The sequence below is a fragment of the Diceros bicornis genome, chromosome 10 (assembly GCF_020826845.1).
Source record: "Diceros bicornis minor isolate mBicDic1 chromosome 10, mDicBic1.mat.cur, whole genome shotgun sequence".
NCBI lineage: Eukaryota > Metazoa > Chordata > Mammalia > Perissodactyla > Rhinocerotidae > Diceros > Diceros bicornis.
The window spans coordinates 890680-1034858 of NC_080749.1; the positions used below are offsets into that span (position 1 = coordinate 890680).

Sequence of the window (144179 nt, forward strand, 5' to 3'; positions counted from 1 at the left end):
GATGGGGCATGAAGTTATTTCTAGGAGTTGAAGACATACAAACTTCAGTTCAGTTCTGGGCATCTTTTAAAGTCCTATACAAACTTGTTCCTACATAGTAACTTGCATCTTTGAATGAGAATGTGCTTGCTTACAGCAACGTGCCATATGTTCTGAATGCCCGAATTGGGAATCTGTGTCAAAACTTTGTTAGGAATTATGTGATCCTCACTAGCTGGAAGTAAGGGAGATGGGGCATGATGTTATTTCTAGGAGTTGCAGACATACAACGTTTAGCTCAGTTCTGGGCATCTTTGAATTACCTATACAAACTTGTTCCTACATAGTAACTTGCAACTTTGAATGAGAATGTGCTTACTTACAGCAACGTGCCATATGTTCTGAATGCCCGAATTGGGAATCTGTGTCAAAACTTTGTTAGGAATTATGTGATCCTTACTAGCTGAAAGTAAGGAGATGGGGCATGCAGTTATTTCTAGGAGTTGGGAATCTGTGTCAAAACTTTGTTAGGAATTATGTGATCCTCACTAGCTGGAAGTAAGGGAGATGGGGCATGAAGTTATTTCTAGGAGTTGGAGACATACAAACTTTAGCTCAGTTCTGGGCATCTTTGAAATACCTATACAAACTTGTTCCTACATAGTAACTTGCAACTTTGAATGAGAATGTGCTTGCTTACAGCAACGTGCTTTATGTTCTGAATGCCCGAATTGGGAATCTGTGTCAAAACTTTGTTAGGAATTATGTGATCCTTACTAGCTGGAAGTAAGGGAGTTGGGGCATGAAGTTATTTCTAGAGGTTGGACACATACCAAGTTTAGCTCAGTTCTGGGCATCTTTGAAATACCTATACAAACTTGTTCCTACATAGTAACTTGCTTCTTAGAATGAGAATGTGCTTGCTTACAGCAACGTGCTATATGTTCTGAATGCCCGCATTGGGAATCTGTGTCAAAACTTTGTTAGGAATTATGTGATCCTCACTAGCTGGAAGTAAGGGAGATGGGGCATGAAGTTATTTCTAGGAGTTGAAGACATACAAACTTCAGTTCAGTTCTGGGCATCTTTTAAAGTCCTATACAAACTTGTTCCTACATAGTAACTTGCATCTTTGAATGAGAATGTGCTTGCTTACAGCAACGTGCCATATGTTCTTAATGCCCGAATTGGGAATCTGTGTCAAAACTTTGTTAGGAATTATGTGATCCTCACTAGCTGGAAGTAAGGGAGATGGGGCATGATGTTATTTCTAGGAGTTGCAGACATACAACGTTTAGCTCAGTTCTGGGCATCTTTGAATTACCTATACAAACTTGTTCCTACATAGTAACTTGCAACTTTGAATGAGAATGTGCTTACTTACAGCAACGTGCCATATGTTCTGAATGCCCGAATTGGGAATCTGTGTCAAAACTTTGTTAGGAATTATGTGATCCTTACTAGCTGAAAGTAAGGAGATGGGGCATGAAGTTATTTCTAGGAGTTGGGAATCTGTGTCAAAACTTTGTTAGGAATTATGTGATCCTCACTAGCTGGAAGTAAGGGAGATGGGGCATGAAGTTATTTCTAGGAGTTGGAGACATACAAACTTTAGCTCAGTTCTGGGCATCTTTGAAAGTCCTATACAAACTTGTTCCTACATAGTAACTTGCAACTTTGAATGAGAATGTGCTTGCTTACAGCAACGTGCTTTATGTTCTGAATGCCCGAATTGGGAATCTGTGTCAAAACTTTGTTAGGAATTATGTGATCCTTACTAGCTGGAAGTAAGGGAGTTGGGGCATGAAGTTATTTCTAGAGGTTGGACACATACCAAGTTTAGCTCAGTTCTGGGCATCTTTGAAATACCTATACAAACTTGTTCCTACATAGTAACTTGCAACTTTGAATGAGAATGTGCTTGCTTACAGCAACGTGCTATATGTTCTGAATGCCCGAATTGGGAATCTGTGTCAAAACTTTGTTATGAATTATGTGATCCTTACTAGCTGGAAGTAAGGGAGATGGGGCATGAAGTTATTTCTAGGAGTTGGAGACATACAACGTTTAGCTCAGTTCTGGGCATCTTTGAAATACCTATACAAACTTGTTCCTACATAGTAACTTGCAACTTTGAATGAGAATGTGCTTGCTTACAGCAACGTGCTATATGTTCTGAATGCCCGAATTGGGAATCTGTGTCAAAACTTTGTTAGGAATTGTGTGATCCTTACTAGCTGGAAGTAAGGGAGATGGGGCATGAAGTTATTTCTAGGAGTTGGAGACATACAACGTTTAGCTCAGTTCTGGGCATCTTTGAAATACCTACACAAACTTGTTCCTACATAGTAACTTGCAACTTTGAATGAGAATGTGCTTGCTTTCAGTAACGTGCTATATGTTCTGAATGCCCGAATTGGGAATCTGTGTCAAAACTTTGTTAGAAATTATGTGATCCTTACTAGCTGGAAGTAAGGTAGATGGGGCATGAAGTTATTTCTAGGAGTTGGAGACATACAACGTTTAGCTCAGTTCTGGGCATCTTTGAAATACCCATACAAACTTGTTCCTACATAGTAACTTGCAACTTTGAATGAGAATGTGCTTGCTTACAGCAACGTGCTATATGTTCTGAATGCCCGAATTGGGAATCTGTGTCAAAACTTTGTTAGGAATTATGTGATCCTTACTAGCTGGAAGTAAGGGAGTTGGGGCATGAAGTTATTTCTAGAGGTTGGACACATACCAAGTTTAGCTCAGTTCTGGGCATCTTTGAAATACCTATACAAACTTGTTCCTACATAGTAACTTGCAACTTTGAATGAGAATGTGCTTGCTTACATCAACGAGCTATATGTTCTGAATGCCCGAATTGGGAATCTGTGTCAAAACTTTGTTAGGAATTATGTGATCCTTACTAGCTGGAAGTAAGGGAGATGGGGCATGAAGTTATTTCTAGGAGTTGGAGACATACAACGTTTAGCTCAGTTCTGGGCATCTTTGAAATACCTATACAAACTTGTTCCTACATAGTATCTTGCAACTTTGAATGAGAATGTGCTTGCTTACAGCAACGTGCTATATGTTCTGAATGCCCGAATTGGGAATCTGTGTCAAAACTTTGTTAGGAATTATGTGATCCTTAACTGCTGGAAGTAAGGGAGATGGGGCATGAAGTTATTTCAAGGAGTTGGAGACATACAACGTTTAGCTCAGTTCTGGGCCTCTTTGAAATACCTATACAAACTTGTTCCTACATAGTAACTTGCAACTTTGAATGAGAATGTGCTTGCTTACATCAATGTGCTATATGTTCTGAATGCCCGAATTGGGAATCTGTGTCAAAACTTTGTTAGGAATTATGTGATCCTTAAGAGCTGGAAGTAAGGGAGATGGGGCATGAAGTTGTTTCTAGGAGTTGGGAATCTGTGTCAAAACTTTGTTAGGAATTATGTGATCCTCCTTATCTGGAAGTAAGGGAGATGGGGCATGAAGTTATTTCTAGGAGTTGGACACATACCCACTTTAGCTCAGTTCTGGGCATCTTTGAAATACCTATACAAACTTGTTCCTACATAGTAACTTGCTTCTTAGAATGAGAATGTGCTTGCTTACAGCAACGTGCTATATGTTCTGAATGCCCGAATTGGGAATCTGTGTCAAAACTTTGTTAGGAATTTTGTGATCCTCCCTAGCTGGAAGTAAGGGAGATGGGGCATGAAGTTATTTCTAGGAGTTGGAGACATAAAAACTTCAGTTCACTTCTGGGCATCTTTGAAAGTCCTATACAAACTTGTTCCTACATAGTAACTTGCATCTTTGAATGAGAATGTGCTTGCTTACAGCAACGTGCCATATGTTCTGAATGCCCGAATTGGGAATCTGTGTCAAAACTTTGTTAGGAATTATGTGATCCTCACTAGCTGGAAGTAAGGGAGATGGGGCATGATGTTATTTCTAGGAGTTGCAGACATACAACGTTTAGCTCAGTTCTGGGCATCTTTGAATTACCTATACAAACTTGTTCCTACATAGTAACTTGCAACTTTAAATGAGAATGTGCTTGCTTACAGCAACGTGCCATATGTTCTGAATGCCCGAATTGGGAATCTGTGTCAAAACTTTGTTAGGAATTATGTGATCCTTACTAGATGGAAGTACGGGAGATGGGGTATGAAGTTATTTCTAGGAGTTGGAGACATACAACGTTTAGCTCAGTTCTGGGCATCTTTGAAATACCTATACAAACTTGTTCCTACATAGTAACTTGCAACTTTGAATGAGAATGTGCTTGCTTACAGCAACGTGCTATATGTTCTGAATGCCCGAATTGGGAATCTGTGTCAAAACTTTGTTAGGAATTATGTGATCCTTACTAGCTGGAAGTAAGGGAGATATGGCATGAAGTTATTTCTAGGATTTGGAGACATACAACGTTTAGCTCAGTTCTGGGCATCTTTGAAATACCTATACAAACTTGTTCCTACATAGGAACTTGCAACTTTGAATGAGAATGTGCTTGCTTACAGCAACGTGCTATATGTTCTGAATGCCCGAATTGGGACTCTGTGTCAAAACTTTGTTAGGAATTATGTGATCCTTATTGATGGAAGTAAGGGAGATGGGGCATGAAGTTATTTCTAGGAGTTGCAGACATACACCGTTTAGCTCAGTTCTGGGCATCTTTGAAATACCTATACAAACTTGTTCCTACATAGTAACTTGCAACTTTGAATGAGAATGTGCTTGCTTACAGCAACGTGCTATATATTCTGAATGCCCGAATTGGGAATCTGTGTCAAAACTTTGTTAGGAATTATGTGATCCTTACTAGCTGGAAGTAAGGGAGATGGGGCATGAAGTTATTTCTAGAGGTTGGACACATACCAAGTTTAGCTCAGTTCTGGGCATCTTTGAAATACCTATACAAACTTGTTCCTACATAGTAACTTGCAACTTTGAATGAGAATGTGCTTACTTACAGCAACGTGCTATATGTTCTGAATGCCCGAATTGGGACTCTGTGTCAAAAGTTTGTTAGGAATTATGTGATCCTTACTAGCTGGAAGTAAGGGAGATGGGGCATGAAGTTATTTCTAGGAGTTGGGAATCTGTGTCAAAACTTTGTTAGGAATTATGTGATCCTCACTAGCTGGAAGAAAGGGAGATGGGGCATGAAGTTATTTCTAGGAGTTGGAGACATACAAACTTTAGCTCAGTTCTGGGCATCTTTGAAAGTCCTATACAAACTTGTTCCTACATAGTAACTTGCAACTTTGAATGAGAATGTGCTTGCTTACAGCAACGTGCTATATGTTCTGAATGCCCGAATTGGGAATCTGTGTCAAAACTTTGTTAGGAATTATGTGATCCTTACCTGCTGGAAGTAAGGGAGATGGGGCATGAAGTTATTTCTAGGAGTTGGAGACATACAACGTTTAGCTCAGTTCTGGGCATCTTTGAAATACCTATACAAACTTGTTCCTACATAGTAACTTGCAACTTTGAATGAGAATGTGCTTGCTTACAGCAACGTGCTATATGTTCTGAATGCCCGAATTGGGAATCTGTGTCAAAACTTTGTTAGGAATTATGTGATCCTTACTAGCTGGAAGTAAGGGAGATGGGGCATGAAGTTATTTCTAGGAGTTGGAGACATACAACGTTTAGCTCAGTTCTGGGCATCTTTGAAATACCTATACAAACTTGTTCCTACATAGTAACTTGCAACTTTTAATGAGAATGTGCTTGCTTACAGCAACGTGCTATATGTTCTGAATGCCCGAATTGGGAATCTGTGTCAAAACATTGTTAGGAATAATGTGTTCCTTACTAGCTGGAAGTAAGGGAGATGGGGCATGAAGTTATTTCTAGGAGTTGCAGACATACAACGTTTAGCTCACTTCTGGGCATCTTTGAAATACCTATACAAACTTGTTCCTACATAGTAACTTGCAACTTTGAATGAGAATGTGCTTGCTTACAGCAACGTGCTATATGTTCTGAATGCCCGAATTGGGAATCTGTGTCAAAACTTTGTTAGGAATTATGTGATCCTCACTAGCTGGAAGTAAGGGAGATGGGGCATGAAGTTATTTCTAGGAGTTGGAGACATACAACGTTTAGCTCAGTTCTGGGCATCTTTGAAATACCTATACAAACTTGTTCCTACATAGTAACTTGCAACTTTGAATGAGAATGTGCTTGCTTACAGCAACGTGCTATATGTTCTGAATGCCCGAATTGGGAATCTGTGTCAAAACTTTGTTAGGAATTATGTGATCCTTACCTGCTGGAAGTAAGGGAGATGGGGAATGAAGTTATTTCTAGGAGTTGGAGACATACAACGTTTAGCTCAGTTCTAGGCATCTTTGAAATACCTATACAAACTTGTTCCTACATAGTAACTTGCATCTTTGAATGAGAATGTGCTTGCTTACAGCAACGTGCTATATGTTCTGAATGCCCGAATTGGGAATCTGTGTCAAAAGTTTGTTAGGAATTATGTGATCCTTACTAGCTGGAAGTAAGGGAGTTGGGGCATGAAGTTATTTCTAGAGGTTGGAGACAAACCAAGTTTAGCTCAGTTCTGGGCATCTTTGAAATACCTATACAAACTTGTTCCTACATAGTAACTTGCAACTTTGAATGAGAATGAGATTGCTTACAGCAACGTGCTATATGTTCTGAATGCCCGAATTGGGAATCTGTGTCAAAACTTTGTTAGGAATTATGTGATCCTTACTAGATGGAAGTAAGGGAGATGGGGCATGAAGTTCTTTCTAGGAGTTGCAGACATACAACGTTTAGCTCAGTTCTGGGCATCTTTGAAATACCTATACAAACTTGTTCCTACATAGGAACTTGCAACTTTGAATGAGAATGTGCTTGCTTACAGCAACGTGCTATATGTTCTGAATGCCCGAATTGGGAATCTGTGTCAAAACTTTGTTAGGAATTATGTGATCATTAATAGCTGGAAGTAAGGGAGATGGGGCATGAAGTTATTTCTAGGAGTTGGAGACATACAACGTTTAGCTCAGTTCTGGGCATCTTTGAAATACCTATACAAACCTGTACCTACATAGTAACTTGCAACTTTGAATGAGAATGTGCTTGCTTACAATAACGTGCCATATGTTCTGAATGCCCGAATTGGGAATCTGTGTCAAAACTTTGTTAGGAATTATGTGATCCTTACTAGCTGGAAGAAAGGGAGATGGGGCATGAAGTTATTTCTAGGAGTTGGAGACATACCAAGTTTAGCTCAGTTCTGGGCATCTTTGAAATACCTATACAAACTTGTTCCTACATAGTAACTTGCAACTTTGAATGAGAATGTGCTTGCTTGCAGCAACGTGCTATATGTTCTGAATGCCCGAATTGGGAATCTGTGTCAAAACTTTGTTAGGAATTATGTGATCCTTACTAGCTGGAAGTAAGGGAGATGGGGCATGAAGTTATTTCTAGGAGTTGGAGACATACCAAGTTTAGCTCAGTTCTGGGCATCTTTGAAATACCTATACAAACTTGTTCCTACATAGTAACTTGCAACTTTGAATGAGAATGTGCTTGCTTACAGCAACGTGCTATATGTTCTGAATGCCCGATTTGGGAATCTGTGTCAAAACTTTGTTAGGAATTATGTGATCCTCACTAGCTGGAAGTAAGGGAGATGGGGCATGAAGTTATTTCTAGGAGTTGGAGACATACAACGTTTAGCTCAGTTCTGGGCATCTTTGAAATACCTATACAAACTTGTTCCTACATAGTAACTTGCTACTTGGAATGAGAATGTGCTTGCTTACAGCAACGTGCTATATGTTCTGAATGCCCGAATTGGGAATCTGTGTCAAAACTTTGTTAGGAATTATGTGATCCTTACTAGCTGGAAGTAAGGGAGTTGGGGCATGAAGTTATTTCTAGAGGTTGGACACATACCAAGTTTAGCTCAGTTCTGGGCATCTTTGAAATACCTATACAAACTTGTTCCTACATGGTAACTTGCAACTTTGAATGAGAATGTGCTTGCTTACAGCAACGTGCTATATGTTCTGAATGCCCGAATTGGGAATCTGTGTCAAAACTTTGTTAGGAATTATGTGATCCTTACTAGCTGGAAGTAAGGGAGTTGGGGCATGAAGTTATTTCTAGAGGTTGGACACATACCAAGTTTAGCTCAGTTCTGGGCATCTTTGAAATACCTATACAAACTTGTTCCTACATAGTAACTTGCAACTTTGAATGAGAATGTGCTTGCTTACAGCAACGTGCTATATGTTCTGAATGCCCGAATTGGGAATCTGTGTCAAAACTTTGTTAGGAATTATGTGATCCTCACTAGATGGAAGTAAGGGAGATGGGGCATGAAGTTGTTTCTAGGAGTTGAAGACATACAAACTTCAGCTCAGTTCTGGGCATCTTTGAAAGTCCTATACAAACTTGTTCCTACATAGTAACTTGCATCTTTGAATGAGAATGTGCTTGCTTACAGCAACGTGCTATATGTTCTGAATGCCCGAATTGGGAATCTGTGTCAAAACTTCGTTAGGAATTATGTGATCCTTACCTGCTGGAACTAAGGGAGATCGGGCATAAAGTTATTTCTAGGAGTTGGAGACATACAACGTTTAGCTCAGTTCTGGGAATCTTTGAAAAACCTATACAAACTTGTTCCTACATAGTAACTTGCAACTTTGAATGAGAATGTGCTTGCTTACAGCAACGTGCTATATGTTCTGAATGCCCGAATTGGGAATCTGTGTCAAAACTTTGTTAGGAAATATGTGATCCTCACTAGCTGGAAATAAGGGAGATGGTGCATGAAGTTATTTCTAGGAGTTGGAGACATACAACGTTTAGCTCAGTTCTGGGCATCTTTGAAATACCTATACAAACTTGTTCTTACATAGTAACTTGCAACTTTGAATGAGAATGTGGTTGCTTACAGCAACTTGCTATATGTTCTGAATGCCCGAATTGGGAATCTGTGTCAAAACTTTGTTAGGAATTATGTGATCCTTACTAGCTGGAAGTAAGGGAGATGGGGCATGAAGTTATTTCTAGGAGTTGCAGACATACAACGTTTAGCTCAGTTCTGGGCATCTTTGAAATACCTATACAAACTTGTTCCTACATAGTAACTTGCAACATTGAATGAGAATGTGCTTGCTTACAGTAACGTGCTATATGTTCTGAATGCCTGAATTGGGAATCTGTGTCAAAACTTTGTTAGGAATTATGTGATCCTTACTAGCCGTAAGTAAGGTAATTGAGCCATGAAGTTATTTCTAGAGGTTGGAGACATACCAAGTTTAGCTCAGATCTGGGCATCTTTGAAATACCTATACAAACTTGTTCCTACATAGTAACTTGCAACTTTGAATGAGAATGAGCTTGCTTACAGCAACGTGCTATATGTTCTGAATGCCCGAATTGGGAATTTGTGTCAAAACTTTGTTAGGAATTATTTGATCCTTACAAGATGGAAGTAAGGGAGATGGGGCATGAAGTTCTTTCTAGGAGTTGCAGACATACAACGTTTAGCTCAGTTCTGGGCATCTTTGAAATACCTATACAAACTTGTTCCTACATAGTAACTTGCAACTTTGAATGAGAATGTGCTTGCTGACAGCAACGTGCTATACGTTCTGAATGCCCGAATTGGGAATCTGTGTCAAAACTTTGTTAGGAATTATGTGATCCTTACTAGCTGGAAGTAAGGGAGATGGGGCATGAAGTTATTTCTAGGAGTTGGAGACATACAACCTTTAGCTCAATTCTGGGCATCTTTGAAATACCTATACAAACTTGTTCCTACATAGTAACTTGCAACTTTGAATGAGAATGTGCTTGCTTACAGCAACGTGCTATATGTTCTGAATGCCCGAATTGGGAATCTGTGTCAAAACTTTGTTAGGAATTATGTGATCCTTACTAGCTGGAAGTAAGGGAGATGGGGCATGAAGTTATTTCTATGAGTTGGAGACACACAAAGTTTAGCTCAGTTCTGGGCATCTTTCAAATACCTATACAAACTTGTTCCTACATAGTAACTTGCTTCTTAGAATGAGAATGTGCTTGCTTACAGCACCGTGCTATATGTTCTGAATGCCCGAATTGGGAATCTGTGTCAAAACTTTGTTAGGAATTATGTGATCCTTACCTGCTGGAAGTAAGGGAGATGGGGCATGAAGTTATTTCTAGGAGTTGGAGACATACAACGTTTAGCTCAGTTCTGGACATCTTTGAAATACCTATACAAACTTGTTCCTACATAGTAACTTGCAACTTTGAATGAGAATGTGCTTGCTTACTGCAACGTGCTATATGTTCTGAATGCCCGAATTGGGAATCTGTGTCAAAACTTTGTTAGGAATTATGTGATCCTTACTAGCTGGAAGTAAGGGAGTTGGGGCATGAAGTTATTTATAGAGATTGGACACATACCAAGTTTAGCTCAGTTCTGGGCATCTTTGAAATACCTATACAAACTTGTTCCTACATAGTAACTTGCAACTTTGAATGAGAATGTGCTTGCTTACAGCAACGTGCTATATGTTCTGAATGCCCGAATTGGCAATCTGTGTCAAAACTTTGTTAGGAATTATGTGATCCTCACTAGCTGGAAGTAAGGGAGATGGGGCATGAAGTTATTTCTAGGAATTGGAGACATACAACGTTTAGCTCAGTTCTGGGCATCTTTGAAATACCTATACAAACTTGTTCCTACATAGTAACTTGCAACTTTGAATGAGAATGTGCTTGCTTACAGCAACGTGCTATATGTTCTGAATGCCCGAATTGGGAATCTGTGTCAAAACTTTGTTAGGAATTATGTGATCCTCACTAGCTGGAAGTAAGGGAGATGGGACATGAAGTTATTTCTAGTAGTTGGAGACATACAACGTTTAGCTCAGTTCTGGGCATCTTTGAAATACCTATACAAACTTGTTCCTACATAGTAACTTGCAACTTTGAATAAGAATGTGCTTGCTTACAGCAACGTGCTTTATGTTCTGAATGCCCGAATTGGGAATCTTTATGAAAAGTTTGTTAGGAATTATGTGATCCTTACTAGCTGGAAGTAAGGGAAATAGGGCATGAAGTTATTTCTAGGAGTTGGAGACATAACAAGTTTAGCTCAGTTCTGGGCATCTTCGAAATACCTATACAAACTTGTTCCTACATAGTTACTTGCTGGTTGGAATGAGAAAGTGCTTGCTTAAAGCAACGTGCTGTATGTTCTGAATGCCCGAATTGGGAATCTGTGTCAAAACATTGTTAGAAATTATGTGAGTCTTACTAGCTGGAAGTAATGGAGTGGGGGCATGAAGTTATTTCTTGGAGTTGGAGACCTACGCACTTTAGCTCAGTTCTGGGCATCTTTGAAATACCTATACAATCTTGTTCCTTCATAGTAACTTGCTAGTTGGAATGAGAAAGTGCTTGCTTAAAGCAACGTGCTATATGTTCTGAATGCCCGAATTGGGAATCTCTGTCAAAACTTTGTTAGGAATTATGTGATCCTTACTAGCTGGAAGTAAGAGAGTTGGGGCATGAAGTTTTTTCTAGGAGTTGGAGACACACCCACTTTAGCTCAGTTCTGAGTATCTTTGAATTATCTGTAGAAATTTGTTTCTACATAGTAACTTGCTCGTTGGAATGAGAAAGTGCTTGCTTAAAGCAATGTGCTATATGTTATTAATGCCCGAATTGGGAATCTGTGTCAAAACTTTGTTAGGTATTATGTGATCCTTACTTGCTGGAAGTAAGGGAGATGGGGCAGGAAGTTATTTCTAGGAGTTTGAGACATACCCACTTTAGCTCAGTTCTGGGAATCTTTGAAAGTCCTATAGAAAGTTGTTCCAACATAGTAAAATGCAACTTGGAATGAGAAAGTGCTTCCTTACAGCAACGTGCTATATATTCTGAATGCCGGAATTGGGAATCTGTGTCAAAACATTGTTAGGAATTATGTGATCCTTACTTGCTGGAAGTAAGGGAGATGGGGCATGAAGTTATTTCTAGGAGTTGGAGACATACTAAGTTTAGCTCAGATCTGGGCACCTTGAAATACCTATACAAACTTGTTCCTACATAGTAACTTGCAACTTTGAATGAGAATATGCTTGCTTACAGCAACGTGCTATATGTTCTGAATGCCCGAATTGGGAAACTCTGTCAAAACTTTGTTAGGAATTATGTGATCCTTACAAGATGTAAGTAAGGGAGATGGGGCATGAAGTTATTTCTAGGAGTTGGAGACAAACCCACTTTAGCTCAGTTCTGGGCATCTTTGAAAGTCCTATACAAATTTGTTCCTACATAGTAACTTGCTACTTGGAATGAGAAAGTGCTTGCTTACAGCAACGTGCTATATGTTCTGAACGCCCCAATTGGGAATCTGTGTCAAATCTTTGTTAGGAATTATGTGATCCTTACTAGCTGGAAGTAAGGGAGATGGGGCATAAAGTTATTTCTAGGAGTTGGAGACATACCCACTTTAACTCAGTTCTGAGGATCTTTGAAAGTCCTATACAAACTTGTTCCTACATAGTAACTTGCTACTTGGAAGGAGAAAGTGCTTGCTTACAGCATCGTGCTACGTGTTCTGAGTGCCCGAATTGGGAATCTGTGTCAAAACTTTGTTAGGTATTATGTGATCCTTACTTGCTGGAAGTAAGGGAGATGGGGCAGGAAGTTATTTCTAGGAGTTGGAGACATACCCACTTTAGCTCACTTCTGGGGATCTTGGAAAGTCCTATAGAAAGTTGTTCCTACATAGTAACTTACTACTTGGAATGAGAAAGTGCTTCCTTACAGCAACGTGCTATATATACTGAATGCCGGAATTGGGAATCTGTGTCAATACTTTGTTAGGAATTATGTGATCCTTACTAGCTGGAAGTAAGGGAGATGGGGCATGAAGTTATTTCTAGGAGTTGGAGACATACCCACTTTAGCTCAGTTCTGGGCATCTATGAAAGTCCTATAAGAACTTGTTCCTACATAGTAACTTGCTCTTGGAATGAGAAAGTGCTTCCTTACAGCAACGTGCTATACGTTCTGAATGCCCGAATTGGGAATCTGTGTCAAAACTTTGTTAGGAATTATGTGATCCTTACTAGCTGGAAGTAAGGGAGATGGGGCATGAAGTTATTTCTAGGAGTTGGAGACATACCCACTTTAGCTCAGTTCTGGGGATCTTTGAAAGTCCTATACAAACGTGTTCCTACATAGTAACTTGCAATTTTGAATGAGAAAGTGCTTGCTTACAGCAACGTGCTATACGTTCTGAATTCCCAAATTGGGAATCTTTGTCAAAACTTTATTAGGAATTATGTGATCCTTACTAGCTGCAAGTAAGGGAGATGGGGCATGAAGTTATTTCTAGGAGTTGGAGACATACCCATTTTAACTCAGTTCTGAGTATCTTTGAAAGTCCTATACAAACTTGTTCCTACATAGTAACTTGCTACTTGGAAGGAGAAAGTGCTTGCTTACAGCAATGTGCTATATGTTCTGAATGCCCCAATTGGGAATCTGTGTCAAAACATTGTTAGGAATTATGTAATCCTTACTTGCTGGAAGTAAGGGAGATGGGGCATGAAGTTATTTCTAGGAGTTGGAGACATACTAAGTTTAGCTCAGATCTGGGCACCTTGAAATACCTATACAAACTTGTTCCTACATAGTATCTTGCAACTTTGAATGAGAATATGCTTGCTTACAGCAACGTGCTATATGTTCTGAATGCCCGAATTGGGAATCTCTGTCAAAACTTTGATAGGAATTATGTGATCCTTACAAGATGTAAGTAAGGGAGATGGGGCATGAAGTTATTTCTAGGAGTTGGAGACAAACCCACTTTAGCTCAGTTCTGGGCATCTCTGAAAGTCCTATACAAACTTGTTCCTACATAGTAACTTGCTAGTTGGAATGGGAAAGTGCTTGCTTAAAGCAACGTGCTATATGTTCTGAATGCCCGAATTGGGAATCTCTGTCAAAACTTTGTTAGGAATTATGTGATCCTTACTAGCTGGAAGTAAGGGAGATGGGGCATGAAGTTATTTCTAGGAGTTGGAGACATACCCAATTTAGCTCAGTTCTGGGCATCTTTGAAAGTCCTATACAAATGTGTTCCTACATAGTAACTTGCAATTTTGAATGAGAAAGTGCTTGCTTACAGCAACGTGCTATACCTTCTGAATGCCCGAATTGGGAATCTGTGTCAAAACTTTATTAGGAATTATGTGATCCTTACTAGCTGGAAGTAAGGGAGATGGGGCATGAAGTTATGTCTAGGAGTTGGAGACATACCCACTTTAGCTCAGTTCTGGGCATCTTTGAAAGTCCTATACAAACTTGTTCCTACATAGTAACTTGCTACTTGGAATGAGAAAGTGCTTGCTTACAGCAACGTGCTATATGTTCTGAATGCCCCAATTGGGAATCTGTTTCAAATCTTTGTTAGGAATTATGTGATCCTTACTAGCTGGAAGTAAGGGAGATGGGGCATGAAGTTATTTCTAGGAGTTGGAGACATACCCACTTTAACTCAGTTCTGAGGATCTTTGAAAGTCCTATACAAACTTGTTCCTACATAGTAACTTGCTACTTGGAAGGAGAAAGTGCTTGCTTACAGCATCGTGCTACGTGTTCTGAGTGCCCGAATTGGGAATCTGTGTCAAAGCTTTTTTAGGAATTTTGTGATCCTTACTTGCTGGAAGTAAGGGAGATGAGGCATGAAGTTACTTCCATGAGTTGGAGACATACCCACTTTAGCTCAGTTCTGGGGATCTTTGAAAGTCCTATACAAACTTGTTCCTAGATAGTAACTAGCTACTTGGAATGAGAAAGTGCTTGCTTAAATCAACCTGCTATATGTTCTGAATGCCCGAATTGGGAATCTGTGTCAAAATTTTGTTCAGGAAATATGTGATCCTTTCTAGTTAGAAGTAATGGAGATGGGGCATGAAGTTTTTTCTAGGAGTTGGAGACATACCCACTTTAGCTCAGTTCTGGTGATCTTTGAAAGCCCTATACAAACTTGTTCCTACATAGTAACTTGCTAGTTGAAATGAGAAAGTGCTTGCTTAAAGCAACCTGCTAAATGTTCTGAATGCCCGAATTGGGAATCTGTGTTAAAACTTTGTTAGGAATTATGTGATCCTTACTAGCTGGAAGGAAGGGAGATGGGGCATGAAGTTATTTCTAGGAGTTGGAGACATACCCACTTTAGCTCAGTTCTGGCGATCTTTGAAAGTCCTATACAAACTTGTTCCTACATAGTAACTTGCTACTTGGAATGACAAAGTGCTTGCTTACAGCAACGTGCTATATGTTCTGAATGCCCCAGTTGGGAATCTGTGTCAAATCTTTGTTAATAATTATGTGATTCTTACTAGATGGAAGTAAGTGAGATGGGGCATGAATTTATTTCTAGGAGTTGGAGACATACCCAATTTAGCTCAGCTCTGGGCATCTTTGAAAGTCCTATACAAACTTGTTAATACATAGTAACTTGCTAGTTGGAATGGGAAAGTGGTTGCTTAAAGCAACGTGCTATATGTTCTGAATGCCCGAATTCGAAATCTGTGTCAAAACTTTGTTAGGTATTATGTGATCCTTACTTGCTGGAAGTAAGGGAGATGGGGCAGGAAGTTATTTCTAGGAGTTGGAGACATACCCACTTTAGCTCAGTTTTGGGAATCTTTGAAAGTCCTATAGAAAGTTGTTACTACATAGTAACATGCAACTTGGAATGAGAAAGTGCTTCCTTACAGCAACGTGCTATATATTCTGAATGCCGGAATTGGGAATCTGTGTCAAAACATTGTTAGGAATTATGTGATCCTTACTTGCTGGAAGTAAGGGAGATGGGGCATGAAGTTATTTCTAGGAGTTGGAGACATACTAAGTTTAGCTCTGATCTGGGCACCTTGAAATACCTATACAAACTTGTTCCTACATAGTATCTTGCAACTTTGAATGAGAATATGCTTGCTTACAGCAACGTGCTATATGTTCTGAATGCCCGAATTGGGAATCTCTGTCAAAACTTTGTTAGGAATTATGTGATCCTTACAAGATGTAAGTAAGGGAGATGGGGCATGAAGTTATTTCTAGGAGTTGGAGACAAACCCACTTTAGCTCAGTTCTGGGCATCTCTGAAAGTCCTATACAAACTTGTTCCTACATAGTAACTTGCTAGTTGGAATGGGAAAGTGCTTGCTTAAAGCAACGTGCTATATGTTCTGAATGCCCGAATTGGGAATCTCTGTCAAAACTTTGTTAGGAATTATGTGATCCTTACTAGCTGGAAGTAAGGGAGATGGGGCATGAAGATATTTCTAGGAGTTGGAGACATACCCACTTTAGCTCAGTTCTGGGGATCTTTGAAAGTCCTATACAAATGTGTTCCTACATAGTAACTTGCAATTTTGAATGAGAAAGTGCTTGCTTACAGCAACGTGCTATACCTTCTGAATGCCCGAATAGGGAATCTGTGTCAAAACTTTATTAGGAATTATGTGATCCTTACTAGCTGGAAGTAAGGGAGATGGAGCATGAAGTTATTTCTAGGAGTTGGAGACATACCCACTTTAGCTCAGTTCTGGGGATCTTTGAAAGTCCTATACAAACGTGTTCCTACATAGTAACTTGCAATTTTGAATGAGAAAGTGCTTGCTTGCAGCAACGTGCTATACGTTCTGAATGCCCGAATTGGGAATCTGTGTCAAAACTTTATTAGGAATTATGTGATCCTTACTAGCTGGAAGTAAGGGAGATGGGGCATGAAGTTATGTCTAGGAGTTGGAGACATACCCACTTTAGCTCAGGTCTGGGCATCTTTGAAAGTCCTATACAAACTTGTTCCTACATAGTAACTTGCTACTTGGAATGAGAAAGTGCTTGCTTACAGCAACGTGCTATATGTTCTGAATGCCCCAATTGGGAATCTGTGTCAAATCTTTGTTAGGAATTATGTGATCCTTACTATCTGGAAGTAAGGGAGATGGGGCATGAAGTTATTTCTAGGAGTTGGAGACATACCCACTTTAACTCAGTTCTGAGGATCTTTGAAAGTCCTATACAAACTTGTTCCTACATAGTAACTTTCTACTTGGAAGGAGAAAGTGCTTGCTTACAGCATCGTGCTACGTGTTCTGAGTGCCCGAATTGGGAATCTGTGTCAAAGCTTTTTTAGGAATTTTGTGATCCTTACTAGCTGGAAGTAAGGGAGATGAGGCATGAAGTTACTTCCATGAGTTGGAGACATACCCACTTTAGCTCAGTTCTGGGGATCTTTGAAAGTCCTATACAAACTTGTTCCTAGATAGTAACTAGCTCCTTGGAATGAGAAAGTGCTTGCTTAAAGCAACCTGCTATATGTTCTGAATGCCCGAATTGGGAATCTGTGTCAAAATTTTGCTCAGGAAATATGTGATCCTTTCTAGTTAGAAGTAAGGGAGATGGGGCATGAAGTTTTTTCTAGGAGTTGGAGACATACCCACTTTAGCTCAGTTCTGGTGATCTTTGAAAGCCCTATACAAACTTGTTCCTACATAGTAACTTGCTAGTTGAAATGAGAAAGTGCTTGCTTAAAGCAACCTGCTAAATGTTCTGAATGCCCGAATTGGGAATCTGTGTTAAAACTTTGTTAGGAATTATGTGATCCTTACTAGCTGGAAGGAAGGGAGATGGGGCATGAAGTTATTTCTAGGAGTTGGAGACATACCCACTTTAGCTCAGTTCTGGCGATCTTTGAAAGTCCTATACAAACTTGTTCCTACATAGTAACTTGCTACTTGGAATGACAAAGTGCTTGCTTACAGCAACGTGCTATATGTTCTGAATGCCCCAATTGGGAATCTGTGTCGAATCTTTGTTAGGAATTATGTGATTCTTACTAGATGGAAGTAAGTGAGATGGGGCATGAAGTTATTTCTAGGACTTGGAGACTTACCCAATTTAGCTCAGCTCTGGGCATCTTTGAAAGTCCTATACAAACTTGTTCCTACATAGTAACTTGCTAGTTGGAATGGGAAAGTGCTTGCTTAAAGCAACGTGCTATATGTTCTGAATGCCCGAATTGGGAATCTGTGTCAAAACTTTGTTAGGTATTATGTGATTCTTACTTGCTGGAAGTAAGGGAGATGGGGCAGGAAGTTATTTCTAGGAGTTGGAGACATACCCACTTTAGCTCAGTTCTGGGGATCTTTGAAAGTCCTATAGAAAGTTGTTCCTACATAGTAACATGCAACTTGGAATGAGAAAGTGCTTCCTTACAGCAACGTGCTATATATTCTGAATGCCGGAATTGGGAATCTGTGTCAAAACATTGTTAGGAATTATGTGATCCTTACATGCTGGAAGTAAGGGAGATGGGGCATGAAGTTATTTCTTGGAGTTGGAGACATACTAAGTTTAGCTCAGATCTGGGCCCCTTGAAATACCTATACAAACTTGTTCCTACATAGTAACTTGCAACTTTGAATGAGAATATGCTTGCTTACAGCAACGTGCTATATGTGCTGAATGGCCGAATTGGGAATCTCTGTCAAAACTTTGTTAGGAATTATGTGATCCTTACAAGATGTAAGTAAGGGAGATGGGGCATGAAGTTATTTCTAGGAGTTGGAGACAAACCCACTTTAGCTCAGTTCTGGGCATCTTTGAAAGTCCTATAGAAAGTTGTTCCTACATAGTAACTTGCTACTTGGAATGAGAAAGTGCTTGCTTACAGCAACGTGCTATATATACTGAATGCCGGAATTGGGAATCTGTGTCAATACTTTGTTAGGAATTATGTGATCCTTACTAGCTGGAAGTAAGGGAGATGGGGCATGAAGTTATTTCTAGGAGTTGGAGACATACCCACTTTAGCTCAGTTCTGGGCATCTATGAAAGTCCTATACGAACTTGTTCCTACATAGTAACTTGCTCTTGGAATGAGAAAGTGCTTCCTTACAGCAACGTGCTATACGTTCTGAATGCCCGAATTGGGAATCTGTGTCAAAACTTTGTTAGGAATTATGTGATCCTTACTAGCTGGAAGTAAGGGAGTTGGAGCATGAAGTTATTTCTAAGAGTTTGAGACATACCCACTTTACCTCAGTTCTGGGCTTCTTTGAAATTCCTATACAAACTTGTTCCTACATAGTAACTTGCTACTTGGAATGAGAAAATGCTTGTTTAAAACAACGTGCTGTATTTTCTGAATGCCCGATTGGGAATCTGTGTCCAAGCTTTTTTAGGAATTTTGTGATCCTTACTAGCTGGAAGCAAGGGAGATGGGGCATGAAGTTACTTCCAGGAGTTGGAGACATACCCACTTAAGCTCAGTTCTGGGGACCTTTGAAAGTCCTATACAAACTTGTTCCTAGATAGTAACTTGCAACTTGGAATGAGAAAGTGCTTGCTTAAAGCAACGTGCTATATGTTCTGAATGCCCGAATTGGGAATCTGTGTCAAAACTTTGTTAGGAATTATGTGATCCTTACTAGCTAGAAGTAAGGGAGATGGGGCATGAAGTTATTTCTAGGAATTGGAGACACACCCACTTTAGCTCAGTTCTGGGGATCTTTGAAAGTCCTATACAAACTTGTTCCTACATAGTAACTTCCAAGTTGGAATGAGAAAGTGCTTGCTTAAAGCAACGTGCTATATGTTCTGAATGCCCTAATTGGGAATCTGTGTCAAAATTTTGTTAGTAATTATGTGATCCTTACTAGCTGGAAGTAAGGGAGATGGGGCATGAAGTTATTTCTAGGAGTTGGAGACATACCCACTTTAGCTCAGTTCTCAGGATCTTTGAAAGTCCTATACAAACGTGTACCTACATAGTAACTTGCAATTTTGAATGAGAAAGTGCTTGCTTACAGCAACGTGCTATATGTTCTGAATTCCCAAATTGGGAATCTTTGTCAAAACTTTATTAGGAATTTTGTGATCCTTACTAGCTGGAAGTAAGGGAGATGGGGCATGAAGTTATTTCTAGGAGTTGGAGACATACAACGTTTAGCTCAGTTCTGGGCATCTTTGAAAGTCCTATACAAACATGTTCCTACATAGTAACTTGCTACATGGAATGAGAAAGTGCTTGCTTACAGAACGTGTTATATGTTCTGAATGCCCCAATTGGGATTCTGTGTCAAATCTTTGTTAGGAATTATGTGATCCTTACTAGCTGCAAGTAAGGGAGATGGGGCATGAAGTTCTTTCTAGGAGTTGGAGACATACCCATTTTAACTCAGTTCTGAGTATCTATGAAAGTCCTATACAAACTTGTTCCTACATAGTAACTTGCTACTTGGAAGGAGAAAGTGCTTGTTTACAGCAACGTGCTACGTGTTCTGAGTGCCCGAATTGGGAATCTGTGTCAAAACTTTGTTAGGAATTATGTGATCCTTACTTGCTGGAAGTAAGGGAGATGGGGCAGGAAGTTATTTCTAGGAGTTGGAGACATACCCACTTTAGCTCAGTTCTGGCGATCTTTGAAACTCCTATACAAACTTGTTCCTACATAGTAACTTGCTACTTGGAATGAGAAAGTGCTTGCTTACAGCAATGTGCTATATGTTCTGAATGCCCCAATTGGGAATCTGTGTCAAATCTTTGTTAGGAATTATGTTATTCTTACTAGATGGAAGTAAGTGAGATGGGGCATGAAGTTATTTCTAGTAGTTGGAGACATACCCACTTTAGCTCAGTTCTGGCGATCTTTGAAAGTCCTATACAAACTTGTTCCTACATAGTAACTTGCTACTTGGAATGACAAAGTGCTTGCTTACAGCAACGTGCTATATGTTCTGAATGCCCCAATTGGGAATCTGTGTCAAATCTTTGTTAGGAATTATGTGATTCTTACTAGATGGAAGTAAGTGAGATGGGGCATGAAGTTATTTCTAGGAGTTGGAGACATACCCAATTTAGCTCAGCTCTGGGCATCTTTGAAAGTCCTATACAAACTTGTTCCTACATAGTAACTTGCTAGTTGGTTATGGGAAAGTGCTTGCTTAAAGCAACGTGCTATATGTTCTGAATGCCCGAATTGGGAATCTGTGTCAAATCTTTGTTAGGTATTATGTGATCCTTACTTGCTGGAAGTAAGGGAGATGGGGCAGGATGTTATTTCTAGGAGTTGGAGACATACCCACTTTAGCTCAGTTCTGGGGATCTTTGAAAGTCCTATAGAAAGTTGTTCCTACATAGTAACATGCAACTTGGAATGAGAAAGTGCTTCCTTACAGCAACGTGCTATACGTTCTGAATGCCCGAATTGGGAATCTGTGTCAAAACTTTATTAGGAATTATGTGATCCTTACTAGCTGGAAGTAAGGGAGATGGAGCATGAAGTTATTTCTAGGAGTTGGAGACATACCCACTTTAGCTCAGTTCTGGTAATCTTTGCAAGTCCTATACAAACTTGTTGCTAGATAGTAAGTTGCAACTTGCAATCAGAAAGTGCTTCTTCAAGGAACATGCTGTTTCTTCTCAATGCACCAAACATGAATCTGTTCCAAATCTTCTTTTGGATTTATGTGATCCTTACTAGCTGGACGTAAAGGAGATGGGACGTGAAGTTTTTTCCAGGAGTTGGAGTCATTCCCAGATTTTCTCAGCTGTGCGTATCTTTGCAAGTCCTATACAAACTTATTGCTTAACAGCAAGTTGCAACGTGGAGTGAGAAAGTGCTTCCTCAAGGGAACATGCTGTTTCTTCTCAATGCCCTAATTGGAAATCTGTGTCAAACTTTTTTTAGGAATTATGTGTTCCTTATGAGGTGGACGTAAGAGACATGGGGCATGAAGTTATTTCCCGGACTTGGATTCTTACTCAAATTCTTGGATTCTTACTCAAAATACTCAGTGCTTGCTCAAAGGAACTTGCAATTTCTTCTCAATGCCCATTTGGGAATCTGTGACAAATCTCCTTTAGGAAATATGTGATCCTTACTAGATGGAAGTAAGGGAGATGGGCCATGAAGTTATTTCTAGGAGTTGAAGACATACCCACTTAATCTCATCTCTGAGAATCTTTGCAAGTCCTATACAAACTTGTTGCTAGACAGCAACTTGCAACTTGGAATCAGAAAGTGTTTCTTCAAAGGAATGTGCTATTTCTTCTCAAGGCACCAAATTTTAATCTGTTCCAAATCTTCTTTAGGAATTATGTGATCCTTACTAGGTGGAAGTAAGTGAGATGCGGCATGAACTTCTTTCCAGGAATGGGTGCTATATATGGCTTGGCTTACCTCCACTCTGGATTGCCAGTCCTATAGTAACCTGTTGCCATACCTGCCCTGAGAAGCCGTGATCAAGACACTGTCTTCTGAAAGGCATTTGAGATTCTTTCTCAAGGACTCAAAATGGCATCTTTTTCTTAACCTGGTTTACGTGTCTGATCATTACAAGATGGAAGGGAGAGAGTTCAGGCACAAAGTAATTTTCAGGAATGGATGTCATACCCAGTTTCGCTCAGCTCTAGGTATGACTGCCAGTCCTATTCAAACATTTTGCCAGACAGCGACTTGGAACTTGAAGAAAGAAAGTGCCAACTCAAAGAAATTTGTAATCATTTCTGAAGGCCCAAAATGGTAGTCTGTGCCAAACTTGTTTAAGTATTATGTGAGCCTTATTAACTTGCACTAAGGGAGATGGGGCATGAATTTATTTCCAGGAATGGGTGCTATACATGGTTTGGCTCAGCTCCAGTCTTGATTGTCAGTCCTCTACAAACCTGTTGCCAGAGCTGTCCTGAGAAGCCGGTATCAGAACACTGTCTTCTGAAAGACATGTGAGAATCCTTCTCAAGGGCTGTAAATGGCTTCATGTTCTAAACTTCGTTTAGGTATGTGATCCTTATGAGATGGAAGGGAGAGGGATCAGGCACAAAATCATTTTCAGGAAAGGGTGTCATACCCAGTTTAACTCAGCTCTAGTTATGTTTTGCAGTCCTATACAAACTTGTTGCTAGACAGTGACTTGCAACTTGGAATCAGAATGTGCCTCCTCAAAGGAACGTGCAAATCCTTCTCAAGGCCCCAAAGAGCATTCTGAACCAAATCTTGTTTAGGTATTATGTGATCCTTACTAGATTGAAGGAAGTGAGATGGGGCATCAAGTTATTTCCAGAAATGAGTGCTAGACATGTTTTGGCTTATGTCTACTCTAGATTTCCCGTCCTATACAAACCTGTTCCCAGACGTGACCTTACAAGCCTGATTCAGAACTCTGCCTTTTGAAAGTCATGTGAAAATCCTTCTCAAGGGCTGTAAATGCCATCATGTTCTAAACCTGGTTTCAGTGTATGATCTTTGTGAGATGGAAGGGAGAGGGATCTGGTACAAAGTTATTTTCTGGAGTGGGCATCATACCCAGTTTAGCTAAGCTCTAGGTATGATTGCCAGTCCTATACAAACTTGTTGCTAGACAGCGACTTGGAACTTGGAATCAGATACTGCCTCCTCAAAGGAACATGAGATTCTTTGTCAAGGCCCAAAACATGAATCTGTGCCAAAATTTGTTTAGGTATTATGAGATACTTACTAGCTGGAAGGAAGGTAGATGGCGAATGAAGTTATTTCCAGGATTGTGTGCTAGACCTGGTTTGCCTCAGGTCCACTTTGGATTTCCAGTCCTATACAAACCTCTTCACTGATCAGCACTGACAAGCCAAGATCAGAACACTGCCTTCTGAAAGGCATGTAAGAATCCTTCTCAAGTGCCATATATGGCATCATGTTGTAAACCTGGTTTCACTGTGTGATCCTTACGAGATGTAACGGGGAGAGATCAGGCACAAAGTTATTTCCAGGAATGGGTGTCATACCAAGTTTAGATCACCACTGGTATGATTGCCCATCCTATACAAACTTGTTGCTAGATAGCGACTTGGAACTTGGAATGAGAATGTGCCTTCTCAAAAGAACGTGCAATTCCCTCTGAAGTCCCTAACTGGGAACCCGTTCCAAATGTTGTTCAGTTACTACTTGATCCTTACTAATTGGAAGGAAGAAGCGGCTGTGCAGGTGCCGTGCCCAGGTGAGGCTCACCCCGAGGCGGTCATGAGGGTGGTGGGTGGAATTGGGATGGCGTGTGTGTTGGCACCAGCAGTGGCGACAGTGACTCAGAGATCAGGGATCTCTCTCTCTCTCTGTCTTTCTGTCTCTCTCTCTTTTTCTCTCTCAGGGACCTGAGGAGAGGAGGTTGGCATGCCCTGCCCACCTCACTTACTTCTCCCCTGGGCCCTTCTTTCTCAGGCCACTCCAGGAGCCCTGCGGGCTTGGATTCCACCCATCAGAACAAGGGTACGTGCGCAGCCACCGGGACCTGTTGCGGGCCTCAAGAGTCCTCAGTTGAGGCCCCGCCAACTGCCAGGCTCTGACCGGTTGGGGCTCTCTTTCTTGCCTGCCAGATTCAGGTGAAGAAGGAATGCTGCCCTTCTTTACTTGGCTTCAGCTGTTGTCTCCCTCCATTCCCCCACTTCCACTCAACTGGCTGGCTGCTTCCCTTCTTTGGAAGCGGTGGTCTGGCTCTGGTGGCCAAAGGCAGACTGGGGTGGGAGGTCAAGGCTCTGCTTCAGCCAGTTGCTTCGTGCCAGGCCTCATTTCTTCCTGGAAAGACAGAACCATAGCATCACCCCAGGCCCACACTTTTTGACTCCAACTAGGTGGAGGAAAGGCTCTGTGGAGTCCAAAGGACTGAGACAGGCATATGGCAATGTAGTGAGTGTGGCCCAAGCAGGCCTCAGGCCTAGGGACCCGAGCCCACACTGGGCACAGTGTGCGGTCCCAGGTTCCAGCGTCAGGTCCCAGCCTCTTCTCTGGAGTTGGGAAGGCCTGGCCTTCTTAGTGCCCAGGTTAGGGCTCTGGGAAGAAATCCACGATGGAGGGCACGCGTAAGGTCCTCTGCCTGAGGGTGCAGGTGCAGTGCCCATGGCGACAGCAAGGCTGGCTCGGCTTGCCTGCTTTCTCCAAAGGAGGCTGGCCAACCAGCCAAAGCAGCCACCTGGTCCATGCACCTTTTGAGTGGACAAGTTCTGGAGGAAAAAGGCGCCAAGGGGCCTCGCACCAAGATTTCTTGGCTGTGTGCTGGGCCCCATCAGAGCAGGAAGCAGCTTGGCAACCAGTGTGCCAGACCTGAGATCTGGTCTCCCACACCTGCATCCCTGTCCAACCCAGACCTCCCGAGGGAGGACGATGGTCTTGGCAGTGGTGAGTGGGGTAGGGCTGGCAGTAAGCCTTCCCTGGGATGCTCCGGGAGAGGGGTCCAGGGGATGGGCTGCCCCTGGCCAGGACTGTGGGACTGACCCAGCTCAGGGCTGTCAGGGGCAGAGAGAGAATCACCCTCTGCCCCTTCCCTTTAGGTTCTTATGGCAGGCCAAATACTTAACAAATCAGATTATCTGGAGAAAATAATACCAAGCTTAAGCACGTGTGTACATGGGGGAAACCAGGGAAACTGAGTCTCTAAACACAATGGCAGAGACTCTCCTCTTATATCCTATCTTCACCCAAAAACAAAGGAGAATTTTGGGGATGGGGTTTTGGGATTAGAGAGAGGCAGAAGATAATTATCATGGAGTGGGACATGTAAACAATTGTCTGAACCATTTCCCCTGCACTGGGTTCAGGTCCAGAAGGGACAGCATGGAGGTGACCAGGAACTGGCCTCTCTGTGGTGGGGCTGGCCCAAGACAGCAGTGGTGGCGGGTGGAAGTGGGATGGCATGTGAGTTGGTACCAGCCATGGTGACAGCAACTCAGAGATGAGGGATCTCTCTGTCTCTCTGTCTGTCTGTCTCTCTGTCTCTCTCTCGGGCACCTAAGGAGAGGAGGTTGGCACATCCTGCCCACCTCGCCTACCTCTCCCATGAGCCTTTCTTTCTCTGGCTGCTCCAGGAGCCCTGCAGGCTTGGGTTCAAACTGTCAGGCCAAGGGCACAAACATGGCTGCCGGGGCCTAGGGCAGGCATCGGGGGTCCTCAGTCAAGGCGCCGCCTGCCCTCCAGGCTCTGACAGACTGGGGTGCTCTCTTGCGCCCACCAGGTACAGGTGAATAAGGTGCACCACCGTTCTTGACTTGGCTTCAGGTGTTGTCTCCTTCCCATCCCCCGCTTCCACTCAGCTTGCAGGGTGCTTCCCTTCTTTGGAAGCAGTGGTCTGGCTCTGGTGGCCAAAGGCAGACTGGGGTGCCAGGCCAAGGTTTTGCCTCAGCCAGCTGCTTCATCCCGGGCCTCATTTCTTCCTGGAAAGACAGAACCACAGCCTCACCCCACGCCTGAACTTTTCAACTCCAGCCAGGTGGAGGAAATGCTCTGTGGAGTCAGAAAGGCCGAGACAGGCATAGGACAAAGCAGTGAGTGTGGCCCCAGCAGGCTACAGGCCTAGGGAGCCGGGGCCATACTAGACAAGCCCTTCTGATGACAGGTCCCAGCCTCTTCTCTGGAGTCAGCAAGGCCTGGCCTTCCTAATGCCCAGGCCACGGCTCTGGGGAGAAATCCATGATGGAGGGCACGCATGAGTCCCTGTGCCTGAGGGCCCAGGTGCCATACCCAGGGAAGACTGCAAGGCTGTCTCGGCTCGTCTGCTTTGTCCAAAGGAGTCTGGCCAACAAGCTGAACCAGCCACGTGTGCCAGGCCCCTTTCAAGGGGACAAGTTCCGGAGCAAAGAGCCCTGGGGCCTGCCGCCAAGTTTTCTGGGGCTTGTTCTGGGCCCCGTCAGAGGAAGAAGCAGCCTGGCAACCGGTGTGCCAGACCTGAGACCTGGCACCCTCCGACACCCGAGTTCCATTCCTGCCCAGGCCTCCCAAGGGAGGAAGACGGACTTGGCAGTGGTGAATGTGGTGGGGCTGGTGCTGAGCATTTCCTGGGATGCCCCAGGAGAGGGCGCCTGGGGATGGGCTACCCCTGGCCAGGTCTCAGGGACCAAGCCAGCTCAGGGCTGTTGGGAGCAGAGAGAGAATCCCCCTCCGCCCTTTCCCTTAAGGTTCTTATGACTGGCCAAACCATTAACAAGTCAGGTTAGCTGGAGAAAATAGTACCAAGCTTAAGAACTTGTGTACATGGGAGAATCCCAGGAAACTGAATCTCTCAGCACAGTAGCAGAGATTGTCCTGTTGAATCCTATTTTCCACTAAAGACAAAGGAGGATGTTGGGGGTCAGGTTTTGGGATTTGAGAGGGGAAGAAAACAATTCCCATGGAGAGTGACATGTAAATGTTTCTCTGAACCTTTGCCCAGCACTGGGGTAAGGTCCAGAAGGGCCAGAATGGAGAGAATCAGGAACCGGCCTCTCTGTGGTGGGTTTGGAATGGGTGAGGGCATGGGGGTGGTGGGGGAAGTGGTATGGTATATGAGATGTCACCAGCAGTGGCGGCAAAGACTAATGGTCTGGGATTTCTCTCTCTCTCTCTCTCTATCTCTCTCTGTGTGTGTGTTTCTCTCTCTCTGTGTCTCTCTCTCTCTGTCTGTCTCAGGGACCTGACAAGAGGAGGGGGGCATGCCCTGCCCACCTTGCCTACCTCTCCCATGGGCCTTTCTTTCTCTGGCCCCTCCTGGAGCCCTGTGGGCTTGGGTTCAACCTGTCAGGCCAAGGGTGCATGCGTGGCCACTGGGGCCTATGGTGGGCCTTGGGGGTCCTTAGTGAAGGCCCCCCCATCTGCGAGACTTTGACCAGCTTGGGCACTCCCTCATGCCTGCCAGCTGCAGGTGAAGAAGGTGCACAGCCATTCTTGACTTGGCTTCAGGTGTTGTCTCTCTCCCATCCCCCACTTCCACTCAGCTCGCAGGCTGCTTCCCTTCTTTGGAAGCGGTGGTCTGGCCCTGTTGGCCAAAGGTGGACTGGGGTGCGAGGTCAAGGTTCTGCCTTGGCCAGCTGCTTCGACCCAGGCCTCATTTCTTCCTGGAAAGACAGAACCATGGCCTCACCCCACGCACACACTTTTTGACTCCAACCAGATAGAGGAAAGGCTCTGTGGAGTCAGAAGGGCTGATACAGGCATACAGCAAAGCAGTGAGTGTGGCCCCAGCAGGCTACAGGACTAGGGAGCCGGGTCCATGCTGGGGAAGCCCTTCCAGCAACAGGTCCTAGTCTCTTCTCTTGAGTTGGCAAGGCCTGGCCTTCCTAGTGCCCAGGCCACAGCTCCAGGGAGAAATGCACGATGGAGGGCACCTGTGAGACCCTGTGTCTGAGGGCCCAGGTGCCACACCCAGGGCAGACTGCAAGGCTGGCTTGGCTCGCCTGCTTTGTCCAAAGGAGGCTGGCCAACCAGCCGAACCAGCCGAACCAGCCACATGTGCCAGGCCCCTTTCAAGGGGACAAGTTCCAGAGCAAAGAGCCCTGGGGCCTGCCGCCAAGTTTTCTGGGGCGTGTGCTGGGCCCCATCACAGGTGGAAGCAGTCTGGCAACCTGTGTGCCAGACATGAGATCTGGCAGTCTCCCACACCTGGGTCCCTGCCCCACCCATGCCTACCTTCATCGAGGGAGCACGACGGTCTTGGCAGTTGCCAGTGTAGGTAGTCATTAGAGACTTAACTTGGACTTGTAGTAAAAGAGCCTAACATAAGAGCATTGGGCTTGGGCTCTGCCATTTGTAACCTGGGTGAGTTTCCTAGCCTGTGTACCCAGTCTCTTCATCTATAAATTGTGAGAAGAACAACATCTACTACATCTGGATATTTTGAGTGTTATGTGCGTTAATGTATGTTCAAGCACAGAATTAACATTCAGAGTGTAGCCCCTGGCTCAGAAGAACTGTTTGATGCTATTATCATAATTATCATTATTTCACGTCCTTATCATCCTCGTGAGTTGCCTGTAAAACCAACCATTATCCACAGTGTCAACAGTTTTCTTCCTGGTCCCTGCTTAAAGGCCTGCAGTTGGTGCCTCGTGCTCTTAATCTCCTGTTTTTATCCCAGTCCTTGTAGGGATACATTTATTCCTTTCTTCTTTGCACTAAGGCGCTGAATTGGGGGCCCACACCCAACCCTGCATGTTCTCCTTTTAATATCCGATGCTTTTGAAACACTTATTACTGTTTACCTGGTGGATTATACTCCCTCACATGAACAACGCACAGAAGATAGGATGTAGGAATCGTTACATGTAGGGCTCTGAGTTTATCATAACACAGATTACAGTTGATCAAGGACCAAACTAGTGTTCCTTAATGCAAAGATCTTCAGAGATGAGTGTGTTCTAATGTGACAGCACCTGAAAATAAAGCAAGCACATAAAAGCATAAGTAGTTTTAAAAGGAAAAGCACACAACTAAAAGAATTGATCCCATTAAATACACTATTCTATTTGTTTATGTATCAAATTACTGATAGGAAATAGCCAGGTGTAGAGATAGTAGAATTGAAGAATTTCATAGAGAATTATTTAACAATTGTTCATATCTTGTGTTTTACATCTTTGATTAGGGTAATATTTTCACCTTTTCCTTTCCTGGTGTCTCTATCTTTCTCAACTTTTCCAAGAGACATATTTATATTATCCTCTAAAATTTTAGAGAAATTTTTAAAAAGTTCTGAAACATTTTAATTTGTATTAAATTAATGTTGTTGATTTTGTATATTGGAATAGCACTAGATTGCAAGTTAATTAGTGATAATTCGAGATTTAGTTTGGTAAAAGATGGTAGTTGGAATTAATACCAGGATGTTTGTAACCTAGTTCTTCTTCATTTTTTGATGTAGTTTTCAAAGTGCCAGAGCTGGTCATTTTTAATATAATAAAGAGTCTCATTTTAAAATATGTGTTCCTGGAGAGGGTGACGGAAGTAAGTAGAAAATAATTTACTGTAGTGACTTGTTTTTCTCTAATGGATCTGTTATAAACCCAGCAGCCATATAGCATTCTTTTTTCCAAATGACCTGATGGCACATAAATTTTCTTGCTGTGAATCGAGCAATCTGGGATCACACTATCTTCTCCCTCCTAGTCATGCTTTCAGTTGTAACAGTGACATTGTCAATAATATAGTGACAAATTTGCACACAGTCTAATATTTACTAAAATATATATATATCAATTGCAAACTTTGATAACATAATTATTAAGTAAGGAACTATTTGCAGTGCACTTAAGAACTGATTGCTACACATTACTGTGTAGTGACATCATGGTTAAAACCATTCTTTGCAACATGTGGCCCATTTCAACTTTATTTTAAAGGAAAAGGTTCAATAATCTTTTTCTTTTTGAAGAAGAAAGAATTGCATTTCCATCTTAGAAAATTGAGAACTTGTTTTGTGCCTTCGTTTTTGTCTTCAGCTCTTTATATTGCTTATTAATTCACATGTCCAGTTACTTCAGATTCATGGTGCTACCTCCTCTGCCTTTTTCATGGCTCTCACTTTAATTTTTCCATAATCCCGTCTGTGAGAGAGGTTTCTCTCCACCTTCATATATCAAGGAAGGAACTGACCCTCCTTTATGTGAACTTGGAGACAGAGGCCAAAGTGAAGCCTCAGTGCCCCTCCCCACCAGTGAGCGGCAGAAGGGCTGCAGATTCCTGTGAATTTTTTTCTCCCCTCCTGGCTTTCTACATAGTTGGCATTGTCTCCATGGAGGAGCCCAGCTTGTTACAATCGAATTTTTGAAGTCTATAGAAGCTGGTTGAAGGATGAGACTGGCTAGAAAGGACACAAACAAGCAGTGTGCTCCTAAAGTTGGTGGCGGAAACATTAAGAAGAAGAAAACCTTTGCATTTATCTTCTTTTGTCTTTATCTTCTCGCTCTTTGTTTTCCTTTACTTATATGGTACAAACCCTGTCCACCCCCCATGGCGGGTTTTTTTTCCCTCAAATCCCCAATACATAGCTGTATATCTTGGTTGTGGTTCAACCCATGGTGGTTCTTTTTCCTAGAGTCCCCTTGCATTTTATACATATCTCTTTAGTTCAAATTATTTCTGTACTGTAATTTACCTGTTTATACATATCTGTCTTCCTTGCAGACCCCCAACATTTCAAGACCTTTGGGCACATAGTATATACTTAAGTATTTGAGTGAATCAATGAAGATCTTTTGTTGAATAAGATCTAAATAAATAAAATACCTACCCAGCACACGAATGCAAGCATTTGAGAGAGAGTTTTGTGTCTGCTGAAGCAGCCTGTGGACAAGTTTAGGGGCTCAATGCCAAGGTTACTCAATAGATTTAGATAAAATGAAAGAGATAATTAACTTCAGTTTTAAAATTCATGGAGAACAGAAGCAGGATATCTAGGTGTGACTCAGGACTTGATCATTCTTGTTGCATCTTTGAAAAATCCAGTCCTTTATCTTTCTATGAACATGTGACTGGCCAAGAGAGTGAACAGAGGACTGGCTTTCAGAAAGGCTATTTTGTCACAGGAAATCCTGGAGGAAAATATATGGAAGGAGAGCTGGTAGAAACATGGCAGAAACTTTTTGTGTAGAAACCCTAAAAATTGTGTTTACATGCTGGCTGAAAGAATTGTAATCCAAATTTTCTCCAATATAGATTTGAGCAGCTTTTAAATATCTAGGTATACAAAAGGATTACAATGGAAAATAGATCAAACCTAAAGGAATTTAGGATGGAACAATGAAATGAAGCTGAAATAAGCCAGCGCACTGAAATGTGTTTCAGAAGGACCTGCAGTTTTTTTTTTAATGTTTTAATTTTGTGTGTGTGTGTGTGTGAGGAAGATCAGCCCTGAGCTAAAATCCATGCCTCTCCTCCTTTTTTTGCTGAGGAAGACTGGCCCTGAGCTAACATCCATCACCAATCCTCTTCCTTTTTTTCCGCCAAAGCCCCAGCAGATAATTGTATGTCATAGTTGCACATCTTTCTAGTTGCTTTATGTGGGATGCAGCCTCAGCTCGGCCAGAGAAGCAGTTCGTCGGTGCGTGCCTGGGATCCGAACCCAGGCTGACAGTAGCGGAGCTTGGGCACTTAACCGCTAAGCCATGGGGCTGGCCCGAGGACCTGCAGTTTTTAAAAGTAGTTGGAAATGTATCCCTCAGGTTTAAAGTAGAAAGGGAAATGGGAACAATTCTCTATCATCTCATGTCCATGAGATTAAAAGCAACAGTCTCTCAGAGAAGCAAAACTTCTCTGGCCTCTAATGTCCCAAAAAAGTGTTTTGAATGGTGCCTAATGAAAGAGATTCTGTGTGACGTAATGCAAATACAGTGTCATCAGCTCATTTTCAAGTTTAGTTCAAACACTTTAGGACAAGTTCGGTTGAGGCAATGCAGAATTCTATAAGGGGCCAAGGAAGAGGCTGACAGCATTCCCTCTCTCAGCTTCTCACTTGAAGGGAGAAAATGTTCTTGAACAGATTGACCACGTCTCCTAAAGATAATGCTCCATCTTCAATTTTTCTTTTTTAAACTCAGCCCACATTTCCCCTTACATATGCAAGCTAAGGCCTGAGTGTAGACATCCTTTGTTGGCAATGAGGAGCAGATCCATGCTATTAAATGATCAAATAGGCAGAACATACGGTTGGGCCCTTTCAGGAAAATTACAGGTTTAACCCCACCTTCATTGGTGGAGGACATGGTATACCAGAATTAAAATATCTACCATTTATTATGTAGTTAATCATAAATCATGTTATTTAAATGAAATTTAATGAATTCTTCTTCTATTAAGTTGACTAGACTTTAGTCAACCTGATGTATAATTTTATATAGGTGCATTTTTACTTAAAATGTAAAACTCTTTAGAGACAGCTTCATTCAGTTTTAGAGGTGTATTTTGTATATTTTGGTGTGATTTTATTTATTTTCCTTCATAGCAGAGAGGCATATCCTAGTCTTTTTCTTGCTGCCCTCTCTCTACGAGATAAAACTCATCCAAGTTTATTTTGTTTTTTAAGGCATAGGCTTACTTTGTGATGATACAGAGATCATTTCTGAAACATATTTAGAACTGTGGGGAGCCCAGAATTTTAGATTATGCTCAGAATTTTGTGATGTAACTTCAAAAAAAATGGAACATTTAAAGTTTTGCCAGGAAAGTTTTCTCCTACTTTGCTTCACAGTAATTAAAAAAAAAAAAAAAAAAGCAGTTTAGTTTCTTAATTCTTCAGAAGGGTGAGTGAAGCATTTGGCAGGTTTAAATGTACCCTTGAGAGAGCTCTCTCTGAGTTACTCTTTCAAAGCAACCATCCCAGTTGATGAATATTTAATGGGGACTCTGTCAGTCCCAGAGATGAGAGAGGCAGTTCCTAAAGCTCCAGCAGGTCCTGGGAGAGGAGAGCACTGATAAGCAGTGCCATCAGAGCTTGGATGAAGCGTGGTCATTCTCAAGATGTTAGAACTGAGTGGAGTTCTCAAATGCAGCCCAGGGACTCTAGACCTGAGCCCTGTTCAGAAGCCAGTTGAGTTGTCATTTGCTCTGAGCATGGTGTTGTCGGGGAAGAGGGAGGAGCCCCCTCTTCCCTTTTCCTTAAGGTTCTTCTGGCTGGCCAAATAATTAAAAGACAGGTTAGCAGGAGAAAATAATACCAAGTATAATAACATGTATACATGGGAGAAACCAGGGAAACTGAGTTTCTCAACACAATGGCAGTGATTCTCATCTTAAATACCATCTTCAGCTAAAGACAAAGGAGGATGTCGGTGTAGGTAGTGTTTTCAGATTTCAGAGGGGAAGAATGCAATTCACAAGGAAAGGGCAATGTAAATATTTGTCAGAAAATTCTTTACAGGGCTGCCTATAGAGAATGTGGTTAGAGAGACAGAAATCACAGTAATCAAGAGTATATAAGGCTGGCCCCGTGGCTTAGCGGTTAAGTGCATGCACTTCGCTACTGGCAGCCCAGGTTCAGAACCCAGGTGTGCACCGATGCACCGCTTGTCCAGCCATGCTGTGGCTGCGTCCCACATACAGCAACTAGAAGGATGTGCAACTATGACATATAACTATCTACTGAGGCTTTGGGGAAAAAAAAGGAGGAGGATTGACAATAGATGTTAACTCAGAGCCGGTCTTCCTCAGCAAAAAGAGGAGGATTAACATGGATGTTAGCTCAGGGCTGATCTTCCTCACACACACAAAAAAAGTATATAGATTTAAGACCTCTCCTTCTGTACTGATAAGAGTTTCCAGAGACAAGGCCATACCCCCCCTTCCCAGCACATGGAGGGAGATACCTTTACAAATGTAAATATTTGGTAAACAGAACATTGAAAAGAATGGCCTTATTGAGGACCCTGCCAGGCTGTCCATACCCAGAGTTAAATTCCCTTAGGCAGTTAGTGGGGAACGTCAAATGTCCGCCAGAGAAAATAATCAAAGTAACGTGATATATTTCAGGGTGGTCAATTTTGATTTCCCACAGTGTGTTCTCTCTGCTCGTGCCCCTTTTTGCCATTTCTCATGCTTTCCCTAACTCTTTCTCTTTCCTACACCTTCTTTCTTCTTTTTTCTCTCTTTCTTACTTTTACTCTCTACTATATTCCTTCTCCTTATCATTTTTTTCTTCCTTCTCTCATTGTTCTCATTCATTTTCTTTTTATTTTGTAGTACAGTTACTCTGTACATCACTTTCATCTTAAAATCTTGACCCTCTACAACTCCTATACTTCAGCTAGCTATTTTGAAGAGAGTATTTTGATAAATTTCTCTTAGATGTTATAACATGCTGATTCAGGGAAATAAAAACTATCACGAAAGGGATGGGGATGGAGAATGAATTCAGTTCAGGTAGTCATGAAATAAGACAGAGGGAAACTGAGAGCTTAGGTGTGGGTGTTCAAAATATTTCCTGATACATCTTTGTAGTTCATTGGTGTGGTAAACTGCACACAGTCTTATTTACTGTTGGAGCCCAGAAGTTTGCTCCTCTGGGCAAGTCAGCATGTCTTGGCCTATAGAAAAGACGCTAGGAAACACTGCCTGCATTTCTAATGTAAAGAGCTGTTCGTGTTCCACCAGGAGACCCTTTGGGCTCTTCCCTGCACTATCTGAATAGAAACAGAGGAAGAGAAGCTTCTCTCAATCTGCACAAAGCCGGGACCCTATCTTGAGTTTGAGAGGATTTGCATGTGACTGAAAACACAAGTGTTCCCGAGTTTGGATTTGCTTTAATAGGATCTATTGGCTGGCTTTGATGTTAAAGGTCTTTATTCAAAATTGACTACCTCTAGTGCTAAGTTCAGAGTGGAGATTTGTCAGTATAAGAGAGAAGAATCCCTTTTTGATTAACTCAGTGAAATATAGTATTTGGGAAAATGGTTATATTTGAAGGCCACTTGTTAATATTCTGTTGCCACAGTGACATCTGTTGGTAAGTGACTACTTCATGTTATTCTTAATGATTTCTGTTTGAAAGACACACCTTGAGCTTGATAAATAAATGGCAAGCAATAGGATATATTGGAGTATATGAGGAAGCCATTTGGGGTAAAGCTAATTCGGCCTGAATTTGTTTTTCCAAAAAGGCCTGTGGCCTGCATTGTGTAACTGCTTTGCCATGTCCCAAAGAGAAGAGTAAATGCCTTTAAGATAAGGATGCAACTTCCCCACCACTGGCATTGCCTTAAGGATAAGCATTTCTCCCTAATCTAGGATTTGATTGCTGCAGTCATCCTGTGACCACCCAGCTCCAGACAACAGACCTGACACCAGCCAAGCCCATCGAGACAGCAGACCTGCTCCCCGCTGTGTCCATCTATAGCTATTCTGGCAGGGCAACCTGGCAGGGCGGATCTTGTTATAGTAAAAGAGACATTGCAATCATATGTGATACTTTCTTTTTGACAGTATGTAACTGCTCTGTACACCCCACTTCTTTGTTGCCCTTCCTTCCTTAGGGAAGGAAGGCCCCAGGCCACGGTCCTCAAAAGTTGGCTCATAATAAACTCACCCCAATTTTGATTTATAGTTTGATTATGGATTATTTACATCGACAAGCTGACATGCAGGAAGTAGTAAAGGCACAGTGGTATCTGTGTTGCCAGATATAAAATCTTTCCTCCCTCTTTCCCTTCCCAGGATGCCCACTCTTCATGGTTTCACCTACTTCCATGCTGTGCTCATTCTTCTGATAACTCCTTTCATTCCCTCCTACAATTACTCAACAAATATTTAAACACCTACTCTATGCCAGACTTGGGATACACTAAGGAAAAAATTTTCTACAAAATCTCTGTCTTTACAGAGTTTGTTTTTGTTGGGTAAGAGAGATAATGGCTAAGTAGGCAGACAAGTGAATTACATAGTCTATCATGTGATGATCTGTTTCATGAAGAAGGTAAGTGACAGGCAATGGGGAGAGCTAGGGAGTGAGTGGGTTGCTACTTTAGAGAGCCCAGGGAGGCTGGAGCAAGGCCCAGAGGGAAGAGACAGGGCAGGAGGACATGCAGATGTCCCAGGGCTGCAGAGATGCTGTGGAGGGACTGTGACTCGGATGTCAGTGGGCAGCAAGAAGCCAGTGTGGCTGGAGCACAGTGAGCAAGAGCAGAAATGCAGAGAAGGTTTGAGATGTCAGGGAGGGTGAGCAGATGAAAGAAGGCCCCTGGGCCCATCAAAATTGCGCTGTAAGTGAAATGAAAACTTTCAATGTCATTTAACTATACGTTATACAATTTAAGTAGTAAATACCTTTTGTTTTTCTATAGCCTTGTCACGTACATCAACTAAAATGTTGCTAAATTGGGAATGTCTAAATTATCCCCAGGAGTGACTGCTGTATCTTGTCAGGCGTCTGGTCTGCACAGCAGTCGGAGGTGGGAGTGACTTGACAGTCAGGAGATGAAGTCTAGTCTTCAGGTTGCCACCAACTGCTTGTGTTATGTCTCATCTGTAAAACGTGGAGGATGGAAAAGACGAGTGGTTTTCAGACTCCGATCCATGGAGCACTGGGGATTCCTGAAGGCTTTTTGTTTTTCTTCTTATGTTTGTAAACATCACTGCAAGCTTCACGTAGAAGAAAGTGTCCCCTAGCTTTAAAAAGATTCCTAGACTTGGTTATCCCTCAGGTTTTCCAGTATGAAGAATTTGCAGTCTCACAGACTCCCAAAGGACAGACTAAAGGAGCACAATCCCTTTCTCCCGAATGTCTCTGGTGACAGTGCTCATCATCTCTCATTCAAACCAGAAAGTGATTTGTCAATAGTGAGATATGGCGTTTGAGACCCCATCCTTCAAGATGGCTGAGTTGTCATCTATCATTGTACAGACTTACGATAAGTGAATAATATAAAAAGTGAATGTCTCAGCAGGTACTTTCTGGCACAAAATAGAAACTAGGAATTGAGAAAAGTAATTATGATTGATGTCTGTCAATAAGGGCATAGGGCTATTCTAATTTCAAAAGTAATTAACGGCATGAGTGTTAGTCACTGTACATATTAAATATATTGAAAAGCAGTCATGTTCTCATAACACAGAAGTATAACTGGAAGATAAACTGGATATTTTTGGTACTTATAGCTAAAGATATATTTTATTTAGTTCTATTTTCTTTTTTTTTTTAGATTTTATTTATTCATTTTTTTCCCCCCAAAGCCCCAGTAGATAGTTGTATGTCATAGGTTCACATCTTTCTAGTTGCTGTACGTGGGACACGGCCTCGGGTTGGTCGGAGAAGTGGTGCCTTGGGGCGTGCCCGGGATCCGAACCTGGGCCGCCAGCATCAGAGCGCGCGCACTTAACCGCTAAGCCACGGAGCCGGCCCAAAGATTTAATTTATTTATTTATTTTCCCCCCAAAGCCCCAGTAGATAGTTGTATGTCGTAGCTGCACATCCTTCTAGTTGCTGTATGTGGGACGCGGCCTCAGCATGGCCGGAGAAGCGGTGCGTCGGTGAGCGGCCGGGATCCGAACCCCGGCCTCCAGCAGCGGAGCGCGTGCACTTAACCGCTAAGCCACGGGGCCAGCCCTAGTTCTATTTTCTGATTGAGGAAATGAGAAAATTTATTTTTTAGTATACTGACTATCTTCTTCCTTTCCAACATAGAATCTCAATCTGCTATTTTGGAAACTCCGAAAAAAATGTTCAAATGTTGTTCAACAAGTAAGAAGATCTTGTTAGGATGTGGAATCCTTTTCTCTCTTATTTGTCATAAAATTGTGACAAACTCTGATTTATCTTCCTGTCTGCCCAGCTGGCTAGGCCACCTTGTTTCTCTAAGCCTGCAGGGGAATCCAATCAGCTGGAAGGGGATGTTTTCTTCTACTTAGACTTTGCAGAGGAAATCAACCTTGAAGTGGAACCGAGCACATGCTTTTCAGAAGCTGCATCATTCTCTACCCAGCCAGAACATTGGACCTGACAACAACTGGATCCAGCAGAAAACTGGCCACTCTAGGAGATGTCATGTGGAAATGTGCTTGGTTGGACTGATAATGACAAGGATATGATTTTTAACAAAATCTCTCAGAGCTTTTCTAAAATCAAATAATATTCTTAAGTTGCTTTAGTAGATGGAACATTAGTTAGTGTCTTTTTAATTTCCACAGCTTTTTTTTCTGTTACTAAAGAAGCCACATTTTATGTCTTTTTTTCTTGTACCAAAATGGACTCACTATTAAAAAAAGGAAACCTGCAAGAAAGGAAACACTCATATGGGATAGAAATTGTGGATAGCAGTTGCTACTTTTTATATAAAACTATCTGTTTAATCTATTTATACTTTCTCCCAACTTTGCTTTTCAAAATAACTTAGTATTAGAAATTACCAGTAAGAAGAGGGTGTGCTCTCTTGAGTGTGGCCCAGTAGAAGTCAGGCGACTGAGACGTGAGTTCTAGGCCCAGGTATGTTTCTGGGTAGTGTGTGACAATGTACTTAGGCTCTCTGGAACGTAGTATTCCTTTCTGTAAAATTACAGAATTTGATGATTTTTGAAAACTTTTCCAAATATTAAATGACTTCTCTTTTAAAAAGAAGCAGACATATCCTCCTTAAACTTAAAAATTATCAAAAATGTTTTGTGACCTTTCACTTGTCAAGAACAACTGATGTCCCTTTAATTACATTTATTGAAAATAAAGATCATAAAAGTATAAATTTAGTAATCTAATAAATGAATTAGCATAAAAATGATCCAGGAAAAAATTTATGATCAATCAAGATACTACATTATGAAAGTATTACTGCTTATTACAGTATATAAAATTATGACACTAAAGTAGCAGGTTTTTCCAGTTTGTAAGTTTATATTGTTACTCACATATCACTATTAACCCTATTATGTTTTACAAGTAATAAAATATCTTGAAAGGAAAAAACAATAAACCAGCAGCCCTGCATTACACATGAAAGTTGTGCTCCCCTGGAGGGAAAATGAGGATACAACATTGGTCGAGTACTTCATTTTGTAATCCATTGGTGCCTCTCAAAACTATAGCTATTATTGTAAAAGTAAAGATACTCTTAAGAATAGTGCCACAAAACAGGTTTTCCCAGCTTCTTTTTGTCAAAGCTGAGACCTACATCAGGCTGGGGCACTTGAAGAGGCATGGTGGACTCAGCTGAGGGTTACTTAATTACTGTGAGATGATTAGCAAATAGCGAATAAGATGGAGAAAGATTAAAAAGAGGTAAAGGGAAACAAAGCTGGAAATAAGAATAATAGTGCCTTCAAAATATCCTCTCATTATTTTTATAGCTTTTTTTTTTTTTTTTGAGGCATGACTAGGATAGTATGTTAGATTTTTCTGAATCCTTATCTCCAGGGCATATATTACTGAGTTCTTCATTATATATGAAAATGCCAAAGAAAATCTGGACAAAAGTATTCTATATTATCAACAAGGACAAAACATGTACAACATGTTAATTTATTATTATTATATTATTTATTATATTTTATATAATTTATATATATAATTATATAATTTTATATTTATTATTATATATTAAGATTCCAGCTGTAATAGTCAAGATATATATTCACGTGTGTAAAATTATGATGATTTTCTATTTTTCTCGGACTATGAACCGTGGTAAAATATACAGTAATAAGCAGAAAACCTGATGAACTAGGTGATTTAAAACACTTGATATTACAGCTTGGCCATTCGAGGGTGAAATGGATGAATTTAAATTTCACACCATCTCCTTTCTTTGTAGCCAGTGAAGTGTCTGGAAGACAGAAAACACATAAAACTAATTGAGAGTTAACAGTATTTGGAAGCAGTTGAGGTTAAGCACTCGACAATGATGTTCCTTACTTCTGGAGCTATTGACTCTTTGTTATGAGTTTACTGTATAGGCGGGTTCTCTTCTTAGATGATTTGTGTATGTGTCATAGAAGAGAGACAAAGAAGGAGAATTAACTGTCAATCTACTGTGCACCGGTTCCTTTACTGTATTATCTCATGCAATTCTTACAGTAATCTTTTAAAGTAACTATTATAATTCATATTTAACTGATAAAGAAAACCATGTTTACAAAATTGATCAAGGATAAGAGGGAAGATCTGAACATCAGTCTGTTGGGTTTTATGCCTCATATTCTCTCCACCGTGATAAAAATGGTACTTCAACATGGGTACTCACCGTCTGGCTATTTAATACCAGGTCCTGCCAACAGCATTGGATGAGATGAGATGAGAAGTTTATTTCCAAAGTTATTCTACTATATTTAAACTATATTATTTATGAGTCAGATGTCAAGACATGTTTTAGAGGCAGAGAGAGCAACTGATTAGTTCACCTACACATTTTTCAGGTTCATTATAACTTTCGTGTGCCAGCTTGTGTCAACTTTACCAACTTTAATGCTTCACTGTTCTTTTTTAAAAAACTCACAATTTCACTTTTCTTGTAAAGCACCTTGCTGTTTTCTTCTTAGTCACTAGATGGCAGTTCTGTATGTCTGTAAATTACCACTGCAGCAGGAAACGAGAGGTCTTAAGCCAGTTTACTCTGTACAAATGATGGCCATAGGAGGATTTCTGGTCCATCAAGGCTGCCTGTGTTTTTCCGTGGCCGTAACGGGGATGTCTAGGACTGCTTAGTCAGAGGCACGAAGCAGAGTCAGAAAGCATCCTCTAAGTTCTTCTTCAGATGTGCGTTCAGACACCTGCCCTCTCACCTGAGTACAATGGAGTTTGTTGAATATGTTCTGATTCTTACTCTCTCTGTAGTTAATAAGTCTGGGAGCTCCATACCCCTAGAAAAAACACATGACTCATAAAGCCTTTTCTCAACTAAACGGAGTTGAGGGTTGTGGTGTTGCCCGAGAGTCTGATGCTTAAAGAAAATACAGCTGGTGCTCATGAGGAAGAAAGAGGGTCAGCTACTCCTGGAGGGCTTTTATTGATGCTCCTATAGAATGAGCAAGTTTAAAATAAAACCACATTGCTTAAACCTCACTAACTGATTGTTTTATTTTCAAATAATGTGCTCTGAAAATCTGCTATGTCTAAAAAACTATTTCATAAAACTGAAACAATTCTGTTTTTTATTCTCTGGTATTTGAAATACTATTAAAACTGTAACTCCTTTAACATTCTACAATATACAAACAGGCAAATATCAATTATATTCTCTAAAAATATTTGCTCCCATGCTAAATATTAATATATGGTAGCAAAACTGGTTACCACCCAGTTTTTAACTAATTTTTTGCTTTTGAAATTACATATAAAATTTGTGTTTTGAAGTATTTTCCTAAAACTCAACATCTTTCTGACATAAATGGACTAGTTGAGAGGTAACTAGAATGAAATTTGATCTTTAAAACTCTAGCTTTATGTAAGAATTGATAATATCAGGCAGTTGAAAGTTGAGTCTCTCCACATTATATTTATTAATTGTGAACAGCCACATCTATTACCAAGTGCTGAATAATAAAAAGAAATTAAACAATATCAGCACTCTTACCCCACATGTGGTACAGTTTATATGCAAATAAATTCTCAAAGGTCAGAGAAATGCTTATGATTTCAGATAACTGGTAATATACTTCCTCATTCCAGTTTTAACCTCATTTGAAATTGACTTAAAATTCTTCTCTTAGGATCCTGGTCTAATCAGTGCCCCCTGCTCCCCTCAATGCCTCATTTGATTGCAAAGTTATCTGAAGAATTTAATATTCTTTTCCATTTGTTCTCTTTAAAATATCTGTGATAGTGATTTTTATACAATGACCAGTTGGTACAATTTATTATTAGTTTCAGAAATATCTTTATTTAGGAACAAATCAAGGAAATGTAGCCAGAAAAACCCAGGACCCTGTCACCGTAGCCGAATCAATGAACGCAATGACCAGGGACTGAGGAAAAGAAAAGTGGTTTAATTTTGCCAGCAAAATGAGGCTGTAGTGGGCACATGCCCCAAAATCCACAGTCCTCCTGAGGCATTAGGAGTTGAGGCTTTTAAAGGAAAGTCTGTGGGAAATAATATATCCTTGGTGACTGATTATTTGTTGGAGGAGGGATCCCAGTCTTCTGGCGCCAAGCCGGCTGTCATCTCTATCTACAGCGGGAGATCTAGGGCTCCATCAACCAATCTTCTCTCATCACCAGAAATTTGGCCTTGGGGTGTGGACGGCAACTATTGCCAATTAACCATTACAGTTTACAAGGTTTTAGGTGGGGTAGGGGAGCTGCGGCTTTGCAGTTCGGCGTCCTCCCATCAGCCTGCGTTTAGCTGAGTTAGGGGAGCTGCAGGTGTCCTCTGTTTGTCTGTCCCTGTGATGAATGGTGGATTCGGCGCCAGGAAGCGGGAGTTGGGGAGCTTCAGCTTCTTGATAATTTTGAGATCTCAGTCTCCCTGTAACAAACCACAAGAACTGGTAATTAGTCAGAGTTTCAGTTTGTAGACACCTGGGCTTTCAACAATTTATTACCTCCATTTGTCTTGTGGAATTCAGGAACACAAAGGGTAAAACAACCCATATCTACATGTGAATATAACTTAGAGAAGCAGAGAAGGGGGAATGAGTGTTTTTTGATTTAACCCCATATATGGTGGGTTCAATGCTGGGGAACAGATATCAGGGCCGGCATCAGAAACAGATGTGAGGAATGTGGGATTGCCTAGCTGATGGTGCTTGAGGGATTCCTCATGGGAGTCTTGGCATAGAAAAGTTTAAAGAGTAAAGCATCATTGGTCAGATCAAAAGTGTGGGGTGAACATAATTCTGAAGGAATAATGATGGAGATATAAGAACAAGAAGCCACTTGAATTGCGTTGGAAGGTATTAGACACATCAAAGAGCTGGGAAAAAAACCTTGTTTAATGTAAGTTCTTTCTAAACTCTAAGGCAAAAAGTAATAACAATTTACATGGTAATTATAAGCCACAAAACAACAATTCACAAGACAAGTAAAGAACTAAAGTAGAAACCAGAGTAAGAAAAATAGAGGTTAAAGGAGAGATGGAGAGAGATGGTTGGGGTCAGAAAACAGACTATCCTTGAAGTCTCCCTCAGACTCTGCTCCTTCTTAGTGCTCAGTAAACACTTTGAGCCCATGAGCCTGGGGAGGGGCAAAGTGAGAGGTGGTTGGGAGGGGAGACAATGCAAGGATACCCTTGTGGAGGCACTAACATTGAAAATCAGTGACATTTTGCCAAGGTGTTTACCATAATATATTAAGGATTATCTGGAAAGTTAAGGATTTTTCTGGAATGTACATTTTCATTTTATGGAAACTCCAACTGGCTTGGAGAACGATTTAGACATTTCAGCTTTAGAAATAAACAGAGGGGTTGGCTCGGTGGCACAGCAGTTAATTGCGCACACTCTGCTGTGGTAGCCCCGGGTTCACAGGTTCAGATCCCAGGCGCGCACCAATGCACCGCTTGTCAAGCCATGGTGTGGCGGAATCCCATATACAGTAGAAGAAGATAGGCACAGATGTTAGCCCAGGGCCAATATTGCTCAGCAAAAAGAGGATTGGCATCAGAAGTTAGCTCAAGGCTGACCTTCCTCCCCCCCCCCAAAAAAAGGAAAGAAAGAAATAATGAGAATCTTTTCTGTCAGTTTTAAGAATGAAAACCAGTTAGCATCTGGAAAACAGTTGCAATTTGACATGAGAATGTGAAGAAAGAATTAGATGTCACACGTTGTTTTTGCTTTTCTCTGGGGCAGTAGGGCTTGCAGGGGGAATGAAGTTCCATCTTTGCTCTATTGAGTTTGAGAAGGTGTAAAATTCATTTGTGCTGGGCAACACTGTTGACCTGTGGAGAAAGACAAATGGATCAAGCAGCTGATCTAAAGGAATAACTGAGCTCATAAAAGTTCTTAGCTTATAAAGGGTGCTTCTTCTTTATTGAACTTTACTGGACATCCATTGACCTATATGTGCAAGATATTTGTGGTAGGTATTGAAGAAAATACAAAGAATTATAAGATTCCAAGCTCCTCCACATACATGAAACTGTTTGCAAGATGTAATTAGGTTCTGCCAAGGTATTTAGTGTATGTTGTATTACAGAACCTAAAAAAATTGGGAATGTTATTGAGAAAATGTAATTAAGGACAGCTCCTTAGGAGAGGGAGACTAGATCAAGTCCTCAAATGGATCACTTTTGGGCAGGTGGAGGGAAGAAAGAATGAGGATTTCAAATGGAAGAAGAGAGGAAAGGTACAGACGTAGAAAGGAACATGACATTTGGGGATATGGGTGGGGAGGCCATGACAGGCACAGTCTTCCTGTGACTGAGAGGCAGCTCAGTTTCCTCCTCCAGGAGCCCAGCACTGCTTCCCACCTCCTGGCCTCCTCCACCTGCAGACCCCCCGCCTGAGCCAAGGCCTATTTATCTGGATCGCTGCCCAGTCTCCCAACAGGACCCTTTACTTCCAGTCTCAATTTCTTCTAATCTTTCCTCCACAATACCTCCAGAGTTACCTTCTAGAATCTAAATTTGCTTAAATCTGATATCTGCTTAGACTGCTACAATGACTGCTCAGAGCATCTGAGAGAACATTCAGACTCCTGAGCTGGACACGCAGGCTTTGCCTTGCTGTCCTCATCTTTAGCCTCATCACCCACTGTTTCCTACATGTTGGCTTTTTTCCAGCCTTAGAAATACCCCCATACTCTGAAATCCTTAGCATCCTTTATATCTGTCTTTTTTATGTGTGTCTTCTGTCTTCCTACCCTCTTTTTTGATCAACTTAATTCCTATTTCTCAATCTAAACTCATGTCAAATGTTCCTTCCTCTTGGACACTTTTCCTGAGAGGTCTCCATTTAGAGACCCCTTTTGATGTCACCACTCGGGGACCTTGTACTTATCTACTTTTTCTTAACTGTTGTTTTTTTCATGTCTCATTGACAGTGAGCTCCTTAAAGCTGAGACTATCCTTCTTCTTCATAAATAAATGGCAAGCAATAGGATATATTGGAGCATATGAGGAAGCCACTTGGTGTAAAACTAATTAGGCTTGACCTTGTTTTTTTTTTCCCCCCAAAAGGGGCCTGTAGCCTCTGTTCATCCATTGTATATCAGCTTTAAGCAATTAACATGTCCCAAAGACAAAAACAATGACCTTAAGATATAAATGCAACTTCTCCCACATTGGCATTTCCTTAAGGATAAGCATTTCTCCCTAGGCTAGGATTTGATTGCTGTGCTCATCCTGTGACCACCCAACTCGAGACAACAGCCACACCCATGGAGACAGCAGACCTGATACCTACTGTGTCCATCAATCAACGTGCTGAAAGGTCAATGTCACGGCTATTATAAAAGGAACATTGCAATCACATGTGAAACATGCTCTTTGATGGTATATAACCACTCTGTACACCCCACTTCTTTGGAGTACTCCATTTCTTAGTGAAAGGACTCTCCCGGGCTATATGGCCCTCAAATGTTGGCTCATCATAAACTCACCCCAATTTTGATTTATAGATTGGTCATGGATTATTTGTGTCAACATTCTATTTGTCCCTCCAGTATCTAAACACAGTACCTGACACCTTTGGGGCACTCAGAAAATGTTTGATGAGTGAATATGTATGTGAGAGACCACACTGACTGGAGAAGAGGCTTTTCGGGGCATGCTAGAAAATTCGCTCACATTCCTACCACAGTGATTGAGGCTGTGTGCTTTGGACCAGTTTGTCTGGGCACCAATCCCAGTTATTCCACTTTTAACTGGGGAAACTGTGCAAAGTATTTACTCTCTGAGATTTAGTTTTCTCATCTATAAAATGAGGCTACTGAGAATTCCTGTCTCATAGGGTTTCAGTGAGACTTAAATGCATAAACTTATGTAAAGTGCTTAGAAGAGCTCCTGGCACATAGTAGGCACTAAAATGTTAGCTGTTATGTTATCATTATTGCTCTTATATCTGAGCAATACTCTGGTTTTGAAAAGATGCTTTCATAATATAGTTGATCCTCATTATTTGTGGATTCCGTGTTTGCACACTTGCCCACTAGCTAAAATGTACTGACAGCCTCCAAATAAACACTCACAGGGCTTTCATGTCCATTTGCAGATATGCACAAAGTGGTGAAAAACTTGAGTCACTCGACATGCACGTTCCCAGCTGAGGGTGAACAAGGTGACGCTCTGCCCTCTTGTTTCAGCCCATACTGTAAACAAGTGTCCTTCTTGCAGTCTATTTAGTGCCTCATTTCTCATCTTTTTGTGCCTTGTGTTGGTGACTTTGCTGTTCAATATGTCCCCCATGTGTAGTGCTGCAATGCTGCCTGGTGTTCCTCAGGGCAAGAGATTGTGACATGCCTTTACAGAGAAAGTATGTGTGTTCGACAAGCTTCTTTCAGACATGAGGTACAGTGCTGTTGGTGTGAGTTCAATGTTAATATATCAACAATATATTTTAAATAAGGTGACTTTAAAGAGAAACACACAGAGAATAAGGCTATGTATTGATCAGTTGAAGAAAATGTAACTAAGGCTTGCAGCAACCTAACCCTGCATTTCTCGTAGGAGCAGTGGGTCATATTCACTGACTCAGTGTTCACAGTGAATTTATAGAATATCACACTGTGCATAACAAGCATCATTGTGCATATCTTATGTAATCCTCACATACTCCTTTATAGTAGGCAGGGTAGGGAATAGGTTGTCCACATTCTACAGGCTATTCCAGATCTTATGAGCCAAGTAGAGAATTTAAAATGTCTTGTGCTCAGCATAAGAGCCATGAGATTTTGAGCAAGGAAGATCTATGATGAACTGATCTTTAAGGAAGAATTACCTAGCAAGAGAATGTAGTATCAAGAGGAAGAGGGAGAACTGAGCCAGAAAGGAAGACCAGCTGTTAAACTCTCCAAGTATTGCCAATGCTAGATGAGGAGATTCGGAGGTAAGGTGCTGATGTGATAAAAGAAAAGTAGCAGACAAATGATGAAATAATGGATTTGGTAACCATACATAGGGTGTAAGTTAGGCTGTGGTTCTCAAAGTGGGGTCCCTGGACCAGCAGCATCAGCATCACCTGGGAACCGGGTAGAAATGCAAATTCTCAGGTGCTGCTGCACACCTGCTGAACTGGAAACTCTGGGGTGGGGCCTGGCAATCTGGGTTTCAACAAGGCCTCCAGGTGCTTCTGCTGCCCATCAAGTTTAAGAGCCAATGAATTAGAAAAATGATCCAAACACGTCACCATGCCCAGGTAAGCGACAAGGCAGAGAGGTGGTATTTGTTTGGAAGATGCGATGCATTTTAAACTTTAAGAAAAAGTAGTTCAGCGTCTGTTTCATCATAAGGATTCCAGCATTTAAGATCTTTTAGCTCTCTGCATTTAAGATCTTTTTTCCACAATATGTTCTCCTTTAGAGAGCCCCTGGTAAGTTATTTACCATTTACCACATGTTCTGAGAATCCTTTCTTTCTTGAAATACCCTTTCAGAACGTGAAAATGTACTTTATTTTTGTACACAATCTCCTCTATTTAAAATTCGGATTTCTCTTCTTATAGGATCATGTACGGCACATGCAGCCTTACTGTAAATTTGGAATGTCATTGGTTTGTTCCAAAACCTTAGAATGTTTTAGAATTTAGAACAAGATGAAGAGAGAATTTATATGTTTCTCTGTAGGACTCATATTTTTCAGATGTCTAGAGGTATCCCAACTTGCCAGTAATGTGGCCTTAGATTTAGCAGAACTTGAAAATCCTAATATAGTAGGAAGTGAATTACTTCTTTTTTTTTTAAAGATTTTATTTATTTATTTTTTCCCCTCAAAGCCCCAGTAGATATTTGTATGCCATAGCTGCACATCCTTCTAGTTGCTGTATGTGGGACGCCGCCTCAGCATGGCCGGAGAAGCGGTGCGTCAGTGTGCGCCCGGGATCCGAACCCCGGCCACCAGCAGCAGAGCGCGTGCACTTAACTGCTAAGCCACGGGGCGGGCCCAAAAGTGAATTACTTCTCTAGTATTAACATTTACAAAATAAATGATCACAATGTTAACTTACCAATAAGCACTTTCCATACTCCAGTCTCTGAAAGTATCTTGCTTACATAATAAACATGATAAAGTTTCAAAGATGAGCCAAATAACTTTTCAGCAAAAGCTTGACTTGAGTCTATCTTGGCTTCCTTTTTGACAGTTTTAGCCTTAATGTTACAGTATTGTTTTCTTTTTCTAGGAATCAGATAACCTTGTATTTCGTGAATATTTTAATTTTTAATGGCCACTTGTATTTTGTGATACGCACGTGTTTAAACAATCTATAAGAACCCACCATTACCACCCATATATAAGATTATACAGGAATGGAAGAATTTTGGCTGACACTGTATATAATTGTTCAGCCAAGGCAGTTGGCAGACTCTACCACTTACAATGATTTAGGGGTTTGAAGCAGTATTTTTAAATACAAATAATCTCAAAATTGGTAATATATAAAATATAATACTGTGTTAACTAACCAAAAGAGTTAAATTTGTTACCTTTCCTCCATTTATAAGGATTCACCCATTATATAGATTCTGTACAAAATTGCAAAGATCACTTTTTTTCTTTTCAAAGTTTATTTATTTTAATTTTTGATAGTGAGAAGCTTAGTGTTGGGTAAACTGCTGCACAATTACTGGAAATGCTGAGAGTCTTTTTGAAAAGTGTAAAAGTCTAAAGACAATGAAAAGTACATTTCTCCAATGTCAAGTCCTTTGAGCCTCTGTCTAGTAGTACACTGAAGAGATGGAAGATTAAGTACCAGCACAGGACACAAGAGAACAGGCTCCCAACTTGAGTCCTTCCCACTGACCACAGAGTTATTTATTGTGTGGTTTGATTGGGTTGGGTGGTTGTTGATGTGGGGTGGTTGTTGATTTTGTGGGTGCTTAAATGACCAGAGAATAGACAACATTTTTTCTTGATAATAAGTAATACTTACCATATAAATTTCTTTATAAATCTCTGAATAAAATAAAAAAATATAACCCGTACAGAAATCAACTCTTACTGACAAGCCCCACAGCCTTCTCTAGAAAGCTCAACAGAAAATGTCACAGCTGACTGTGAATTGGTCTTCTCTGAAAGCCAGCCAGCCCTTCACTGATAGCTTTGGATGAGGAAGGCCAGATACAATTCTTTGAAGATGTTTAGCTGAATTCAGAACCAAAAATCCTACCTCCAGTTGGCTCCTCTGTGAGAATGGATGGCCGGCCTTATTTCACAGGCTGGGCAGATGAGGTTTCAGATGAGCTTAAATGCTCTGTTCCCCAGGGATGGAAAAGCTGGATTGTGACATTGATTCAGAGCTGACATTTTGCAGATAAAGATAGGGTCATAGAGGGAAACAAAGATTTCAGCAAATTGGTTTTTTGTTCTCTACAGTGGGAGTAATTTAACAAGCAGATAGTCTCTCACTCCAACTTCTCTTCCCTCTTCTCGATCTGTAATATCGCTGTAAAAATTCTCTCTATAAAAATTTCAGTTTTTTTTCTTTGCAGTCTGTTTATTATCATCTTTACGAATTCTTTGACTTCACCACCTTCTTGGCACCACAACGCTAGCCATTGAGATATTAGTATAGATTCGGTTTTGCAATTTCATCCTCTTATCTCTATTTCCTCTGCCATTTCTTGGCTTTAGTTCTTATTGTATTTTATGCTTGAAAACATTTGAAGCTTACAAAGTATATCAGTTCCTTATTTTCTCAACTTTTTATTATCTAAGTGCCCTCAACTATCACTTTTTTAAAAAAAGAAGTGAAATACATAACAGAACAATACACTGTAATAAACTGACCACTTGTAAAATTAAGTTCAACCTGAAATCCCTCCCCACTTAACAGAGACCATCTTTTATAATTCACCATGCTTTAGTTTGGGCAGGGTCAGTTTATCAATGATTTTTGGATGTTTTAAACCACATGAGAGAAATACAGTGTAAGGTAAAATTGTTAATCTTGCAGAAGTTGTAGAATTTCCTGATAGTTAGGGAAATCAATGGCGGAGAACCTGAATCATAGGAAAAGTAGTTAATTAATTAGCACCTGACAGAGTTTGTTAATTTGGTAAGGATGATGATAAGACATATATGTTGAAAAGATAACTTTGCATATCAGAGTATTGTGAGAGGCTACTGGGAAAATTCGTAATGTTCTCAAATACTACAAAAAATGACCATTTTTTGATAAAAGATGTCATACATGATGGTATCATATACTTCTGTCAGAAAATTTGTAATGAAGAAAATGAACACTTGAGTCATTTTAATTCTAACAATTTTTTCATGCCTATTATTAGGTTAAAAAATTTTAAGTAGTAAAGTGGTAAGTAACGTATTTGCTTAATTTTTAATTTGTTTTAGGAAAACAACTTTTTCACATTTTTAAAAAATATTTATTTGTATTTATTTTATGCTGAATTTATTCCTGGGCACAAAGCCTTTTTTTTTAATTAAATAACACCAATTCTTTTCAAACTCTTTCAAAAAGTTGAAGAGGAGAGACTATTTCTAAAGTCCTCCTGTGGGGTTAGCACTATGCTGATATCAGAGCCAAAGACACTAAGAGAAAATAAAATGACAGGTGTTTGAAACTACAGAAATAGAAAACTATAATAGAATACAATAGAAAAGAAAAGTACGATTTCTATTGTAGAAAAGTACAATATCTTTGATGAATATTGATACAAAAATCCTCAATAAAATAGTAACAAACCAAATTCAGCAGCATATTAAAAGGATTATACATCATTTTTAGGTGGGATTTATTCCTGGAATGCAAGGATGTTTCAATATATGAAAATAAATCAATGTAATAAACTACATTAACAAAATGAAGGAAAAAATAAAAAGATCATCTTAATGGATGCAGAAAAAGCATTTGACAAAACTGAACATGCTTTCATGTTAAAAACCCTCAGATATAAGGAAGCTACTTCAACATAATAAAAGCCAGATATAGAAATTCACACAGAACACCATATTCATGGGTGAAAGACTGAAAACTTTTCCTCGAAGATCAGGAACACGGCAAGAAGGCCCACATTCACCACTTCTATTCAACATGGTATTAGAAGTTCTAGACAAGGCAATTAGGCAAGAAAAAGAAAGAAATAGCAACCAAATTGGAAAGGAAGAAGTAATATTATATTTGTTTACAAATATTATCTTATATGTTGAAACCCCTAAAAATTCCAGAAAAAAATTTTTAGAACTAATAAATTCTGCAGAGTAGTGGGACACAAAATCAACATGCAAAAATTAGTTGTTCTTCTATACATTAATAATAAGTAATCTGAAAAAGAAATCTACAAACATTACATTTTTATTTACAATATCATCAAAAAGAGTAAAATACTTAAGAGTCAACTTATTCAAAGAAGTAAAAGTTCCAATGATGTTTTTTGCAAAAATATAAAAATATGTCCTAAAATGCATATGGACCCTCAAGGGACCCTGAATAGCCAAAACAATCTAGAAGAAGAAGAACAAAGTTAGAGAACTCATACTTCCTGATTTCAAAACTTACTACAAAGTAATCAAAACAGTGTGGTACTGGCATAAATACACACAATATACTAATGAAATAGTATAGAGAGCCCAGAAATAAACCTTTGCTTATACAGTCAAATGATTTTTGACAAGGGTGCAAAGACCATTCATTGGAGAAAGGATAAGTTTTTCAACAAATGGTGCTGGGAAAACTGGATACCCACATGCAAAAGAATGAGGTTGGATGCTTACCTTACACCATATACAAAAATTAAGTCAAAATAGATCAAAGATGTAAATGTTAGAGTTGAAGCTATAAAATCCTTAGAAGAAAACACAGGGTAAAAGCTGTGTGTCATTGAGTCCAAATGCCATTGCCAACAATGATTTCTTTAATATGACACCAAAGACATAAGCAACAAAAAAATAACAAATTGGACTTCATCAAAATGCAAAAGTTTTCTGTATCACAAGATACTATCAACAGAGTAAAAAGGCCACCCACAGAATGGTTGAGAATATTTGCAAATCACATATCTGATAAGGGATTAATATCTAGAATATACAAAGAACTCTCACAACTCAACAATTAAAAAAAAAACCAATTTAAACATGCACTAAGGACTTGAATAGACATTTCTCCAAACAAGATAAAAAATGGCCAGTACACACATGAAAAGATGCTCAACATCACTAAGTGTCAGGAAAATGCAAAATAAAACCACAATGAGATACATCTTCATACCCATTAGGATAGTTACTATCACAAAATCAGAAAATAACATGTTGGCAAGAATGTTGAGAAATTGGAACCCTTGTGCTCTGATGGTGAGAATATAAAACTGTGGAAAACAGTATGGTAGTTCCTTCAAAAATTAAAAATAGAATTACCATATCATCTAGCAATTCCACTTATGGGTTCTGAAATAATAGAAAATATATTTATTGGTCTCTGTCTCTAGTTCCTGGCACAGAGCTCCTAAAACCCTTGTAATTTCCTAAATGATAAGAACACTAGGAGCATCTCTTGTTCTAATATTTGTCTTTGACTCCATCCCTGACACAGAGCTCCTAAAACCCTTGTAATTTCCTAAGTGATAAGAACACTAGGAGAATCTTTTGTTCTATTGAGGTAACTCTGGGTGGGCTTCTGGATGGCTCCTGGATGGGGGCTGGTCACCAGACAGACCAAGCCCTGATTAGAAGCTTGGAATATTTAGCCCTACTCCTTATCCTCCAGACAAGGGAGAGGGGCTGGAAACTGAGTTAATAATTGATCATGCCTACATGAGGGAGCCTCAGTAAAAATCCCAATAGAAGGAGGTTCAGAGAGCTTCCAGGTTGCCAATGACAAGGAGTGACTGGAGAGTGGTGCACCTGGAGATGGCATAAAAGCTCTGTGCCCTTTCTCACATACCTTTCCCTATGCGCCACTTCCATCAGCCTGTTCTTGAGTTATATCCTTGTATAATAAACTGGTGATCTAGTAAATGTTTCTCTGAGTTTTGTGAGCCACTCTAGCAAATTAATCAAACCCAAGGAGGAGGTTGTGGGAACCTCTGGTTTACAGCCAGTCAGTCAGAAGTACAGGAAACAGCCTGGACTTCTAACTAGCATATGAAGTTGAAGTGAGGTTGGGTGGGTGTGCAGTCTTATAGGACTGAGCCCTCAACCTGTGGAATCGGATGTATCTCTGTGTTGACAGCATCAAATTGAGTTGAATTATCTGACGACCAGCTGACATTCCAAGAATTGCTTGTTGGAGGTCTGGGGAACCCTCCCATATGGGAGAAAATGAATCTCAGAACACCATTTATGGGTATACACCCAAAAGAACTGAATGCAGAGGTAAAAAGACATATACATACACCCCTGTCATTAACAGTGTTATTCAAAATAGCCAGAAGCTGGAAGCAAGCCAAGTGTCCATCAACGGATGAATTGACAAAAAAAAAAATGTGCTGGATACACACAGTGGAATACCATTCACCCTTAAAAAGGAAGGAATTCTGACACATGCTATGGCATGGATGAACCTTAAAGACTTTATGCTAAGTGAAATAAAGCCAGCCACAAAAGTAAAATAGTGTATGATTCTACTCATATAAGGTACTTAGAGTAGTCAAATTCATAGGAATAGAAAGGAGAATGGTGGTTCCCAGGGGCAAGAGGGAGAGACAACAGGGAGTTGTTGCTTAATGTGCACAGAGTTTCACTGCAAGGTAAAAATAGTTCTGTGGATGGTTGGAGGTTATAGCTACACAATAATGTGAATGTACTGAATGTCACTGAACTGTACACTTAAAAATGGTTAAAATGGTCAATTTTATGTTATGCATATTTTATGACCATTTAAAAAAATTAATTATTTCCAACAAATAAACAAACACTAGCTACATGCAATAGCATGGATAACTATCACAATCATAATGCAGCATAAAAGAAATTATATTCAAAAGGCAATATATTTTATAATTCAATTTATATAAAATCCAAAAAAGACGAGGTCTGGCTTCCAGTAATGGTGGAGTAGCTTGTTGAACTAACACTCTCACAGATAACAATGATAAAAATCTGCATAAAATATTATATATATTTATAGAGAATCATTTATCCATATGTAATACACATATAATAAATGTGTATGTGTGTGTATGTATAAACCTCTTCCAAAGCAAGCAGAACTGAGACAGAGTCTTCCCTTAAGTGATGGGAATTGCACCAGGAGATATTTGCAAGCTTGAGTCTTTTGCCTCAAAGCATTCCAAAATCTGTACACGGCCCAGACAGGGGAAAAACTACAGTCTTACTTGTAATGCTACAGGATATATTTTGGGGCTGGCAGAGTAGCTGGAAAGTTAGGGGAGAAATTCTGGAAGGGAGGGACACACAAAGAGGAAAATCTCAAAATATGTATGAATGTCTCCCCCCCACACACACCAAATTGGCAGATCTTTGAACAGCACACATGCAGGGTAGGCCCCAGAGGGCCTTGTGTAAACAACAGTTGGAAGATGAAAGAACTGAATGAGGATTTCAGCTATGCTCACTGTAAAGGAGACAGGATTGGAGTTTCAGTCCAGCCAAGTTAACTCTCTGCTAGAAAAACAACAACACTCTTCAAAGGAATACAATAGAATCCAGAGTCTCTATAACTATCATTCATGGTTTCCAGTACACAATTTTGAAAAATCATGAGATTTGAAGAAATAGGAAAATGTAATCCATATATGAGCAAAAGCAGGCAGTAGAAGCTATCCTCAAGGTGTTGCAATTAGCAAACAAGGATAAGAAAGTAGCTATTATAAAGATGATCATGGTGGTAAAGAAAAATATTCTCATAATGAATGAACAGATGTTGAAACTCAGCAGAGAAATGGAAATTACAAAAAAGAACCAAATAAGAAGATGAAATAAAAAAATACTTTTGAGTTTACTGGTAGATGAGAAACAGTAGAAGAAACATGAAGATAGAGCAATAGAAATTATCTAGCCTGAAGAAAAGAATGTAAAAATTTTGAAGAAAAATGAAGAGAGCCTTACAACCTGTGAGATGATTGAGTCTCCAGCAGAGGGGAGAGACAGAAAAATTAAATGAGGCAGAAAGGCAAATCAATAAGTAATAGCATAACTTTCAAAATTTGGTGGAAAATCTAAAATTTTAGATCCAAGAAAGTCAGGAAACCCACAAAATAAAACACAAATTAAAACCATACCTAGGCACGTGATAGTCAAGCTGCTAAAATCCAAAGATAAAGGAAAATCTTGAAAGCAGTCAAGGAACTACATATATACATGGGAAGACATTACATACAGGGAGAAATAATGTGAATGATGGATGATACATTATCAAAAACAAAAGAGACAAATCAATAACAAAATGACATTCTTCAAGTGCAAAATGAAAACCCAAAAGTCAACACAGGAACCACTCAGGATTCTATATTTAGCAGAACTCACTTTCATAAAGGAAGCAGAAGCCACAATAAGAGACCGCACACCTATTAGATAGCTAAAATAAAAAATAAAATTGCAAATACCAAGTGCTGGTGTGGACTAGGAGCAACTAGAACTAGGAATGCAACATGATAGTTGCATTTGGAAAACAGTTTAGCAGGTTCTTATAAAGTTAAACATACATTTATTATATAACTCAGATATCCCCCTCCTAGGTATTTACTGAAACAAATTAAAAACTAAAGTTTAAACAAAAACCTTTGTGTGAATCTTTATAGCCATTTTATTCATAATTGCCAAAAGCTGGAAATAAACTAAGTGTCCTTCATCAGGTGAGTCGAGAAAGAAGCTGTGGTGCATCGATACATTAGAATAGTACTTGGCAATAAAAAGGATAAACTCTTGATTCACCCAACAACATGGATGAATCTTGGAGGCATTTCTCTAAGTCTAGGCAGTGATATGTTAAAGATGCATATTGTAATCTGGACCAACCACTAAAAAATGCAAAGGTGTGTCACTTAAATGCTAATAAAGGAATTAAGAAGCAAAAAAAAAAGGGTTTGTACAAGAATGTTCACAGGAGATGACATGCAAGACGAGCACACTGCGGGGCAACCACAGAGCAGAACGCCCTCAGCCATGCCAAGGAGCAAACGCTGACACACACATGTTGGGTGAGTCTCATCAACCTCGTGTTGAGGGAGGCAAGGTGGACAGAAAACAAAACACTTGGGATGATTTCAGCCAAGATGAACCTATGATGAAAAAACCAGAGCAGTGGTTGCCTCGGGGGAAAGAAAAAATTGCCTGGGAAGGAACAGGAAGGAGTTTTCTGGGGGTGATGGAACTATTCTATTCTTAAAGGGGTGAAGGTTATATGGGCATGTTTATTTGCCAAAACTGTACAGTTGAGAGTTGTGTCTTTCAGTGTGCGTACATCTTACACCCCCCACACACAAAGGAATAAAGAATAATAAAGTGAGGTGGGAATGGGATGGAATGTGGATGAAACAAAATTGGCAGACAGTTAGTAGTTGTTGAAGCTGGGTGACGGGCCTACTATGCTATTTTGTTTATTTTGTATATTGTTTAAATTGTTCTGTAATAAAAAACTCGTATAAGAAGACAAACTCGATATACAGTGTTTGCTGGTAAGATATCGCTTACATTTTGGGAGGAAGGAGGGAGAAACGGATTGTCGGCGCCGGAGTGAAGCTGGTGCTAGTTCTTGGTCACACAAGTGTGTTCACTTTGTAATAATTCTTTGAGGTTTACATGGATGATTTCTGCATATATTTCTGTACTCATGTTATACATCAATAAACATTTTAAATCCTTCATATTTGCACAAAGATCCTAACTCAATATCTCAGAATAACAGCAGTGTTTTGTTTTAAAGTGGAACACGTTCACTCATGACATCATCAGATGGATTTTAATACTTCCAAGTATCTATTAATGCCCTCGCCCTTGTGTGGCCCCCTGGGTCTTTCCATTTTTGCCTCAATTTGGCAAGTGGCATGGCTTTGAGTTTTTATGATGGGTATGGGCCCTTCAGGTGGGCGAGGTCCAAGGGAAGGATCTCTGCAGCGACCTTGACCACGGGAACCAGAGGGAGGATCATGTCAACCTGGAGGGATGGAGGGGATGGTAGGACAGGTGGCCTTGTAAAGGCAAATTCCAGAATCCCAGGCACTCATTATTTCCATTTTAGATATAGAATTTACCCTTCAAATACTGGCCAGGATGTTTCCACGAGGGCTGCAAGCATCCTCAGCAATAGCCAGGCTGCTGAGCCCCACCCCTACTTGAGTACTGGCCTCAAGGGATGTAGCCCAACCACACTGCGCATACTCTGGGGGGTGGGCAGGGCATAGAGAGTGGTCATGGTATAGAGAAGAGGCGGAATAGAGAGTGGGGTGGAGAAGCAGAGGGATGGGGACCAGGGGCGGGGGGACAAGGTGGGAGTTGGGGCCCCTAGCTGTGTATGCTGGGAGCTTTTGTCTCTTAAATGCTCCCAGCTGGGAGCTTGCAGGACCGCAGGACTACAAATCCCAGGAGGCTGTGAGCATGGGGCGGTGCCTAACCCTGGGGGGAGGAGCAGGGCTGTGTGCGCTTGGCCGAGGGACACACCGCCCTTGACTCAGGACTTTGGTCCTGCACCCGCTGCACGTGGACTGAATCCCAGAGGGATGCGACGGGACGAGTGGGACCAGGGAGTTAGGAGGATGTGGCGGCTGCATGGGCAGCCAAGGGCCTGCAGCGTGCAACTGGTTTTGTCCAAAATAGAAGTCGGACTCGTGCCTCTTCCACACCGCCTTCCTCCGTTGTTTGATTCCTCCTCCCACCTGCGTGCCTGTGGGTCTTTCCACAGCCCCCTACCAAGTCCAGGGCCAGGTGCTTCTCTAAAATGCTTATGGGAACTGGTTTGACATCCCAGAAACTTTCCACTTTGCCTGCTGCCCTCTGCCTTCTCTAGCCAAAGTGCCATCCTTTCATCAGCTTTTGAGAGAGATTCCCCCTTGTGGCTGGTCTTGCAAGTACAACTTAAGAGCTTTGCTGGGTGGTAACATTGGCTGTTGCTTGCCTTTTTCACAGGTGTGGAAGTTAAGGCATCTGTGAGGTTAATCACTGGTTTCCCCAGGATCCGCGAAGAGCAGAGGAGAACAATCCAATTCCCAGGCAAGTAGGCCATTTTCACCAACGCATTCCAGGGCAGTGGCCTCCAAAGCAGCAACCTTAAGACGAGAATAGCTTAATCATTTTGCCCTTTAGATTGATCACCTAATCTCAGCTCAGGCCTGAGTGGCCAGTCTCTCAGGGACATGAGTGGCGACTCTGATCACTCAGGAAGAGACCAGTCATCCAGCTTTGGGAGAGGGATGTTCAAGGTAGACAGCACTTGGGCAGCATTTGAAACCCGTCAGATTTAACATCTCTGCTTTGGATTCTGGCAAGGTTCCCGCATAAACATGCCTAGGGATAGTCAGAGGTACCATATTCTTTAAAAATTGATTAGAGTTGTGAAAGGAACAGAGCATAAAATATCTTGCTTATTTGCAAAAGATAAAATGAAAGCAAGACCTTCCTGTTAATTTTTTTCTGCTCATTCTCTTAGCTGTACTGTACGTTTGAATGCAGAAACAAAAAACTTGAATTGCCAAATTCTCTTTTCCTGAGATTGGTAAATTAACTTAAATGTCTTATTGAAACCTGTGGAGGAATGGTTAGCAGCTTTCATGATTTATGTCGTCCCTAAAAATCTGGGCGTTGATCTACATGAAAAAAAGTCCCTCTTTATATTACACATCCCAATAGATTACATTTCCGATTCCTGAATGTGGGATATTATCAAAACAACTGAAAAACCTGGTCATGGAAACTGGACCCTGTCACTTTGTCAAGAATTTGCCTCTTTATGAATTAATGACACATGAATTCTTTAACATTTTTGTAAAGAAAGAATGAGAAAGTGTGTAGTGTCTCTGAATGTGGCAAGATAGGGAAGTCTTGTTAGACCACATCCTCGGGTTCTTCTCTCCTGTTCAATAGGCCCAGGTGATAGTCCGTGTAGTCAGGTGCAGCGCCACTCCCCCAGGCCCCAGTGTTCCATCCTACTCTGGCCTGTGCCTTCTTCAGGGGGTTCTGATGACACTGGTCCACAAGTGTTGGAAGGAGACATTGTAACATGAGAATATTCATCATCTTAAAACAAGGATTAATGGAGAGGAAAGTCTCAGGGTGTGTGTGCTCTGATGCACTGCTGTTGGGATATGGCCGCAGTGACAACTGTGCTCCCAGCAGTCCCCACATAGCTGTCTCAGGCGTTTGATCTCCTGGCGCAACCACAGCAGCTGTTGACAGAGCTGGGAACTCATCGTGGTTCAGTGTCTTCCATCAGATTTTGTCGCTCTGACCCTCCTCTGCTTGCCCCATTCCCAAGCCTATCCGCTGTGTTGATTGCTTTGTAGTTGTTTCCTAGGAGCCACTGTGTGTAACTCTGTTTCACAGTGTCTTTAGGGACCCACTCTCACTACACGAGTCACTGTACAACAGCCCCTTATCCTGGTGTAGCCCGTGTTCGTCCTCTCCAGTGGAGCTGTGAAGAACCCTGCTTAGTCGGAGCTCCTCTCATTCTCATGCTGCTGGGGCTGCTTACAAAGCTGGGCATCTCATCTTTGGTCATCAACATTATTCTTTTCATCGATTTTCTGAAGTCAGAGACGACTTTGTTAATAATGTGACACTGATTGTAACAGACACTTTTATGTATCTTCCCCAACAGCTCTGTGAAGTAGGCCTGTGATCCCCATTTTACAGCGGGGGACACTGAGGCTCAGAGAGGTTGAGTAGCTTCCTTCACTTCACACAGTTTCTTGGTACATTTTGAGTCTCCACCTGGACCTCCGCCTCTCAGGTGTGTGCACTTAGCTGGTGTTCCACTTTGTGCCTCTCTGCCAGCCTCTCCAAAGGCACACGCCCCATCCTGAGTCCATTTTCTGCTTGATGGCAGTCACCCTGCACAAACCGGCCCCATGCAGGGAGTGGATTAGTCGGGCATGGTCCTCCAGCTTACCCTGGGGAGGTTCTAGGTTTCTTAGGAGAGCCGGAGCAGTGGAAGATACTGACCATCACTCACCTGGAAGGTTTGTTATGTAGAAATACTCCACTGAATTTTTGCAGGTGTCATGTCTTCTTTGTCTTCATTGTTTCTCTGGGCTTTCTCTTACAGTCCGTGCTGTGCAGAAACATACAGTACAGAGACTGGGGAACATAATGTTGTTGCCCTGCACCAAACGGTCACATTACTCATTTTTCTAATTATGAAAGAGTTACATACTGTAAAAAAAAGTCAAATTACCCAGATCTGTGTAGAGCAAAGTGAAACCTCCCCCATCCATCCCTTTCCCTGCAAACTCACTCCCCTACTCAGAAGGAACTATTGTTAAGAGTTTGCAGCTTATTCTTCTGGACATTTCCTATGAATTTATAAATACACATAAAGTTTTTTTAACATAAATGACATAACTACATCATTTTGCAATTTGTTGTTTCCCAAACCATATATCATAGATGTCTCTCCTTCTCAGTGCTCGCCACTCTAACTTAGTTTTTTAGAAGTTTTAGAGGTACTCCAAAGAACAGGAATACCATGATCTGTTTATCTCTTCTTTGATAGAGATGGGATTATGTCCAGTTTCACTATTATACATAATGCTGCAGTAAGATCCTTGTATGGAGTTTATTACACTGCTATTCAACTGCTCAATTTTCCTTGTTTCCTCTTGGTCAGAGACTATGATATATTTTTAACAATTTTATGGGAATTATTATTGTTATTATTATTATTATTTTTTGTGTGTGAGGAAGATCAGCCCTGAGGTAACATCCATGCCAATCCTCCTCTTTTTGCTGAGAAAGACTGGCTCTGAGTTAACATCTGTTGCCAATCCTTCTCCTTTTTTTCCCCCAAAGCCCCAGTAAATAGTTGTACGTCATAGATGCACATCCTTCTAGTTGCTGTATGTGGGATGTGGCCTCAGCATGGCCAGAGAAGCGACGTGTTAGTGCATGCCGGATCTGAACCCGGGCCACCAGTAGCAGAACACTTAACCACTAAGCCACGGAGCCAGCCCTATGGGAATTATTTTATAGGGAATTTAATTTTATCACTGAATAAAGACATTTATGGGGAAACTGGACTTTAAGGTCATCCATCTCAGTATTCTGGAGAAAAATCATGAAACTTAGAAGGTATGAGGCTTGCTCCATCACAATCTAACAAGTCATGTTAACAATTTAAATTTTAATGTTTGAATAGCTACTACTCTCTCTGTTCAGAGGAAGAATGACTTTTTCTTGTCTAGAAAACTTCTGACTCCAGGGGCTCTCAGTTGTACTTCAGAGAGGGTAAGATATTGGTGTTGTATCTGTTTCTCTTCAGCTGTAGGCTGCATCTTCTAAAGATCACAGAATTGAACATGGTCCAATAAATGTATATGATTTGGGTCAAAAATTCAAAGTAATGAACCCAAGATAGGAATCCATAACTTTGGTTCTTAATAAAGAATTTCCTTTGATATCCTCAAGTCTCTGTGATTACTGTGTATACATGAATGAAATATCCCTCTGTCCATTTCTTCAGTTGTTTCCATTGACTTTATGGATTTATCCTCTAATCCAGATTCTAAGTGTGAAAGAACATCTTGGTCCTTCAAAGAAAAGAAGCCATTGAAATTTGATTTTCTTTTAGCTCGCCATCCTACAAGTTTGAGGAATAAATTATCATGTAATGGTACAATGATTCTGAAATCTAATTTTCAATTAGAGGGGTGTAAGGGATGAATGAATGGTGGTTCATCCCCATGGTCAAGGGTATTGTACACGTGGACGTGTAAACAAGATTCAGGAAGTTGCTTCAGCCCTGTGACATCCCTGAGAACCATAGTGCAGGAGGATCTAGGCACACAGCCATCTGCCTCGATCTCCTGGGTTACATGTAGATCCAGGGGTCTTGAGAGTGGTGTCAGAGCAGCTAGCTTTTATCTATTTCTCCCCTTCCTTCTCTCCAGCTTATCTCAAACAGTCCTGACTATCATATTTTAAAGACCAATTATAGTTATTTACATGAGCTGCTTGTTCATTATTGCAGAGTAATAAACAGGCATACCATTAAATATCATTTAATCTACCTAATTAAATTTGTTGTACCTTTTGATTGATTAGAACACTAAAGTTAGTTCAGAGTTTGATATTCACCAAATGTGTTAATCTGCTTACAACTGCCATGTGCCTCATTCCTCTTAGAAGTGTATCTTTGGCCCATCACAAGATTTTAATGAATCAAATCATCATAAATTAAGATAATGTACTGTCTTTTGGATGATCGGGAGGCATATGGGTCCATTTTGGAAATATGCCCATCTGTCTTTGCTCCCCATGGGAAGTTTCTGGTCACTAGGTCTCCAGGTGGCTTGCACAAGCCCTAGGTCTATAAAGCTTGGTGCCTCTCCTTCTAATTGGGGTAGAAATAAAAGAGGTCAGAGAGACTTATTAAAGTTTTGGTTGCATGAAGTCTTCAATGAAGACCATCCATGCATATTGTTCTGGATAGCTCTCTGTTCCTAAGACTACTAGTTACTTTAAGGGCTTGTCTGGAACTGTCAATGGTCTGATATTTTACCTTACCTGCAAACGAATAAGTTAGCTACCATGGTCTTACAGATGCTGGCAAAAGATACGAGACCCATGGGTCAGAGACACAGGACTTAATGACACAGCAATGGCAGTGGCCAGAGTGTCAACATTTGCACTGGTTCACTAAATCCCACTTCCTACAGGATGATACACAGTGGGCCAGGAGACATGCAGAGGGTTGCAAGAACTCAGAGCTTAAGGAACTCAAATCTTCAATAACAGGCAGGAAGTCTGCTGACCTTTGGTCTGGGGAAGGGTGTTATTTTTATTATACTGGGGAGTAAGCAAGCCTGCCTTTTGCTGCAGAGGAGGCCACTATTTCTATCTTCCAAGGTTGTCAGCTCTACACACATTCTTGAAAAGATAACCTGGTTTTACTGGCTTTCAAAGGTAAGCTTGAATGAGACTTCATCATCATTCCGTTCTTCTGTTACCTTTATTGAGATTGTCCAAATATGCTCTTTTCTCTGTAAAGTTCACTAACTTTATTCATACATAAGGGTTGCTTTTGGTTTTATTTATTAAGTTAAAATTTTCTTATTAGAGCAAATGAGGAAACTATTATGGGTTGGATCTGAAGGTATGCTTTTCCAGGAAAAATGTGAAAGAAGATCGGTGGTCACAGAACTTTGCCACAAGGAGTTGATATCAACTTAAATGATTTTAATTTGAATAGTGTTTTGCACAACTTTCTTCCATCTTACTTCATCCTCTCTGCTTCCTGTAACTCTCATATGGGAATGAGGCAGTTTCAGGGATTCACTGAACTCATTTACAATATTAAAATGGTTTTTTCTGTTTTTTTTTTTTATTGAGGTAAAGTTAACATACTACATTAAATTAGTTTCAGCGGTACAACACATTGATTCAGTGTTTGTATAAATGTTGAAATGATCACCACAATAAGTCCAGTTATCATATGTCCCCATACATAGTTACAAATTTTTTTCTCTTGTGATGAGGACATGGCGTACTTCAAGGTGCAGAAGAATCAATGATGATGTCATACTTTTCCATATACAACTTGATGAATTTGGACATAAGTATACACCCTTGAGACTGTCACCACCATCAAGGCCACAAACATATCCATCACCTCCCAAAGTTTTCTCTCACCTCCTTTATTACTATTATTGTGTAGTAAGAACTCTTAGTATCTACACTATTAGCAAATGTGATGTACGCAATACAGTCTCGTTAGCTGTAAGCACTATGCCATATCCTAGATCTCCAGAACTTATTTATCTTGATTACTGAAACTCTGTATCCTTTGATCATCAGCTCCCCATTTCTCCATCCCCTCAACCCCTGGCAACCACCATTCTAACTTCTGCTTGTATAAGTTTGACTATTTAAGATTCCACATATAAATGAGTATTTGCCTTTGTCTGTCTGCCTTATTTCACTTAGCATAACGTCTTCTAGGTCCATCCATGTTGTCAAAAATGGCAGGAACTCCTTCTTTTTTCAAGGTTGACTAATATTCCATTTCTTTATCCATTCATCCATCAGTGACATTTAGGTTACTTCCATATCTTGTCTATCGTGAATTAGCTACAATGAACATTAGAGTGCAGGTATTTCTTTGAGACCCTGAGTTCAATCCTGTGGGCATATACCAGAAGTGGGATTGCTGGATCATATGCTAGTTTTCATTTTTGTTGTAAGCTCCATACTGTTTTCCATAATGGTTGTACTAGTTTACATTCCCACAAGGGTTCCTTTTCTCCACATCCTCACCAACATTTGCCATCTTTAGTTTTTTTGATAATCGCAATCTTAACAGGTGTGAAGTGATAGCTCATTGTGGTTTTGATTTGCATTCCCTGATGATTAGTGATGCTGAACACCTTTTCATACACCTGTTGGCCACTTGTATGTCTTCACTAGGAAAAGTCTACTCTGGTCCTTTGCCCATTTTTTAAATTGATTTATCTTCTTGTTATTGAGCCAACACGAAAAAAGAGAACAAGATTTCCAGGCATTATGGATGCTTCCCAGTTGATGCAGATGGTTTTGTATTTACAGTGGTACGAAAAGATCATGTTTCATGCTTTTTCTTCAGCTTGTTATAAGACCAGCAGTAGCTGCGGCATGGCAGATAATTGGGATCTTCTGGGTTTGGAGGTTTACAACATAAATGAGTGGTAATGAATTTTTTATTATTCCAAGGAAATTATTGAGATCATAGTCCATGGAATCCAGGATTGATAGGTGTAGGAGGAAATTAAGGTGAGGATCGGTGATCTGGCACTACTTCTGATCATGAGGCACAGGTATCTACTGTATGAGTGTTTGAATAAAAATATTAGAGATCAGGAATTTGTGGAGGCTGAATATGTTTTCTGAATTATTTACTTTTGAACATAACCATTTGGATTATGTGAACATCTGGGATATGGGAGTAAGTCGTTAACAGGGGGTGGTTGATAATATCACTATTGATTTAACTTCTATGAACACCAAGTGGTCAATGGATTAAGCAAATGAGTAATCAGAAAACACAGAAATGGTAGGATTTGGGATTTAGTAAAGGACTGGGGACCGACTGTCCTGAGAGGGATGAGGTTGAGAGTGATAAGGACAAGAAAAGAATAGAAACACACTCAAACAAGGAGGGGGTGTTAACAGGATGGGGGAGGAGAAATGATCTGGAGTAGCCTTGAGTTTTGACCTTGAGCTTTCTGTTCTTGATGCAAATCTGCCTGATGACATCCCGGGACAGAGGTCAGATCTATCCCCAGAGGATAGAGGGAGGGTGGAAGTACAAAACAGACAGGATAATTGTCCTAAAAAGGCAGGCTTCCTTTATCATTTGTCTCAATTTCTTGATTTACTTTTGTAGGGTAAGAGGAAAAGAAAGATGATAGCCACGTCTTCACAGAGGAAGCAGCATAACTGTGGGATCCAGTCCAAACCAAAGCCTGGTTTAAACATCTCCATCCGTATGAGGATGTCCAGTCACATATTCAAGAGGCCGGTTCCTAGAATTCCATCCCATCCTGACAATGAAGGGTCTCTGGGAGGACACCTTGGACCAGCCCCACCAGGTTTGCTGGCCTGAGAGACCACAAGGACTCCAGGCCTGCAGCAATGCAGGACAACTGGTAACTCCTTTCAAGCTTGCCAAAGGATTGCAAAACCTTGTACCTAGTCACACAGGTGAATCCCTTCCAGGTGTGCTCGCAGGTGGTCTGCACTCCAGGTCCCATGCCCACTCCTGCCGGTCTTCAGATTTGGCAGGGATGATTCCAGGAGCTGATCTGGGCATTCCACAGCTCCACTGCCAACAATTTCTGGCGACTGAGGAAGGTATCAGGAAGGAGGAAACGGCAGTGAGGAGCACAGGAGAGAGACTGGTGATAGCACTGATGGCGGACAGACTAGCTAGTGAGGCAGAGAAAGTGAGGGGCCAAGAAGGCCGTCTTGACAGCAGATGAAATGAAGCAGGCACCTCAGTGAGGTCTCTTGGCAGCGTCCCTAATGTTTTTGTACTTTGAGCTCTTGAAACTTTGAAATATAACAATACGTTTCTTTTATTAAACTCTGCTGCGTGACAGAAAATATAGACAGCGGTTTCTTTCTGAGGTGAGAGGTTGAGTTGCAGGTGAGGAGAGAAAGATCTTCCTTTTTCATGCTGTTCTCTCATTTTCCTTTACTATGTACTTTATTTATTTGTACTTTCAAGTCAGCAGCGAGTTATCAACGTCACAGGATGATTCAGTTTTTCCCCATACAGTCACAGTAAAACCTACTTAAAGTGGATTATTCTTTTTGTGTAATATTCCAATAGATTCCAAAATATTATTTCCAAAGCACTTCGATGTCTATGTTCTCAAATTAGATATTTACTTCTAGGTCTCCATTTTTGTGTTCCTTCTTGCATGCTACTTCAGAGTTGCATCTAAGGAAATACCAGATTTCCCTCAGTTTTTTAGATCCATATGTGTTGGAAATTTGATTCATGAAGATGGACATGGCAGCTGGGGGATTATGCTATTATCAAGAGACCATTTTTCGGCATCAGTAATCTGACAAGAACTCACTGCTTGTTGAGATTTAATTGACTATTTGAGGAATCAAGCTTTCACTATTGGTACTTCTCTTTCTCTTTGGAGGGGAAGTATTGCCTTCCTAGTCTTTCCATTACCAAACCACTTTCCTGGGTGGCTGTGCCCTGTCAGGAAGGGCCTGGGATGCCGGGAACCAGGATTCATCCTCAGCTTCTGCCTGTCCTGAGAAGGCTTCCCTGGCAGAGTCCAGCCTGTGTGTCTGGGTGACACTTGCAGCCATCAGAAAGGAGGCGATAACTCACAAGTGCCAAGCGATTCATCTGGCTCTTGTCTTACAGGGTGTTTCCAAGGGATGAGGTTCAAAATGCCACTTGGTAACCCCTTGAAAGCTCCTGGTCACGGGGTGGGTTCTCGGTGTGAGGTCAGAGCAGTGTCTATTCACCACCAGATGGGAAGCATTTCAGTATTTTAATTGGTAAGGCTGTGTTCATGCACGACCATGGATCATCTGTTCCGTGGCATTTCCTGCTGGACCACCCCACACCCCTGTCATGCCTCATCTTTCAAAGCTCCAAACAGGGTTCACAACCCATCAGGTGGTTGTAATGTAACCACAGCACAAGACTGGGGAAAAAAACACAACCACCCAAGGGGTGACACACTTTAATGGCTCGGGCCAAATTGCCCCATTTGGACAAGTTGGCAACATCAACACTGAGTATGTAAACTGGAGGACTGTCTAAGACCATGGACCTCAGAATGACACGGCCTCAGATGTCACCTGGACAGCAAGGGACAGTGTGGAGTCACTCACTGGCCAGGATTATGGTCCCTTATCCTGGTAAAGTAGAGCTCACCCGGGATCCATCAGGCCAAGCCAGGGAGGAGGCTGGGGGCCTTCTAGGGAATTTCTGCCCTAAAGGGAATTGCATAAGGAAGGCAGGTGTGCTGGAAATCCTGGTTCACAGAGAGCGGTCGGTCGTGTTTATGGAATGAGGCCCAGTGGTAGACTTAAAGCTGCGTCACAGATCTTTCCCATTGGATACAAAACAAGCAGGAAACAGAATTCACAGTCCTGGACATGGACCCCAGCAGGATTCAATTCTAGGTCAGTGGTGAACATGGAGGCACTAGAGGGGTATCAGGAGGGAAAGTCCTGTCTGCCTTTAGTCCATTTGCAAATTACCTTTTCGGGCCTTGTCCTCTCCACATGCATGTTTTGATCTTTTTACATTGTTTTCCCCACTTACAGCTGATGCAATTCCAGAGATTGAACTAGAAAACTACAAGTTCCTAAAATTTGGTCAAAAGAAACCTCAACAGGAGAAGCAGAAAACATTCCTTCTTCCTCCAGAATGTAGAAAGGCACCCCCTGCCTATGGCACGACCTGGTCCTGGGTAGTGCTGTTTTAAAGACATCCACATTTCAGTGGTTGTTGCTTTGCCTGTGAAAGTACCATTAACCTTTATATCCCAGGAGAACGGGCCGGGGACAGTGTCCGCCCCTGGAGGAGCTGAATGATACTGAAATGAACTTGTCCTCCGGAGTTAGGGCGAATTGGGAGTGATGTCACTAGCCAAAAAAGGGGCTGGCCTTTCTCCCTTCTCCAACATACAATAAGTTGATGACTCAGAAGAGTTCTTGATTCAAGGAGAAATATGAGATTCTGTGTCTCACTCACATGCCTACAGAAAGCGACAGAACCACACCACAACTCCCAAGCTGTAAAGGGAACAGGACTTTAATATAATGTTCAAATATGTCATTTATTATTTACAACAAATAACCACTGTTTCTCCCCAATGGGTGAGTAGGTGCTGAGGTAGAGATGTCAGGGAGCTGGGATGGGGTCATCCCTTCTCTCTTGGGCTTCAGGGGACCCCAGGAATCAGCTTACAATGCTCCCCTTCCCATCAAATGGGAGGAGCTGACCCTGTGCATCGCAAGCATCCCAGCTGTGTCCCCGCTGCTGAGGATGGCGCTGTGATCGGCCACTGGTACGGGGTTTGGGGTTGGGGCCTGGGGGCTGAGTAGAAGACTCGGGTTATCTTGCGTGGCCTCCCTCAGAATCATGGCCCCCCACCATGTCCCCACTGCACTGGGTGCTCCAGACCCTGTGCTCAGTGCTGTCAGCCACCAGTACCCCATTCGTCCCTGCCACGTGAGCCATCATTTAGTATCACCTATTTCACAGAGGGGGAAACGGAGTCTCAGGAAGCTGAAGAGAGTCACCCCAGTCACAGGACTGGTCAACAGTGGAACTGGGATCCCAGTGCCAGCTATCCGACTCCCCAAGGCCACGCTTAGCCCAAAGCCTTACTGAACCCCTAGGAGTCAGTCACCCCAGGCCAGACACTCACTCACCCCTGACCTTGATGATGGCCGGTTCTTCTTGGCCTTGCGTACTCTGCAGGCCAAGTAGGTCTAGCGCTCTGGCTCGCAGGACAAGCTGTAGCTACAGGACAGAGAGACACTTGTGAGCCTACCAGGAACCACACCTCAGGGGTCCCCCCACTGCCTGCCCAGCAGCTGGAGTCTGGGTGTCCCAGAGATCACCATGTAATAAGGCCGGGGGATGAGTGGGGCACCATGGAGACAGGCGCTCTGGGCTGGCCAACAGGGAGAGTCCACCCCTGCCTTCACCCAACTCCTGCCCGGCCTCACTTCTCATTCTCTTTGAGCAACTCCATGTCCTGGAACGAGGCCCCAAATCGCTCCCTCGGGCTCTAGGTTGTAATTCTTTGCAGCCTCCTGGAGCAGCAGGATCTCCCTCATGACTCGGTATTCCTGGGACCAGAGGGAAGGAGAGGATGCAGACAGGGCCTGGGTGGGGGATGCTGCAGTGGTCTTGTTGGAGGGGAGGAGTGGGGCAGGGGACCAGTCCTGGAAACCATCCTTCACTCCAGTTCCATCCAGGATCTACCAGTTCTCAGAATGGAATAATCAGCCCCTCCTCCAGGAAGATTTCCTTGATGCCATCCTCCCCTCAACCCACTCGCCAATTGGATGGGTCTCCCACTTCTCTGGTATCAAACTCTTCCATTCAATGTAAGATACAGCGGGTGGAGCCAAGGACTGTTCTGCCCAGAAGGTCTCTGATTTCCACCTCCTTCCCCTCCCCTGCAGGGAGTGCCACAGCTGCTCCTCATTCCTCTTCTCAAGGTTGATCCCATTCCCCTGGAAGGTAGACAGCCAGAGTCCATCAGACAAAGACCCCTAGCCTGACTAACTCCCTATGCCCACCCCTTCTCATGTTGCACTACTGCCAGATCCCCAGAGGGGGCCGGGCATGCAGAGAAAACAGGACTTGGACCTAGGCTTGGCTCTGGGCTCCAGAGGAGGAGGACATGGGGGTGTAACTGAGGGACCTGGCAGCACAACTCTCTCTGATGACAGACTTGGAGGCTGAGGCTTCAGGCAGAGGGGACTGCTCAGGCACTTATGTGCTGCCTGACTTGGGGGGGCCCGACTTCTTTCTCCCTTCATGGGCAACATGGGAGTTACAGGCTGAGTCCAGCTCAGATAAAACCTCACGCAGCTCTGCCATCAGGCAACTCTGAGCTTCCCCAGCCTGGGTAACTGGAATGGGTTTCTCTGGCAGAAATTCTGTTCACTCATCGCTAAAACAGGCCTGATGCCCCAGCTCCCAGGGGTGGCTGCGAGGCTCTCATGAGAGGAGATGTGCCAAGTGTTGAGAACTCAGAGCTCAGTTCGGGGGCTCCCGCATCCCAAGGCTCAGAATCCTGGTCCTTCCTGCCTAGTCCTCAGGTGCACCCACCTCGAAATAGTCACCCATCGCCAGGTGCAGCATCAGCAGGTCACTGAGCAGAGTTCCAAGATAGGGGACAACACCTTGTGACATCGGGGTGTGGGTGGGATGAACCTTTGCTCTCAAGTCAACCCCATGTAGACCCTCTCCTGAAAAGTCCCCACCCTCAGCCACCTGGCCCACCCCAGGGTTCCCACGAGGAGCAGCCTAGGACCCTCAGCAGCCTCCCGTCAATTCCTACTCCCTTCACACCCCAAGAACACCACACTCCTCCTCCTCACCTCCCAGGGCCGGCTTCTGGCAAATCACAGGGTGTGCAGTCCCTTGCCCTCCCCAAAACACACTCATCCTGCACCAGCTCTTCCAGGCCCTCCTCTTGGTCACTTCTACTGGGGGATTCAGACACTGTGGCACCAAGATGAAGGGCCCTCATCTTTTGGTTTGAGGCCTCCAACTGGGAGCACAGAGACCCTCCCCCACAGGCACACTAACCTGCTGCTGCTGCTGCTTCTTCTGCACTCTCTGGGGGTTGCTCTCTGGGGGAGCAAACGTGGAGGGCCCCTCCTGTCAGGGTCGAGGACAGTGTCAGTGAGGCCATACTCCCCTCACCCCATTTCTCTCCAGCACCACTGGCCTCCGACACTGGACATCTGACTTGAGTCAACTGGTACCAATGTCATTCCATCCTCCAAGGTCTTGTGATTCCAGAACAAGCCCAGCTCCAACTCTCACTCTGGGTGTGAGCTTGGGCTTGTGGCCTGGCCTCCTTGAGCCTGTTTCCTCATCTGGAAAGTGTGAGAACTCCGGCTACCACACAGGTTCTCATGAGGACTCAGTGTCACAAGACTGTCATCATTGTTCTGGCCCTCACCCCTCCAGGTGGAGTAGGCAGAAAGCTCCCACATTCCTTTCCTCCCTCTTACCTCAACACCCTGTGAGGCCTGCACCACACAATCACCATCCCTCCATTTCCCTGATGAGGAGACAGAGGCCCAAACATAGGCAGTGTGTTGCTCAGGGGCCCACAGAGGAGAGGCCGCTTGCCCCTCTCAGCCAGAGGCCCTGTTCCAACATCCTCGCCTAACCCCCAGCCCCACCACTGACAAGAGTCCTGTCCCCTGAGCTCTCAAAGCTTGGTCCTGGGCTGAGTCATGGATGGAGAGGACGGGGTGTCTTGGGAGTCTGGTTGAGTGGCTCTTGCCTGGCCCAGTCCCGTGGAGTGTCTGGCCCCCAGGCTGGGCCAGAGGCCATGCCAAAGCCTTCTCCTCCCCAAGGAACCCCTCAGGACATTCCCCTGCACTGAATTTTTTTTTTTTTTTTTTTGTGAGGAGATCAGCCTTGTGTTAACATCTGCCAATCCTCCTCTTTTTTTGCTGAGGAAGACTGGCCCTGGGCTAACATCCATGCCCATCTTCCTCCACTTTATATGGGACGTTGCCACATCATAGGTCGACAAGCAGTGCGTCGGTGCGCACCCGGGATCCGAACCGGCGAACACTGAGCCGCCGCAGCGGAGTGCGCGCACTTAACCGCTTGCGCCACAGGGACGGCCCCTGAACTCTTTCTTTATCCACTCAAGAACTGGACCTCCAAGGTGCCACCTCTGATCAACAGAGAAGGGGATGACAGGACATTTTGATTCCCCGTTTACATGAAGCTCCTAAGGTCCTTTCAGCAGGATCCATTAAGAATCCATCAGTTGCCTAGACGCTTCTCATAAGCAACCGGGGGCATATGTCATTGCCAACCAGGCACTCAGGTTAGACTCCTGTGGTTGACTCAAGTGAAGTGACTGCTCTAGGGGTCCAGTGGGGAGTCCCAGAATGCACACACATCTCTCACCTGAGGATGAGCAGCCTGTTTTTCCACCTGGACCATGGGAATCCTCTGCCACGCACATCCCTGGGGCAGGCAGGGTGCAGCCCCTTGGAGATGTGGTGAAGATAGAAGGAGCAGCAGGGTCCTGGCTTCCTGAGGATAGGTTTAGGCTGAGGGCTAAACCCACCCCAACCACCCAACAGCCTGGAAGAAGCTACATCCAGCAGGATGGACATACATGGAAGCCAGAGACCTGTTGATGGCGCCAGCTCGGCAACTCCTCCTGGAACAGGCCAGCCAACACCATTGTGTCCCATGACCAGGGCCTCCCGCCCACAAATGGCACCCCACCTTCCCATGGGCAGAACAGAGCCCTCTACTTGTTAATCTGCATGAGATAGACGGGAATGTTTCAGAGAAAGTTCAAGGGAGAAACTATCAAAACCACAGCCTGCCCAGTGTCCCTCCTCCGCACCCCTCCTCTCTTTCCAGACCCCCAGCCTCCACTCTACCTTGATCATCAGTTCTCTGCTCAAGGACTTGTCTTGACTATTTAGTTCCTTAAGATTTTCAGAGCTCTCTCTCAGGGGAGGGGAAAGAACGAGGGATAAATTTAGGAATAATGTGAGGGGTCTGAATGCAAATCCCTTTTCTTTGCAAACCCAAGAGATTCAAACTGCCTGAAGGAGTGTTCTCACTGGGCTCCTCTGAGCGCTAAGGTCTCATGATACTGGGAGGGGGCTCTCCTGTTGGTCACTGGGATCTCCACTCCCCAGTTCTACAGAGCAGCTCTGTTTTGACTGCTTTGAGTTTCAACTGGGCATAGAGTTCTGTTGTTATAAACACTTGAAAATCTCCAATTTGGCTCAACTTACTACCTGACACTTAGGGAAGCCAAGTCCTAAAGCAGAACTGGTGCACTAAGGACCCCGGAAGGTTTAGAGACCCCCTGCCGAGGCCCAGGCCCTGTCCCCAGCATTTGCTGCCTCCCAGGAGTTCCCAGCTGACTGAGGGGCCAATGGAAGACATACAAGAAATCCCCCATCCACCCTGGTCCTCCTATGGAGAGAGGCCTACCCACCGGGAAACTTCCCCCGTGTGTTCTTCAGGTGGCTTGTGAAGGTTTTCTGTAGAGCAGAGTTGACAGTGCAGGACGAGAAGAAGTTCTTCAGGATCTCGAACTCCTGGGGAAGGGAAGAGAATGAGCTGTGAGGTGGGGCACTGTAGCCCAGCTTGCTCTAGCTTCAGTACCCTTCTATTTAAATCTCCCCTCCTGGATGAGACAGATGCTCAGGGAGTCGCAGAAGGGCACATTTAGGACCCAAAGAGTAACACTCACAGGGAGCAGGATTTTAGCTCAACCCAGGGAAGGAGCCAGGTAGGAAGTGAGCATCCTCTCACTGGGACCTGGAGTTAAAGTCAGCGGGCCCCTGGCAGGAAGGGCCTAGGGACTGTGCAGGGGCTTAGACCACACACTGCAATCCTGGGACCTGATAAATGTGGAGAGGCAGTTTCTAAGGCTTCAGAGAGGGGCTCCACTGGGCCTCCCACAGCACACCTGGGTCACCTGGATCCAGCGCTCCACCACCCTCACCCTGTCCTGGGCTGTCATGCTCGGGTCCCCGAGGCAGGGGATGATGAGGAAGCTGGCCACCCTTCTGACGTGGTCGACGGTGGCCTGGACGTTGGGTGTCTGGTGCTCATTGCCAGGCTTGTTCCTCTTGCCCCACGTGGAGCCCAGGCATGGAGAGGACACCACCTTCTGGAAGAGCTCCTGGAGAACAGGGGGAGTGTCACCGAGCCCTGCCACACCCCAGGTCTGTGTCTACAGCCCCCAAAATCCCACACAGGAGTCACAGTTTAGAGCTGAAGCTCAGAAAGCTCAGGATGTGGCCTGAGCCTTGTAAGAGTCCCTGGCTTTTCTTCTCTGTCCACTGAGGACACCCAGCACAGGATGACCCAGGACCCAATACTGGCAAGGAAGGGAGAGAGACATTTGAACCCAGCCCGTCCTGGCTAACTCCAAGCTCCAGATGATGGCTCAACTAGGCTCATCCCAAGGGGGCATCTTCCAATACCCTGATCCCCCCTCTGGTCCCACTCCACATTCTGATGCACATCCCCGCGTGGCAGCTACACCCACAGGCCTTGTCTGTCTCCCTTGTAGTGGAGTACACATCAGGCGTCTAATAAGTCCTGAGGCTATTGAGCCTCCTGAGCAGACGGTTGGGCCACCAGGGTCCAGGCTGTACACAGTGAGCCCTTCCCTGCACAGATGGGCCAGGGCCCACCCAGCTTTCTGTCTCTTCTACCTCATGGAGTTGGCACAGTCACTCTGTGCAGCAGGTCCTCTTAATGTCCACCTCCATGGTCTGCAGGTGGACAGCAAAGGCTTGGGTGTTCAGAAAGTTGCCCAGGTTTTATGATTGGTAAAGGGTGGAGCCTGGATTTGGGCCCAGATCATAGGAGTCTGGATCAGGTCTGGGGCAACGATAGCAGAGAGAAGGCCTGCCCCACACCACCCTGAAAGCCCAGCTGCTCACCGCATCCATCATGGTAAACTGCTCCACCACCAGCTTAGGAGGGAAGGCCATGAGATTAAGCTTCTCACGCTCCTTAAGAGCCACAGGTGGAGATGGACTTCTCACTAGAAATGATGGTCCAGGTGACTCCAGCTAAGCAGCTCCTACTCCTGCTGGAGCCCATGTTGGCCCTTGCTCCACCTCCAACACTGCTGGTGGAGGGGACACTGGCTCCAGTGCTAGAGGGGGTGGTGTCAACGGAGCTGGAGCCAGCTCTACCTCCACCACTGCCCACTGCTCTTCTTCTGCCGCTGGCTGGAGCTCTGCAGCTGACGCTGGAGTGGGATAAAAAGAAAGATTCACCCACATAGCTGACTTTCCATGTGTCCTTCTAAACACAGGAAAGATCCCACTCCCTTCCAGGAATACCTAGCCTGCAGTCCCCCTTACCATCTGACTCTGCCTCAGTGGCCTCCAGAAGCTCACACCGGACAAGGGTAAGAGGGTCACGGCAGCTCATCTCCTAACCAGGCAAGATGACATTCATGTACATCCCCTTTAGCTTAAAAAAGGGACAGCCTGAGTCTGGTCCCTCCCTAGTTCTAGTCCAACCCCGTCATCTCAAGCTCCTGAGTGTGGAGACCCTCTGCTCCTGCTCTCATCTCAGAGCAGCACTGCAAAGTGTGGGTGGCCTCATGTACCTGCCCCTTGTCTAGTGAGTTGGTGGAGTTGAAACCATTGGGCAGTTACTCAACAACCTCCTGGGTGGAGTTCTGCAAAGACTGCCTGGGAACTGGGCCAGAAGAAATCAGGGGCTGCCTGCACACTGCCACTGGGGCCAACCGCCAAGAGAATATCTGTTCCTCAGTTCAGGCACAGAGGGGCATCCCTGCAAAGAACTCTGGTCAGGGAGGGAAGGAGATGAATCCTCTAGTGCTCGGTAACAATGTGAGTAGAGGAGCTCACCTTCTCATGCTGCCAGGCATGGCCTGAGGTATGAACATGACCTAGCTGTTAGGTTTCCGACACCTAACAACCAGCTCCTGCTCAGGAATGACCCGCCCCTTATGTCCTGCCTTCTCTCCTCCTCACAGACACATGCACACACACACACACACAAAGAGGGGCAAGGGGTGTGGGGCTGATCAGGTGGGATCACAGCTGTGCCCTGGCCTGCACTAGCCTCTCCTGGGCTGCCCCGTGTTACCTTTCACTGCCTCCTACCAGATGCCCAGAGGCGTCAAGAATTAAGGCTGAGCCAACATCGCCAACTACCAAAAAGATTCTCTTTCTGGGATTTTTTGAGCCCAGATCCTCCAAAAGTTGGGAAACAACAACAAAACATCTTTGCCTGTTGACTGTCTCCAATCAAGTGAGCTGGATGGGGCAATGTGGGTGCCTGGTTACCAGAGTTCTAAGATCTGTTGAGGTCTATGACCCCACGTCATCTCTTGAACTGTACACAATGAGACCACATAGCCCTACCCACAGGTCCCTGGAAACCTAACTAGGGACCTAGTTTTGAGGAGACAGAGATGAATGCAGACCTCCTTTTCCTTACTATTTCTTCATCCTGGGATAGTCCTTGTGCCTCTCAGGTCCTCCCCAGTCTCTAAACCTGCACCATGGGAATCAAGCTAGAATCTACTTCCTAGGGACATCACCCGGTGTATATGAGATAATATCTATTACCCCTGTGGGCTGGTGTCACATGTACCTAAGGCACAAACTTAGAGATGGAAGAATAACAAGGAGGGGTGGGATGTAGTACAGAACACCACTCAAAACAGGCCTGGGCTCCAAGAATGTGATATTGGGACAGTCACTTCCAACTTGGCCTCATTTTCAGGTCAACACCATGAGGGTGTTGCAACTAATGGAAATTCAGATATTGCCATCTGTGGCATAAAACCATTCAATTGTTTCCTGTTTTATGGAGAATGAGACTGAAGTGCCTCATCTTGGCCTATGAGGTGGGCATCCTCCACAGTGGTACCCAGTAAGCCCCACCCGTGTTATACACATCCCCGTGGAACCACAAAGAGGTTAGTAACTGGCTTCTGAACATAATAAGAGCCAAAGTGATGGGATGTCTTTTCTAAACTTTAACTAAAAAGGTCTCTCACTTTCTCTTACTCCCTCTCTCATGTGCCATCTCTCTCTCTCTCACTCTGTCAAATCCCTGGAAGTGAGGAATCAAATACTGGTGTATTGGGGCTGCCCAATGTGGAGGCACATTGAGGAGAGAAGCAAGGGAGTGCCTGGGCCAACAGACAGAAAGGAACTCAGGCTCTCAATACAAAATGAATCCTGAAGGCTGAGAGTGAACTTGTGGGCCAGTCCTCCCCGAGTCGAGCCTCAGTTCAGGCCACAGCCCCAATCTGTTAAACTCACTGAGACAGAGGCACCCAGCTAAAACATGCATGATTGCTGATACACACAAATTGTGAGATTGTTAACATTTGTTGTTTTGAAATGCAAGGTTAGGGGCAATGAAGTCAGAGAGGGAAAGGTAACGAACACAGCCTACCAGGCCCTGGCCCTACCTTCCACCCTAGCTCCTGTTCTCTTCTCCCAGCCTCCCTCCAGTTGCATTGGCCACCTTTCTAACCTCCTCTGGCCAAACTCACTTCTGCCTGTGAGACTCAGGACCGGTGGTGCCATCTCCCTGACACACTGCTCCCAGACTTGTGCAGGGCTGACTCCCTCTTGTCATTCTGGTCCCAGAAAATGTCACCCTAGAGAGGTCTTTCAGACCCTCCTACCCAGTGACGCCCAGCCCTCCCTCACAGCCCCCTGATGTGTTTCTCTACAGCGCTTGCTCTTTTCTGTCTCATGTCTTTGCTTTTGTCTATTTCCTCTCTAGACTGTGAGCTCCTGGCAGGCAGGGACCACTTGGTCATTTTCATCCTGCACTTCAGCCCACCAGGGCACCTGGCACAGGGTGAGTGCTCAGGACACAGCTGCTGAATGAGTACATGGGTAGATCTTGCACCCCGCCCCCTGCTTTTGACCAACTTTCATTGTGGAGATGAACACTAGTAATAGGAGGTACAAGTTGTTTCTGAGGCAGGGGGACAGCCAGAAAGACCTCTGGTTGACTCTTCGCTGCTCCAGGAGCTCAAGAAAAGTTCAGTGGACACCAAGTAAATTCCAGGATTACAGCAGAATGACTTGATATATATATATTATGTAATGGTTACCAAAATAAGTTTAGTTAACATCAATCACCAAACAGAAAAAAAAGATTGTTTCCTGATGATGAGACGTTTTAGGATCTACTCTCTTAGCAAGTTTCAAATATACCACACAGCAATGTTAACTTAGTGCTGTATATCAAGTATATCTCAATACAACTGAAAAAAAATAAAAGCAAAAACTCACTGGCCACCACTGACACAAGAGGCTGCCCGCCCCCTCGTGGCCAGAACTAGCACTGCTGCCCAGGCCGGAACTCCAAACAGAAAGGAATCTTTCTTCAGGTGTCCTCAAGGCAGAGGCTCTCCAGGGTCCCAGGGGTAAAGCAGCAGGACCTGTCAGCTTCGAGGGAGTGGGAGGAATCTCGGGAGCCTACCGTGCACCTCTCTTGCTGTTCCCCACCAGGTGTCCTCTTCACTCCTAAGGCATCCTAACTGCAGCCATGACAATGATTTCCCCTACTTCCAGATGAGGACCTCAAGGGTCCAACAAGGATTAGTCTTCTCCCTGGACTCTGGACTTGGTGTCCAGTGCTCTGGCATCTTCTTCCTTATCCTCAGTTCTCATCCACCCAAGCCCCCTAGCCTCCTCAGTTCTAAAGGATCTCCAGGGGCTGGAAATCATTTTCTCAGGGTTTCAGAGCACAGTAGGTCATCAACAGAGAACCTAGTCCAACAGACATGTTGTGAGTGCATGGAACACTTGGAGTCACTCGCTGGATGCACTCCACTTTATACAGGAGGACCCTCACTGAGATCTTCTCTCCTGTTCCCAATGCCTACACAAAGGGAGGATGGGCTCATCACAGTTCTGGGTGCCCACAGAGGTGGACTGCAGGACCCCAGTCCTGTGATCCCCAGGCTGGGCCAGGGATGGATCTGGAACTGGTAGACACCTAGGAACCTTAGGGATTCCTCTTCCCATCTCTGGGCCCCTGTGCACGAATCTAGGAGAACGGATGCTACTGCCCCGTGGGAGTGCTGCCTCCAACCTCTCTCCCTCCTGCCTCTTGTCACTTCCCCGGTGTCAGCTCTTTCTTGACTGCACCTCAGTGTTCTCCATATGAGAAGTCAAGTGTGAGGGAGTGTGCCTGTGCAGGTGTGATGATGAGGAGAGGAAAATGACCCCATATGGAAAGGGGTGGGCAGCAATCCTCTAGGATCTTAACGCCACTCATTGCCAAAGGAAACCTGAGGGAAGAGGTGGAGCCTTGGCCAAGTAAGCTGGAGCTCTCTCTAGTCTTCAGGACTCTGACCACCTCGTGTGGTCTGGGACAGTATCTGCTTCTTTCTAGGCCAGTTTCCCAACTGTACAGTGAGGGGTAAGATGTGCAACAGCACAAGCTTGTGCTCGGCCAGGACAAGTCATCAGGCCCCATAGATACATTAAGTATGTTTTAATGTGTATTGAAGTGTACTGAAGACATTAATATTGCTGTGCAATCATCACCACGATCCATCTTCAGAACACTTCTCATCTTACAAAACTGAAACTCTATACCCATTCATGAATAATCCCCCATTCCCCCTCCTCCCACCCACTGGCAAACACCATTCTACTTTCTGTCTCTCTGAATCTGGTGATTTCAGGAAGCTCTAGAAGGGAAATCACACAAGGTTGTATTTTTGTGACTAGCTTATTTCATTTAGAGTAATATCTTGAAGGTTCATCCATGGTGTGCCATATATTAGACTTTCCTTCATTTTTCAAGGATGAATAATATGCCATTGTATGTATATAGCACATTTTGCTCATCCATACATCCCTGGACAGATACCATAGCAAGGCCCACAACCAAGCCCAAAATAAAATGGGGCCCCAGCCAGATTTTTCTCAACAGTACCCTGGAGACTACTTTCTTAAGCCATATCCCATATGATATTTACTAAGGATCTAATCTTGGGCCGAGAGTTGCTTTTCAGAAACTCCATTTCTCTTCCTTAAGCAAGTTTCAACTACTTTGAGCCAATGAGACAACAAGACGGCTTGCAAGACTCAAACTGCAACTGCATAAGTGACTGGAGGATGAACTGGGGGACCAAGAACTCCCCTGCCAATCATGTTAAGGACACCGTCTTTTGAACGTGGGATGTGTGACAGAACATGAAAATCTGTGCTTGCACAAAATGCCTAGGACTGTTCCCAAACTTACTGTACCCGCTCCTTTGCCCTTTTCAAGCCCTTTTCAACAGCCCATTGGGGAGAAAGATTTAACCTTCGTCTCTTTGCTGGCCAACCTCGTAATAAAGCTTTTTCCCCTTCTACAAGAGCGGGTATCCTGTTTGGCTAATGGGTGCATTGGGCTGTAAGCCCTTCCTTGATTACAATACTTGTGTGGCTTCCATGTTTTAGCTATTATGAATAATGATGCCATGAACATGAGTGTTGAAATATGTCTTTGAGAACATGCTTTCAACTCCTTGGTGGGGTATACACCCAGAATAGGAATTGCTGGGTCCTATATAATTATATTTTTAATTTTTTTTAGGAATTTTTATACTGATTTCTACAGCAACTATATATTCCCACCACAGTACACAAGGGTTCCAACTTCTCCACATCTTGGCCAACAGTGGTTCTATTCTTTTTCTTCTTCTTTTTTTTTTCTTTTTGATAGATGCCATCCTAATGAATGTGAAGTGGTCTCTCACTGTGTTTCTGATTTACATGTCCCTAATGATTACTGATGATGAGCATCTTTTCATATGCTTATTGGTTATTTGCATATCTTCTTTGAGCAAACGTCTACTCATATACTTTGTTCAATTTTGATTTGAGTTGTTTGTTTTTTGTTGTTGAATTTAGGAGTTCTCTATCTATTCTGGATATTAAGCCTTTGTCAGATACATGGTTTGCAAATATGGTCGCCCATCCTATGGGTTGTGCTTTTACTCTGTTGATAATGGCTTTTGAGGCACAAAACATTTTAATATCCATGAAGTCCAGCATATGTATTTTCCTATTTTATTGGCTGCTCTTGGGTGTCAGAACCATGAAATCATTACCAAATCCTATCTTGTCAAGTTTTGCCTTATGTTTTCTTCTAAGGGTATTATAGCATTAGCTCTTACACTTAGGTATTTGATTCACTGGGAATCAAGTTATGTATACAGTGTTAGGTAAATGTCCAAGTTGATTCCTTTGCATGTAGATATCCACTATTTCCAGCACAACTAGTTGAAAAGACTTTTCCCCATTTAATAATCTTGGCACCCTTGTCAAACATCATTTGATCACATGGGTGAGGGTTAATTTTTGGGCTCTCAATTCTGTTTCCATTGCTCAATATGGCTGTCTTTATGCCATGACAATGCTGTTTTGATACTGTAGATTTATAGTAAATTTTCAATCAGGAAGAATCAGTCCTCCAACTTAGTATCTCCTTTCAAGATTATTTTTGGTATCTGGGCTTATTTGAGATTCCATAAGAATCTTAGGATGGGTTTTTTTCTATTTCAGCACAAAACGCCCTTGGGATTTTGATAAGGACTGCACTGCATTTGTTGATCTCTTTGGATAATGTTGACACCGTCACAATAAGGAGTGTTCCAATCCACGGTGATCGGATGTCTTTCATTTCTAATAGTGCCGGATGGCTGTTCAGGTGGAGGGGCGGGCCCTCCTCGAGGTAGTCGTGCAGAAACCCACAGTTCCTCCTCACTGTGCCTTCACCATTTCCTTAGAACCCATCGACAGTCAACAGAGGGCAAAATGCATGTAAAATGCACGCAGGAAGTTTTCAAAGATTGGATGTGCATGGAGCACACATTTCTTCCACTCCTTTCCATTAGCAAGAACCACGGACTGAAGCAGCAGACCCTAACACATGGAGACTGCAGACTCACCCAGCAGACCCCAACAAACGGGGACTGTGGACTAACTAAAGGCCAGGGACTCGGGTTCCTGGCAGAACCATCTGGCAGCTCAAGCTGAACCACTAAGCCTTTGCCTGGCACTGCTGACTAACCAAGTGCTAAGACTGATGCTCTCTTAGAGCATCCTGTCAGTCTAGACTGACCCACTGACCCTGGACTGGAAAGCCAGTTAGATCAGGAGCTCAAGGCAAACAGAGTGGATCTCAGATCCAAGAGAAACTTACCCACAGCCCTCAGAAACAGTGAAAAAGATGGAGAACTCAAAGGTTTTGCTGGTACCAATGACTGTTTCTCATCCTCGAAGCCATCAGGCGTCTCCTTTGGATCCCACTGCTGCCGCCAAACTGGTACAAAACAAAATAAAATTCAGTAAATTTTAAACATCTTATTGGCTTTATTCAACAGTTCATGAATCAGGCAGCATCCAGTCTAGCAGAGAGAAAGGACCTCCAAGGAGTTCTACAAAATGAAGGATTTTATAGGCAGAAGGGAGCAAGAACAAGGAAGTTACACTAGATAAAAAAGCGGGTTGGTTACTGCAAGGTTACTTTCCTTTAGAGGATGGCAGGGCTCTATCAGGAAGATGACCTACCTGCTGCGCATGAGGTGATTCCTGATTGACTGGTTTAAGATTCTATTCCTGGGAGGGCCAAAAGTTTAATTAAGTCTCGACTTGTTTATGTGAGGCATAGCCTAAGCGGCTCCATTTGGGCCTGGTGTCTTGTTTTAAACACATGACTTCTGCTGGTCCCTGCTTTCCCCAGTTACACCCCGGCTATCCCTTCACTGACCATTGTTGGTCACACACCCACTGCACCTGCCTCCAGTCCTCCCCCTTCAACACCGTAATCTCACACACAGCTCCTCCCGACACTATCATGACTTCTCCCACCACACGTCGCCTATACTTTCCACACTGCCATCAAGATGCTTCACAAACACCACCACCATTTATGTCCAATGGGCTGAGAGGCCTGCCCGTGCACTGGGAATCAGGAGTTGCAGGGTCTGTCACTTGGCCTCCAATCACCTATTGTACCCCAGCTGAAGGGCTTACCCTGCGGAGACACTCAGTTGTACCCAACTCAATCGCACAACAACATCTTTGCCCCAGGCTTCCTTCAAAATGCTCCACCCACTTTCTGCCTCAACTGCTCCTTGAGGGGTCATTTTGGGGTAGCCTTCGAGGCCACCTTGGTGATTTTGTGCTCAGGCCCAAACAGATCTTGGCCGACAAACACTTTAACAATACCCCCTGAAATCAGATAGCATAGGTAACTAGTGAATGGGTGCAAATTACTGGTTTTACTTCCAAGGGCCGTAATGAATATTTCACACCAGGAACATCCACTTGTGGGTTTTACTGTAGGCTGATATCACAAGGCTCTCACCCAGTGAGGCTCTCTCTTCCCCAGCCTTCTGAGCAGATTTCTCCAAGCTATATTCTGCAATGCATCATTGTTTCTATCTCGGCCTGCTTCCCTCAGGTTGCAGGTCCCCTGAGGTTCCTGCCCTGACTGGCTACCACCAACCCATAGAGACACTGTCAGTCCTATAGGACTGGGTGTTCAGTTCTACTAGGACTGACTGACTGGACTGGACACAGGTGCGGTGGCCCTACCCACGCAAAATCAGGTAACGGAGGCAACCAAGAAGTATCGAAAACCTTAACCCAACATCGACAACAACTCCATAAGACCCTATCCTAGCCCTTGTGGAACAGTCTCATGAGTCTCTTGCCTAAATGGTTTTAGAGAATGGCCTGGCCCTAGATTGTCTATACCAACCAATGAAGGAGGGGTTTTTGCCTTTCTTAGAACCACTTGCTGAATGTACATCAACACACAAGTTCAAACCTACCTCCACCAGATGGCCCAAGAGGTTAAAATATTGCGTAATGTTACCTAAATCTTTTGAAAGATACCCAAGGCCCCGGAGATCACTGACCTATTTTCATGGCTGGTCTTTCCAAGTTGGCGACAATGGAAACAGACTGGATTTTAGACTGTTGCTTGTACAATTATAGGTTCTGTTACTATAGCCATCATCGGATATTTACTCTCTTGGCTACAATGTGCCCTATCCCTAATAACTCTATTAATTACCCTTATTAACTATCCCAACCAACTTTAAATTAACTAAATTAAAATTAATCAATACCCTGATTAATTTAAAAAATTCAAAATTTTTATGGAGAATCTACTTAACACAGAATACACTGTTGTAAGCATTTAAAGTATACAGTTCAGTGCCATTTAGTACAATGATTATGTCGTGTGGTTATCACCACTAACTAATTCCAGAACATTTTCAACACCCCCAAACAAACCCATACTCATTCACACTATTATCTCCTAACCCAAGCCCATGAAAACAACTCACCTTTTTTCTCCCCCTATTGATTTGCCTATTCTGGACAGTTCATTCAAATGGCATCATGCTATCTGTGGCCTTTGTGGACGACTTCAGTGAGCACACATGTTTCAAGGTTCATCCATGGCCGAGCATGTAGCAGTAGCTTATTCCTTTTTATGGCTCCATAATGTCCTATATTATGAATAGGGCACATTTGGTTTATGCAGTCATAACTGGATAGAAATTTGGGTTTGTTCCACTTTTGGACCATTGTGAATAATGTTGCTTTGAATATCCATGGAAAAGTTTTTCTTTGAACATATGTTTCCAATGGTCTTTTGGACATACCAACCTTGTGACTCTCCTGGTCCATGGTAATTCTAGGTTTAAGATTTTTAAAAATGGCAAACTGTTTTCTGCAGTGAATGCATCAAATTACTTTCCCACCAGTAATGTATGTGGGTTTCCCATTCTCCATATCTTTACTAACACTTGTTACTTTCCATTATGTGGAGTATAGCCTTCATTTTGAGTGTGAAATAGTTTCACACTATGCTTTGAATTTGCATTTTCCTAATGATTTATGATACTGAGCATCTATCTAGTGCTTATTGGCCATCTGTGTTTCTCCTGGAGACATGTCCATTGCAGCTAGTTACCCATTTTCATTGGGTAACCAATGAAAATGGTTTCATTTCAAATTTCTTTGAATGAAGTTTCATTTCAAACTTCTTTGTTTTTTATAATTGAGTTCTAAGAGATCTACCCCAGGTAGATTCCATGGCTCCAGGCTTCCCGGGGGCTACTAGGAACTCAGGCCCATGGCTTACCACACCACCTGCCAGTTCCAGCAGCCGTAGACAGCTCTCATGGAACCAGGCTTCCGACAGGCTTCTACAGAACCAAGTCCACCGAGGTGCTTGCTGACTCAGGCGGCCCCAGGCAGCTCCCATGGCACCAGGCACCGGCAGGTTCCCATGAACCCAGGCTTCCATCTTGACCCAGCGCCTGCTGGCTCTTGCAATCTCAGGTAGCTCCTGTGGCCCCAGGCTACCAGGAATCCAGACTTCTGGCCTACACCAGCACAAACTGTCTCTCATGGCACAGGATCCTGGCAGGCTCTCGTGAGCTGAGACTCTCAGATCATCCCAGCACTGGCCAACTCTCATGGCCCTGGATGACTCCTGTGGTCACAGGCTCTCAATGAGGACCTGCCAAACCAGGGTCCAGTGGGGTTACTCGTGAACTCAGGGTCCCAGCTGTGCCCAGGGCCAGACACAATACCGTGGACCCAAGCTTTCCACTCACCCCAGTACCAGGCTGCTCAAGGACTCCAGCAGCAAGCTTGCCCCTGGACACCACCAGATGGCCTACCCAGGACCCCTAGATGGGCTGAATGTGAAGGCTTTGGTTTACTAAAGCCAGTCTGTAATAAGTGGAAGAAATGCCTACTTCCTCAAATTTGCAGACACCAATGGAATGTCACAAGGATCATGAATAATCAAAGATCCATGACACCACCAAAGAAAAAGAATAAAACTCCAATGACCGACCAAGAAATGGAGATATAGGAACTATGTGACAAAGACTTCAGAACAATGCTCTTTGAGAAATTCATAAAACTCTAAGGAAACAAAGATAGACTACTAAATAAAATAAGGAAATAGTGCATGAACAAGTGAGAAGTTCAACATAGAAACAGAAATCATTAAGGAAAAACAAACAGAAATCCTAGAGTTGAAGAACACAATGACTGAACTGAAGAATTCAATAGAGACCTTCTAAATCAGATTCAACCATGTACAAGAAATAATTAGTGCACTAGAAGATGTGTCATCTGAAATCATCGAGTCAAAGGAGCAAAAAGAAAAAAAGGAACAGATAGGATTGGGGAAAGGCAGTGTGAATTATGGGATACCTTGAAAAGAAATAGATAAGCATTATTAAAGTACCAGAGGAGACGACAGGGAGAAAGGAAAAGAAAGTTGACTTAAAAAAGTAGCAGCTGACACCTTCCCAAATCTGGGGAGAGATGTAGACATCCAAGGTCCTGAAGCCGATCAGTCACCCTAAAATTTCAAACTAAAACATTCTTCTCCAAGACACATTGTAACAAAACTATCTAAACTCAAAAAAAGGATCAAACAACATGATCAAGTTCAACATGATGCAAATCAATGAATGTGATACACCACATTGATAGAATGAAAGATAAAAATCCTAAAATAACCTCTCAAATCAGATAAAGCAGTTTGACAAATTCAACGCCCCTTCATGATGAAAACTCTCAAGAAAGGGTTACAGAAGGAACATACCTGAACATAATAAAAGGTTTACATGACAAACCCACAGCTAACATCATATTGAACAGTGAAAGGTTGAAAGCTTTCTTGCTAAGACAAAGAACAAGACAAGGGAGCCCAGTCTCAACACCACTCTTCAACATACTGCTGCAAGTCTTAACCAGAGACTTTTGGCCAGAGAAAGAAATATAAAGCACCTAAATTGGAAATGAAGAAACAAAGTGGTCTCTGTTTGCAGATATGATTTTATGTAGAGAAATACTTAAAGACTCCTCCCCAAACTGTTAGGACTAATAAACAAATTCACTCAAGCTGCAGGAGACAAAATCAACATATAGAAATCTCTTGCCTTTCTCTACACTAACAATGAACTATTTAAAAATGATATAAAGGGCCGGCCCCGTGGCTTAGCGGTTAAGTGTGCGAGCTCTGCTTCTGGCGGCCGGGGTTCGGATCCCGGGCACGCACTGACGCACCACTTCTCCGGCCATGCTGAGGCCGAGTCCCACATACAGCAACTAGAAGGACGTGGAGCTATGACATACAACTATCTACTGGGGCTTTGGGGGAAAAAATAAATAAATAAAAATTATAAAAAAAATGATATAGGAGTGACGTCAGCATCATGGCGGAGTGAGCTTTCCCGTGAATTCTTCCCCCACAAAATACAACAAAAGTAACAGCCACAGACCAACAACGGAATCCCAGACAGTCAAAAGCTGGAGCGGAGGGATCCACACTGCCGCACATCTGAGAGCGGAACGTGCTGGGCCCCCGGAGGAAGTGGGGAGAGGTAAGGAGAACTCCGCTCCCTCCCCATCAGATCAGCGATCCGGTCCGCGCGGCTCCCAGAGAGGGGGGAGGGGCGGCCCTCGGCGGGAAACTGTAGCTCTTCGGGCGCTCTCAGCCAGTGGGAAACTCCCGCACAGAGGGCTCAGAGGAGCCACAGGGCTACCATCAACATCTGAGCAACCCAGAGAGCGGATAAAGAGGGGCAAACGAGAAGCCTCCCACGTCAGGGACCCAGAGGGCAAAAGAGAGAGCTCCCCCCTCCCCACAACCCGGAGTCTGCAGCTCGACCAGATCTAGCGGTCCGAGGCAGACCTGAATAAACTGGACTGGCCCCGTGGATCGCAGTGGGGAAAAGAAACAAAACAAAACTGCGGATCGCAGCAGAAAAACTGGGGCAGAGCGCAGGGGGCGTAGACTACACAGCCCTTTACCACCAGACAGTGGCGGCAGGTGGAAATTGCAACCAGAGACTTCCAGGATGAGGAAAATCAAAACCAACACAGGAACCACAATGCAAAAATATATGAAATCACCAGACCAGAAACAAAATGACAAGCACCCAGAAATCAACCCCGAAGACACAGAAATCCATAAACTAAATGACAGAGATTTCAAAATAGCTATCATAAAAACACTCAACGAAATACGAGACAACACAGACAAACAATTAAATGAGATTAGGAGTTTCTTCACAAAAGAGATTGAAATCATAAAGAAAAACCTATCAGGGCTGATGGAGATGAAGAACACAATGGAGGAGATAAAGGAGAATCTGGAATCTTTAAAGAACAGAGCTGACAATATGGAGGAAAGAATTAGTACTTTAGAGGATAGGAATACAGATATACTCCAGATGGAAGAAGAGAGAGAACTAAGACTAAAAAGAAATGAAGAAAGACTCCGAGAAATATCGGACTCTATTAGAAAATGTAACATAAGAATTATAGGTATTCCTGAGGGAGAGGAGAGGGAAAGAGGAACAGAGAGCCTATTCAAGGAAATAATAGCTGAAAATTTCCCAAATCTGGGGAAGGAGCAGGAAATACCAGTAAGCGAAGCCAACAGGACTCCTATATATATTAACAGACAAAGGCCTTCACCACGACACCTAGTGGTAAGGCTAGCCAGGGTCAACGACAAAGAAACAATATTAAGGGCAGCTAGACAAAAACAAAAAATAACGTACAAAGGAACTCCCATCAGGCTCTCAGCGGATTTCTCAACAGAAACTTTTCAGGCTAGAAGAGACTGGAATGATATATTCAAAATACTAAAAGACAAAAACTTTCAGCCAAGAATACTCTATCCAGCAAAAATATCCTTCAAATATGATGGAGAAATAGTAACTCTCCCAGATAAACAAAAGCTAAGGGAGTTCATGGCCACGAGACCGCCACTACAAGAAATACTCAGGAAGGCCCTCAGGCCTGAAAACAAGAAGAGAAAGGGAACACAAAGCTTGGAGTAAGGAGAAAAGTAGGTAGACAAAATCAGAGAAATAGTAGATCTTTACCGGAATAGGTTAGCAACCACTTAAATACTAAACTCAAAGATCAAAGGAAGAAATTCACCAAAAATAAATTTAACCTCATCACTGTAAACACACAGCCACAACACAAGATAGAATAAGGTATAACAAGAGCAACTTAGAAGGGGAAGAGGAAAGTGACTGAATTGACTTAGTATAAGGAAATAGGAGGCTATCAGATAATGGACTATCTCATACAGAAGATTTTTCGCCCAAACCTCAAGGTAACCACTAAACAAATAATCAAATTAAAACCACATATGATAAACAAAGAGAAAACTAGAAGAATCATAAGACAGAACAACCAAACTGAATTGGCAGTCCAAAACAAATGGGACAAGAAACAAAGGAAATGCAAAAGAACCAGAAAATAAGTGACAAAACAGCAACATTCAACCCTCATATTTCAATAATTACCCTAAATGTAAATGGATTGAACTCTCCAATCAAAAGATACAGAGTGGCAGGATGGATTAAAAAGCAAGACCCAACAATATGCTGCCTTCAGGAAACACATCTTAGCACTAAAGACAAGCACAGGCTCAGAGTGAAAGGATGGAAGACAATACTCCAAGCTAATGGCAAACAAAAGAAAGCAGGTGTTGCCATACTCATATCAGACAAAGTAGACTTCAAGATAAAACAGGTTAAGAAAGACAAAGAAGGGAAATATATAATGATAAAAGGGACACTCCATCAAGAAGACATATCACTTATAAATATATATGCACCCAACATAGGAGCACCAATGTACATAAAGCAACTATTAACAAACCTAAAAGGAGAAATCAACAACAACACAATAATAGTAGGGGATCTTAACACCCCACTTACAGCAATGGATAGATCATCCAGACAAAAAGTTAATAAAGAAATATTAGACTTAAATGAAAAACTGGACGAGATGGACCTAGTAGACATATACAGAGCACTCCACCCAAAAACAGCTGACTACACATTCTTCTCAAGCGCGCATGGAACATTCTCTAGGATAGACCATATGTTGGGAAACAAAGCAAGCCTCAATAAATTTAAGAAGATTGAAATCATAACAAGCATCTTTTCAGACCATAAGGCTATGAAACTGGAAATGAACCAGGAAAAAAAAACTGGGAAAGTGACAAAAATGTGGAGATTAAACAACATGCTACTGAACAACCAATGGATCATTGATGAAATTAAAGGAGAAATCAAAAACTATCTGGAAACAAACGAAAATGATAACATGCCATATCAAACCATATGGGACGCAGCAAAAGCGGTCCTGAGAGGGAAACTCATAGCGATACAAGCCCACCTTAACAAACAAGAAAAAGCCCTAATAGGCAACCTTAAATTACACCTAACAGAACTAGAAAAAGAAGAACAAACAAAGCCCAAAGCCAGCAGAAGGAGAGAAATAATAAAAATCAGAGCAGAAATAAATGATATTGAGACCAAAAAAACAGTAGAAAGGATTAATGAAACAAAGAGTTGGTTCTTCGAGAAGATAAACAAAATAGACAAACCCTTAGCCAGGCTAACTAAGAAAAAAAGAGAAAAGGCTCAAGTAAATAAAATTAGAAATGAAAGAGGAGAAATTACAACGGATACCATGGAAATACAGAGGATTATAAGAGAATACTATGAGAAATTATATGCCAACAAATCGGACAATCTAGAAGAAATGGATAAATTCTTAGACTTATACAACCTCCCAAAATTGAACCAAGAAGAAATGGAGAATCTGAATAGACCAATCACAAGTAAAGAGATTGAAATAGTAATCAAAAACCTCCCAAAAAATAAAAGTCCAGGACCAGATGGCTTCTCCAGTGAATTTTACCAAACATTCAAAGAAGATTTAATACCCATCCTCCTCAAACTATTCCAAAAAATAGAGGAAGATGGAACACTTCCTGAATCATTCTACGAGGCCAACATCACCCTGATACCGAAACCAGACAAAGACAATACAAAGAAAGAAAATTACAGGCCAATATCGCTGATGAACATTGATGCAAAAATCCTCAACAAAATATTGGCAAACCGAATACAACAATATATTAAAAAGATCATACACCATGATCAAGTGGGATTTATACCAGAGACGCAGGGATGGTTCAACATCCGCAAATCAATCAACGTGATACATCACATCAACAAAACAAAGAATAAAAACCACATGATCATCTCAATAGACGCAGAGAAGGCATTTGACAAGATACAACATCCATTTATGATAAAAACTCTCAATAAATTGGGAATAGAAGGAAAGTACCTCAACATAATAAAGGCCATATATGACAAACCCACAGCTAACATCATACTCAACGGGGAAAGACTGAAAGCCATTCCTCTGAGAACAGGAACGAGGCAGGGCTGCCCACTCTCACCACTCCTGTTCAACATAGTACTGGAGGTTTTGGCCAGAGCAATTAGGCAAGAAAAAGGAATAAAAGGAATCCAAATAGGTAACGAAGAAGTGAAACTCTCACTATTTGCAGATGACATGATTGTATATATAGAAAACCCTAAAGAATCTGTTGGAAAACTGTTAGAAACAATCAACAACTACAGCAAAGTTGCAGGGTACAAAATCAATCTACAAAAATCAGTTGCATTTCTATATGCTAATAATGAACTAACAGAAAGAGAGCTCAAAAAGATAATACCATTTACAATTGCATCAAAAAGAATAAAATACCTAGGAATAAATCTTACCAAGGAGGTGAAGGACCTATACAATGAGAACTACAAGACATTATTGAGGGAAATCAACGATGACATAAAGAAATGGAAAGATATCCCATGCACGTGGATTGGAAGAATAAACATAGTTAAAATGTCTATATTACCTAAAGCAATCTACAGATTCAATGCAATCCCAATCAGAATCCCAATGACATTCTTCACAGAAATAGAAAAAAGAATACTAAAATTTATATGGGGCAACAAAAGACCCCGAATAGCTAAAGAAATCCTAAAGAAAAAGAACAAAGCAGGAGGCATCACAATTCCTGACTTCAAAACATACTACAAAGCAATAGTAATCAAAACAGCATGGTACTGGTACAAAAACAGACACACAGATCAATGGAACAGAATTGAAAGCCCAGAAATAAAACCACACATATACGGACAGCTAATTTTCGACAAAGGTGCTAAGGACATGCAATGGAGAAAGGAAAGTCTCTTCAATAAATGGTGTTGGGAAAACTGGACATCCACATGCAAAAGAATGAAAGTGGACCATGTGCTATCGCCATACACAAAAATTAACTCAAAATGGATCAAAGACCTGAAGGTGAGACCTGAAACTATAAAACTCATAGAAGAAAATATAGGCAACACACTATTTGACATTGGGTTTAAAGGAATCTTTTCGGATGACATGCCTACCCAGACTAGGGAAACTAAAGAAAAAATAAACAAGTGGGACTTTATCAGACTAAAGAGCTTTTATAAGACAAATGAAATCAGAATCAAGATGAACAAACAACCAACCAGCTGGGAGAGAATATTTGCAAAACATACATCTGACAAGGGGTTGATCTCCATAATATATAAAGAACTCACACAATTGAACAACAAAAAAACAAACAACCCGATCAAAAAATGGGCAGAGGAAATGAACAGACACTTCTCCAAGGAAGATATACAGATGGCCAATAGGCACATGAAAAGATGCTCAACATCACTAATCATCAGGGAAATGCAAATCAAAACAACACTAAGATACCACCTCACGCCCGTTAGAATGGCTATAATCACCAAGACAAAAAACAACAAATGTTGGAGAGGATGTGGAGAAACAGGAACCCTCATACACAGCTGGTGGGAATGCAAATTGGTGCAGCCTCTATGGAAAACGGTATGGAGATTCCTCAAAGAATTAAAAATAGAGATGCCCTATGATCCAGCCATCCCACTACTGGGAATCTATCCAACGCACCTGAAATCAACAATCCAAAGAGGCTTATGCACCCCTATGTTCATTGCAGCATTATTCACCATAGCCAAGAAGTGGAAGCAACCTAAGTGTCCCTCGACTGACGATTGGATTAAGAAAATGTGGTATATATATACAATGGAATACTACTCAGCCATAAAAAAAGACAAAATCGTCCCATTTGCAACAACATGGATGGGCCTGGAGCGTATTATGTTAAGTGAAATAAGCCAGAAAGAGAAAGACAAACACTGTATGATCTCACTCATATGTGGAATATAAACAAACACATGGACAGAGAAAACTGGACTGTGGTTACCCGGGAAGTGGGGGTGGGGGGTGGGCACAAGGGGTGAAGGGAGTCATATATGGGGTGAAGGACAAACAAAAATGTACAACCCAAAATCTCACAATGTTAGAAACCATTAAAATATCAATAAAAATGTAAAAAAAAAAAAAAAAAAAAATTCAAGGCCCTTCGGGCGCCGCAGCCTGGGGCAGACTGGCCATCTGAGCTGGGCTGGGAGGATAAGCAGGGTAAACAATGCACGTACACAACTACTGGGCTGGGACGATAGCCAGAGGGTGGGGCTCAGTGCACGTACGCCACTGATAACCATTTGTGCATGGGAACATTGAATGCTTTCTCTGTAAACTCTGTAACTGCTTATATAAACTGCTGGAGACTGAGACCCGGTGAGAGTTCCACCTGTGGAAGAGACGCCTTGCCCAGGACTGTGATTCCCGCCCAGCCATATCAATTGACAGGACTCTCCCAGCAGTGGGGCATGGATGTTGTGAGTAATTGATTTATTGTGAAGTAATTGATCTGATGTGTTCTCTTTTCAGTCAACCTGGTGTTTCTCTTTCTGGTTGATTTGTGTCATTTCACTTCAGTCGACCTGGTGTTTCCTTATCCGATAGATCTGATGTTTTTCCCTCTTATTATATGACCTATTCAAATGTGCTGCTATCTCAGCCGATGTGGATGTTTTCCCTTTCCAGTCGAGCTGGTGTTTTTTCCCTCTTATTATTTGACCTATTCAGATCTGTTTGTGGACTATCACCTTTACCATCCTCTCTATAATAAAATATACCTTCAGTCCATTTGTTTGGAGTGGAAAGTTTCTTTTACGTCTCCAATCGAATCCCCAAACCTCTCATAACAGGAGCCCAGCCCGGCACCTCCTCAGGGCCCAGCAGACTCCTTCTCCCCATCTGGTCCTACCTGCAGCACAGACACCTGCTAGCTAATCTCCACCTTACAAACAAAACTCTCCCTTGGGCCCATGCTCCCTTTTGGTTATTGTCCACTTTCCCAACTCCCCTTCATGGCTAAACCTCTTAAATAAAGTGCCTCACACCTACTGCCCTCCCATGGCTCCCCTTCCCCCACTCTAGACCCAGCTTCATTCCCACCCTCTCAAGGAGACTGAGGTCACCCGTGATCCCATGTGGCCGAGTCCAGCTATCTTTTCTCCATTCTGATCAGAGCTGTATCCCACCCAGCAGAGCACCCCTCCTTTCTGCAATACCCTTTCCCCTCATGGTTCCTGCAACTTCATGCTCCACCATTTCAGGCCCCTTTCCTGGACCCTCTTCAGCTACACCTCTGCAAACACTGCCTGCTCCTAGGCTGGGCCCGGGGCCCTTCCACAGCTACAGTGTCTCCAGGAAACCTCATTCAATTCCACGGTTTTAAATATCTCTGACCTCATCCTGACTCTGCTGACACACTGATGCAACTTTAAGAGGTTAGGTGCCAGCTCCCCAGCATCAGTACCTAAGGACTATCTCAGACTCAATTCGTCTCAAAATTTCACTGTCATATGAGTTCCAAAATAGCATTAAATCTTTCCAAAAGGAGGAAAAATTTGGATACAATAAACAGTTGTGAACAAAGTAACCAATAAAACGTATACTTACATCCAGTCATGGTTGCTTGATGGGGAAAATAAGAACACAGAACTAAGATCAGATATTCTCAAGCTGGGGACCGGAAGGTGATGAATTGGGAGTGTAAAACACAGGAAGTGATCAACTCTAAGCATTTACAGAAAGAGAGGCAGAAATGGTTGTTCATAAAAGCTGAAAGACACCCACTAAAGGAATAGAAAAATCATGAGAAAACCCAAGAAATTAAAAATTAAATTAAATGGTAGACTCACATTCCAATTTATCAATAATCACAATTGTAAATGGATCAAATTGCTCTATAAAAACATGAAGGCTCTCAAGTTGAGTTAAAATATTGTTATAAAATAAAGGGATATAATATGGTTGAAAATAAGGAGATAAAGAAATAAGACTTTAAATGGGACAAACAGGGGTTTTCTGTGTTGATAACTGTCAGGGACACTTATGCACCTAACAATATGGTCTTGAAACATAAAGCAAAACTGGACAAACAAGAAGACACAGGCACCCCAGGGGAGGTGCCTTCCCTTTCCACAGGGAAACCTACCTTACCTCTCTTAAAAAGCCACAGGTCAAGTGATAACAGTAAGTTAGGAAACAGATCTGCTGACAAACACAAAAAAGCTAGATCTAGCCTCAGCCCCAGGGACAACGTAAGCATCTAGTGGAGAGCGAACATTCTCCTCAAACCACAATGAAACAGTCACCACAATGGACTGTGTGCTAAGCCACAATGAAATCTCTAAAGAGTCCAAAAAGCAGAAATCTATAAGTGACTATATTACTGGAACTTAAAGCAATAAAAGTAAAAAATAATCACAAAATATTGGCTCCCCTCCCCCAACCTATCCACTTGAAAATCTGTCCACACCCTTCTAAATCTCTCAGGTTAAAGAGGGAATCCAGACAGACTGGAGAAACTCTTTAGAAATGAACAGCAATGAGAGCAGCATGAGGCAAATCCATGACGTGGGGACAAGGGGACGGAAGAAGGGACACAACCTCCACTGCAGGTATCAGGGAATATCACCTGTACAAGAAGCTGAGCACTTCCCTCCAAGAGCCAGAACAACACCACAATAAAACCAATGACAGCAGAATGAAGGGAGAATTCACCTGGCAGGAACAACAACATAGACCTGAGCAATGGCGTCAAGGGCTTTTGTCTGGAAAGACCTGTAACAGTGAGAAACTTTGGGCAGTCTGACCAAGAAGAATAGACAAAGGCACCAAGAGGAACAGACAAAGGCACCAAATTGTACCATCAGGTACGAGAAACTACAGAAACAGCTTTAATGTGATAGGAGAACATAGTGGATAACTCTGACCAGGACATCAGTGGTCCTCAACTGGAGCTGTCCTTCCCATAGGATGCATCTGGAAACATGCGGGATGGGTTTTGTTTCTTGTTTTGGGTTGTCCTACTGGTTGTTGCCCTGGGGGTCCCGGAGATCCTGAATAGCCTGTCACACAGACCCGTTTCCCTCTTGAAGTGTTACTGACATCTGGGAAGACAAGCACTGATCCACATTAAATGAACAATGTGGTAGGAAAATGTTTTCCATGGATGTATAACAGGCAAAAGATGGTACCCTCAATATGTAAGGAATATTGAGAAACCAATGTTTACAACTACTAAACTGTAAGAGAGCAGGAAAATCAGAAACATAGCCAAGAAACACACCAAAAATATATCCGACCTATTTGTACATGTGGAGAAATATGTAGGTAAAGCACAGGAAACAGTGGAGGAGATTACACACCAAATTTTACTACCGACAAGGAATAAAAGTTGGGAGGTAGGTGAGAAATAGGAGTCTTTACCACTTCTTAGCTTATGTATTTCTCTAGTGTTTTAATTTTTACAAAAGAGAATGTATTCTACTCAAAAAGATGTTTCAAATTTTAAAGAAATTATTAAAATGTTCAAAATGACTTCAGTTCAAGGATATTCATTAAAACATGTATGGAAAACACCTCGCCATGACTTTAAGAGTCTCCTATAACTTTTCCAATAGTTTACTATGTAGATTTTATTTCACATTTAGATCCTAACTCATTGGAATTTACATTTGTGTGAGGGATGCAACAGAAGCTGATTTTCTCCTGTTCAAGTGGAAAACCAACTATCCAGGCACCATTCATTGCGTAGGTCTGGCTTTCCCAGCTGACCTGCAATGCCTCCTTCCCCACCTGCTAAACCCTGACAACTACCACTGCCTCTTGAGCACCCTAGAGCGAGCGGGGTGAGCTCTGCAGCCTTGGCTCCCTGTGTGCGAGGGGCGGCTACCAGCAGAGCCTTCTCCCAAGACAGCAGCAGGCATGCTGCACACAGAAGTGCTCAGGGGCCGTCTGCTGTGAAGCAGGAAACTCCTCATGAAGAGCAGGCAGTGGGGGAGCCCTGAGCCCCAGGACTGACCTCGGCTGGGGGCAGCAGGCTGCTCAGTTAGGGAGCCTCTCCCTTCAGCTCGTCCAGCTCCTCCTTCAGCGTGTGCACCTGGCTGTCGGCAGCTGCCCCTCTTCAGCTCGCTGTCCTTCTCCACCTGCTCCTGCAGGTGGCACACGTGCTCCTGTTCCCCCGGGAGCAGAAGCAGTAGGAGTGCAGCGAGTCGAGGAGTTCTTAGGCCCCAGCGCTGACAGGATGACCCCGCTGAGGGACCTGGGGTCGGTGTTGCTGTGTTCACCCTGCACATCTTCTGCAGCTGGCTCCGGGGTGACATCAGTTGGAGGGTGAAGGGGCTCTGGGAGGGTTTCTGAGGCATCATTGTGAATGATGAATGTGGGGGCTCTGGGCCAAGCTCTCATCAGGCCCAAGGCTGGTCCCACTGTAGGTGGGCTCCACATCTCTCTTCAGCCTCTTTCGGTCAACAGCCTCTCGAGGGACAGATGGCCTCTTTTGAGTGTGTGCTGAGGAGAAACTGTAAGAAGGATGCCAGCCAATAAATCTGCATGCCTCAGATCCTGAGGGATAAAGTCACCCACGGATATGCCACTCTTATCCAGCAGGCCCTGGCTGGGAAGAGGGGGTCTCATCGCAAGCATCTACAGCAGACCTGTTTGCATATCCCTGGCTGCCTCACGCTGTGGAGACCACACTGTCTCCTGGAGTTCCTTCCAGAGACTCTGTGCCCGCTCCTGACTGGTGGCTTCCTGGGTGGCACTGGGTTCGGGTTTGCCCTGCAGAAGGGCTCACTTCAATTTGCGGGACCCTGGCTGGGCGCTCAGGTTTTCCCTCGAGGATAAGGATGAACCTGAAGCTCCTTTCCCGTCTGCTTCACTGGCATGTTCCTCTTGTCCCTGGTGGCTATCTTGGTGTCATTTCTTCTGGGGCAGCCGTGGCCTTCAGCTCCTCCTTCTCAGTCAGGTGGAAGATGGAGGGCAAGGCCGTGGGCTTGAACATGTAGTATTGACCCTCCAGCCTGTTCAAGAGTTTTTTTTGGTGAAATGTTCACTACAGATGAAAGAATACTTAGTAGGGTCCAGTCATCCCTGTGAACAGCTTTTAGCAACTGGACAAGACGTTTTGAGTCCTTTATGTGGAGCCTGCAAGGATACATGAAAAAGTAGTTAAAAAGAAAGAATTAAATGTCTCCCCCTAAAATAATCAATTATAAAAGCAAAACAAGTGTTTTTGGGAACACCCACATTTAGGAATTTTGCCCATTTAAAACTTTAGTAAAGATTTAAGGAACACCTCTGCTTGCAAGTTATTACTGTAATAGAAAGATGAAAGACCCACTGTCTACCTTAAGGAGCTGACCATCTGTAGGGCAGAGAAGGAAGGAAGGTGAAGACCTCCACCCAGGTTGTGGTAAGTGCCCTGTAGGAACAAAGATGCTCGGGCAGAGAGCACAGGATGGCACCAAGACAACAGGAAAGGCTTCAGGAAGCCTCAGAAATAGTTCCTAGAAGCTCATGGCTGTCCAACCCTCCTGCTGTCCCTGGGATGCAGGACTTTGGGTGCTAAAACGGGAAGGATTGGTCCCCCTATTTCAAAGCCAGGCCAGGTGTCGGCCAGCAGAGCCTCCTAGGCACTCAGCAGGGCGCCTGGTCCCAGCTCTACTCAAGCAGCTGAGGATGCAGGACTGCCGCCAAGAGGAGGTCAGCCCCAAGAGCTGTGGTTCTGTGTTCCTCCTGTCCTTCCACTACCAGGAGGAAAACTGCTTCCTGTACCAAGCAACCAGCCCCTGAAATGTACTGACCAAGACACTTCATAATCTTTTCTCCTCATTAAGGTAAAATCTCTATTTAGAGAAAACTATGCACATGGGGAGGAAGGGGGTCTCTCTCGAGGCTTTCTTCTCCTCCTGAGTTCATCTAACCCCCATGAGGCCGGGTGGATACTAGGTCCTCAGGGAGTTCCAAGCAACCTGACCTTCTAACATTTCTCAATGCTTTGTGACAGTTACGAAAGGACTCCCACTTCCTTTGCCCCCATACCACGTTAAACAATGACACATGCCAAGAGCAACCTTCTCTGTAGTGTTTTGCATCATTCTCAAAAACAGTAACAAAACTTTTGGGACACAGGCTCTGAAGGAAACTGTCAAGAAAGCATGTTGTCTGACCTCTGAAACAAGCTCACATTACTAGTTCTTTGGATAGATTGTAACAACTTCCGACTTAAAACAAACCACTGTTAACTTTGAATAAGACTAAAGACAACAAGTGGCATTCAGGTCTTGAAAAACTCAATAACAACCTGCAACATGAAACAAAAGGGTCTGCCAAGAGGTTTTCAAAGTAGAATGTCTTCAGTGCACTGTTCTGGGACCTCCATTGCAGAGTCTGCAGGAAAGGACTCACTCAACTGGCTGAATTCCAGAAGCCCTCATGAAGGGAGCCAGGCCAAGGGGAAGGCAAACCCCTCATCCTGCTGTGGGATCCCAAGGAAGAAGTGAAGAGAGGAGCCCCTTCCCTGAGTCCCCAGGGTAAGCCTCCCAGTGAGGAGTGGGTTGCAACCTCCTCCACCCAGGATGCTATCACATGCAGAATCTGCAGAGTCAGATGCCTCTCCAGGACTCACGTCCAGTGCAGAGCCACCTTTCCCTGCACTGCCAGGACCCTTCTAGCAACAGAGCATCTGAGAGGCGTGTCAATTTGGAGGTAGAAGCTGCATTTGCTCAGCCACATTCCTGATCTCAGAGATCAAGGCAGGCTCCCTGCCATCAAAAGAGCAGAAAAGTCACGGCAAATGCAAGAAGATAGTGACCTAAGAAAGAGTGTTTCCAGAATACCCTGTTTCTTGACATTGTTGGCCCCAGCCTGAATCAGTGGAGAGCAGAGTGGCCAGGGGGTGGGGGTGACAGTGTGGTGGAGGCCATAAGGTGGGTGCCAGTGGCCATGGGATGGCCGCAGTGGCCCGAGGTGCCCAGAGCAGAGACAGTGGCACAGACCAAGGCCACATAGCGCCTGGCGCTCACTCACCTTCTGGACCGGCCCCGAGGCCCCAAGCACAGAATGCTGCCTGCCTTGGGCTGGAACACCAGGGGGGCTGACTGGGAGGCAACAGCTGGTTACCTGTGGAAGGAGATGGCTGTTTCTCCTCGTTGCCCAGTGGTGGGAGCAGTTTGCGGCAGTGCAGTGATCACCATCCTGGGCCTCAGGCTGTCATGCTGCCAGGCTCCGGCCCCCTCTTCTCCGCCCCACAGTGGGACTGCCACAAGAGTAGGGCTCGAAGTGACACTGTGCAGCAAGTGGGAGCTGGTCCCCACGCCCCGCAGGATGGCAAGATGGCGGCGCGTGCCCATCTGTCCTCCGTAAAGCAAGATGGCCACATCTGTGGGCCTAGGCAAACTGACGCCTGATACACCCACCCTGGGGGAGCGCTGCCAAAACGCGTCTGTTCCGCTGCCCTGATGGGTCACTGCTGCGGTGTTCATAGCAAATGACCCAGACCGAGGGGGGAGGGACAATGTGGCCGGCCCTCCAAGAGGGGCCCCGCCGGACGCCAAGATGGTGACCGATGCACTTCCGCCCACACTTCTGGGCCTGCCCACGTTGCTCACCTGGATTGGCCCCAGTGGTTGAGCATCACATTCTGCTCATTTTCCTGGGCAGCGGGGAGAGGGACGCGGGTAGGGGCACCTGCACCGGTCAGCATGGAAGACTGTGCTCGCCTGGACTCTTACCCGCTGGGACTGGCTGGCATGGTTTGGGGCGGGGCCGTTGGGGGGAGCAGCTCCTCAGGTGGAGCGGGTGGGGGCAGCTCCCATAGTGAGACCTGTGCGTCTGGCAACCAGGTCCCTGCGGGTCTGGACGCTCTTTCCATCCACCCTCGGTGCTCTGGCGCTGGCCTGACAAGCCCATGGTTGCTGAGGCAGGAGGGGCAGCAGGGAGTCAGGGAGGGGAGGGGGGTGCTGGGCGGGGCTGGGGCAATGGTTCTTGGGAGGCTTTTTCCTTCCCCGCCAGGATTAAGAAGTCCCTTCTCTGGAACTGGCTTTGGATCCAACCACACAATCCCTGTCTGTGTGCAGAACTCTTGCCCTGGTCTCACCCCTGGCAAAGATTTCTTGCTTTGACCAAACTTTAGTCAGGCTCCTGAACCTTCTTGTAGGCCTGTCTGTGCACTTCCTTGTAAAATCCAGTTTTAGCAAGAACCTTGCTAAGTCAGTTCAACCAGAACACCCACCCGTATGTCTGATCACCATCGAGATCTGCTCAGGCTCCTCCTCCTCCTCCACCATCCCTCAGGTGGTGTCTGATCACTCTGGTCTCTCTTTGGTAAGAATCCTGTTAGGTCAGGTTAGCCAGAAACCCCAACACTTGTTTTTTCTCTTAGTAATTGTCCATCCTGTGACCCCCACCCTGCTGCCTGGCCATGAATTCCCACTTGCCCATGCTGCATTCAGAGTAGAGTCCAATCTCATTTCTCCCCTGCTGTGAATCCCATCACGGTGGTCCCTACGTATCACAGTGGTTCTGAATAAAATATGGCTTACCATCTTTGACAGGTGTCATTAAATAATTTTTCTTTAAAACCTCCAACCACAACAAAAAACCAGACCAGGCTCCTTTCCTTTCTCCCTCAAGCCATTTCAGAGCTACTTCAGATTCTGGCCCTGCTCTCCTCAGAGACCTCTATTATGCGAGTCATAAGACTTTTCCTAACTTTGGTGCGTGTGTGGAGGGGGGCACACACCAGCATCAGTCTCTCCATGGGAACCACAGCACTTGCCAGTGAGCAGTCATATTTTGAAAGGAATCTCTTTCTCTGAGTGGTAGCTGTCAACAGTGGACTCAAAATATTCAGTGAACCATGTTGTAAACAGATGTGCTGTCATCCAGGCTTTGTTGTTCAATTTGAGCATTGACTTTAACTTAAAGTCAGCAGATGCATTATGTCTAACAAGAGAGTGAGCCTGTAAAAAGGCCCTAGGGTGTGGATCGGAGGGAGAGGGGAGAGAACAGGATCAGTTAGAGGACCAGAGGTCAGAATGTGAGACAGGATTTGGAGAAGGAGCCAGAGCAGTCACTAACAGCACAGCAGCCAGGTCAATGTCCCGCACACCATATCTGGGAGACAGGACCATTTCCTAATCGCAGTCAGTGGGGGAACCCCACTTCTGGTTGGATCTCTTGGGGGACAAGAAGGCAGTGTCTTACCACATCTGTCTGTCCACATCTACCAGACCCTGGCCAGGGAGTGTGAAGTGCTGATGCAGAAGTACCTGCACCTGCTGCAGATCGTGGAGACGAGAAGACAGTGGCGAAGCAGCTACGGCAGCAGATCGAGGATGGGGAGATCAATATCGAGTGGCTGAAGGCAGAGGTGACTGCTGGCTAGGGGTGCAGAGGAGGCTGGCCAGGGGGCCCAGGGCACAGGCCAAACACCTCACACTCCGGCCTCCTGCAGGATCGGGGAGCACATGACCGGCAGGGGGACCAGCTTCCAGCCACAGCTATGCCAGCCTAGAAACTTAAATTTAGTGATGCTGGCAGAGTGGGAAGGGCCTTAGCCAGATCTGAGTTCAGATCCTACCTCTGCCACTTGACAGTTGCAACCTAGAGTACATCCCCCCGTCATCTGTGCCTCAATTCCTTCATCTATAAAACAGCCTTTTTATACTTGCCTGACAAAGTTGTGAGGATTGAGTGAGGTTATTTATGGGCGAGTTTTTAATTACTCTGCTGATGACCACATTGACTAAGCATTCCCACATTATCAGCTGAAGTGTCCGGGGACACAGAGTTACTGGTGAGTCATCATAGTGTGGGCTGCTGGCTCAGTTCTAAGCAGTCGTTCCCTCTGCCTGTCATAAGAGCTCCTACAGGGGCTTGCCGGGCATCGGTCTGGAGGCCACGCTGTTCCTAGGTTAAGGCTTCTAGAACTTCACTACTCAAAATGTGGTCCATGAAGCAAGAGCATGTTAGAAATGCAGAATCTCAGGCCCTGCCCAGACCTCCAGAATCAGAATCTGCACTTTCACAACATCCCAGTTGATTGCCATTTACATTAAAGCTTGGGAGGCGCTGGCTCTCTGTCCCTTAGACGCCCCTCACCAGCTGTCTACCCCAGCGCCGAATGATGTGATTGCCTCTCCCCCCTCATCTCACCATGCTCACCAGATGCTCAGAGCAATTTGGCCACATCACATAAGGACCGAGGACTCTGAGCTGAGGATGGGAAAATGGAAACAGATTCTAACGAGGGTTGGCTGCATGATTTGTAGGGCCTGATGCAAGGGAAAAATGCAAGGCCCTGGGTGGAGTCGGGGAAGTCGACCTCTCCTTCTCACAGCCCAACAACCAACCCATGGCAGACAGGCGAACCCCCAATATCAACCTTCAACCTCCGCTAAACTCTGTGCCATGATACACTTGGTACCTAGATGAGGGGTGGGCAAGATGCCCCTGCTGAGTCACCCACCTAGTGCCCAGGCATTGTCTCCTTGCCTTGCCCTGAGACAGGATCGGGTGTTCACTGCACCAGCCATTTCTGCACCTACCCCAAGGCCCGTGCAGAGGGTGGAGGGTGACTCACTGTGGAATGTGAGTCTTCCTGGTTGACTCCACCCATTTGCTCCCAGACAGAGGATAGAGGAGGTCATGGGTTCTGGGGGTGCCAGCATGTGGGGAGCAAGCAGCTGAGACACCATCCCAGGGAGGCAACAGTAGGCAGGAACACATGAGGGCTGAGGCTCCACGCCCCTGGGGTGTGCTCCATTGTTCCATCAGATGTTTCTCATGAAAACAAATTCAAAGAGAAATAATAACTTCAAGGTTGCAACTGCAGAACTTGAAGCCCCAAGCATGGGGCCTTCTGAGCACAAGACCCCATCACACGCCCTTGAAGCCAGCTCCGCCTGGAATGTTCAACGCTCTGAAGTTGCTAATTCCACCTTATGGTGCCGCTGCCAAGCTCTGAACTAATGATCACATCAGCTTCAAACTTGAGCTTGAACAAAAGTTTCAGATTCCACACACCTCCTCTACACTGCAGCAGGCACTGTCAGAGATGCTTTCTTAGTCAGTCCCCATAACCATCCTCATAGGTTGGAATGAGGAAGCAGGTTCAGAGAACTCAAGGCACCTGACCAAGCTCACACAGCTGGGAGGTGGCAGAGCCAGGACTAGAACCCAGGTCTGTGTGTTTACTTGCCAGTCTTGCCACTCTACTTGTGGGTCCTGGGATCGGGGCTTGTCCCGTGTCTAAACCATCTAGTTCATTCTGAGATCTATCCTAGCCATACACATATCCCTGAAACCAAGCTGAGTCCTTACTAAGGACGAAGGAATAGGTCTAAGGACCAGTACCAGGTTAGTGGCTTCATGATCAAGGGTGTCATTCACTCACTCACTCGTTCACTAACTACCTAAAATCTGCTGACCACTGCCTAATCCTCTTCCCCAGGCTCCTCTTACCCCATCACTCGGGGCTCCAGCCAGTGTCCCTGGTCATGAGCTGTGCACACCTTGGCCTTTGCACATGCTGGGGCTTCTGTATGGAGTGCCCCTTCCACCCCCACGCTTCCCTGCCTGGTGGAATCCTACCAAGCTCAAATGCCTCCTCCTGGGGACTCTCATCCCAGAATGTGCTCCATGAACCCTGCTGCCACAGCTTTCCCACCCTCAGCATGCCATGGCAGACCCGGCTCCTCAGGTGTCTGTCCCTCACCTGGTCTGGTGGGACTTCCTTGAAGGCAGGGGTGTCCTTTATCACTCTGTCCCTTCTGCCTCGCACATAGTAGGTACTCTGTAAGGACTTGATGAATGAATGGACATCAGGTTCTGTGGGAGGCAGTAAAGAGATGGAAGCTTCTAGCCTTAAAGTCTGATTGTGGTAGAGTGTGATTGGCACCATAATAGAGCTTGCAGTGTGAACCCAGGTAGAAAACGAGTCATTTTATGGCCAAAGAAGGTATGGGTTCATGTCGCATATGGCCTTGAAAGGTTTCGGGGGTTGGTAGGCCAGAGAAGGGGTGGGTGCAAAGGGCAGGGCCCTCTCTGGTGCTGGAGAGCACAAAACTGGTCAGTTTTGGTGAAAGTGTGTGTGTGTGTGTTTGTGTCAGCGTGGCAGCAGAGGCCTTTGTGGTGGGAATTAGGAGCAACGTTTCCAACTGAGTATATTACTCTCCAGGGAAAACGATATTTTAAAGTAAGGCTTTTTTTGTGTGTGTGTGAGGAAGATAAGCCCTGAGCTAACATTCATGCCAATCTTCCTCTTTTTGCTGAGGAAGACCGGCCGTGAGCTAACATATATTGCCAGTCCTCCTTTTTCTCCCTAAAGCCCCAGTACATAAGTGTATATCACAGTTGCACATCCATCTAGTTGTCATATGTGGGACGCCGCCTCATCATGGCTGGACGAACGGTGCGTCAGTGCGCGCCCGGGATCCGAACCCGGGCCACCAGTAGCGCAGCGGGTGCACTTAACCACTAAGCCATGTAGCCGGCCCCTAAGTAAGACTTTGCAAGATCAGCTTGGTAAACCTTTCTGGCTGTAGTCTTTCTCTCTCTCTCTCTCTCTCACTCCCTCACTCACTCACTCTCACTCTCTCTCTCTCTCTCTCACACACACACACACACACACACACACACACACACACACACACACACACACACCCTGCAGAGCAGAGGGCACTTGTATGTTCTGGAGGGGCTCCAGGAAGTTGAAACAGAGCCCATTTCCCAGGAAGTAGGCCATCAGGTAGGCAGGAGGTGCTGAGGAGCCAAGTAAGTGATGAGTGATGCCCGAGACAAAGACAGAGGGTCATAGAATGTCAGAGCTGGGAGGGATCTGAGAACTGAGAGGTCCACAGAAGAGGAAAGGACTTATCCAAGGTCACTCCAAGGTCACTTCCAGCGCTGGAATCCAGGCTTAACTTTGCGTCTCCTGGCTGTAGATCCGTGGCCTGTGCCTGCCACACACGTTATTCCTTCCTTGCTGGGGAGACGGGCCATATAAAATGTGCATATTCAGGAAACAATGTGTCACCTGATAGCCAGAAAACTTCCTCAAGCCCCCTCCCACGTATTCCTGAGGATTTTCAGGGTCTTCCATTTTCCTGGCCACATCTGGCTTCCAATTCTGCTCTCCTGGCTTCTTGTATCACTTCCCACAGCGCCAGTCTCCACTCAGTCTTGACTGCTCCTTACCCCCTTGTGGTCGCTCCATGTGTCCGTCAGGTGGAGCTAGATTCTGCTGCAATTACAAACAGCCCCCAAGTCTCAGAGGCTTAAAACAACAAAGAATGCTTTCTCTCTCACACTGTGTGTCCATTGTGTGTTCTGCTCCACATCATTCTCACTCAGAGTCAGGGACACAGGCTGAAGGGGCTCCCACCATCAGGAAATTCACCAGTCCCAGGGCAGGGGAAGGAATGTGGCAAATGATGCCTGACAACTCTGCTCAAGTTTTATTGGACACAGCGAGTCACATGACCGCACCCGACTTCAGGGCCCTGGGCAGTACAGTCCTGCCCTGTCCCAGGAGGAGAACCAGAGTATCCAGGAAAGCCCTAATGACACCCAGCTGGCTCCTCCTTCACTCCCCAAGCCCCCAACATGGGCCAAGTATGGACCAGACTTTCTGAAAGGCTTAGATGCACTCGAGGGGGTTTCCAGTACTGAAACAGAAAACAGCTGAAAGCTGAATAGAAGACATCCTTGCCCTTCTGTCACTCAGCCTTTCCTGCTACAGGGATTTCTTGCTGACCTCCTCTCCTCACGCTGGCCTCTCTCCACACTCTCCCAGCTGCCATTTTGGTGGTGGTGCGGGGGTGTTCATAATCCCTTTATCTGCCAAGACCCTCGCCTTACATCCAGTGATGTGCTGGAGTTGGCTCACACCAACTTGCAAGTCGGTTGTGAAATTTTCAAGAATCTTGCAAGCTTGTTATTCACTCTTTGGTAGCTTAAAATGGGCCAAGGTAGGAACGTTTACAGCATGGAAATTGGCCAGTGCTACCAGTCAGAGTTTTTCTTTCAGAGAGCTGGTCATTAATCCTTTACCAATATACCCTTGTCTACACCTTTTTTCAGGATCAGCTAAATACTTTGCTGGGCCCAGTGCAAATTGAAAATGCAGGGCTCTTAAGAATTTCAAGGCAACAACAGCAGAGCCTTAAACCAGGCATTATGCCCTTCTTAGCAGGCTGTGCACAGGTCAGACATCAAGGACACTGGCCCTGTCTCTACTCCCTCTATACCCTCTACACTCAGAGCCCCCACCAGCAGCCAACTCTCCCTAGAGGTAACGGGAGATCACACCCAAACAAAAGCAAAGTTATTAAGCAAAACTGTCCAGCTCTGCTCAGTCTCTTCTCTCCCATCTAAAGAGTCCTCTTGGGCTTCATCTTTTGTAACCAAAAAGCTACAAGGACCATCTAAAACAAAGGGAACATCCTCTTCTGAGAAGAATCCTTCCCTCCTCTAGAATCATCAGTTTGGCACCATTTCATTGTTTTAATAGTTATTTTTCTCCCATTTATGATTGGAAGTAAGTTGGGACGGCTCAGGCAGCCCAAAGGGAAGGGTAGGAATTTAGAGGTGGTCATGGTATTTTCCTGACTTGGGAGCACTCAGAATCCTGGAAGGCTGACTCTGCAAGAAACTGCACAGATCTTTAGTTCAGGGTTTGTGGTAAAACTGTAGCCTTGGGATCATGTTTACAAACCAACTTTGACATGGAGAGGGCCACCTTGACCCCTCCCCAGGCAGCCCCTCTGCAGGGCCCACTCCATGCCTTGAGTCCTGTTTCCCATGTTCCTCCTGCCATCCCCACCCCTGCTGCCCTGAACTCAACACCCTGTTGTACTCTGCATCTTTGTTCACATCATCCCTTCTGCTCCAATTCCTTCTATACTCTAGCACACATGTTGAGTTTCTTTTTTTTTTTTTTGTGAGGAAGATCAGCCCTGAGCTAACATCCATGCCAATCTTCCACTTTTTGCTGAGGAAGACTGGCCATGGGATAATATCTGTGCCCATTTTCCTCCACTTTTATATGGGACACAACCACAGCATGGCATGACAAGCGGTGCATCAGTTTGGATCCTGGGCCGCCAGCAGCGGAGCTCATGCACTTAACTGCCACAGCACGGGGCCAGCCCAATTGGGCTCCTGTTTTGTCCTTCAAAACCTCTGGGTAGCGCTTGTGGATTCCATGGTGAGACCCTCCCACTGCAGTAGGGGCACCCCTCTGTTCTGGCCTCACCTTTTTGGAGTATAAGTTCCCTCTGTGGGTTTCTGACCCTTTTCTTAGGCTGGAAGCTCCTCCAGTGAAGGGATCTGACTTATCCCCCTCTGGCTGTCTCACCCATGCCCAGCATGGTGCCACCACACGACCTCCATCAGGACATGCTGACAGCATTGGCACCAAGGGAGACAGAGATGGGCATCTCTTAGGCTTGGAAGAGGCCAGAGGGAATGGAGAAGGAAGGAGAGAGAACTGAGTTGTGTGGCAGCTGTTTGAAAAACAGGAAGTACAGATATCTTTAGCAAAACCTTGACTGCTAACAAAAGAGAGAAAACCATGGACTAATTCCTCCATCAATGACTGCACCGACTAAATGCATTCTGGATTAAAGACACTGTCTCCAGAGAGGGGACTGTGGTGGGGCAGGAGCGAATGAGCAGTGCCGCCGAGGGATGCGGCAAATGAGGGTTTGCCTCTGATGGGCCAAGAAGGCCAGACCTTGGGATGGCAAGTGGGCAGGGCTCAGCTGAGACGCCAGACATTGAGCCAGGTTGGGTAGCCAGAGCTGGACTCTAGCCGGCAAGTTAGGATAATAAGCCGAAGTCCCAACTCGCCGTGGTCATCGTTGACAAGGGTCAACTGAGCAGGCCTTGGACGTCAGCCAAGCCAACCTGGATCCAAAGCAAATGCATCCTCAGAAGGAACCTTCAGGATAAGGGAAAGGCTGTCTCTGTGATCTCAGAGGGGCTGGGGTTCCTGCGGCCATCCTGACATTGGCTCCTAGCAGGGGTGGGCCGTGGCCCAAGGCTTCTGCAAGGTCTCCAAGCTCACAGCTCTCCAGAGCATTGCCCACCCAGCACAATCCTTAAATCAGACTCCCAGACCGCCAGTGTTGCCTGTGCAGGGAGCAGAGCATCTGACCTGACTGCATCTGGTTTTTGCTCTGGTCCCTGGGGAGTAGATGTCCTGTAGATGCCTCTGAGAAGAGCGCCATCAGTTTTACATACAGACTACATTTACCCACACACCCACACCCACACGCATACCCCACAATCCTAAAGAGAAAAGGCTACCACGTGCAAATCCCAGAACTGGCAAAGAGAGCAGACTGGCATGGGGGTGATGACATCAGGGCAGTGAGGGTGCTGACTGGGCATCCACGTGTCTCTGAGCTCTCCATGAGCCTGTGTGTGAGTCCCTTAGCTCTTTAGAGTTCAGATCCAAGAACAGCCATTATTTCATGTGCCTAGGTTCTCAGAGAATGGAAAAAATAGAAAAGCCTGCATTGACACTGAATATTTCTCCATTAGATATTTTCAGCCGCTCTTCAAGCACAGGCTGGTGTAGTTTTAGCAACCCGGAAGTGGAGAGTGGCTAACTGTCCCATTTTGCTTTCAAAGTGCTCCATTCGGTCAATTGTCAGAGCCCATTCATCCTGTGGTTCAGCAAGTGTCCTTGAGGGGACAAAGCCACATGCCCTGGAAAGGGAGGGGAGCTGGCTCTGTGGCATGTTTGTGATTTCCTGAGCTACTATCTTTGGACGTGTGCCACACAGCTCAAGGGTGTCTCTGTGCCCACTCAGCAAGTTCCACCCCTGCTCTTGTTGTACTGAGAAAGTGAGACCCCAGGGTGGGGGTTTGCCCTCAGGGCACAAACTGCTGGGAGAGGAGACAGCCGCGTGGCAGCTCACAGAAGAGGAAAGCACCAGGGGACTCCAATAGCCAAAGTGCTGGGTCATCATAGAGGGAGGGAGCAGAGAGCACACGTGGAGAATGGGACTAGGGAGGGGCATCTGATGTGGCAGAGAAAGACAGAGACCACTGCAGGGATATGAGGACAGGCTCCTACGCTGGGGCTGCCCTGACTCCCAGGGGCTTCACTCTTTCTCTCTGGGTCTGTTTTCCTGTCTACAAATGGGGTGCACGACAGAGTCCCTTTGGCTTCCCCTCTGTCGTTCAGCTCAAACACCAGACACATTGGGGTGGTTCCCAGGTCTCCAGGGTGGTAGGAGCTGAGGGTGATGAACAAGAACAGAGGAGGAACAGTTGGGAGGGGAGGGGGCTGCAGGAAGTCTCTCTGGTATCTTTACAGCTCATCCTGAGAGAGGAGACTCGGGCTGTGTTCTGGAGCTGGCTGGCTGGGGAGCATGGGCGGGGAAGAGGGTGCTGGGAGGGGAGCCACGGCAAATGTGGCTGCCAGGGGTGCTCAGAGGCCCATTACCCAACCTGATGCTAAGCTGCCAGTGAGGAGGCATGATCCCCAGGGCTCTTTAGGTGGTGACAGGGCATGTGCTTGGGAGAATCTGGGTGTTTTTGCTTTTCTAAGTTGTCCCCCCAAAAGGGGGTGGTCGAGAGGTAGTCTTTACTGAGCAACTTCTCTGTACCAGGCCCTCAAATTGTCCCATTACTTACAGGAGTGACGTCATTTCACCTTCATATTTTACAGGAAAGACCTGAGGTTCAGAGATATTAGGCATCTTGCTGGAGGTCACACAGCTGAGAAGCAGGATAAGGTGGATTTGAGCCTGATCTGTGTGGGTCTCAAGCCCTAGGTCTTTTCACATCATCAGTGGCATTTCCTCTGAATTCTCCAGAGCCCTGAGTTCCTCTAAGATCCCTTGGGGTCACCGCGGCAGGTGGACACTGAGGGTGCCAGGAAGGCTGGCAGCGAGAGCAGCTCCCGTCCTCTGCCAGCTTCTGGGGCGTGTGATCCATGTTTAGAAAAGTCTGTGTTTGGTTTAGTGCTCTGCTGTCACCATCTTGAAATTTTGTCATTTTTTAAGAAGGGGTCCTGCATATTTTCTCTGCACTGGGCCACAAGTTACATAGTCCATCCTGCTGATGGGGTTTTCACATAAGGTGTCACTTGAGAAAGGCTGCTCGAGTCCCACCGGTGGTGGCAGCCCCTGCCCTCTCCCTAGTCCCCTCAGCTCTGCTGGACTTGTGGGCGAGGCCTTGGAGGGGCAGGAACTCCGTGGCCGGAGCTTACCCTGTGGTTCCTCTGTCAGTGAGGCCATCGTGTGTTTGCACCAGATCTTTACCAAGGCCTGAAGACCTGCATCTCCAGCTGGCCCTCTGGGATCTGGGTGAGCAGGCAGCCCTGGCAGAGGTCCCCAGCCCCACCTGCACCAAAATCCACCTGAGAAGTCCCTCTCCAGGGCCCACTCCTCCAGGCTGGCAGCACTTCCATCCTCCCGGGGTGTAAACCACACCTTAAAACACACAGAATCCCTCAGAGGGAGCAGAAGAGGAAAGACAAGTTGGCAAAAGCTGTTTTTCTAGGAGGAAGTGATATATTTTTAGTTCTTTATCTACTTTTCCCTTTAAAAAATTATATATATGAACCCATTTGAGAAAATTTGACAATCTAGAGAGTCAGAAAATGTTCAAAGCTATATCAACCATAGTTCTCCTTCCCAAAGATAACCACTGTAAACACTTTGTTGTGTTTTCTTCAAATTTTTTTCTATGCACAGACCTTGGGATGTTCCCCCCGCTTTATTTACATAATATCACATATATGAATGTTGAATTTGAATCTTAATGTGTTTTTTTTTAATTAACATTATAGCACAAGTGTTTTCTCATGCTGAAAGTATGCTTTTTGATGGCTGTATGATCCTCCAGTACCTGTGAGCATGCCATCATCCATGCAGCCATCTCCCATCATTGGCTCTTAAAGTTGTTGCAAATTTTTGTTACTAGAAACACTCATCTCTCCAACTGAAATGTTCATATGAGAGAGCGTCTCCTTGGGACAGGTTTCCAAAAGTAGAATGACTGAAACAAAAGGTAGAAGCACTGTCAAGGCTCCCACTCCTTCCACCCTGCGTCACTGCTCTCTGAGCTGACTGCACCGCCCTGACGGCCCCGAGGGCTGCACAGTAGGACCACCTGCATCGCGCCTCTCCCACACTTGAGTGTGACATTTTCTTGTTCACTTTCCTAAGTCAGAGAGCCCCGCTTTTCCCCCAAGGTCACAATGGGAAGCGGCCCTAGAAAGACGAGGTCTGCACTTCCTGTAGTTGCGTGGGTAATGGTGCTGTCCCATGGGTAGTGGAATGCCCTGTGTAAGCTCCCACTTAGAGTTTATTGCAAAGGAGGCATGTTTTTCTTTAATGGAGTTTATAAGCAGAGGTTTCAGTGGACCCATCCTTGCAAATCAAGTACTGAAGGGCAGGTTTGGGGAGATTGGCTGGGCTTTCGGGAGCTGGAAGGCAGGGTATTGTGTTTCCAAGAGGTTGGGACAGAGCAGGCCAGCAGCAGACCCAAGTTGCTGAGCCTGGGGAGGTGTGGAAGGACAGGGACAAATGGATAAAGGGACAGACAGCTGAAGGGACGTGACTCGGGAGGGCATGTCTTGTGGAGGGAAGCCCTGGAATGGGGGACTCAGGAGACCTGGTTCCAAGCCAGCTACTGACTCACCTTCTGACCTTGGATGGGTCAGTTCTGTCACTGGTGGGGCACTCTGAGAGGGAGGCCTCTTGGGGGAGCCAGGGCTGAGGGGGATGTGGAGCTGCAATTCAGTGACCACAGAGGCCTCAGCTGAACCCCCAAAACTCCAGAGCTGGGTAGCCCTTCAGACCCTTCAGGCGGCGAGGCACACCACAGCACCCACAACAGCCCTCTCCGACCTTCCAATACACAGGTGTCAGACAAGATGGGGCCCCATCTCTATAAAGATCTGTGACTCTGATGGTGTCCTGATGCCTGGGGCCAACTATCTGGCCCTGGATAGGGCAGTGGTGCCAGAGTCATCCTCAAAGGCAAGGGTGTCTCTGGGTGGGAGCTCTGAACTAGGTCTTGACCTCTGTGGGTGGGGTTGGGTGACCAAGGGCTTGTGGAGCCACTCCTCGTGCAGACCCATTAGACATCCTGCTGCCGATGGTCAATTTCTATCAGGAGTTGGTCTCCAGCTACCAGTACAGCCTGCAGATCTTGGCCCACTGCAAGCAGAACAGCGACGTGACTTTGACAAGCTGCTGAAGCACTCTGAGGCCAAATTGACTGCAAGGAGAGAGTTCTGGAGATCTTCCTCACTGACCCCATGTTCCAGCTGGCACCTAGACCTGTCCTTGAGGGCACATGCCTTGGGAGCCTTCTGGGGGTCCATGGCAGTGAGGGCCCCAGCTGGGAGCAAGCCACAGCTGGGGGCACCATGGAGCCATGGCTGGGAGAGCCCAGACCCTAACAGGCCCCAGCTCTGGGCTGCCTGGAGAATGGGGTTAGAGCCAGCCCTTGACCCAGCGGACCGCAGGGCTGTCCAGCTCCACAGAGCATGCAGTGTGGGAAGGTGAGGGGGAGCTCCTGGTACTGAGCCCACCTCCAGGCCCTTTCTCCTGCTGGCTTAGAGCATCAAGATCTGGGCTCTTGCCCCAAACAAGACCCTGGAAGATCCTCCACATTAGAGTCTGAGATCAGAAGTGCTGTGGGTGTCCGTCCTCATCCCTGCTCATGGGAGTGCTGGTTGCTGAGAGAACCATTCTCCGTCCACTTGGTCACTCTCTCTCCCTCTCTACATTGCTGTTTTCTCTCTGACTTACTTCATCACTGTCTCTCTCTTTGCCTCTGTCCCTGTCCCCCTGCCTCTTCCTGCCGCAGATTCCCAGGCACATTCTGACACTGCACGAGCTCCTGGCCCACTTTTCACGAGCACATAGAGCCAACAGACTGGACGATGCCAGGGCTAAACTGGGGGAGCTGTCTGGGTGAGCCCGGCTCCGGGGTGCCCCCATCAGTGGAAAGGCCAGGGCTAAGGATGCTCCCCAGCAGGAGTTTCCTGAGCCCCAGATGCTAAAATATCATGTTCAGGTTAGGATCCCAAGGGGTGGGTGTTGGGGCACCCCCAGCTTGCCCCACCTGGAAGCAGGGTCTCCGGAGCAATCTGAGGAGTTCACAGCTCAAGCTCAGGGGGCAGTTGGTGGGATGGTGTGGGTGGTGTGCTGTCCCTGGCACAGATGGGGTTCGAGGAAGGGCCCTGGGTACTCACGTGAGCCCACCTGCCAAAATGGGGAACCGCCCAGGGACTCGCAGGCACTCTGCCAACTTCCCCTGTTCTCCAGTGTCAATGTCTCACAACCTGTGGTATAGGAGCCCCAGAGGGGGTCCTGGCTGATGGGCCTTCATGTACCCAAGGGTGCAGTCACAGCAGGCAGTGTCATGGATGGACAAACGCCTGACTTTTTCAGTGTCAGAGGCCCCAGCCCTCTGGTCAAGGCCCCTCCGCTGCCCCTCATTCAGTCTCCGAAGCCCAGGGGGATCCTTCCTCTGCCAGGGCAGAAGCAGAGGGGCCAGGGAGGAGGGGCCTACAACAGCCCAGGCAGCAGTTGACGGTGGCCTGCACCAGGTGGTGGCAGTGGAGGTGAGGAGGAGGTTCAGATTCGAGGTGTGTTTTGAAGATGGAACCAACAGGAGTTTCTGATGCATTAGATGTGAGGAGAGAGAAGATGGGAGGCAAGAGTGATTCGAGAGTTTTTGGCTGAGCAAGCAGAAGGTTGGAGTTGCTGCTAACCGAAATGGAAAAACCGGCAGGATGGGCAGGTGTGGAGGGGAAGTCTTTCTTGCTTCACTGGAGCTTGACTGGGGGCGTGTTGAACTTGAGATGGACAACAGTGCTGGAGAGCACAAGATGGAGGAGGGCGTTTGAGTCTGGAGTGTAAGGGAGTGAGCCATTCAGGAGCCATCAGCTCAGAGATGGTATTTAAAGTCACAAGACTGGTGAGATCACCAAGGGAATAGGTTTAGGCAGGAACGAGGTGGGTACCAAGAGCTGAGCCCTGGGGTCTGCACCTTATGGAGGCCAAGAGATGATGAGCAGCCTCACACTCAATGATGGGCTGCCAGAAGCTGCAAAGGAGTGTCGGTCTGCAGCGTGTGAGGTCCAGTCCCCAGCCCTGCCAACCACTCAGTGCCCTAAATGGTTTCCCGAGTCCAGCAAAAGGCAGCCAGTAGGGCCACGTCTCCCAGCTGGGCAGAGGGAGGACCAGGTTGGACTAGGGCAGGGCACAGGCCACGGAGTGGGGGTTCATTCAGGGAGCAGATGTAATCAGAGTGTGTTTGCAGACTAACAAAAACCATTGTGGGGTGGAGACCCCAGTCCTCTCATGACCCAAGGAGCCAAATCCTGCACACTTCCCCAAGGAGAAGACTTGGGACTCCAACGAGGCTCCTCATCCCTGTGGCATGCCCTGTACCGGTGCGGGCCATAGCAAGGAAGGCACATGAGTGCCAAGGCATTTATCCTAAGATCCCGATCCCCTTTCCCGAAGCCTACTCATCTGATCACCTGATCACCTGCATCTGGCCTGAACACAGCCCTAGTGGCACAGAAGAGGGTTTTCCTATAGCCCTGACAGCAGCCCTTTCATCCTCCTCTCTCTCTCCCTTGGGGGACTGAGGAAAGCTCCCAGCCCTGCAGGAAGCCATCAGTTAACAAACCCTCCCTGGCTGTGCTCAGAAACACTCCTGCCCTGGAGCTGACTCTCTCCTACCTCTGGCCTTTGTTCCGCTTTTTCTCCTGAATCTCATCTCTTGGGCTTACTGTAACCCAGGTTGTCAATTCCAGCTGCCCCGGTAGACTGCGGCCCTGGGAACTCCTCCCCAGCTGCGTGGACGGTGTGGCTTTCAGCACAAAACCCAGCCGGGGCTGGCAGGGGTCCTGATCATCTGCAGCTGGCACTTGTCTAACAGTGAAACTAGTGTTGCTACTGTGGGATCGTCCCCTTGTTTGTAGCAAATACAGCCCTCCTCAGCAAAATCCCCACCCTCGTCAAAAGAAATGGTTCTGCTTACCTTTGCTCACCTCCAAAAATGAATCCCTATCCAGGGAACTAGCATATCCTTGAATGGTGCCTCCCTGTGCCCCGTCCCTTCCAGAAAACGGCTAGGGCCTGGGCTGCTGAGAAGAGCATTGCTGGGAGGGAGGGACTGAGGATTCTAAGGAAGAGACTCCGTCTCCATGCCACAGTCTGATAGCCAGAAAACAACGGGTAATAATAGTTGGATAATAACACCTTTGCAACCAGTGATACTAGCAACAGTGATCACGGCCCTTTACTCAAGCACCTGCCGTGTGTGCTGGGCCTGAGGTCAGCACGTGAAATGCATTCTTTTCCATCTTCACTCCGACATTCTACAGGTGAGCACACTGAGGGTCAGAGGGGCCCAGTAATTGGCTCATCGCTGAGTTCGTTAATCACCGATCCAGCTCGACCAGTGTCATCTCTCTTTGCTGGGAGGGTTAAATTGGACAGTGTCTACTAGAGAACTTTGGAAGCCATGCATATTAAGCAGCCCTCTTGGTGATCTGGTCGTGGTTGTAGAATTTGAGGCATCAGCAGACAAATAAGACATTTGTGCTTTTCTTGGAGTAAGTGGGGTACTTTCTCCAGATGCTCATCCCCACAAAATTACTATCTTCCTAAGACTCCTGAAAACCCACCAAGGCTCTTAACAAAGTTGGCAACTCACAGGCCTCTTTTCCAACCAATGCTATTTGTTTGTGTGTGAGGAAGATCAGCCCTGAGCTAACATCCACGCTAATCCTTTTTTTTTTTTTTGGCTGAGGAAGACCGGCTCTGAGCTAACATCTATTGCCAATCCTCCTCCTTTTTTTCCCCAAAGCCCCAGTAGATAGTTGTGTGTCATAGTTGCACATCCTTCTAGTTGCTGTATGTGGGACGTGGCCTCAGCATGGCCGGAGAAGCAGCGTGTCGGTGCGCGCCCGGGATCCGAACCCGGGCCGCCAGTAACGGAGCGTGCACACTTAACCGCTAAGCCACGGGGCCGGCCCCACCACCAATGCTATTTTTAAAAAGCAGTTAAATGGCGCCACCTCCTGGAGGAGGGGTGTTGCGGCAGTCATAATAGGACAAATAGGAAAGTTGTCCTTATTCTCACATTAAGGGACAAGGTGTGTCTTGCTCCCACCAAACATGCTGGAGCCTACGGGAGTCAGACTTTCATTGAGCCAGCTGGATTGCCAGGTGCTCCAAAACTAAGCCATTCCACGACCTGAACATTAAGGAAGCAGCTATATAACATGCATTGGGGGAGGGGTGGAGACAGTAAATGCAAAGGCCCTGAGGAAGGATGGGTGGGTGGAGTTCTATGGATGGAGATAAGGCCAGTAGTGGTGTGGGGGGCAGAGTAATGAAGAAAGGTTGTTTCCTATACTCCTGTCCTCCCAGTTTTGCCGTCTCAGTTCCATGTGGTTCAAACTTTTAAATCAGACCTGCTTTCTAGCTGTTAATCTCCATTTCCATTTCCAACACCTGTCTCCTTGGGCTATGAGAAGGATGATGTGATACCATGCCCATAGAGTGCCCGGCAGAGCGGGCATTCAATATGCATGCTCTCTCCCCCTTTGTGACCACAGGCTCCACCTGAGAATCCTGGGTGCCAGGCCTTCTTCCTAGGTCTGGCCAGAAGCCCGGCATTCCCTTCTCCCTGAGAGACGGGGGCAGCCTGTCTCTGACATTTTCTGTCCTGACAGGATAATGTACAATGAAGTAAACAAGACAAAGAGCATCCAGGAAAACATAGCCATGGAGGGCATGATTGTCGAAGGCTGTGAGACCCTCCTGGACACCAGCCAGACTTTTGTGAGATGGGGCATGGCACCCTGCCTCCCCCAAATCTCAAGGTAGACCCCAGCAGTGGTGGCACTTGGGGACACCACCAGTTCGTTTGGCTACTATGTGCCAAAACCTGCCAGCATGATTGTGGAGTATTCCAGGGCTGCTGGAGGAATGTGACAGCTGTATGTAGATGTCGGTATCTGCACACATGGATGCAGATATTACTGGTTTTCACAGTTCCCTTCTCTCCAGATGTACACATGATTCTTCCCAGATGCCCTTGATGTGTCTGTGGATGTCATAGTAAACACTGACATGTCCTTTTGGGGAGAGAGGAGTGGAGGAGAAGGACAGATACTGACTGGCCTGGTGAATCACAAGCATGTTCAGCATCCGAGGGGAAGTCATGTGGGTCAGTCCCTCTGTCCCTTGCTCATCATCCTTAGCCCCTTGTGGGAGGCCGTGATCACAGCGGTTCTCACGGGTAGGAGGTTGCCTTCACCCTCAGCCTCCACTCTCCTTGGGAGCGGTGTTTGAGAGGCACAACCCTGTGAGGGGGCAGCTAGAGGCTGTGACTGAGGGGACTGACTTCCAACTCAGAGACGTTAGTGCTGCAAGGAGTTTGAGGGTCACCTCTTCAGATTCCACTTGCTGTGGGACCCTCAGCTTCTGCTTGCATGCCCCCGAGGTGACCTCCACCTCAGATGGGCCTCCTGAGTTCCTTCTATCCAGCCCTGGGACTCTCTGAGCTGATGAAAAGCTCGCCAGCACTTCCTGTGGCCTGTGCAGCTGCCTTTGGCCCCTGCTGCCCTTAGCAAGGGTATCATCGACTTAGAGTTTTGTCCCGAACCCCTCTGTGTGGCCCCCTGTAACTTTTCCCTAAGCCGACGCTGTGATCTGCTGGGCCCAGAGCCAGCCTCCCTGTGTCCTGGCTCCAGCTGAGCTGCAATGGGCCAAAGCTGGAAAAGGCCCAAAGAATGACCTCTCCTGGGGTGGGCAGTGTCACCACAGTCCAGGAATCTGCTCCATTGCCCTGAGCCTAAGAATTTCCTTCCCACCTGAGGGGCTGGGGTACACGTGAAGACCAGAGTATGGGGTCCAGCAAGGTTCCAGGCAGTGACAGATGTGGGCAGGAGGCAGAGTGGTGGCCCAGAGCAGGCCTAGGGAGATGGAGCGTCAGGGAGGGCTTCCTGAGGAGGCATCACTGGAGTCGAGTCTTGAAGGGTAAGTAGGCATGCACAGGGTGGATGGCGTGAAGGAAGGCCCTTCCAGGCCAAAGAGCATCACTCAGGAGCCACAGGTAACTTGCCCTGGAACTAGAGCGGGAGCAGAGAGGGGAGGCGATGGTAAGGAAGGAGAAGTGCTGGAGCAGCCTGCTGGCGGGCCTTGAAGGCCTGAGTCCCGAGGACAGTGACTAAGTGGGGAAAGGAGGCCTGGAGCACGTCTTAGGGGAGCTGGGATGGCAAATGGGTTCATCACAGTCCCCTGCTCTGCCCGGGAGTGGCTTCCGTGTGCAACTTGTTGAGGACTGGTGGGCTCTCTGGGCTCTGCAGCCCAGCATGTCGTGACTGATTGGTGATGTCTGCTGTGGCTGTGTGTGGCAGCAGGTGCCCTGTGTCTCTTGCTCATCCCTCTGGGCCAGAGCCAGCTCCACACTTGTCCAGCCTCCTGCCTTCCCCAGACTCAGCCCTAAAGAGGTACAGCCTTTTAGATACAGGATACAACCTTCCTTAGAGAGGGAGTACAAACAATACACTAGTTGGCCTAAATTCAGCCACCAATTAAGAAAGCCTTCAGGCGCAACAATATACTTATCTTAATTTCAATCTCAGAAACTAACTCCTAATCTAATACTGCATTAATCTATTAATTCATAGAAGTAGTACTGTTACTATAAGCAACAAGAATTATTTCTCCTTGCATAATCTTAGAACAGATAGATAATCACCGAAAGTTAACAATAAAATAAATTCAACCCAATAATTATTTATTACATTAACTGTTAACCCAACACAGGTAGGCATTCAAACAAAGATTTAAAAAAGTAAAAGAAACTCGGCAAACACAACCTCCACCTGTTTACCAAAAGCATCTCCTCTGGCATTTCTGGTGTTACTGGCACTGCTTGCCCAGTGACACGGTGTAAAGGCCACAGTGACTGGACCCTGCAAAGGCAGCATCATCATTTGTTGTCTAAATGAGGACTTGTATGAACGGCCACTCAAGGGTTTTACTCTCTCTTACTTTTAATCAGTGAAATTGACCTTTCCCTGAAGAGGCGGGAATGACAAAGTAAGACGAGAAGACCCTATGGAGCTCCAATTAATTTAAAAAAATCAAAGGTAAGCCAAATCAAGGGATAACAAAACTTAAATGGACTGACAATTTTGGTTGGGGTGACCTCAGAGAATAAAATAAACTCTGAGTGATTAAAATCTAGACCAGCTAGTCAAAATATTTTATCACTTATTGATCCAAAATATTGATCAACAGAACAAGTTACCCTCGGGAAAACAGCACAGTCCTATTTTACTGTCCGTATCCACTATAGGGTGTATGACCGCGATGTTGGATCAGGAGATCCCAGTGGTGTAGCCGCCATTAATCGCTCATTTGTTAAATGATTCAAGCCCTACATGATCTGAGTTCAGACCAGAGTAATCCAGTCAGTTTCTAGCTATTCCATATTTCTCCCAGTACGAAAGGGCAAGAGAAACAAGGCATACTTTACAAAAGCACATTCAAACTAATAGGTGACATAATCTTAATCTAATATATATATGTATATAGACCTGCCTATAAACAGGGTTTGTTAGGGTGCCTGATTAATTGCATAAAAAGTAAACCTTTATACCCAGAGGTTCAATTTTTCTCCCTAACAGCATGTTCATAATCAATCATCTTTTGTTAATTGTCACCAATCTACCTTCCATAGAATTCCTTACACTAATAGGATGAAAAGTATTAGGTTATATATGACTATGTAAAGGACCACACATCATTGGCCCCATGATCTGTGAAGACACCAGTATTTATATCAGTGTCACAAGGCCATCAGCTGGAGTTCACATTGGAAAACGTACCCGGGAAGACACCCTACGGAGGACCCATTAGCACACAACTGAACAAGTAATGTGGACTTTTGTCGATGATCATTTGAAAACGTAACTGGGAAGACACCCTACAAAGGATCCACTAGCACACAACTGAACATGTGGACTTTTGTCAATTACCTAGTATTTAAAACGGGAGGATAGGGCTGGCCCCGTGGCTGAGTGGTAAGTGCGAGAGCTACGCTGCTGGCGGCCCGGATTCGGATCCTAGGAGCACACTGACACACTGCTTCTCCGGCCATGCTGAGGCCAAGCCCCACATACAGCAACTAGAAGGATGTGCAGCTATGCCATACAACTATCTACTGGGGCTTTGGGGGGAAAAATAAATAAATAAAAATTATAACAAAAAAATAAAATGGTAGAATAAAGATGCAGGATTCTAATGGGTTCATGGAAATGCTGAATGCACAATTCGGAAACAAGGAATAATCGACAAGGTAAACCAACTCCAATAGATTTATAATTGCTTACTTGTACACAGTAAGAGTTTTTGCCGAACAATTAAGTATTCATGTATTTGTCTTGATGAAAATATGAAACTTTATGTTGAATAAAAATGGACCATTTTCCTGTATTAGTACATTACTACTCATCATTTAGTCATTTCTATAGTTAATGGAGTTATAAACATAATTACAAAGGCATGCATCCATCAGAAAACAACTATGAGTGAATCTGGAAATTGTAGGGCCAAAAATAATGTTTTCAATATTATATATTAGAACATGTATATACATAACAAGGATGAGAGAAAACTTTGATTAAAGGAGATTAAAATGTAATCTAATCTTAAAAGAATAAAAAGAGTGTCAGTCCTGGGAGACTGGGGATAGGCAGTAAAATTTCACAGAATTCTGAGACTGGAAATGGGCCATTCCCTACCTTCATTTTTTTATTGTCGTTGCCAAGGGAATTTTTCCACCAAGAACAGAGAGATGGAGGGGAAAGAGGACATGGAAGGATATTGCAGACATGGGAAGGGTTCCATTTTCAGGACACCTTAGAGCAGTCAGGTGTCCATATTCTAGGTCATGTAACCACAAAGAATTTCCCCTGGGATATGCCTTCTGTAGCTCTTCCCTCCAAATTTCCACTCATTCCTCCTGGTGAGATCATCCTAAATGAGAACAGGCTGGGAGAAACACAGAGCTGCCTGGAAAAAAGCCTATCTTGTAAATTGACCCTGCCCTGGAGCTGACTGGGCAGAGGGCAGGAGCTGCACGATGGATACCGACTCCTCTTCAGTCCAGGGACTTTCCTTTATTGCCCTTTGGGGAATACACTGACTGTAACACTGAGGTTCACTGAAGGCCAATAAGATCTAGTGTGACACTAAGTTGTCAATAAAGCACTTGACGCAACATGTTTTCATGTGTATCAACATGTGCATAACTAGGGAGAAGGGCCTTAACATCTTTATGATCCTTAAGGGAAATTTGACTCACATCAATTTAGGAATGATTGACAATAACGTGTCATGTAGAAGAAGGATCGTCAATCTAAATGTACTTATTCACACAGTCAGTGTCCTAGTCAGTATGGGATGCTGTAACAAAAATATCATAGACTGGGCACTTTATTTATTTATATTTTTCTGAGGAAGATTCACCATGAGCTAACATCCGTGCCAGTCTTCCTCTAGTTTGTATATGGGTCACGCCCACAGCATGGCTGCTGATGAGTGGTATAGGTCTGTGTCCAGGAACCGAACTCAGGCCACCAAAGAGGAGCTCATTGAACTTAAACATTAGGCCATGGGGCAGACCCCTAGACTGGGCATCTTTGGATTTTGTGTGTGTGTGTGTGTGTTTGTGTGTGTGTGTGTGAGGAAGATCAGCCCTGAGCTAACATCTGATGCCAATCCTCCTCTTTTTTGCTGAGGAAGATTGGCCCTGAGCTAACGTATTTGCCCATCTTCCTCTACTTTTTATATGGGACGCTGCCACATCATGGTTTGAGAAGAAGTGCATCAGTGCATGCCCAGGATCTGAACCTATGAACCCTGGGACCACGAAGCAGAGCACCCACACTTAGCCACTGCACCACCGGGCCATCCCTAGACTGGGCACTCTTAACAAGAGAAGTGCATTCTTCACAGTTCTGAAGACTGGGATGTTCAAGATCTAGGTTCAAGCTGAGTGGCTTTTGGTGATAGCTCTCTTCCTGTTTTGCAGAAGGACAGCTTGTTGCTCTACCCTCATCTGGCAGAGAGAGCTCTGGCCCTCCATCTCCTTGTAAGGGCACTAATCCCATCATGGGAGCATCACACTCATGGCCTCATCTAAGCTAATTAACTCACAAAGGCCCCACTTCCAAATACCATCACGTCGGGGATTAGGATTTTAACTTATGAAATTGGATTACATAGACATTCAGTCCATAGCATTCATGAAACCAACAATTAACAAATATTTATAGAAGTCATACAGCCCAAACTGAAGAATGTTCTGGAGATCATGTGGCAAATGATACAATGTCTTTCCCTTCATAGAGTCTCCTAGTGGAGGCAATAAAAATTAACAGTCAAAGAAAACTTGTGCTATTTAAAAGCTAACATAGATCAATTCTGACAGACTGTACTTACAATTGTCTTTTGGTAAGACAGGTCTGATTATCAGAGTCCAGATTCAGCAAATTCCCCTGGGTGAGGGCATGTCTGGCAATCTCACCTAAAAAGGCTCTTTCCTTTTTGAAATTTTATTTCATCTAGTCCTGTTTGCTTCCACATCCCTTTGGTGTTTTCAAACATATAGTATTTATTAAATCAATGTTTAACTGTTGCTCTGCCTTTACCACATCTGACTGGAAGCAGAAGTTACTGGACTTGGCTGGAACCAAATTTCAGTTCATTTTTCCTCCTCTTTCTGCTCAGACTCTCTTCTCTCACCATTGAAATAGCAAATGCCTTAGGGGAGAAGCCGCATGGAGCTGGTGCTCACAATCTTGTGTTTCCTTTGTCTCAGAGATTGTAGACCCCCAAGTCCTGTTTGCACAGGATGTTCTACAACCCTCCAAACAGCTGTTGTGTGCTTTGTCCAGCTCTTATAGCTGCCCAAGAAAAGCTACTCAATAAAAGTGGAACCTGGGGCCGGCCCCGTGGCTTAGTGGTTAAGTGCATGTGCTCCGCTGCTGGCAGCCCGGGTTCGGATCCCGGGCGCGCACCACTTCTCCGGCTATGCTGGGGCCGCGTCCCACATACAGCAACTGGAAGGATGTGCAGCTATGACATACAACTATCTACTGGGGCTTTGGGGGGAAAAAATAAATAAATAAAATCTTTAAAAAAAAAAGTGGAACCTGCAGTAATTTTATCCTGAAATGTTTTAAATATTTTAAACCAATGAATATTTGTCATTTTTCAAGGAATATTTCTATCATTTTATAAGAAACATTTAAATAGGAATTTTAACAGCAGTAATGGCTGTTCTTTGGCCAGAATTCCATGTCATTAATTGTTTGGAATTATATCTAAGCTTTGATGCACTCTCTTCAGTGCCTTTTAAAATATCACTGTTCCTTACATTTAAATATCTTGTGATGGGTTTGTATCAGTCACCTTTTTTGTACCATTTCAGATCCTTTTGGGTCCTCATACCCTTGAGTCATATGTCATTTAGCAACCAGCTTTGTAGGTATCATATTTGCTTTATGCAAGTGCCTCCTGACAGCTCCCCACATTTTTTCCCTGTGCTCTCTGCCTCTCTCTCTCGCCCTGGGGTGTCCATGTTGATGCTGAGGTGTGAAAAACCTCTTGATCAAGCCCACTCGTGCACAACCACATTCCTTGTTGTGTGGATGTGTGTGTGTTCAGCAATTCTGTATGGTCACAGGGTGCATGGCTATTATGGCATCTATGTGAAAGTGTGTTTTGTTGATGTGTGTGTGTTTAGAGAGTTCAAGTCACTGTGGTCTCTGAGACAGTGAGTGGTCTGTATGTGTCTGTGTTTGTGTGTGTCTTCTGAGTATCAGTGTTCATTATCATGTAGTTTACAGTCTGAATGCTGCTGGTCATTTGCAAATAGTGTGTATGTGGGTGTGGGTGTGTGTTGTCAGCATTTCCACATGTTCAGAGGATGTCTGTCATTGTGGGAATGTGTGGAATAAGTACGTTGTTAGAGATCAGTGTGGGCACCAACATTGTTTGCCTGTTACTAGTTCAACACTCAACACCCCTGAAGAAACATTGAGTCCAGACATTCACAGGCTCCATCAGGCCCACAGAGATCCTACTCAGCTGTTTTCTTCCCATCACAAACATATGAACAGGTAGCCAAGGACCACTTGATATTTGAGGAATTTCTCTAGCATGAAAGATGGAGCAAAAAACACATACACTGAAGTGAGGGACTAAAGGAGCAGCAAGGAAATCCAGAGATCATAGTGAAACTTCAACTGCATATCTAGTAACATCTTCAAAACAATTAGAGATGGGCCAGTCCCATGGCCTAGTGGTTAAGTTCAGAGAACTCCACTTCAGTGGTCCAGGTGCAGTTCCTGGGCGTGGACCTACACCACCCATCAGTGGCCAGGCTGTGGTGGCAACCCACATACAAAATAGAGGAAGGCTGGCACAGATGTGAGCTCAGGGTGAATCTTCCTCAGCAAAAAGAAGAAGATTGGCAACAGATGTTAGCTCAGGGTGAGTCCTCCTCAGCAAAGAAAATAAAAAAGAGAAAACAACCAGTAAGTGTATATATATGTATTGATGTTACTGCACAATATTGGGGTTCTTTTGCCCAATGCACATTAAAAAAGCCAATTATTCTGGCATCAGCTTTTGGGAAATGAAGTGTAGCTTTATTTTGTGAGATTGATCTGCAAGGAGACAGGGGGCATGTGTCTGTCTCAGATCTCAAGCCCTGATCCAGGGCTTGGGGCACAATTTATGGGATGAAGGGCAGGGTGGTCTGACATGTGGAGGTACATGATTGGAAGTAAGGAGAAGTGAGGGAATTGATGATCTGCACAAGCAAAGTCAAGCTTCATGGCTCTTCATCAGATGTGTGTTCACAAATTGGCAGTGTTACCATGATCGGAGAATGGAGTTTTTAGCTCCTTGATGTCAAAAACGTCACATATAAAGCATTTGTGAACTCCCAGTTGATGAGTTGGTGGTCCCAACTGGTCTGAACTGGACGAGGGGTCTCAGTTCCTGAAAGAAAACTCTTAAATACTCTGTTGATAAGATGGGGTCAGTTTAACTGGTCCTGGAGGGCCCAAGGTTGTGTTTGTATATGCGTATGTATGTATATGCATGGGATTATCTGTATGTGTGTTAAATGTACAGTATACACAAAGCCAGGCTCTAGTTAAAGTGGTCAGGACAGATTTTAATCAGGCATATACCACTGCAATAGGGAAGAAGGAACAGGATGAACTGAATTCAATTTGATTTGTACAGAGGTGACTGGGCATTTGAAAGGGAGAATGAGGAAGCAAGCAGAGGAGTGAGCAGGGGCTCAGTAGAGTCAGGGAGGGGAAAGTTACAGAGTGTTGGTCAGTGCAATGTGATCTGGCCAGTTGTGTCTGCTAGTTGGGAATGATCAAAGTTTCACTTCTCTGCTCTCACAGAGTCTGGGAGACAGACACCCTGTCCTCCAATGGCTCTCAGGACCTTGAGAAATGCACTCCTGAGTTATAGGAGACACACATACAACTCAAAAGGACAGAGGAAAGATTCACAGTTGTAAGCACTTTTGGGTAAATGCTCTAAGAAAGGAATGTCAGGGTCCAATGATCGAGTGTTGGCCAGAACAGTCAATTCTTTTGGCTGCCTTGAGCTTTCTCAGGCAGGCACTTTAAGGGGGCAGTGGTCATCCTAAGGATGTGGATTTGAGCTGTTAGAAACTATGTCAGTTTTTAAGTCTTATAAATTGTGTGCGGGGAGGTGAAATCATTTGTGCTGAGAGGCTGTAGATATTATAGGCCAAGATCGAGGCCTAGACAAGAATAGGGCTCAAAGGAGCCTGGCTTGAGTTTGGTCAAGTACAGGAAACTACATATATAAATAATATATGTATATTTTTTGAATAATACAAATCAGTATATTGAATAATATATTGAATTAAATATATATTTAATGAATATATAATGAATGTGTATGTTTATATATTTTTGAATTAAATAATATAAATATATATATGATTTAAAGGAATATTGACACATAATAACAGAAATTTACAGAATTCCTAAAAGACTTCTACTCTAGGTTCAGGAAGTTGAATACATCTCAAGAACAATTAAAAAAAAAAAATCTAGAGCCAGATCCATCCAGGGAAAGCAAAGAACACTAAATAAAAAAGAAGATACTCAAAGCCCCACAGAGGAACAGAACACTTACGGAGACTTACATTTAGACATATGATACATTTCTTAACAGTGGAAGACAAGAGAGAGTTGGATTAAATATTCAAGGTACAGAGAGAAAATAACTTTCAGTGTATATCCAATCAAACCATATCTCAAGGACTAGGGTGACTTAAAGATATTTTTATGGGAACACTTACTAAGAGTATTACCACCAACAAATGCTCATTAAGGAACTTCTAAAGAATGTACTTTAAGGGGGTCAGCCACCTGGTGTAGTGGTTTAAGTTCAGCACACTCCGCTTCCAAGGTCTGGGTTTGTGGGTTTGGACCCCAGGTGTGGACCTACACCACTCATCAGCCATGACATAGTGGCGACCCAGATACAAAATAAAGGAAGATTGGCAAAGATGTTAGCCCAGGGCTAATCTTCCTCAAGGAAAAAACTTAAAAATTATAAAAGAATGTACTTTAAGGAGAAAGAAATTGATAGAAGAAGAAATGCTAAGAGGTAAAAATGGATCGTGAGGATAAAAACGGTTACACATCTGAACAAATCATTGAAAGCATGACTTAATGAAACAATAATAATATTGACAATGTATAACTGATGGAGTTAAAAATTAATGACAAGGGAACTTCTGTTTTAGAGGAGACTAGGACAGGAAAGCATTCTTGCTGCAAAACTGGACACAGGCAGATAAATCATAAATATATTTTCAGAGCATCAGAGAACTTCAGAATCAACCAACTAAAATTCCAAAAAGAAGAAAAAGTCTTTTATGTGGGCAAGGATTTTTATCTTTCTTTCCCCTGCAGGCGTTTTCTGATTCTGGGTGCCTGCTGAGGATCTGGTTTGCTCAGTCAGAGCCTCGGCTAGGGAAAAGAGAAACTAGCCAAACTTGCAGTGATTCTGCAGGACTGGTGTGGCAGAGGAAACCCGAGGGCTTTCAGACACACAACTGCTCTTATCACAGCACCTGTACTAAGTTTTGGTGCCACACAGGAATCTGGGGAGCTAGGCCAAAAGCTTCCACAAAACAAAGTGAAACCTCCAGAAGTGGTGGAAGTGGCCTAAGTCAAACATACCGCTAGTCTGACCTTCAGCGAATTTGCCATATTGTGAAGCGATGTAAGGTAGGAGGCTGCAGAGCTGCGCTGAGATGTCTGAAGGATGTAGCTGAATTTTCTGTGGGCTCCCAAACCTGAAGAGAGAGAGATCTACCAGACTTAGAACCAGACCCCTGTGCGGGGGAGGGGAGCACAGCAAACAGGAACTGGGGAAAGCGGAAGGGCTGGGTTTACTAAAAGTGAGACCCGGCCCCAACTCTGATCAACGTCTGATTGGACTCAGGTGCTCCAACCTCACTCTGTTTCTCAACGAAGGACAATAAGGTCACGTGGAGCCTCTCGAGTTACGTTACACAGACCTTCCAAAGACACTGGTGAGAGGATGGAGAAGGCAAGCCACAGACTGGGAGAAGACCTTTGCAAATCACATATCTGACAGGACTATAAAGAACTCTCAAAACTCGGCAATAAGAAAATCCAAGTTTAAAATGGGCACAGATTTGGACACTTCACCAAAGAAGATACACAGATGGCAAATAAGCACATGAAAAGATGCTCAACGTCATTAATCGTGAGAAAAATGCACATAAAAACCACATTGAGATACTGCTATGTACCTATTGGAACGACTAGAATTAAAGAGGATGAACATACCAAGTGTTAATTTAGGGTGGAAAGTAACTGGAACACTCCTACATTGCTGGTGGGAAGACAAAGTGGTTCAGCCTCTTTGGAAAACAGTTTTATTTATTTTTTGTGAGGAAGATCAACCCTGAGCTAACATTCATGCCAATCCTCCTCTTTTTTTCCCCAAAGCCCCAGTAGATAGTTGTATGTCATAGTTGCACATCTTTATATTTGCTGTATGTGGGATGCGGCCTCAGCATGGGCGGAGAAGCGGTGCATCAGTGCATGCCCGGGATCCGAACCTGGGATGCCAGTATTGGAGCGGACGCAATTAACCACTAAGCAACGGGGCCGGCCCCTGGAAAACAGTTTTAAAGTGGAGTTTGTTATGCTGCTGTAACAAATCAACACAAATTTCATGGCTTAAAACAACTCAGATTTATTGTTTTACAGTTCTGTAGGGTAGCAGTCTGACACGGGTCTCCTTGGACTAAAATCAAAGTGTTGGCAGAGCTAGGTTCTTTTGGGGGGACTGTAAATGTTAATCAATTTCCTAGCCTTTTCAAGCTTCTAGAGACCACCACGTTTCTTAGCCTATGGCCTCCCTCCTCCACCCTCAAGACCAAGAACTCTGCACCTCTCTTGCCCTGCCTCCCTTGTTGCATCTTTTTTCTACTCGCCTGCTTCTCTTTCCCTTTTAAGGGCCTTTGTGATGCACTGGGCCCACCTGGATAATCCAGGATAATCTCCCTATTGTGAAGTCAGTTGATTAGCAACCTTAGTTCCATCTGCAAACTTAATTCACCTTTGCCAAGTAAACTAATGTATTCCCAGGTTCCAGGGATTAGGACATCTTTCTGGGCCATGACTTTGCTACCACAAACAGTTTTTAAAATAAAGTTAAACATACACATACCATGTGACCCAGCAATTCCACTTCTATGTGCTTACCCAAGAGGAGAAGACTAATGCTCACACAAAAACTTGTTTGCAAAGATTTATAGCAGCTTTATTCATAGTCAAAAAAGACAAAACTGAAAATAACTCAAATGTCCTACAACTGCTGGATGGATAAACTGTGGTACATTCACACGATACTACATTCAGCAATAAAACAGAAGGAACTGCTGATACAGACAACAACATGGATGAACACTAAAATGAATGTATTGTGCTACATGAAAGAATCCAGACTCAAAAGGCCAAATACTGTAGGATTCCATTTATATGATATTCTAGAAAAGACAAACCATAGGGAAAGACAACAGATCATTAGTTGCCAGGGGTTAAGGGTGGGGGAAGAGTTGACTACAAAAGAGCAGCTCAAGGGAGTTCTGGGTGCTGGAACTGTTCTGTGTCTTGATTTTGGTAGTGGCACAGCTCTATGCTTTTGTCAAAACAGTTGTACAAAGAGGAAAACAAATACATCATTTCTCACTCATCAGATTGGCAAACCTTTAAAAATCTGACAATGCCGATCTGACAATTCCCAGGGCAAGGATGACTCAGACACTGTTGGCGGGAATGGAAATTGTTAAAACTTCAGAGGATGATTTGGCTGCAGCTCGTCAAGTTGCAGATTCACATCAGCCCCTTGTCCAGCAATCCACTCACAGGCAGGTTTCCATTCTAGGGAATCCACGTGTGCTCGAGGAGACACACACAAGTATAGTCATTAAACATGGTATGGGAATGAGTTAATTGTGGTTAGTAGTTATTTAAAAAAGAAAGGAAATATGCATATGGGAAAGAATCAACCCTGCTGGCTACATATATGATCTGGGAAGGTAAGTCATTGGTTTGTCTACTTAATAGTACGTAGCACAGACAGCACTGTACTAGGAATCTGGAGACAAGCATCTGAGAATATAGTTCCAACTCTGCCACTAAGTAGCAGTCAGACTATGGACGACTTAACTTGAGAAACCTCACTTTCCATTTCCTGGAAAATGAAGAGGTTAGGCTCGACAACCACTAAAATTATTTCCAACTCCACAATTCTATGATTCAATAAGTCAACAATCAAAAATTATATTCCAAAGTACCTATGTTCAGAAACTGTTTTTCCCAGATACCCTGAAACTGGAAACTATCAGGGAAATAGGATATCTTAAAATATTGATACATAAAATGGCCCAAATTTCTTGGTACGTCTATGACAAGCTGTTTAATCAAGATCGTAACTCAGAAAGAGCATATAAACAGCGAAACCTACCATATTGACTTGGGTCACCCTCAGGAAAAACATATGTCCTCTCCCATTTTAACAATGCAAAACAAATTCACTATACTAATGAGTCCATCTTGTCAAGTTCAGGTCTGTCTAGCCAAAAGTCATTCATGTATATGGTAAGATTTACTTGATTTTTTAACAAAGATAAAAAGATAAATGGCTTTTTGTATTTTTGCCTGTTTCATCTATAAAGATCTTACATTACAATTTAATAGCTTCAGCCTGCTACAATAATTTAAAGAGCCTTTTGAAACTTGTAATATGCCATGTCCAACAGGATCTAGTAAAAAAATCAGTAGTTCACAATCCAAAAATGCTTATTTAGATTCATTACCAACAATACTTACACTTCAAAGACACCTATAACCAACATGTCATTTGTTCCTACTGCAGAATTTAATAGGTTGTTAAATTCTGGTATCATCCAAAAGCATAATTAGGCTGCTATCAATAAAATGTATTTTATTAATCAGAGATATTAAAACTAATGATTAAACTATTAAACTAAATGATTAACTAAATATTAAAACTAATGGCAACTAATGATCTGTTGTCTTTCCCTATGGTTTATCTTTTCTAGAATATCATATAAATGAAATCCTACCGTATTTGGCCTTTTAACCTTTCACCCTCTCAGCCAAATCAAAATTTGAAAATTCTTGTTCTATGAGCTTTCCAAATCTAAATTCTTACAATTCTAAATGAGTATGGAGACAAAACACACACTATATACTACTTCTAAAAACCTCCTCCTTATCCGATTTTAAATTTAGCACCAACTGCCAAGAAAATCCTTTCCACTGAAAACAAAATTCCGTACACATTATGTCAATCATCAATTGATCAGTCATCAGTCTATGTTAACATATGGTGAATTATTATTAGGAAGCTACATAATTTTCACCAAAGACTGTTTGAAGCTCCTTTCATTAAATGCAGTTTACAACAATTCACAGGTTTCAAAGTTCCCCTTGCAAATATAGAGTCAATTATCAGAAACCATTAATGGGATTAGGCTTTTCTATAAAGGTGGTCCCAAGGAAGTAGGAACGCTTATTTGTTTAAAGAACGCAATGAGGAGCCCAATAGCCTGCGCGGAGTCAGGCAGAGGAGCGCTGACCACAGTCCATCTTCTGAAGGAAAGTGTTCACCCCGGGATGTCGAGACCTGGCCTAGACGGGCCCCCGGGGGCGCGAACTCAAGGGCGCGCGCAGAGGGCAGGCGACTCCCTGCTGCCCCCTGCACCTCCGCTGGGTGGGCAGGAGGCCCCGCCGGGGTGGGGCCCCGCCAAGGCAGAGGGGCCCGCCGGCCAGGCGGCACTCCTCTGCTCCTCCAAGGGACAGAGTTGGGCTCCCCCGCCTGGGGCAGCCCGCCAGCAGCCCCGGCCCCCGGCCCCATCCGCCGAATCCCCCCCCACGCTCCCGCCATCTGCCGCGGAGATCTCCACGCCGAGCCCGCCGCCCACCGCCTACCTCAGCGCCGCCTCCTGCCCAGCGCTCCTCCACACTGCAGAAAGGAGAGCTCCCCAGCGCTGAAAATCCTGGAGGAAGAATCCAGAAACCGCCAATCCCCCTACACAAACCTCCGAGACAGCCACCTGCGCACCTGGGGCGCCACCTCCAGTGCACACGCCTCGGGGCTCTCCAGCTCGCCATCCCCTCTGCCGCTCTGAGAGCCAGTCCTGCGCATGCGCGGCCTCCAAGGCTACAATGGGAACCTCTGGGGGGCACTGGGAGGGGGGTGGGGGTGTGGGGTCCAAGATGTCCCTGAGAGGGAGAGCGGAAGCGGGCTGGCTCTCTGCAGTCCTTGACTCTGCTCTCCCTGGATGACCATCAGCTCCTGGAGAAAATCTGCCTTCCCTTGAGGCGGCTCCTCCTGTCCTGAGAAGCACGTTACATGATCTAACATTTGTTTAAAAAAGAAGAATGACATCCTTAACACCTGATGTGTCGTGTCCCCAGAAGAATTCTCTGCTTCCCCAGAAGACTAGACAGCGAGCAACTGGGACTGAGTTCTGACCTAGGAAGGAAGGACACTGAGGGCACAGCTGTCTCCCCTCTGCTGGCTCCTTCCCCTGATCTGTGGCCGTGATGGGGACACAGCTTTGGGGACTCGTGCAGGTGACAATGCTCACATGTTTGCCCACCATATTACATTTCTTATGATTGAGTGGTTAAAACGGGAGGCTAGCTGTCTGTTTTTCCGATGATTTCACTTGCAGAAATGTCTTTGGACAAAGAAGTTTGTTTTCTTAATTTCTGATTTTAGTAATCAATAACAATAGTTAAAATACTTATTTTCTTAATCTCATTGGCATGCTAAAACAAACAAGTCACTTGGTTTTCACCAAATTGGCCACATTTTCATTAAAACTTTGGAAGTATTGCTGTTTGAGGTAAAGAAAGCATTTGGGAAGAACAATTACCCTTGGATAATATCTTCCCAGATAAATGTACAAACACACAGTTATGAGCCGTTCTGAGGGGCCTGGGAAATCCAGTTTGAGTTCTACAATGGATCATCTGAAGTAAGGTTAAATTAGTAATTTCTGAGGAGTTTGCAAGTAAATATTCACGTCGCCTTCATCAAATAGGTCTGGTGATTTAAATGAAGGTTGAGCTTAATGATAAAAGTTTTAAAGAGGCTGAGAAATGTTAAGTAAATGCACTTAAAACAAAAAGGTGCAAATCAAAGTAAAGCCTGCCATTATCCTCTTTAAAACAGAGTCACAGTAGCAGTATTGTCAAGGTATGAGAAGGAATAGAAATGCTTTATAAAGTCAATTCTTCACTTCTAAAGGACGTAACGTGACATTCTAGAAGTCTCCATAGTCTTTCACTCGTCTAGATAAAATTGCTCAATTTATATTTTAAAGACTAATGAATCTGAGGGCAAAATATTCAAGGTCAGTGTTCAATTGTTTTTCATTGTTGCAAAGTACATGGGTATAAAATGTGTCTGAAATCCATGGTCTTGGAGAAGAAAAATACATAGAACTTATTTATCACTCTCACAGCATGTCCTGACTTAATCCTACAAATATCCCAAGAATAAAGCCTCAGTGAATTCCATTCTGTTCTTAAATATGACATCTTTCATTTCTAATGAATATTCTCAAATTAGGCTCTAGCTAGTAATTATGTTCCTGATGCAAGTAGGAAGTAAAAAAGAATCCATGCTTGATTAACTTGGGCTCAAGAGGACTACTTAGAACCAAAATTTGTTTTTTGTTTTGTTTTTCTTTATCGATTTCTTTCTTTCTGCTCAGCGGAGTCAGCAGATAAATGACACAGAAAGCTGAGAGACTGGAGGGCAGGGTCTTGAAGAATGTAGGATTTCCTAAACTGCCAGATCTTTTTTATCTTTAAAATTCTGTGATTTTTACTATTTATATAGGGGTTGATTTTTTTCATTATTTCTAATAGTGATCATAATAGTGAGACTAACAAAACTTAGCACCTGTGGAACATTTTTCGTCGTAAAAATTTACGTCATTCTGACAACTTAATATTTTAAAAAGCCACTAAGAGCTAATCTGATGCTCAGAGGATTTTTAGGGTGGTGAGATTGTTCTGTACATAATGGTGGCTACATGTCACTATATGTGTATCAAAACCCATGGAACTGTACAACATAAAGAGTGACGCTTAATTTAGGGACTGTAATTCATAATGTGAGAGATCAAGATTTGGCCACCCTGAAATTTATCTCTTTACCTTGGTTGTTTTCTCTGAGGACATTTGACCTCCCCCACTAACTGCCTAAAGAATTTGACGTAGTAACTCCTTCCTGGAACAGATCTTCTATCTGATGGCTGTAATATATTGTAAAATAGATGTTACAATAGAAAAGGCACCAACAAGCCCATCTTATCAGAAGTTCTGTCTCCAGCCACACTCTTTGGATGGCCCTACAAGGAGTTGCCAGACAGACATTTACATTTATAAGGGAAATCTCCATTTGTAAAGGTATCTCCCTCTCTGTATTTGGGAAGAGGGGGGATGAACTCATTCCTAGAAACTTATCAATGTGAAAAGTGAGGCCTTAAATCTGCATAATAACCTTACTCTTGTTTACTGTGCTTTAGTGGTAATCTCCTGTAACTGACTCCCCCCACCCCCAACATCCTCCTTTGTCATTAGCTCAACATGGTATGTAAAACGAGAATTTCTGCTATTGTGTTGAGAAACGCAGTGTCCCTGCTTTCTCCCATGTATACATGTTATTAAACTTGGTATTATTTTCTCTTGCTAACCTGTCTTGTTGATTATTTGGGCATCCATAAAATCCTTAAGGAAAAGGGCATAGGGGGATTCTCCCTCTCTCCCCACACCTGCAATACCTACACATTTGGGTGAATTCCTCTCTTCCGAGATTCCCCCAAAATATTTCGAGGTTCTTTGTACCTGCTACATAAGTGACATTCTTTACTTATCCAGTAAATGCTGCTTGGAACATTGAACATAAGGTACCAGGCCAATATTTCCACATGGCTTTATTCCATAAAGTCCAATCTTCATTCCTCTAAACTGTATGGCTACATCGCAAATATGATGTTCCAGTCACAGCCTTGGTAATATAACCAGTGTTTCCAATTGTGTCCTGTTATAAGGAGAACAGATTCTTATTGAACTTATGCGAATAACTATATTGCCATGAAAACAACAATACTTACTTACTAAGAGTTTTTAAATTCTGGAGGGATCAGGTAGAGAGAAAAAGAGAAATATTTTAATATTGCTTACAAAAGTATCATTCAGCAAATTGCTATAAGTCATAGCTAGCTCAGGAGAAAAGAGAAAAAGTTTTCCTTAAATTTGAAAAAAAACATTAAAAATTCCACAATACTTCAAATAAAAAATCATAAAAATTATAATCATCCTTATAAGTTCATTCAGTCCTGTGTAATCCATTTTTGATCCCAATCTTTTTGTTAGTGGCCTCATGAAGTCATCAGTTTCTCCATCAGATTTCTGTAATTTCTTACCCAGTTCAGTTTTATGATCAGCAAGTTTATCAGAAGCCTGTACTCCAGTGTAACTGTCACAGTCCTTTCCATGAATTTTTCTGAAGTTGAAACATTTTGCAAAAGCATTAGAGCAAAGAAATAAGTCTGTAAACAAGACCTCAAAATGGCAATTGACAAAGAAATTTGGTTAATTTTGTGACATACGACACTTTAAAATAATAACCAGAATTATGACTGATAACCAGGACAGATCAGAATTTCAGTAATTTTATACAATTTTAAAACGCCTATATCAATAACATTTACCCACAAACTACCACCTAAGTATGTTTATCATCACTTGTCTGACAATGCTTCCCATGTAGTTTAACATACTGAGTAAGCCTAATAAGTTTAGTATCTTCCTCCTTATAGGAAGAGAGCAAATATCTCCAAAATAGGATGAGAAGAAGACAACATCAGTTGTAGACAGCTGTCCCAAGACTCCAGACCAGGACTGTATTCCCAACTTTACATCCACTCATTTAAACCTTTGTTATGCTTAAACTGTATACCTATTTTATAATTGTTACAGTTAAGATTTTCAGAATACTATCATACTTAAGGAAGGTGCTTGATTTGCAACAGACTGGCCTTAATGTCCAGGCATTTATCTGGGTGGCTCCTAATAGAACTTAATGGTTATATAGAACAAATCTCTGGCCTTGACTACTGGTCTGATGGCTAAAACACTGCACCCGATCTTCCCTTAAATGCAGCGAAGGATTCACAGTGACAATTGCTGCCAACCTGCCGCTGCTTAAGGCCAGACGGGCTCATTCAGTGTTCCCCTGGTATGACCACCGAGCAGCTAGCTATATTTGTTCCTTTTTTAGGGCTAAATGGTGTCACATCACATACAGAAGCCCTTAATGACAGTCAAGCAGGAATTGCCTTATTAAATACTAAAATGTCTTTAATAAAAAGACTGTCCTTCAAAATAGAATGGCCTTAGATATTTAAACTACATCCCAAGGTGGTACATGTACAATCATTCAAACTGAATGCTGTGTTTTCATACCTGACGAGTCTTCCAATGTGTCGTCTCTGCTAAAGCCCATGAAAAAGCAGGTGAATGCCCTAAGCGAGCCTGCACCCGGTCTTGAGTTGTTTGGTTGGCTCCCTTCTGGTATTGGTTCCCTTTTTCCATCTGGATTGCAATTCCTATTTCTATTACTTCTTGGAATTCTTGTACTAGCCATAATGTTTAAACTAATTGCTGTTTTCTTTACTCAGTACTGTAAGACTGTCATGTAAGCTGGAGTAATGAAAGCTGAGGTGGCCGATTGATCTTATAACCTTGGACCAATTTCCTTTTTTCATAGGGACTATGCCTAAGAACTCATTTTACACTAATCTTTTCAAAGATGTTAAATTATTATCATTGTTACTGTACTTGTTCTATAATTGTGAATAGCGTAAATACAAGGATTCATAAAAAGCACAGATACAATGTTTGTGCAACAACCTAAAATTAATCCAAAACCCATGAAATGCTTCCTCTATTAATATATATATACCTCTTTGCTTGTCCACTATATCCAATTAATTCCCCCCAAGGTGGACAATTGGGCAAATAAATGAGATAAAAGCCTGGCATCGAGGGACATGAGGGACCCAGGGCAGGCAGCAACCACTCTGGGGCCGAGGGACAATATTTTGATCATCAATGCTTTCTATCAAAAGATTATAGATCAAAAGGGAGAAAATGATAAATAAATGGCAAGAAATAGGATATATTGGAACATATGAGGAAGCCGTTTGGGGTAAAACAAATTTGGCCTGGGTTTGTTTTTCCAGAAGGGCCTGTCACCTGCGTTGTGTATCTGCTTTGCCATGTCCCAAAGAGAAGAATAAATGCCCTTAAGATAAGGATTCAACTTCCCCCTCCTTGGCATTTCCTTAAGGATAAGCATTTCTCCCTAGGCTGGGATTTGACTGCTGCACTGATCCTGCAACCACCCAGCTCCAGACAACAGACCTGACACCAGCCACACCCTCCCCACTGTGTCCATCAATAGCTATACTGGCAGGGCAATCTGGCAGGGCGATCTTGTGGTTATTGTGAAAGGGACATTGCAATCTGATGTGATACATGCTCTTTGATGGTATATAACAGCTCTGTACACTCCACTTCTTTGGTACCCTTCCTTCTTTAGGGAAGGAAGGCCCTGGGCCATGGTCCTCAAAAGTTGGTTCATAATAAACTCACCCCAATTTGATTTATAGATTGATTATAGATTATTTACGTCGACGTGTTTTACAAGTAATATCCTGAAAGGAAAAAACAATAAAGCAGCAGCCCTGCATTACACATGAAAGTTGTGCTCCCCCTGGAGGGAAAATGAGGATACAACATTGGTCAAGTACTTGATTTTATAATCCACTGGTGCCTTTCAAAAATATAGCTTTATTATTGTAAGAGTAAAGATATCCTTAAGAATAGTGCCACAAAACAGGTTTTCCCAGCTTCTTTTTGTCAACTATGAGAGTGACATCAGCCTGGGGCACTTGAAGAGGCATGGTGGACTCAGCTGAGGGCTATTTAATTACTGTGAGATGATTAGCCAATAGCAAATAAGATGCAGAATGATTAAAAAGAGTTAAAGGGACATAAAGTTGGAAATAATTAGGAAAAATAGTGCCTTCAAAATATCCTCTCATTATTTTTATAGCATTTTTTTTGAGGCATAACTAGGATAGTATGTTAGATTTTTCTAAATCCTTATCTCCAGGACATATATTACTGAGTTCTTCATTAAATAAGATAATGCCAAAGAAAACCTGGACAAAAGTATTCTGTACTATCAACAAGGACAAAACATGTACAACATTGTTCTATATATTAAGATTCCAGCTGTAATAGTTAAGATATATATTCATGTGAGTAAAATTATAATGAATTTCTATTTTCTCAGGCCGTGAACCATGGTAAAATATATAGTAATAAGCAGAAAACCTGATGAACTAGGTGATTTAAAACACCTGATGTTACAGCTTGGCCAATCAAGGTTGAAATAGATCAATTTAAATTTCACACCTTCTGCTTTCCTTGTAGCCAGTGAAGTGTCTGGAAGACCGAAAGCACATAAAATTAATTGAGAGTTAAGAGTATTTGGAAGAAGTTGAGGTTAAGCCCTCAACAATGGTGGCCCTTACTTCTGGAGCCATTGACTCTTTGTCATAAGTTTATTGTATAGACGAGTTCTCTCCTTAGATGATTTGTGTATGTTTCATAGAAGAGAGACAGGGCAGGAGAATTAACTATCACTCCACACCGGTTGTGGAGTGATATATATTACCTCATGCAATTCTTACAGTAATCCTTTAAAGTAACTATTATAATTCACATTTAACTGATAAACAAAACCATGTTTAGGGGCCTGCCCTGTGGCGCAAGTGGTTAAGCACACGCACTCTGCTGCGCCAGCCTGGGGTTCACCAGTTCTGATCCTGGGCGCGCGCCAATGCACTGCTTGGCCAGACATGCTGTGGCGGCGTCCCGTATAAAGTGGAGGAAGATGGGCACGGATGTTAGCCCAGGGTCGGTCTTTCTCAGCAAAAAAAGATGAGGATTGGCAGAAGTTAGCACAGGGCTGATCTTCGTCACAAAAAAAAATAAAAAAGACCATGTTTACAAAATTGATCAAGGGTAGAGGGAAGATCTGAACATCAGTCTGTTGGGTTTTATGCCTCTATTCTCTCCACTGTGATAAAAATGGTACTTCAACATGAGTACTCACCATCTGGCTATTTAATACCAGCTCCTGCCAACATCATTGGATGAGATGAGATGAGAAGTTTACTTCCAAAGTTATCCTATTATATTTAAACTATACTATTTATGAGTCAAATGTCAAGTCATATTTTAGAGGCAAAGAGAACAACTGATTACTTCTCCTACACATTTTTCAGTTTTATTATAACTTTGTTGTGCCACATTGTGTCAACTTTGTGTCAACTTTACCAACTTTAGTGCTTCACTGTTCTTTTTTAAAACACAATTTCATTTTCCATGTAAAGCACCTTGCTGTTTTCTTCTTAGTCACTAGATGGCAGTTCTGTATGTCTGTAAATTACCACTGCAGCAGGAAACAAGAGGTCTTAAGCCAGTTTGCTCTGTACAAATGATGGACATAGGAGGATTTCTGGTCCATCAAGGTTGCCCGTGTTATTCTGTGGCCGTAACAGGGATGTCCAGGACTGCTTAGTCAAAGGCATGAAGCAGAGTCAGAAAGCATCCTCTAAGTTCTTCTTCAGATGTGAGTTCAGGCACTTACCCTCTCACCTGAGCACACTGGAGTTTATTGAATGCGTTCTGACTCTTACTCTCACCCTCTAGTTAATAAGTCTGGGAGATCCATACCCCTAGAAAAAACACACGACTCATAAAGCCTTTTCTCAACTAAATGGAGTTGAGGGCTATGGTGTTGCCCGAGAGTCTGATGCTTAAAGCAAACGCAGCTGGTGCTCATATGGAAGGAAAGAGCGTCAGCTACACCTGAAGCGCTTTTATTGATGCTCCTATGGAATGAGCAGGTTTAAAATAAAACCACATTGCTTAAACCTCACTAACTGATTATTTTATTTTCAAGTAATATGCTGTGAAAATCTGCTATGTCTAAGAAACTATTTCATAAAATTGAAACAATTCTGTTTTTTATTCTCTGGTATTTGAAATACTATTAAAACTGTAACTCTAACATTCTACAATATACAAACAGGCAAATATGAATTATAGTCTCAAAAAATGTTTGCTCCCATGTTAAAGATTAATATATGGTAGCAAAACGGGTTACTACCCAGTTTTTAACTAATTTTTTGCTTTTGAAATTACATATAAAATTCGTGTTTTGAAGTATTTTCCTAAAACTCAGCAACTTTCCGATATAAATAGACTAGTTGACAGGTAACTAGAATGAAATTTGATCTTTAAAACTCTAGCTTTGTGTAAGAATTGATAATATCAAGCAGTTGAAAGCTGGGTCTCTCCACATTATGATATTTGTTAATTGTGAATAGCCACATCTATTACAAAGTGCTGAATAATAACAAGAAATTAAACAATATCAGCACTCTCTTACCCCACATGTACAGTTTATATGCAAATAAACTCTCAAAGGTCAGGAAAATGCTTATGATTTCAGCTAACTGGTAAAATACTATCTCATTCCAGTTTTAACCTCATTTGAAATTGACTTAAAACTCTTCTCTTAGGATCCTGCTCTGATCAGTGCCCCCTGGTCCCCTCAATGTCTCATTTGATTGCAAACCTATCTGAGGAATTGAATATTCTTTTCCATTTGTTCTCTATAAGGTATCTGTGATAGTGCTTTTTATACAATGACCACTTGGTACAATTTATTATTAGTTTCAGAAACATCTTTGGCCGGCCTTGTGGCTTAGCGGTTAAGTGTGCACGTTGCACTACTGGCAGCCTGAGTTCTGATCTCGGGCGCGCACTGACGTACCGCTTCTCTGGCCATGCTGAGGCTGCATCCCACATACAGCACCTAGAAGGATGTGCAACTATGGCATACAACTATCTAGTGGGGCTTTGGGGGTAAAAAAAGGAGGAGGATTGGCAATAGATGTTAGCTCAGATCTGGTCTTCCTCAGCAAAAAAAAAGAGGAGGATTAGCATGGTTGTTAGCTCAGGGCTGATCTTCCTCACAAAAAAAGAGAAACATCTTTATTTAGGAACAAATCAAGGAAACAGATGTGAGGAATGTGGGGTAGCCTAGTTGATGGTGCTTGAGGGATTCTTCACGTGTCTCAGCATAGAAAAATTTAAAGAGTACAGCAGCATTGGTCAGATCAAAAGTGTGGGGTGAACATAATTCTGAAGAGATAATTATGGAGATGTAAAAACAAGAAGCCACTTGAATTGCATTGGAAGATATTAGACACATCAAAGGGCTGGGAAAAAACTTTGTTTAATGTAAGTTCTTTCTAAACTCTAAGGCAAAAAGTAATATGAATTTACATGGTAATTATAAACCACAAAACAATTCACAAGACAAGTAAACAACTAAAGTAGAAACCAAAATAAGAAAAATAGAGGTTAAAGGAGAGATGGAGAGAGCTGGTTGGGGTCAGAAAACATGGCTTAGTCATCCTTGAAGTCTCCCTCAGACTCTGATCATTCTTAGTGCTCAGTAAACACTTTGAGCCCATGAGCCTGGGGAGGGGCAAAGTGAGAGGTGGTTGGGAGGGGAGACAATGCAAGGATACCCTTGTGGAGGCACTGACATTGAAAATCAGTGACATTCTGCCAAGGTGTTTACCATAATATAATAAGGATTATTCTGGAAAGTTAAGGATTTTCCTGGAATGTACATTTTCATTTTATGGAAACTCCAACTAGCCCAGAGAACGATTGAGACATTTCAGCTTTAGAAATAGAGAGAGGGGCCAGCCCTGTGGCACAGCGGTTAAGTGCCCGTGCTCCACTGTGACAGCCCCGGTTCACAGGTTCGGATCCTGGTGCGCACCGACATACCGCTTGTCAAACCATGCTGTGGTAACATCCCATATAAATTAGAGGGAGATGGGCACAGATGTTAATCCAGGGCCATTCTCCCTCAGCAAAAATAGGAAGGTTGGCATCAGAAGTTAGCTCAGGGCTGATCTTCCTCACAAAAAAAGAAAGAAAAGGAAATAATGAGAAAATTTTCTGTCAGTTTTAAGAATGAAAACCAGTTAGCATCTGGAAAACAGTTGCAATTTGAGATCAGAATGTGGAGGAAGAATTAGGTGTCACAAATTGTTTTTGCTTTTCTCTAGGGCAGTAAGGCTTGCAGGGGGAATGAAGTTCCATCTTGGCTCTATTGAGTTTGAGAAGGTGTAAAATTCATTTGTTCTGGGCAACACTGTTGACCTGCGGAGAAAGACAAATGGTTCAAGCAGCTAATCTAAAGGCATGACCTATATGTGCAAGGTATTTGTGGTAGGTATTGAAGGAAATACAAAGTATTATAAGGTTCCAAGCTCCTCCATATACATGACATGGTTTGCAAGATGTCACTTGATTCTGTCAAGTTATTTAGTGTATGTTGTATTAGAGAACCTAAAAAAAATGGGAATGTTATCGAGAAATTGTAATTAAGGACAGCTTCTTAGGAGAGGTGGACTACATCAAGTCCTCAAAGAGACCACTTTTGGGCAGGTGGAGGGAAGAAAGTGTGAGGATTTCAGATGGGGGAAGAGGGGAAAGGTACAGGCATAGAAAGGAACATGACATTTGGGCATGGGGGTGGGGAGGCCATGACAGGCACAGTCTTCCCGTGACTGAGAGGGAGCTCAGTTTCCTCCTCCAGGAGCCCAGCACTGCTTCCCACCTCCTGGCCTCCTCCACCTGCAGACCCCCCGCCTAAGCCAAGGCCTATCTTATCTGGATCACTGCCTAATCTCCCAACAGGTCCCTTTACTTCCAGTCTTAATTTCTTCTAATCTTTCCTCCACAATGCCTCCAGAGTTACCTTCTAGAATCTAAATTTGTTTAAATGTGACATCTGCTTATACTATTTCAATGACTGCTCACAGCATTGGAGAGAACATTCAGACTCCTGAGCTGGACACGCAGGCTTTCCCTTGCTGTCCTCATCTTTAGCCTC

General features: G+C 43.9%; 1 protein-coding gene across 16 annotated transcripts; it reads right to left on the reverse strand.

The window, feature by feature from the left end:
• Positions 1–42117: 42117 nt before the first annotated feature.
• On the reverse strand, positions 42118–97898 carry LOC131410567 (uncharacterized). 16 transcript variants are annotated; one of them, XM_058548668.1, is made up of 6 exons: positions 97406–97898; positions 82385–82504; positions 73647–73749; positions 72590–72714; positions 71240–71311; positions 69925–70155 (listed from the first exon to the last, which is right to left on the reverse strand). In XM_058548668.1, the coding sequence occupies exons 1-6, from the start codon at positions 97749–97751 to the stop codon at positions 70136–70138; spliced, it is 786 nt and encodes a 261-aa protein (XP_058404651.1). In that variant the 5' UTR covers positions 97752–97898; the 3' UTR covers positions 69925–70135. The 16 variants fall into 16 exon arrangements, 8 of the variants coding, with proteins under 8 accessions (XP_058404654.1, XP_058404651.1, XP_058404647.1 ...); XM_058548664.1 differs by having other exon boundaries at positions 72590–72718; XM_058548667.1 differs by lacking the exon at positions 72590–72714.
• Positions 97899–144179: the final 46281 nt, after the last annotated feature.

Excerpts from the sequence above, each read along its gene's own strand:
- LOC131410567 (XM_058548664.1), bottom strand. The coding sequence starts at position 97,751 with ATGATGCCTCAGAAACCCTCCCAGAGCCCCTTCACCCTCCAACTGATG. Across the intron at positions 73,750-82,384 it reads ACTGTTTCTGAGGGCTGTGG|GAGTTCGAGATCCTGAAGAA; the intron begins GTAAGTTTCTCT and ends TCCCTTCCCCAG. Across the intron at positions 72,719-73,646 it reads CACACGGGGGAAGTTTCCCG|GAAGCCAGGACCCTGCTGCT; the intron begins GTGGGTAGGCCT and ends ACCTATCCTCAG.